General features: G+C 41.0%; 1 protein-coding gene across 4 annotated transcripts; it reads right to left on the reverse strand.

Annotated features, from left to right (window-relative positions):
- Positions 1-7845: 7845 nt before the first annotated feature.
- Positions 7846-110810, reverse strand: NRIP1 (nuclear receptor interacting protein 1). 4 transcript variants are annotated; one of them, XM_050956928.1, is made up of 2 exons: positions 110560-110810; positions 7846-16826 (listed from the first exon to the last, which is right to left on the reverse strand). In XM_050956928.1, exon 2 carries the CDS (start codon positions 16458-16460, stop codon positions 12960-12962), a length of 3501 nt encoding a protein of 1166 aa, XP_050812885.1. In that variant the 5' UTR covers positions 16461-16826; positions 110560-110810; the 3' UTR covers positions 7846-12959. The 4 variants fall into 4 exon arrangements, with proteins under 4 accessions (XP_050812885.1, XP_050812904.1, XP_050812911.1 ...); XM_050956947.1 differs by lacking the exon at positions 110560-110810 and adding an exon at positions 82073-82141; XM_050956954.1 differs by lacking the exon at positions 110560-110810 and adding an exon at positions 58080-58134.
- Between the last annotated feature and the right edge of the window lie 33369 nt (positions 110811-144179).

Raw genomic sequence — 144179 nt, forward strand, 5'->3', positions numbered from 1 at the left:
TTAGACCTGCTATGTGATTATCAGGGCTACAGTCAGGTTTTACAGGGTCCAGGTCAAAATTTAAAATGGCATTTTGACCCCATTTTAATTATTCCCCAATTAGCAGAACCCTTTCCTCTCACACTTTTTCACCCCCTTCTTCCTTATGGCCATCCCCAGTTTGTTTTAACCAGCTTGTTTAATGCATTTTGTTTTTTTTCCTCTCTCACCAGTATTTTTTAAATCCAGTCCTACTATATGACCCCAGGTAAGATGACCAAAGCATGGCCAGCATTGCAGAGAGGTGATCAGGTAACAGATGCAGAGACAGCAAGCACAGAGGCCAGAATTGTGGAGTTTCCCTTCTGCTCTGTGGTTCCTTACTTGCTGAAGTCAGTGTCATCATTTGGGGATTGCCAGAGGATAGCAGCAACATGACCCTGGGATTTCCCCACCCCACAGCTTGTTGGTTTATCTCGTCTAAATATTAAAAAAGGTCAAATTTGCTGGTTTTGGTACAGCAGGCCTAATTCAGATGTAGAACAAGTTGTCTTGTTATCTAGCTAAGTTACTTATTCCCCCCATTATTATAGAATCTGAGCACCTCATAATCTGTCATGTATTTAACCTCCCTGAAACCCCTGTGAAGCAGGGAAGCGCTATTATCCCCCTTTTACAGGTGGGGAAGCAAGGCAGAGGGAGGCGATGACTTGCACATAACACAGGAAGTCTGTAGCAGCAACTGAACCAGGGTCTCCCAGGCCCCAAACGCGTGTCCTCACAACTGGACCATCCTTCCGTCTATGGCTAAATTGCTTGTAAGGTGGCTTTGTGCCAGATGATAAGAACAGCTTTAGCAGGAGCTAGAATGTCTCATAGTAATGTAAAACCTAGACCGCAGCACTCAGTTTTGGGCACTAAAAAAACTCCTCCTTGTACATATTTATACTGTGGTTTCTGTTTGACTTAATATTATTTCCCTTGCCTTCCAAGAAGGGCTAAGCCAGTCATTGTACTGTGTACCAGACATTTCCACCTTCCCTGGCAACAGAACCCCATGCTGCTTACTGAGGAGGAAGTTTCAGAGAGAAATGATGAATGTGGGTAGGGAGGGGATCAACAGCTGCTACTTGTGCAATAGAGGTGGAGGCAGACATGAACAGGGACTACTATCCTCATGTGAGGCTGTATCTGCCAGTTTCAAGACAATACCACCCACATTCGTTAGATCCATGAAAACTCTTTTCTGCAGCACCAGAGCCTGCTTAATCAGCTCCAGTCTGTTCATATAGCAACAAAAAGCTACATACCCAGCCTAAAGAGCACACAGACACCCTTATCACCTGATTCTTCTTTCTCATCTCAAACCAGCATAATCACTGTGTCTTGACCTTGGGACTGCTCAGGAGGTCCCACACTCCCAGCATGGTCTTTGTCATCTCCTGATCTGGTTCCTCATTCCATGTAATGGATTGGGCTCTGGAGTCATTGTTTGGCCTTCTCCCTTCATCATCCTTAACAGTGGGCAATACACTGTGCCTATGGATTATCAAACAGCACAGCAACTGTGCTGAACAATGAGCTCCAAGAAGTCTTAATTCATCCCAAGCCCATTGCTGCTCCTGGGCCTTATTCTAGTGCACCTTTGGGTCCCACCTTTTTCTCTTTCTGGCAAGGTTTGTTGGACATTAGGACATACACAAGGGTGTTCCAAGTCAGAGTTTGGCTGCAACCGTACCTCCTAGGCACCAGTGCACAGACCTCTGCTTTTGGCCAGCAGACAGCACGCTCATAGGAAATCTTCTGAAATACCCTCGCTGTTAAAGGAGTTGAACATAGAACAATGGAGTTGGTGATGTTTGTAAAATGATATGCAAACGAGTTCTATGGTCTGTGCAAAGCTATTTGTACAGGTAAAGCTCTTCCAGTAGCACCTAACTAGACAGTGATCAGACTCAAATGCCATTAGGATAATACCAACTCTTACCATCAATCATGGCAATGCATCAGTGAAGACTGGCATCGTGGAGGACCCCAGGATGGTTAGCCTTGCTCAGAATAACGCAATTCTAAATAATGGTGCAAATGCCTGTCTACCTCAGCAGCTATTGTGTGTGCAAATAGATTATGTGTTACAGGTGTGCTATGGAACCAAATGATGGCTCACAAGTCAAATTTTATTTGTGTAGACTCACCCAGAGTGTTTGTTTACTTTTAGAGCCCAGTGGACAGGTGCATCCACTTACACACACATTTGTCGGATGATGCAAGGGGAGGAAATGCAATGAGAGAGAGGTATGGAGCAGTTCTGAGCAAGGAGTCACTTTAGCTAAAGTACTAATTAGTTGTCTGTTCTATTTTGTGTAAGTGTGCTTAGCCTATAAATTTTTGGCTAAGCACACTTCATAAACTGTAAAAATAAAACAAACAGCAGGAGGTCTGGTATACCAGAAGGAAGAGGGGAAAGACACAGTTTCTCTGCAGTACATTGACAGAGGGAGATGAAAAAATAAAGGATAAAGTAGCGCCATTCTACCACAGTGAACAAAGTTTCCAAATGCCAAGCAGTTAGAGAGAAAAACAACAATGATGAAAGCTCTGTTGTGAATTACCTATACTTTAGGCAACCCTTTAAAGAGTGTATTCAGCACAGGTACTGCTGTCTCTTCACAGATAATTACTTTTCCAGGGATCAGGATTTTACCCTAAGTCTTCTTGTTCATGTGTTCAATGCGTATTAACACACAACTGGATAATATTAGTGCCTAACACCCTGGGGTCCTGTTCCAAGACTGGGAATCCTAGACGCTATGGTAATACAACTAATAAACAATATTAAGAAAACATTGGAGTTTCAGCAAGCTCTGCAATTGCTAGATTTCCAGATGGGAGGCTATGAGCAGCACAGGAAAAGTATAAACCTATTCTAATTTATGTTTGCCAACATTGCTTCGAATTGCTTCCTTTTTTGCACAGGGCACCAAACTACACACTTTCCTTTGTCCTCTCCACTGACTGAGGAGATCTTTTTTCCTTATCTTCTTCCATGTTTCCCCTAACTTCTAAGTTCATCTCCGATCAATGAGGTAGACTTCAAAAAGAAAATACCACATCTTTCTCTCTGTCTAGTTGTCTCATGTCCTTTCTGATGTTCTCTCCTGGAACTGATACTTTCTACCCAGTGGCCTTTGTAAAAAAGGTAACATTTGGTTTTAAGAAAAATGTGGATTTGCACTCCACACTCCTTTCTTTCTGCCCTGCTATGCAGCTTCCTGAAATATAAACAGATACTGGGGTCAGACCCAGTTATAGGTCACCTTCTCTCTTCTCAGTGTGCAGCCATAAACACAGTGCCTTAGGTTAATACTTACAGTTGGATGCTAGGTATGGCATGCAGTCATGCATAATGCACTACCTTTTTGGAAGAAACATTCCCCTAGCATTTTTTTGTCCAACAAAAACTATATTACAGTGTTTTTTCTTTACCCTTCAGGTGGTATGGTCAGGTTCCCACAGTTACAAAATTAGATGAGAGAACTCAAAGCAAGAGGAGTGGAGGAAAAAAGTAACATCTGAGTTGGCTTTGACTGGGATAAAACAGACACCATGACCTAAAAGGATTACTTGACCCAAATCCTTTCAGGTTTCCCAACTTATTTACAAATAAACCAGTTTTTCGTATGGAGGGATTTTTACCTACAGATGGTTCTTCAGCTGGTGTAAACCAGGGTAAACTCTATTGACTTTGCACCAGCGGAGGAGCTGGCCTGCAGAGGTTTAGTTTTACCCAGGCTTCCTGGCTGTTGCTAGTTCTTTAATATTATGAAGTATTACTTCAAATACTAAGGGCCAGATATTTCCTGCTGCTACACTGAATAGAGGAGTGAAGGGGCATAAAAACGCCCCTTGAAATATAGCTGAGATGGCGAAGCAATGACACTGCAGCATGTTCTCCTGTGGCTCCAGAGCCCCTCTGTATGAGAACATCAAAGTCATGGCTGTGAATCTGGCGGGGGTATGCTAGGTCAGCACCAAATTACGGGAAGATGGTATGAAATCTCATTTCAGTTACTGCTAATTTCTGTAATCTGAGGCACAAATGGTACCTGCAAAATTAAAAGTGGGCCTAGATCTGAGTGGCTGCACCACCAACTACTCAGTTTTCAACCATGCATAAAGATGGTCATGTAGTTAAAGGCATTGCACAAGTACTCAGGAAATCTGTGTTCTCTTCTTGGCTTTGCAATAGATTTCCTGTGTGATCTGGGGAAATCACATGCTGGGCTATTTGTAGAAGATGGGAAAGGCTATTACAGGATTCTCAGGAAAAAAAAAAAAAAAAGAGACTTTTAAGAGCAGAATATGGGTGGTGCTTGTACTTTTAAAATACTGTCACTCTTCTCCCTCCAAACTGGGTAGGCAATCAGTCTAATCCTGAGCTCTCAGTCACTGGGATTTTCAAAATGCATTGTCTAGTGGAGTAGTTTCTGTGCACTACCACTCTGCCAACTTCAGAACTGCCACTCCCTACTCCCTAACCACTTCTCTCCTGAATCACCTGTGATATAGTAAGGCATTACAAAAAGCACATCTGTCTGAAGAGAGAGAAAAGGCCCACAAGTAGGAAAGGAGGGAGAGGAGGTAAATGGTTCCAATAAATTATATAACATAACACAGTTACAGCAGCTTTCTGTCCTGACATGTTGCAAAAGGAATATGAAAACAGGAAGTTTCCTAAATACACAAGATCCTAAGCAATACCTTTGTATGTCATGACACTTCAGAGACTGCTCGTTTTGGGACAACCAGTTTCAGCCACCATGCTAAGTGCACAGCTCACTCTCTCTGTCTGAGTCCTAGTATGGTCTGATCTGTAAAAGCTGGTACAACTTGGGAGACTGTCACCTTCCTGTGGGCACAGAGACCCAGGCAGGCAAATATCAGGAAACCACATAAACAGAACATATACCTGCAAGTCCCAGAGGCCAAACATGAGTACTATACTCCTGGGGGAATTTTGCATGACTACACTTGCACAAATTTCTTTGCTTCCCTGCAGAAAAATGACTTTCTGAAGTGAAAGAAAGGTAAGCTGCAAGAGCGGTCATGCGCCCTCCCCAGCAATGCAGGCATGTTGTTTTGGGCACCTGGAGCAGCTAGCGGAGAGGTAAATCACTGGCGGGGGTGGGGGTGGGGACGGCAGGGCTGAGGATGCCCTGTCTGGTGGCTCCTACCCTGTGCCAGGCTCAGCTGCTAGTCCCAGCTGGGGCAGACGGGGCCAGGTCAGACGCACCCCCAGCAACCTCCCTGGTTTCACCGGAGAGCTCTGCACACACACCTCCCACCCCCATCATTCCTCAGCCATGACGGGAAGGGTCATGGTATGGGGGAGTTGCTCCCCCATGCATCCGGATGCCCCCTCCACACCGAGCTCCTCACACCTGAACCCCCACCCCACTGAGCCTCACCTCTTGCTGTCGGACCCCCCCCATTAAACTCCATCCCCCTTCCCCCAGACCAGCACTCCAACCCCCACCCTGACGAGCCCTCTGCACCCAGACCCCCAACCAGCAGCATCTGGACCCCCATTCACCATGCCCCACTCTCCCAGCACCCCTACCCCCCCACTAATCTCCCACACCCAGACCATCCTGCTGAGCCCCAAACACCTTCACACACCCCAAGTCCCCCTGCCCCTGCACATTGAACACCCTCCCAATGCAACCAGATACCCCCATCCCACACCCAGACCCCCCACTGAGGCAGACACACACAGATTGCCTCACACAGAACCCTCATCCCACACCAAGATCCCCCCCTCCCACACTTGGATCTACCAGGCTGAGCCTGCCTATTCACACCTGGTGAACTTGGCATGGAAGGGTAGGGCCCCAGGGCATTTCTGGGGCAGGCCTGGCTCTTGCGCTGTGTCAGGATTGGGTGAAGACCCACCACTGAGCCCGTCCCAGGAGGAGCAGGGGTGGCTGCAGGGTGATCTCCCACCTCTGTGCAGTCAGTGGTCTGCACTCCCAACAGCTATGCTGAAGCCTCCACATTTATTTATTGACAAATAGAATTTGCAGAATTTTAAAATATTTTGCACACTTGGGGGGGGGCACAGAATTCCCTCAGTTGTAGTACTAGGTGTAATTACCACCTGCGTGGTTTGCTACGGAACTGTTCAAAATAGTTAATTCTTGGTCTTCTCTGATTTAACTAACACCTCAGAGTGAACTGTGACTGAGGTACCCCCAAAATCCCAAGGCCTCCCCCATCACCGCCCTTCATTCTGTGACTCACATTGGAAGCATATACTCCAAGAATACTAACTTTGATCACAAACTGTAGTGTAAAGCTTATCTGATGGGCACAATTGCAGGGAAGTTTTAGTTCTGCATGTAGAAAAGTTCTTTTTCTCATGGAACAACTCAGAAATTTGGAAAAAACAGCTATGAACTGAAGGTACGCAAAGTCTCAATGGCCAGTCAGGTGCTGGATGTAGCAAGCTGTGCCCATACTGTGTTTTCTCACTGGTAGTATGAGAATTAACAAGCATGGAAGCCTTCTGTGCCCTGGCACTGTACCTTCTAAATACTGTTTCAAAGAGATATACTTTTACAGTGGTCAAAAACAAACAGGTTAGCAATGGATATTACATATACCCCCCGATGCCTCAGTCAGCATCAGAACAACAAGAAGGGCCACATCCTGCCCCTACTTGCTTTCCCCTCCATTTAGCTTGAAGGAATCACAGTTTCACATGGAAAGACCTTGCTCTTGCTGCCTGGTTTCAGGTGATCATATTTTACCAGAAACAAACAGCCCTATGGAGTGTTCAGTGTGATAAAAGTGTTTGAAGTGAAGAGAAAATTTGTATGGATGTAGATATTATCAAAGATATTCTCTTGATCACTGTGAGTGCTAGAAGCATTTTGTCCAGTATTTCAGGATAAACTAAACTAATTCCAAATGTTTGTTCAAACCAGCAATGGAGCTCTGCATAGACTATGTATGCCATTCAGAATCCTATTGATCTCTAGTTTCTTCCTACTTGAAACAAAAGGTCTCTGATCTTGGTGTATTTACTCCAGAGAAGTTATTGTACAAAAAAATTAAGATTTTCTTGTAGAGACTGCAAAAATTGGAAAAAAAATTAGCAATTATGGTCACATAATTTGCCTGCTCAATTAATGTCATGGTAAAACTATTGACTCCAGTGAAGCTCCCGTGAGGGTACTGAAGTGTTTTGGGATCCTTCAGAACAAGGTGTTACATGCAATAAGGGCCTGACCCCACTGTAATCTATAGAGTTTTGTATCAACCTCAATGGAAGAAAGATCTGTTCCCCCTTCCACCCCCCCGAATCAAGTCATACTTTCCAGATGAAGTTTCCTGACAGAGTTTTATGAACAGGTATTTATCCTGTCTGGCAGTGAAGGCAAGGAAAATGTATAATCAATTAAAGTGAATCTGAATTACTTTCCTGCAGTTGTACAACTCCAGATACAGTATGTCTAGAACAAGTTCTTCTGGCACTTGCTTAAAATTCTGTGGTGGAACACAAAATTCTGCACCCCTCAGTTGAAATAACTTCATGGTAACAATTATGGAGGACATTTATACAGATACCGGAATTAAAAATTATGTTGAATCTTAGGCTGAGAATCTTATCTGTTTTACTAACTCATTTCCACCAATTTTCATGGGCTTCTTATTGCAGATTTTGTTGAAAAAAATGTGGGGTCCTTGATATCCTGCAGTTACTTTTGGCTGATGAAAGTTTACATTACTAGTGTGGTGCTACTGGATCACAAAGACTCAAAACAGAGAAAGGACACATAATAAAGTAGATTTAAAAACAATCAACACAATGCATTTTTCTCATTTATTCCAATTTTCTGCAGGAAGTAAACACTGAAAGATTTAAAAAACTTCACTCTGCAGTATGTACAGGTTTGTGACATCACATGAAGAAATTAATTTCTAATAAAAAATGAGACCAGTTATATTACTGAAAACACATCACAACAAACTTGGTTGCGGTAAACCCCAGAATTCTTATGTATGGCAATGAGAACTGTCATTCCATTGTTTAACAATGGTGAAATACTCCTGGTACAATATTTCAATTATTTAAAAAATGGGAGTTCAAAACGTGTATGACCGATTACAAGTGTGTATTCTTTATCTTTAAAAGTAGTTTTGAGGTTTTTTTCAAGACCCTTTTGATTTGAAGCACATTCTTTCAAAGCTAAAATATCACAGCAGAAGTCATGTCCAAAAATGGAATACTGTTGTGTGTTTTGATGAACTGACCTGACTTTAAGACATTTTTGCCAATGCACAGGGTCCCCCATGCACTTTTCATGCAGCAGGTAATCACAACTTTAAATAAAAGGTATTTTCTATACATTCTTTCAGACTTGCAACTGTATACTTACATGCAAAATTTTTAAACCTATGTGATCATATTTACACTTATACATGGAATATACATAACCAAAACCAAGATTAAAAGGTTTTTTCCTTTCCATTAGAACAATACAAAATATGTATTTTTCATTAAGGAAACCACTATTTACATCACCTTTTAAAAACCAATTTCAACATATTATATGTTTAACAAGTCAATTTATTTACATATATAAATATATATAATATATACTTACCAGTTTACTCCTCTGTAAGATGCTGCAGAGAACAAACTGGTAACATTTCACAGACGTCAATGAGAGCTCTAATACTCTTTTACTGACAACATTTAGCAGGGAAATTTTAAATCATTCATATGTTTATTTTTAAAAAAAATGTAAATTAAACATTTTAAAATGTTATAAACAATAGATGGCTAAAACAAGAGACAAATATGGCTGAATTCCATTTCAATCTTCTGATGTTCATAAACTGCTCCACCTGAAATGATGGTTTAGTCATATCAGTGGAAGCCTTCCTAACCTTTATTTTTTCTGTGGTCACATGCACCTCAGCGGTTTATACTTCTAAAACGGAGGCAGAAGAGAAACCAGAAACAGCAATTTTGCCCTCAGTCCCCCAGACCTCATTTCCCATTGAAACTTAGTGCAATTCTTGGCTCCACCCCAGCTATCAGGAATATTCTGCACTCCTTTGTAGCTGAAGTGCAAGCCTCTCTTCCTCCACGATGCTTAGGGTGACCAGATGTCCCGACTTTATAGGGACAGTCCCGATTTTGGGGGCTTTTTCTTATATAGCCACCTATTACTCCCCACCCTGTCCTGATTTTTTAACACTTGCTATTTGGTCACCTTAATGGTGCTGCAAACCTGGAGTTTGAGAGTCAGGCCTCAAAGCAGTATTCACCAAACCTGCATCCCTCTCCTAGCTTATTATTCTCATCCACAGTATGATAATTTAAGCTCCTTCCATGCAGGTCTAAAAAAAATAAAAGGTCTAGTTGCAACCCCAACCACTTCCTCTTACAGGGTGTATTGTCTTTTGTCCCCCACTCCCACAACTGGGAACCCTCATTTGAGGAGTGGTAGTGGAGAAAGCCACCAATTGCGTACTTCCTGGAAGAAAGGGTCTCCCGAATCATGGGGCTGAGGATTGCTAAGGATAGAGCTGTGAGAAAGTGCAGAAACACAGGGCCTCTGTATGGATGATCTTAGTCTATCACTGATCCTTCAGAATCCATGTGGATTCCAGGACCTGGGGACTTGCTGCAACTAGGGAGCCAGTCCCACTGACTATTTTGCTGGTGAAGCAAACCCTGCCTCTGCATGCTGTTTGATGGAACAATTGGGAAGAGAAACCCATAAGGAGAATTTTGGTGATCTCCTCCCCCATAACTCCTAGGTGAGAGCTAACAGAGAGAGCCATCGGGCCTTTTAGATTCAGCTTAACCTTTCTAATTGGTTTCAGCTTGTCAATATGGATAGAGGCAAACCAGGGTTTAATTCTCTTTGCTAGACAAGAATCGCATTGGTATTGGGGAAGCTAATGTAGACAATAGCTCTGCCCCATCCACCAGTGGCTAACCAAACAGTATTAAGTAACCAGTTTAACAGGAACTGCATGCCAGAAGAGTGCCCTCACCTCTTTTCCAGGGTCTTACTGATCATCGTTGCAAATTCTGCCATGGGTGAGATTTTTCTATCAACATGTTCTAAAATTATATTATGCTGTATTTTAATTTACTGACGTCTGAGAGTTTTAATTCTCTTTCATTAACCTCATCTAAAGGGAAAGCTAAATTGTTAACGGTTAAAAACAGTTAACATTTTAACTTAAATGTCACATAAACTTAAAAAAACAATTTAAAAAAGTATATATTATAAATAACGATAGACTACCATAGAATAAATACAAGGGTAAGCATCCACTAAGGGATTCTTTGTCACTTCTTGCTAGGGTTAGAAAACAGCAAAGTCTGATGTTCCCCCATTTTTCATCAGAATTTTGTTATGATAGAAGTTTTCCAATCACATCTACTTCACGCACATTCAAGCTGCCTCCTACTGTATATGAAGTAAGCAGTGCCCCTCAAGTAAACTACAGCCTTGTATTTATTCTAGGGACCATCTATCATTCTATATTTCATAGCTATATACATGTAATTTCAAGAAAAATAATCACTTAAGACTTTAAGAGAGACATTTCATGGATGGAACAAATGCCATCTTTTTCTAATATTTATGCCAGGCTGATTCATATAAAAAGATTCAACTCCAATGGCAATAATCTAAAATATAGTTTACCTTGTTAACAATTAATTTCTATGACATATTTTTATTTGTCAGCAGGCCACTTATTATCATTGCTAACTATTAAAGACAAACACAAAACAAACTTTTTTTTGTAATTTACTGCATAGCTGAAGTCAGGCTAGGGATAATGAAATTTAAAACAATATTAGACTCATGTGAAAGTTTTAAAATGCATATCTCCTTCCTACAGCTCAATAATATATTAAGCTTTCCCCAGACAACACAAAAATGCATCTTTTATTCCCTCTGTAATGCTCTATACCTTGTGGGATGTTTTGTATAGGACACTGCCAAATGTGTGCGCTCCCTAACACACTACAATTTTCATTATCTTGATATTATCAGGATTTGTTCATAACATAGGGAATTTTCAATGAAATAAGTAGCTATTGAGAACACAATCTAGTATTGGATACATAAGGTTCAGCAGTACTTATGGTTATTAATACAGTTACTTTTGTTTTGCAGGAGTGGGGGGAGATAATTCTTCACATTTTTCCATGAAAGTTTGATGCTTCTTGGGGTTCAGGCTGGCCACTAGGAAAGCGTGTACTGCTCAGCTTTCCCCCCCACAACAACACTTTCAACGTGTCTCAGCTTTGACCTACAACTCTGAGGCTGATTTTGAAAAAATGCTGCCAATATTATAAAATGTTGGGTGGAGGCAGCGGAACAGAGGAGACAGGTCATTTCTGAGATGATGTCCACTATCCACTATGGAACAGACCAAAACCACCAATTTTATTTTCACATACAGTGACACCTAACAAATTGTTCTGAATCTAGGTTTTCAGGGATGAAAGGCCAGTATATTAACCACAGATCAGCTGCCCACAGAGTAATAAATACTTGCAGGATATGCATTAGGCTCTACTTACAGGAAGACCCACCAGGTTTTTCAAGATCTCACAATTTCCACTGCAATATGGAATATGTATTATGTAAACACAGTAACTGTTCTTTTAACAGGAAGCAACATGGTTCTGAAAAAAAAACATTTTGCTTATGTGTTTCACAAACTGGAATCAATGGCAGTTTTCTGGCCACAGAGGACAGGTCTGTTTATCTCAAAAAATTCTAAGATGTCTTTTTTTACCTTCCCTTTATATGTCTGCATTTAAACTGCTAGTGGCACAACTGCATTGTAGACACTTCCTACACTGATGGTAGTTAATCCAACTCTGTGAGAGGTGGTACCTAAGTTGATGGAAGAATTCTTCCGCTGACTTAGCCATGTCTACACTGGAGGTTAGGTCATCTTAACTATGTTGCTCAAATAGTGTGGATTTTTCACACCCTTGAGACATAGGTGGGTCAACTTAATATTTAATGTAGACCTGGCTTAAGACAGCAGAAGCAACATGTAAAAGTGGACAAAAAAGACATCACTTTTTTTTGCTTTGTTTACAGCGTAGATTAAAATCTACTTTTTATATAAAATGCTAGGAAAACTAGAAAACAAACAAACAATCTTTAATTATAACCCCTATTTTATATGAATACTACTCAGGGTTCTAAAGAATGCTCTAGTCAAGAAGAACTTGGAGGGGGGGAAAAAAAAGATACTACACCATAATTAGGAGATAAACTACAAAAATAATTAAATAATAAAAAACAAATTTTGGAAGCACTAAAAATTACATTTCAGTGCATTTGATTAATTAACACTGACAGACTACCAAATGTGATGCTCTACTACCCTGAACAGACTGTTCCATCTCTTTAAAAAAAGAAAAAGAAAAAAAGAAAAAAAGACCACACCTTTACATTTCACAAAATGTATTAAACAACTATCAAAGATTTCATTGTCTCTATGCTCAAACCGCCAAAAAAGGAAATATACTATGTACGTGGAAAGAATGAAATGCAGCAGAATGCATTACCACCACCTTGGCTGTATGCTTACTTTATTTTATACCTAAATACCTGTGGTTCCAAATAAGACTTCAGTCACAGACTATTCATAACTTACTTTGATGCATACAGAATTGTGTCTTGTACAGCTTACAGCTCTGTTTCCTTGTGATTATCTACTGTAAAGCAAACATATCTACATGTTTTTAAATATCACTAGAAAAACAAAGTTTCTCAAATGAAAATATGATTCAATAAAGACCATGCTTTTCTCAAATCATGCTCAATTTATACAGTATTCCAGTTCATACTTTTTTTTTCTTTTTTAAACACAGAGATTCAAACCCACTGACTGTAAACTCATTGTGTTGGCTATATATTTCACTCTGGTTCTCTTTTGATTGTTAGCACTTTTTCCAAGAGTCCATACCCTTCTCCATTCACATTTTGTTGATGGGAGCTCTTATTCCCCATATGGCTATTGTAAGGGCTTCTTAAATTATGAAAAGGAATTTTAGGTTCTGTCTCACGTAATAACTCCTCCTTTACTGTAACAGGAGTTGAATTTTCCATAAATGAAGGTTCACTCCAAATGTCCTTATGTGCTTCTTGACTACTAATGGAATTGCTTCCTTTCTGTAACATGTAATACAATATTGGATTGGTTTTGGTCAGTCGTGGGGAGTCTTTTTCATATTCACCCTTGTCCATTCCTGTGATAACCCATCTGATGGGGCCTTTTTCACTGGCAATGGGGCAAACACTAAATTGGTCAGATTCAGGTCTAGATACTGTACATCCCAAATGTTCAGAGAAGGGGGAACTAGCAGGACTCTTCACTGCTACTGGATACTGAAATGTCCTGTGATCCACACAACTGTTGGGTTGCACAGGATTTCCCATTAATGCATTTAGTGAAGAAACGCTAAATTCGGGTTTATTATTTGCTACGTTATTTTTGTTTCCTTTCTTCTTGCCCTCAGTTACTGTATTATTCCTATGCTGTGAAAAATCTCTCTCACAGTTTTCTGAGAGAAGCAGTTGTTTCAACACATTAAAGCCTTTACTATCTCTAGACCAACTCCTATTTTCACTGTCATTATTTGAACCATGACCAGCAGCATATTTAAATTCAAGATCACTTCTGTTGAATTTCAGTTCTTGCTGGTTAAGCAAAGGCCGATACAATGTCTCTGCAGGAGATATGCGATTGTTTGAAGCATCAGACACATTACTTTTTACCTTTTTTAATGGACTTTCTGAAGGCTCAGTATGAAATTTCCTCTTCTTAGGAATGATGCAAAGGCTCTTTGAGTCTAGAAGCGTCAGTTCACTATTTCTGTGACTTCTGTCCAGATCATCCACGGGGTAACTATCTTGATTCTGTCTCAGCAACCGACTTAACAAGCCATTTTTTGAAAAAGAAAAATCTTCAGGTGAAAGAGGCTCAGGTTTCAAGTCCTCAGATGCTGGAGAGGCACCTGTGTTTCTCTGCACTGAATGAGTTGTTCCATGAAATTTGTTACCCTTACTCTCTCTTACTGGCTGTGCATTTGGATTATGAGGAGCATTTGATTCTTCACAAGGTTCAGTTTTTATTTTCACGGTCAATATTTGCTCACTCAAAGCCTTATCCATCTGCTCTTGTGAGCTTTCATCTTTTAAAAGCATCCTCTCCTTCTTTTCACTTTTACCTTTATTGGGGGTTCCCAGAAGCAATTGAAGGACAGTGCGTCTTTCAAGGAGATTTTCTATTTCTGAACTGGGAAGTCCTTGTTCAATGGGTGTAGACTGACAACTGAATATTTTGTTATTCTCTTCAAATTTACCTGATACATTTGTGAGTAAAGGACTATTCAATCTGTCAATTAACCCTACAGGTTGATCTGTATTTACTGTTAGCAGCTGTTTGCTGGTTCTTTGCTCTTCACCTGACATGGAAGTCTGCATTCCACACTGAGCTAAGTTCTGCAACAGCTTGCTGGCACTGAAAGCTGCAGAATTTTGTGCACTTTCATTTCTGTTCAGTTTAGTTCCTTGAAATTCTTTATTTTTTCTAAGATCTATCAAATGTTTAGATGCTGGATTCATTAACCTCTCTGGCTGGATGCTGCAAGCATATGGTGGTGAATTACGTTTGACTGCTAGAGAAGATTGGTGGGAGAGATTTATAGGAGAGTCTGCTTTTGTAGAAAGAAGCAAAGGTGGAGTGCTCAATGGAGTTATTCGATTTGCACTGGGGCTTTCTGTCACAGGAGTCCTCTTACCAGTTTGTACAGTAAATTTTGCCACATCAGCTGTACTGTGTGGTCCCTGAGGGTCTGTATCTTTCTCTTTGTTATCTTCACTCTTATGCCCAAGTAATAACTGAAGCAGTGTTACCTTCTGATGTGGATTCAGTTTAGAACCTTTAGGAGTGTCTTTATCTTCTTTATTCTCCATACTGTTCTCTAGACATGGAATTTTTGGATCCCAATTATGAAACAATGGCTGAGTCAGATTATCTAGAGAAGCAGGCTGTCCAGAATCTTGTTTGTCTGTCCTCTGTTTGAAAGATAAATCTATAGGAAGACAGTTAGAATGGGAGCTTTCATCATCGCTGCTGTCATCTTCTGTAAAACTAGGATTGTTGTCTGAATACTCATCCACAGTAGTTGGTGTGCTACTGTCCTCAAAAATACCCGCTCTCTCATTCTGCTCATGCCCTTTTGTTTGTTTAGTTGCATTCTGACTTTTAAGAAGATGTAAAAGCAAACTGTTGCTGGGAGATGGTTTTAAATGGTTTCTTTCCAATATATTTTTGTATCCTAAATTTTTGGGAGGAGAATGAACAATTCCAACGGGGCTCTGAAATGGTGCCATATTGCTCTTGTTAGTTATTGTTTTGGTTGATGATCTCATTTGACCATTAAGATGGCTTGGCATTCCTTTTGACAGACTGAAATGGCCAAGGTCTTTCTGGGCATTTTCTTGTAATCTGGCCATGGCAGCAAGTCTCTCGCTTGCTATCTGATTTGCATTTTGTGCTTTTAAAGCATGTTCCCTGGAATACTGCTGCAAATGAGCTTCGCTTGAAAGAAGTAAAGCTAGCTGACTACACACTACGCTGGGTTTAGGCGAAGCAGTAGGACTAGATCTTTTCTCTACCATGCTTGCAACTGCTTGTAATCTTGCAGCACATGAGAGAGGCTCGTTCATCACCTTGGGTCCATTCTGCCCTGTATGTGGAGATTCTATAAACCTCTCTTTAGGCAGGTTCGTTGTTACATCAGGCAGAGTGGTGTCAAGCTTTTGATCTTTTGCTTTTCTTTTCTTCAGCAGAGTCTTCAAGCGACTAGTTGCAACACCATAGCACCTTACATCTTTCTCCACTTGTAAAGAATCCTGGCTGAGGGAATACCCTTGTTCCTTGAGGCTCTGCCTAATCTGTTGTGACAGAGCAACACTCTGCAGCCTAGAGCTGAATGACTGAAGCAAAGAGGCAAGTAATGTGCTATCCTGTTTGCCTTTAGGCACATTTTCAACCATGCCAGCTAACAAAGCTTCTTTTTTTCCATTCAAATCCACAATGGAATCAGACAACCGCCTTCTCTTTGCTGCATTCCAGTCTTCAGAAGACTGCAATAGTCTTGCTTTTTTGAGATGCAACATGCCAGATCCCTGATGTGTGTGTGTGTTAACAACTGGACCATTACTTTGACAGTTGGGAAATATATTTCCAGAAATCTTAAAGTTTTGATCCTCTCCACTATGCCCAATAGGCTTTTTGTCAACTACAGTACCTGAGCCTCCCGCTGCTTGATGCATCAGTAATCCCTCTAGGTAAGTTAGAACAACAGAATCCTGGTGCATCTCAGAGCCAAGCTCTTCTCCATGAGTCATGTTCAATAAAAATATCCACAAAGGCTCTGCTTCTATTCACTTTAAAGACTAGTTTGGTATGGCTGAATTGAGAGGCAAGGTTAATAAATAATAGGTAGAAGTCTATAATTTTTTCACATAATCTGAACTAAAACAAATCTTACATTCCATGCAGGCTTCTTCCAGTATATATTGCTGATGAGCCAAATTTTCAGTCATATCAGTCTGTGTAGATATATAAAATATTTATGAAAGATGTCTAGAAGAATTACTTAGAACATGGTTCCAACGTAATGAAGTTCTACTAAACATTCATCTTCTTCACCTTTGTCCAGCATAGCAGCTTGTTTTTCATCCTTTTTCACCTCCATCATGCATGTCAAATTCCTAAAGAGAAAAGACAAATAAAAATGGTCTCAGAATAGATACAAGGGAGAGATCTAGAACATAAGACACACTCAAATGGCACAGGACATACTTTCTTTTAGGTCACATTTCCTAGATCATTGCAGATAACTAGCAATACGTATGTAATAAATAGCCAAAATTAAAGAAAAACTAAAAAGTATATAAGGCCTACATCTAAAATTAATAAAATCACTCAAATTATCTTAGAGAATGAAAATTTAGAGGAAACACAAACCCTCATGTGCCTAGATATTAGAGGGGGTCATGAATACACCTTTAAGTATGTACTCTATGGCACAAAACAAAGAAAAGTAGTACATAAAGGAAAATCCCATTGTATTTCAATTTTTTAAACTGAAGTTTTAAGTTGGCATACATTTCAAAGTTATATTATCTTTAGCAAATAAAGCTTACACAGAATACCCTGCACCCTGTCATTAAATTAGGACACAAACTAACTATTAGTGAGGGTCAGTGACAGAAGAGGGAAGCCTTAACCTTAAAAGCAGCCTTCATTTTGAATCTATATTGGATTTTTTTTTTATAGGTAGCTTCATTTTTTTATGTCTGCCTGGCAGACAGATGACACAGTGGAGATTTAAAAGTAAAAAATAAATAAATTGCTGCCATTCCAGACCAGGTGCCAATTAAAAATAATTTCCCTCCTTTCCCTGATGCTTAATAGTCTGCCTCAGTCTTTCATTAACACCCATCATACACTTAAATATCCATGCGGCCACTTCTCTGCCTCCCTCCAGCCAGCAGAAATCTGAGCTGTGGCTCTCTAACTTTACTGGTTCCAAGCACCATCTTCTTAAAAAAATATATTGTTAAATAAACAGACGGAACATCGAGCTCATATACCACCAGTGGTACATGAACCACAGTTTGAGAAGCCTGATCACGAGATTCTTATCACCCCTTCCATTATCAATGGGCACAACAGATCCCTGCACTGCACTGCATACTGACAAATAGACCCTCCTCTGTTTCTCCCTCACTACTCCCAACTAGCAGCAGCCACACTGGAGGTGGAACAGAAAAGCTGCTGGGGTCAAGTTCTGAATGCATGGAAATTTGGAGACATTTTACTTTTATATTAATTTCCAGGGAACTTTCCCTTGATTTCTCAGCTTGATTTGAATATGTAGAGAAACCTATTTGATTCTTTCATCCGTGAAAGTAGAAGAACATCATAAAATTCTTTTCTGGAAATCCCAACAATGGCACTTGCACTGGAATCAGGAGAAACATTTTCAATAAACTTCTCAGGTCTAGCAGTTCCTAATTGTATTACTCTGGTCACCAAGGGAATGGCTACTGTACGGACAATGTAACAATTGGGATCACAGCACAGGCCCGATTATTCTCTCAAATTATACCAGTGTACAACTGGTGTAAAAATGTTCAAGTAAATGGAAGAAAATGGTTATAAGTGGAAGACCAATCTATCAGGCTCTATGACTTCCTATAAATGCAGTGTAAATTCAAGTTTAAAGAAAGAGGTTTGGTGTTGAGTATACTGTGACCAGAATTTCACCCAAGATGTACAGACATAGGTTAAAAGGGACACCTCAGTTCTGAAAATGTCAGTAGGACAGTTAAAAACACATACTTTTTGTAACTTTTTGTAATTTATATGCTCAAGCTGTGCAAATTCCTCAGTTTTGCTATTTCAAGCAGTATAATGAATCCCTATGTCAGTCATAAAATGTTACGTACCAGCATTTTTATAGTAATATCAAGTCTAAAGTCATCTAAAGATTACTAAAAATCTCAGCTTTGCTCTCAGAGATACAGACACACACACTACCCATACTTTACAACAGTTAACTATGGTTGTTTCTACATTTATCCAAGGATACTAACAAGACCTGAAGAGGTATGCTATGTTTGGATTCATCTAACTACATGCTGTTTAATAAGTTACAGCTTCTCCCAAACAAGGAGCCCTGCAGCAGACTCTTACCAAATATCACACTTCAATGTGAATTAAAATCAGTAATCCCTGAAAATCTGGGTTCCTAATGGGAACATCAAGTAGTTAGTTTATTAGCACTGCATTTGCCAAGGCTGTGTAAGAGAGGTGCTGAGTCAGGAACTGACTCAGTGCCCTGTCACTCAAATTCCCACCAATATAAAATTAACTACGACCTAAATTAGAGGATCAGTTAAAAGCGGAGATACAGCTGAAGGGCTAATTAGAGGGGGAAGCAACCCCAACATGATAAACAAAGAGGAAGGAAGCCATGAAAGCGGGGGAGCTGAGAGCCTGAAGGAAGGCAGAGCAGTGGAGGAGCTGGCTAGGACTTGTAAATATGCAAATAGCACTACAGGCAGTGGCCTGCTGGAACAGTATAATAAAGCATGGTGGTGGTGGTGAAGATGACCTCAGGTGGGTGTGGTTTGCACTTAAAGCAAGAAAGGACTCACAGTTGATCACCCTGTGACAACCTAATTTCTTCAAATATTTGGGCATGCTGTGTATTCAGGGGAGGGGGGAGGGAATGGTTTACTCCTGCTGTGTTTGCACATTTCAGAGGAGAATCCGGAGTCCACAGAAGACTCTGAAGTCAGCATTCGGCCCAAGAGGATTCTTTTTAGAAATATTTTGACTTCTTTTACAACTAGAAAAATTGTATTCATCCTTGAATGGTTTAAACACACAAGTCCTACTATTCCTAGATTTAGGATAATCCAAGTTAGCTCTGCTTTGGTATTTTAGGACAAATGACATGAACAGTGTTAAAACTCAAGGTGGTATTAGAAAAGGAGAAATCCAGATTTTGTTTACCCTGGAAAGATTCTATGACGACTGATGAATGAATGAAATGTCATCCCCAAAGTCTAGCGATTGAAAGTTAAGGTTGTTTTTGTTAACAATTAACATTTTGGAGAAAGGACTTTGTTACAATTTCTGCATCCCTCCTCCTCCAATTAAAGGTATCAGAGTTTGCAGTAAGCATATTATAATCTTTCTAAGAGGACCTTCAGCAAAACCACAGAAAACACAACTACATATTCTTGATATTTTTGAGATTAAAAAAAACAAACAAACAAAAAAATCAACCCACACACAAACGGGGAAAAAAAACCCAACATTTTCAAACCTTCTTCAGATAGCATACAAAATAATAAAGAAAACGCAACATTAAAGAAATCCTTTGCAGGTAACTTTTAAATTAAAAACTTTAGCTAATGTTCTACGGGTTATGCCAATACTTGATTTAAATTAAATCTCTCCAGCTCTGAGTAATTAAACAAAGACATTGTATTTATGCAAATCCCTTAGGTGCATAAGTGCTCTGTGATAGTAGAAGGTATCCACAGACAGTTTAGTTTACTCATAGAAACTGAAAAAGGAGTGATTTCCTTTTTTTAAAAAATTAATTACAGCAGGAGAAATTGATAATTTAGAGAAACTGATAGATTGATCAAAGCAGGCATTTGCTAAACATTAAATCTGAAAAATACAAGGAATGAGGACTTCACCAGCCCTTTTAATAAGGCAATTACTGGAGGCAAGTGAAGGATCGGTTATTATGTAATATTGTACATCATTGTGTATGTTTTCATAACAGCTAAAATGTGCTGAGCAAATCTGTCAAGAGAGTTAAGGTGGGTCACAAGAAGTCAGGTGCAGAGGATGAAATACACTTTTCATATTTCTGATGGGAACCAGAGTAGCTAGTTGAAGTTTTTTGGGTCTGGATCTAAAAGGCATTTGTCTCAAAACTGCAGATTTCAAAGGTCTCTCTTGTCTCTCATACTTTCGTTCCACTGCTTGCTCAATACAATGGCTATGTGAAAACTGAGATCGAGTTTAGATTTAAAACACCACAAAGGTAGATCAGCAGCATTGATGATACAAACCCTGGAGATACAGGGTTGAGAGATTTATGAAGTTCTTTTAACATTCGTAATTATATAGAAGTTATTAATACAAAGTATTACAGAAGCTACGTACAGAAGCAAAGAGAAAGACAAGATTGTATGAGACAAACTGGAAGAAAGAGGTAAAGGTAGAAAACAAAGAAACCTTCAGCAACGCGTTTATCCTTGAACAAACCAGTAATTTTACTGTAATGGATCTTTAACGTATATGTACCTCTAGCATTAGATACTGCAGTTAAATATTATGACAAACTAATGGATAAATTAAGCAAATATTCAGATAAGCAGACCAAGTACACCATACGTATGTCACTGAACTAAAAATATAATACTTTCCATTGCAACAAGATCCAAAAGATTAGTTCACCATCTCTTGGGTATAGTAAGATTATCCACATTATTTTTTATGAATACGATGTGTACCTCTATTTGATTATTATTATGCTATCTGCTATAGGGGTGAAAAGGATTAACTCAGTTCTGAGTGGTTTTTGCATATCTGCAGAAAACAAATCAAGGGCTGTAGATAGCCCAATTACCTGTGCTTAACAAACAGTATAGGTGTTAATTCCTTCGACCTCTTAACCCCACTATACTCTAGTCACCAGGTTGGCTGGTAACCCAAGGAGAAGGGTGGGGAGGAGAGAGAAATCCAAGTGGGCAAAATGAAACAGGAAGGGGGTGGGGAGGGAAGAAAGGCTTAAAAGTCTTAGCCCTGAAGTGGAGAGAAAGGGGAGGGTCTGCAGAAAAGCAGAGGGAATCCCAGGGCTTGGCTACACTTGGCTGCCGCGGGAGGGCTTTGAAGTGTGAGGCCTTGGCTACACTGGTGTTTTACAGCGCTGCAAACTTTCTCGCTCAGGGGTGTGAAAAACACACCCCCAAGTGCTGCAAGATACAGCGCTGTAAAGCGCCAGTGTAAACAGTGCCACAGCACTGGGAGCGCGGCTCCCAGCGCTGCAAGCTAATCCCCATGAGGAGGTGGAGTACGTGTAGCGCTGGGACCACACTCAGGGCTTGGCTACACTCGAAACTTCAAAGCGCTGCCGTGGGAGCACTGCCACAGAAGCGCTTTGAAGTGTGAGTGTGGTCGCAGCTCCAGCGCTGGGAGACAGCTCTCCTAGCGCTGCACGTACTCCACCTCCTCATGGGGCTTAGCTTGCAGTGCTGGGAGTCGCGCTCCCAGCGCTGCAGCACTGTTTACACGGGCGCTTTACAGCACTGTATCTTGCAGCGCTCAGGGGGGTGTTTTTTACACACCCCTGAGCGAGAAAGTTGCAGCACTGTAAAGCGCCAGTGTAGCCAAGGCCTCACACTTCAATGCGCTGCCACAGCAGAGCTCCTGTGGCAGGGCTTTGAAGTTTCGAGTGTAGCCAAGCCCGGAGTGTGGTTGCAGGGCAACAGTCCCCAGAAGCAGGAAGGAAGGTCCATGGGAGTAGCTGAGTCTAGCTAAATCTTGAAGGGAAGGGCAAGCTTTAGGTAGGACTGAAGTCTAAAAGCAGGGGGCAAACCTACTTGGATCTGCTAAGGAAAAGCTGTTGGTAAACAGAGGTACTGTAACTTGAAGCAGCAGTATACAAGTGGGGTGAATTGTAGTATTCCACTCTGAGGAGAGCAGGCACTGGGACTGTCACTTGAAAGGTGTGCCTGGAGAGAGAATGGTTGATGGGGACAAAGGTACACCTTACCTTGAACCATGGCAATAACTTTCAGGTGTCAACAGATTTGCTACCAGAGACTATATTTTTGGTGACTTCAAAAGATGGGAAAATAAAATCAAGTGACTAAAATGTACATTTTAGGCTCTTTTGATAATAAGAAAATACCACTGCAGCCAAAGGTAATTACTTTTCTGAAAACATCTTTTCAAAAGTTAAACCACTACTTAAGAGACAAAAGGAACTTTCAAGACCCCATTAAAACGAAGAAAAAAGTTATAAGAATGAATCTATTTCTAAACAGCAGTTTAAAACCTAATCTGAGACCATAAAGAACTGTCATTCTCCTATTTAGTTCACTATGTACATGCGCACATTGCATCTCCAGTCCAATGAATCAAATCCAGAGTTAATTCCTGCGCCATTTTTCTACTCTCAGATATTTTAGCAACTACTGCAGTATCATCACTAGCTCAGAACTGCATTTAAAACAAAGAATAATTTCTAAGGCGTTGATAATTAAAATAAATTATAGTGGACTAGAAGATCATTCCAGTTGAAGGGCTACTCCCGCTCAGAGATAGTCACATTTGTTCTCATGATGCTTCCTTCAAATTCTTTAGTTGTGTAACATGGAGATCTCTCCTCTCCACCTCTACTATGTCTCATGGAGAGTAGTAGCTCTATGTACTGAAGCCATAAATATACAGAATCTGCAATGGCTAAAAGGATCCCTACAGGAATTCTCATAAAGAAGGTGGGTATCCAAACTATGGAGGGGAAAAAGAGCAAGTTAATGCAGTCACAGGTTACTGCATTTTCCAATTCTGGGACTCAAAAGCAATTCCTTGGAACACACAAATGGACTAATTTAGCAAAAAGTAACAGGGAGGAAAACTACAGAAGGTGCAACTAAATCTCAAAATCTTGCTGGTTATAAGGGTCAGTGGGCAGCATTCAGTTGGCTCTGTGACATACCTTTCTTAGTGCCCTGCCCCACCCCAACATTGCAAACTTCTAGTTCTCCAGTTTCCTGCTGTGCTAGACTTGTATTTGCAAAAAACAACAAGTCTCATCTATCTATATGCAGGGCTGGTGCAACCGCTAGGCAAACTCGGCGGCCACCTAGCGCGTCAAAAAGCAGTGTCTAAAATGTCTGGGATGCTCACCTGGCGCCGACTACACATGTAACCCTCTTCCCGCCGCTGTGCGAGGGGGCGCTGCAGCTTTGATCAGCTCCGGCTGGCCAGCCAGGAAGGGATGATATTCCTCCTCCGGCAGCGCTGCGTTGCTTCCTGCTGCTCTGGCTCTTCCCCAGGGCCCCCGCCCCTGCTCAGCCCTGCCCCCACTCCCCTGAGCTCTGCAGCAGGGCCGGGCCTGCACTCACTGGCGGGGACAAGTGCAGAGACCTGGCCTCAGCTGCGCCACTGGGGAGTGGTTCCCCGTGTCCTCAAAGCCAGCCCTGTCCCCCTAGAGGCCTGGGGCACCACATACACACCTCCACGGGGGAGCTGCGTAGGGCCCCAGAATATCTAGGGATGGCCCTGGTACTTGCCACCCTGCCCGCAGCCAGCCCCTGCCGCATCCGCTGCCCTGCCTCCAGCCAGCCCCACACCCTCTGCCCTGCCCAAAGACATCCAGCCCCACATCCCGTCTCCAGCCAGCCCCTGCCGCGCCCCCCTGCCCAAAGCTAGCCCCACACCACCTGTCTCCAGCCAACCCCACACCTCATCTCCAACCAGCTCTGCATCCCCTGCCCTGCCTGAAGCCATCCAGCCCCACACTCCCATCTCTAGCCAACTCCTGCCGCACTCCCGTGCCCAAAACCAGCCAGCCCCACACGCTGTCAGGCTATTCATTTATTTTCGTTAAATATGTAGACTAAATAATTAAAATAATAAATATTCAAGCCAAATATGTATTAATTCTTATGACCAATGCCACATTATGCAGTATTCATTTCTGAACATTTATAATAAGCGATGCTCTGGGGGGAAAGGGTGGGGGCAGGGGACGCAAGGTGGAAGTTTAGCCTAGGGCACCAAATATCCTTGCACCGGCACTGCTTATATGGCCATATCACCTTAGCATTTGAGCACCTCACAATCATTAATGGATTTTATCTTCACAACAACTCTGTGAAGTATGGATGAATTAGCTGAGGCACAGGTTGAATTGACTTGACTTGTTCAAGGCCATACAGGAAGCTTGGCTGAGCCAGATATAAACCCAGGTCTCTTAAATCCCAGTCCAATGTTTTAGCCACCAGACCAACATTCCTACCTCTCTATGAAAGGAGAGTTGCAGAAAGGTGAACAGACTTACCCAAGATGACACAATAGGCAAGTAGCAGGACTGGGAAAAGAATTTTAAGAGTCCTAAGTACTAGTCCACTGCTGTACCCACTAGTCCACATAGTCTTTCCTGAACAGTACGTTTTGCACAGCACTGGATGGGTGCCCCTTCATCACTGGCAGTACATGGCCTGCTTCTCTGTGACTTTATGCGTTGTGCAGTAATTTACACTTGTGCAAAGTGTTTCCAAACCAAAATGGCAGTATTTTGAACTCACTTTGCGCAGGTATAAATGACTGCATAAGGATGCACGGCAGTGAAGAACCAGGCTCACCATCTTCAAATGTTTTTTTTTTTCTTTTCAATTTGAAGTAACAATGAAATAAAGATGTGAAGCAACAGAGGTGAATTTAAACAAGGATGACGAAGTAAAGAAGGGGATTAGGAACTGATCATCAAGAACACAGAAACAGCTTAATGAAAGTGGGTTGCTTTAACACCTTCCTTATTATAGCTACATGCAAATATTAGACAGCTTGTAGGAAGAATTTATATACATGCTCAGACTTGCCTGTTTGAATTCTAGAACGATAAGACATCATCATTACCATAACCTAGAAAAAGGATAAGCCATTATGTATTACATATATATCATCTGAGAGATCCCTCTGGTGACGAAACGGTGGAAGAGGAATAAACCTTCTCTCACTGTTTTACTTTGTTTTGTTGAATTAATTCATAAAGCTAAGATCATGCTGTATAAGAGAAAGCTTGACAACTGGCTGGTACGCAGTTCTCTAAATTAATTTGGATCATAAAACACATTTTAATTTAAAAAAAATCAACCCGTAACTATTCTTGATATTGAGAACAAACAAAAGCTATTGAACATAAAAGGGGGTAGAATAGGTTTCTCCTCCCCCCGCACAGACACACATGCATTACACTAGAACAGATCAGGCCAGATATTCACATTAGTTCTTTATAATCAATTAAGCAATTTAAAATAATCCTCAAGAAAACTAATTCCACATTGGAGGACATCCTTGCTCAAGGAGTCAAAACATACCAATTTCATCACAGCATGTGAACAGTTCAACATTTTGTGTGACTGCAATCTTCACAACAGACATGAACACAAAACTCCTGGCTAACACAACAAATGTTCTTGCCAGTGAGAATAAAGTGACAGACTGTTCAATCAAATTCAGTAGCAGTAACCCAACACCTGAGAAACACCATAAGGATGACTGCTCTAGCAGATGAAGCAGAACATAGGCCTTCTCACTTGATTTTTATTTTATTTTATAAAGACAAATATTAAATTCAACGCAACAAACTTTGGTTACAGCTATACCCCCTACATTCAAACAAGGAGGTGGAAGCTGTGCACAAAATTTCCCCTCTTCCCGTGCCACAAGGTTGTTCAGATTCCCAGGAGACAATGTCTCTCTCCTTCCCCCAAGTTTCACAGGGTAATTCTACATGAGTTACAAGTGGGTCACCTCACTGGCAATAAGGAGCTCTGGGAGGACATGTAATACAAAAAGGGACAGCCTTACATTTCCACAGCCTACCTGTCTTTGGGGTGGAGATGGGGGGGAGGGGAGCTATATTAGTGCTTCTGCATAATCAGTGAGAAGCCTGGGCAGGCATGTGTAGGGAGGCTGCTGTTGGGGCTGGGAGAAGGATCAGGATAGGAAGGAAAAAGAACCAGAAACCAGAGTCAGCAAAAAGACAAAAGGGAGAACTGTGGTCAGACCACAGGTCAATGCAACATCAGGTCTGTATACATTAAATGAGGAAATTAACGTGTGTATATATATCACAATACCTTATGGTATTTCTCAAATTATAGAACACAACATGATACACATGTATATTAGATACCTTTTGACTAGCATTGTGCTCTTTAATAGCCATAGCTGTCAAGACTCCGATTTTACATTTCATCCGAATGAATATATCTCCTGCACCCGGGGTCAAATTTTGTGGGGGAAAATGGTGGAGGTACTCTCCCAAGTGCTGCCCACAAATTCATCTCCACCCATGTTAACCATCAAAATGAAAGACCTTACTAACAGCAGTTTGTGGAGAGGTTCAAAATATGAACATACAGCTCTTTGAGCAACACTGGGTTCTTTAGGCTTGGCTTCTTTATGACCAGTGAAAAGGTAAGTGGTGGCATCTCTCAAATGTCATTTACTTCTGGTACTGAAGTGCGACTTCACAGTAGACTAATTGTGCAGATCTGTGATGGTCCCTCTCTTCCTTCTGACATGAGGAATGAAACAGTGAACATTTAAATCATCATCACTGGACACCTCACTGAAATGACTGGCGCAGTTCACATCTCTATTGTTCCAGGCTCTCTGCAGACTCAGGTAAACATATTTGTATCAACTACATGGTCAACATTTTTGAAGTTTCTTCACAATCATAAGAGCTAGATGATTTTTTTATAGAAAAAAAAAGATGAAAATGGATTTTCTGGAAACCTTGGTACCAGCCTGAGAGAGGTGCCAGTACCCTGTACTACCACAAACCAGCTGATTCCAAGTCCTGCCTGAATCCCAAAATATCCTGCTGGGACATATAATTTAGCTCAGAAAAGTGCTATCTACTGAAAGAAACACACTTATAGCGTCTCCTGCACCATTAAAATACTGACACATCTCAAACTGGTTTAAACAGACAGTTCATCTACCCACAAACCAAGAGAATGCATAAGTGTCATTCTTGGGTGAGGCAAATCCACCTTATTCACCAAGTGACACATGTATGAACTGTATGTTTATATATTTAAGCCAATTCTTTAGTGCACATACACACACACACACACACACACACACACACACACACACACACACTCTCTCTCTCTCTCTCTCTCTCTCTCACACACACACACACTTTTAGAACAAAGTCATACTAACACTAAACTAAAAGAGTATTTCTGAACCTTTCCTAGTCCTATCTATCTCTTCACTTACAACACAGCATCTGGAAATTTGTGGATGTCTGAACTTCTATTCTATTTGCATCTTGCAACAGAATGGAGTGTTTTCTCACGGAGACAATTTAAAATTATTTTGCAGATAATAACTAGACCAACATGTCTCTCTCTGCTGCAGTTGTCACTCTGGGGCAATAAAGAGAGAGTGTCTTCTCTGTGTGAACTTAAGCCAGTTACGGTTCTGGAAGTGCTGAGGAATGGCACATACTAGAACCTGTGAATTAGGCTGCTGCTCACCTCACCAGGAGATATCCACATTTTTTGCCTCTTTACAACATATTATTGAATGTGGGGCTACACCTTAGAATCATTCTGAAACACCTGCGATCCATGCTGGCAACAACTGCTCTCTGAGCAAAGTCCAGGGCATTGGTTTTGCCCTACTGAGTCCCAGATGGTTCAGGTCCTGGGTTTCTCCTTCTGATATCATGACAGCTGCGATAAGCTCAAGTGTCCTATCTAAGCATGGCCTGGCTTAAATGGGAGCGGTTTGTTAGGAAGGAATGGATTCTCAGCTTTGGCACTCACGTCCCACAATAGATCATTCAGAGCCTGGACTGATATTAGGAAGTTGCCCTACATTCATTTGTTTTCCAAGGTTTTCTATAGGATGGGGGAGGATTTGACTCAAATTCAGTTGGCAGGATAAGCAGTAGGAATTTATTATAACTTTTGAATACACCTACAGAGTTGCTGATGGGTATAACGCTCACATCTAATTACAGACAAATTAAATAAGAGAAAGTTTCTGTCACAAGCCTTCCACATTCAGATAGTCAATTTTTTCCCCTTGCAAATACTACTGGAGGAATCAGGTACTCTTCTATATGTTTATATTTAACATCTTTAACAATGCACAAATATCACAGGACTTCTTAAAACCCCTTAGCCATAGGTGTAAATAAAAAAAAATGTAGTTTAAATAATATACATTTTATTATAGTTTATAAACAACTGTCATCCTATGCCACTGGCTACTTAAAGAAAAGTAAGCCCATAGGAGAAATCTAGGATCTTCTAACCTGTAATGTTCTAACCTAGAAACTGATAGGTTTGCAAAGTCTTTTGTCCATTATTCTGACAGTCAATGTCAGTCACAAAGTCAGTTTGAGTGTTTGACACCTAGAACTGTCTCTGTCAGTAACCTGCTTCTACTGGAGAAAAAAGGAGATGTAAAGAAGAACAGACTGAAGAATACTGAAAAACACAGAAGAGGTCAGGGGGTCGGGGAGGGAGAGGAAGAGAAGAGAAAACCAAACTTTGACAGTGAAATATGCAACTGATCATATTGATACAGTGATGATCTATGCCCAAAGAGTGAAGCAAGGAAAGGAAATGTTATTGTTAAATTTCAGTCAGGCTATTTTTAAGAACAATAAGACAAAAATAAATAGCAACATCTTCTTTCATGATTGACAGCCGAAAGTGGAATTATCTAATTCACAGTCAAACACAAGACTGGTGGATAAAAAGGGATGAAGAGAGGAAGTTTCTTTCCAATCCTATTTGATACTTATTTAATTCTAAATTTAAAAATTTAAAAAAAAAATCTCAACAACTAGATTTCTATTATCCTTAAACTTGTGACAACAAATCACCGATTAAGCATTTTACTTGCCAACTCCCAAAGAATGAAACTTTATTAATATACAGTGAAGAAATCTATATTCTCCTCAGGACAGTCATGTCACTGAGGCTTGATCAATACTCACAGATGATGTGTTTCCACAGAACTCTGACCTCGTACCTGTTGTAGAACGATAAACGTAGTGGCCAATTTCTCTATTGCATGAAGTTTGACAATTCTCAGTAGTACAATTGCAATTGCTGGAATAGCTTTAAACGGTTGGTGACATTCACACTAAAAGTAACCTCCCATTTTAGCTTTTTTTATTATCATCATCATCAAATAATGTGCACCAAGGCACATTTTCAGCTCAGTGCCTGATGAGAGGCAAGCAATGCTTAGTAACCAAGGTACTGTGACACCAATTCAACCACTTTGAGATGAATGTTCTGATGTATAAATTTTTGATGTGGGTCATTTTCTTGAATGTTTTTCTCAAAACAGATTATAACAACAACAAACAAACCATAGTTTCATACTAATGGGAACACGATGGAGCAGAATTCAGTGATTCTGTCTTATCACCACGATAAAATGAAAAATCCATGTGCAGTATTATGCCACCATCTTTAAACAATGGCCCCCATGTTAACTGGTCCTGTTAGTCTCTCAAATCATAAATGGCTTAGCATGCAGAAGACCTCGTACAATTTCTGTCAAGTGGGACAGGAACTATTTGCATTAACAGAAAATTACTACCAAGTAAAATTGATTTTTCTCCAGAGAAGTCATACTATTTACTGGAAATATGGATGCAACCTGAAAGCCAACGCAATATAAAACTAAGGAGGAATATTTCAGAGACTAACAACATACAGTAAGGAATGTTATGGCAACTCCACCATAACTTAGCCACTGTGCAAGAATGACTGTGAGAATTATTCACAACATGAATCCTAAATATTTGCACAGTTAAAAAGTAACAATATATTGTACACAAATGTCAAATAATAATAATAATAATATTCAAATCATCAAACACTAGGCTGCAACCTCCTCACTTACGAACACAAGCCAGCTATAAGATCAGAATGTTTTTTGAGTAGTTGTATCACTACTTTAACATGAATAAAGAATGTTATCCTATATTCACTGCCACAAAGCTATGACTAAAGGGGTAGAGAAAGATGCCGGGGCTTAACTACCCTAAATGCTCAACACAAGGACATACTCTGAAGTAATTCCTCAAATTTTATGTTGATAAAAATGACAAGCATTTTAAGCAAAAAGATGATATGCTGTCATAAAGTTGTGGAAACAGCCCTTACCAGTATGTTTTATATCTGTCTTTCATGAATGCTAAAGCAAGAAAATAATTGCAAAATAGCAAGAAAAGGCTATTTATCTTCACTGCTTGTTCCATTATATTTCAAGAAAGTTAAAGACAGGTACTCAGACTCATTTAAAAGCTATATAAAAACAACAACAAAAAAGTACATAGGCACTTACTGATCTCTGAAAAAAGTTTATGGTTGTGCATACATAAAACATTCCCCCTCAAAGTCAGACAATATTTTGCTTAATAGAATCCCACAACTAATTTTTGGCCACCACTGCTTATTAATAGGCTTAGAGAGTGATCATCACCACCATTTTCACTGTACATATAAACAATAGTCATTTGCTCCATGGCCTCAACTCTGCAAAGCATTTAAGCATGTGCTTAAGTCCCATTTAAGCACATACTAAAGTTAAGCATGTGCTCAAGTACTTTGCTGAATAGAGATGGACTCCTGAACTGGGGGTCTAAATAAGACACTGAATAAGCATCATCTATCTGAAAGCTAAGTTTTATGACTATTGTGTACAAACGTAACAACAAAAGCAAATCAATATGTTCGGGAGCCGCAGAGGTTTTGTACATAACAAAGAATATCTTCTACTGGAAAGAGGGGGATCCAATCATCAAACAGAAGATCTAATATATAACAATTAAAAAAAAAAAAGGGGGGGGGGAGTTCAGTATTCTTAAGAATCATACCAATTTTCAAAGGCATGATTTTAAGACTATAAGCAGTCAGGAAAAAAAAAACACACACTGAAATGGGATAACTTCCTCAATTAATTGCTTTAATTTTTATATTGCAGTGGGACATCCTGTGAGGTTGGAGTATAAAGCCTATTAAAACTGAACTATGATTTGTCCATCCCTAAAATAGATTTGACATACAAACAAGTACAAGTACAAGGTCAAGGTCACAGATCAGCAAGAAAGATTACAAACAGGACTGATGTAATAGCTAGCATTTGGTCAAAGCTCCTGGGTTTTTTTAAGTCAACTTACAAGAAACACACCACATTTTATTCATTCCGTACACTGCATTTTCAAAGTGTTCCCAAACTTTGTAGACCTATACCATATGCCTATTTTATCTGATATGGACTGCTAAGAGGAAAATTAACAACAAAACTGAGGAAGAACAATTTATGTTGACCAAAAAAAGGGGGTGGAGGGAGTGCCTTCTGCCACCATTTTCACTAATTACAACTGTCAATCAACATACATTAAAGCCCAACATTGGGGGAAAAAATCCAAAAAAGTCAAGATCCAAAAAGATCTAAGATCCATAGAAGTCCAGGGCTGTCCAGGGCTGATCCACAGAAGTCCAGGCGAGCCCTGGCCCGGCAGCAGTTCGGGTCTTCGGCAGCATTTTGGCAGCAGGGGCCCCTTCAGTGCTGCCAAAGACGCAGAGCGACTGAAGGGCCCCCTGCCACCGAAATGCCCTGCGAGCCCTGGCCTGGAGGCTGTCCGGGTCTTCTGCGGCATTTCGGCCGTGGGGGACCCTTCAGTCGCTCCAGGTCTTCGGCAGCACTGAGAGGCCCCCCTGCAGCCGAAATAACTCTGAAGACTTGGAGCGACTGAAGGGCCCCCAGCCGCCAAAATGCCACCGAAGACCTGGACAGCCGCCGAGTGAGTACAAGTGCCACAGCTCCTCCGCTTTGCCCCAGGCCCTCTGAGTCCTCTGGGAGGCCCTGTAGAAGTCAGTGGAATTCCACACTGGAACAGGGACTCCACATGAGTGAAAGGGTCTTTGCTAGTGACACAGGATTTATTCCATGCCACAATCCACACCTAATTACAATGGTAGTCTGCTTAGTTGCACACATTGAAGTCCCACTACTTGCACATCCATCTTAATCAACTGCATTGACCACATATCTCAACATGAAAAAAAAGGGAGCAACTAAACACAAGGTTTATGTAGAACACAATCACAATAACCTTCTTCATAACAATGACAATACTGTTGTCCTGTAACGCTTCCTTAATGCTGAGTGTTGAGCCAATAAGCAGATTAAACACAGCAGCAACTTATGAAAATAACTGCTGAAAATAGTTAGCAATGAAAGTCATCTACTGAGTCGTCCATCCACCAACCTCTACATTCTCAACGCTAAAAAAAACCAAAAAGGGAATATTTAGCTTATATGTCATATTCATCAGACACACCTTTTGACGCTTAAAGAGAAAAATAAAAAAGACGCCTTGCCTTGTGCAACAGAAAGTCATGTGACATTTACTTTTTTAAATTGAGAAAGAGATGGGTGCAGACGCTTTCATAATGCCTAGCCACTTGAGGAAGAGTATAGCTTGTGCTCTTCTTTCGACCCAACACACATACAGCTCACTTGATGTCAGCCTAGACATAACTGGGAACAGTTTATATATAGACAGACATCTAGCTCTATAAATAGGAAGATGTGTGTTAGTATAAAGCTTTTATTGGCACTCATTTGGGGTGACCTGCATAACTCACTTGTAATGCAGGCATCTCAAACACCGCCAGTAAAACCCTTTTTCCATAATGTGCCCTCAATTATTTTGTTTATGCCACATTTTAAACTGGTTTAGTTCCGTCTTTTTAATAAAGTTTTAAAATGTTTTATGGGTACTACCTTCTTTCACTCCACCTGTCTGACCACATTGCCTTAGTTTACTATGTACAGGCCTTGCAGTGAGGGTTGTTTGTTTTTTAAGCCCTCATAATATTTAAATAAATCTTTCACATGAATCATGTTATATTTTTAAGCTATGGTATCTCATGAACCATTGGGACTCAGAGACAAATGTATGTATCACCTCAAATCCTGGAATGTGAGCTCCTGAATGTAATGGTGTAGGTGGGTCTAGCCCTTACTGTTATTCCTAAAATCATAAATTGTCATTGAGTTTAAGACCAAAATTTGTCAGTTCTGGACCTCAGGACAAAAATTTGCACTTCCTTACCCCTATATTTGAGTGAATGGGGGTGGGGGAAAAGGACATTTGCATTTAAATGCAAAACACACACTCCCACTCAGCCACCCAAAAAAACAAAAACAAAAAACCCACCCACCATAGCAATGAGTATCAGAGTCCAAGTCAACTGCGTGGGGCTCATGCAAAGCGGTGAAAAACAAAAGTGTAGATGTTCAGTCTCAGGCTAGAGTCCAGGCAGTGAGAGTCTGCCCCCCTCCCCAGATATCAGACCTGAGCCTGAACATCAACACTGCTATTTTTAATCCTGCAGAGCAAGCCCTACTCAGCTGCCATGTTAATTTTTATTTTGTGTGTGTGCTGTGTACACATACCCAAAGTTATTTTCTTTGTAAAAGGCTGACTGAAATCTGTGCAGTGATTTGGAATGCTTGGAGTCGTCTCAGCAGACATTAGTAGGCAAAGTACAAATAAGAGGGTCTAAGATTGAATAAATTGCATTTTTGTATTTAAAAAACCCCACAATTTATTTGCACTATGAAGCATAAAATTATTACCTACAGTATAACAATCACATCTCTCTCACTCAACCTAACTGACTGCATCTTACTTCCAGCTTAATCTGTCAGTGCAGAGATCCAGCATGGGTGAAAGGTCATGCTCTAGGTCCTTTTTGATACAGTCACCTTTCTTTTAATGTGCACATGATGGGTGTTTCCAATAGTGGAGCAACTTCAGGTTTTTGAGTCAATATATTGTAATGCAGTAGTACTGACATATGGATAAATTTCATACATACAGTTGCTCTCTTACTGAATTATGCTAATTGTTGTTTCTTTTTGTCTCACTTTCTTTACAAGAATACTAATATGAAGCTAATAAATGGATTTCTGTCCCATTTCCGCTGACTACAGGTGACTAGTGGATGATATTATGGGGTTTCACATAAGGTTTCACTATTGCTGATTGCCTTCAATGCCTTTCAAAAGGGAATGGTTTCACCACAAATTGAGGCAGAACCTTTTCCAGGCTAATGCAGTTACAGAACATTCCTTATAGAACCAGAGCCAAGCTCACAGAAAATAGTCATTACAAATACAATTCATATTGGAAAGGCAAAGTGCAGTCCAATCAAACGGGTGCCTAAGGCGGCTAGTTACACCTTCCCTCTTCTTGAAGAAGCTACACAGTCAGTAGAAAAAAAAATTGTGCATTTAAAAAAAAAAATTACAAAAAATCCTCAGTTCAGTTCCTAACGAGCAGCAGTCCGTATCTCCAAAACACAATATAATTATTAGTACTCATTGGCACTCTGGTTGTCTGTCTAAGGCCTGGTCTACACTACGCGTTTAAACCGATTTTAGCAGCGTTAAATCGATTAATGCCGCACCCGTCCACACTACGAGGCCCTTTATATCGATATAAAGGGCTCTTTAAATCGGTTTCTGTACTGCTCCCCAACGAGAGGAGTAGCGCTAAAATCGGTATTACCATATCGGATTAGGGTTAGTGTGGCCACAAATCGATGGTATTGGCCTCTGGGCGGTATCCGACAGTGCACCATTGTAACCGCTCTGGACAGCAATCTGAACTCGGATGCAGTGGCCAGGTAGACAGGAAAAGCCCCGCGAACTTTTGAATTTCATTTCCTGTTTGCCCAGCGTGGAGCTCTGATCAGCATGGGTGGCGATGCAGTCCCAAATCCAAAAAGAGCTCCAGCATGGACCGTACGGGAGATACTGGATCTGATTGCTGTATGGGGAGACAAATCTGTTCTATCAGAGCTCCGTTACAGAAGACGAAGTGCCAAAGCGTTTGAAAAAAATCTCCAAGCTACACAGTGCTGCGTGACAAGCGTAACGGAAAGCCAAAGAATCAAATGGACGCTCATGGAGGGAGGGAGGGGGTACTGAGGACTCCAGCTATCCCACAGTCCATAGCAGTCTCCGAAAAGTATTTGCATTCTTGGCTGAGCTCCCAATGCCTGTAGGTTCAAAACACATTATCCGGCGTGATTCAGGGTATAGCTCATCAATTTACTTCCTCCCCCACCACGTGAAAAAAAAGGGAAAAAAACATTTCTTGACTTTTTTTAATGTCACCCTATGTGTACTGAATGCTGCTGGTAGACGCGATGCTGCGGCAGTAAAGAGCAGTATCCGCTTCTCTTCCTTCCCCAGTGGCAGAAGGTACAATATGCTTGATAGCTGCTGAGTACTCCTGGCTGGCCTCAGGTGGGTAAAAATAGGAATGATTCCCGGTCATTCCCAGTAGATGGCACAGAATGGCTGGTAACGGTCTTCATCACAGCAACTGGGGGCTGAGCTCCATCAACCCCCTCGTTTTCATGTGTAAAGAAAAGATTCTGTACTGCCTAGACTATCATAGCAGAGGGATGCTGGGCTCCTCTCCCCACACCGCTTAATGTCCTGCCTGGACTATCACAGCAGCTGGAGGCTGCCTCCCTCTCATTTTATCTCATTAACAAGTCAGTGTTTCTTATTCCTGCATTCTTTATAACTTCATGACACAAATGGGATGGACACTGCTACGGTAGCCCAGGAAGGTTGGGGAGGAAGGAAGCAACGGGTGGGGTTGTTGCAAGGGCAACCCCCGTGAATGGCATGTAGCTCATCATTTCTGTGGGATCTGACACGGAGCGGCTGTGCTCTCTGGTTCTCTGATATACTGGTTCTCTAGTACACCTGCCCCATATTCTAGGCAGGACTGACTATTTTTAGATACCATAAAGGAGGGATTGACTCGGGGAGTCATTCCCATTTTTGCCTTTGCGCCCCCGGCCGACCTCAGCCAGGGGCACCCATAATAGCAGCAGGCGGTACAGAACGACTGAAAACCGTCTCTGCTATCATGCAAAAGCAAATGAATGCTGCTGTATAGTGCTACAGTATCGCCTCTGTCAGTGGCATCCAGTACACATATGGTGACAGTGACAAAAGGCAAAACAGGCTCCATGGTTGCCATGCTATGGCGTCTGCCAGGGCAATCCAGGGAAAAAGGGTGCGAAATGATTGTCTGCTGTTGCTTTCCCGGAGGAAGGAATGACTGACGACATTTACCCAGCACCACCCGCTACAATGATTTTTGCCCCAGCAGCCACTGGGATCTCAACCCAGAATTCCAAGGGACGGGGGAGACTGTGGGAACTATGGGATAGCTACGGAATAGATACCCACAGTGCAACACTCTGGAAATCAATGCTAGCCTTGGACCATGGACGCACACCGCCGAATTAATGTGCTTAGTTTGGCCGCATGCACTCGACTTTATACAATCTGTTTTACAAAACCGGTTTATGTAAAATCGGAATAATGCCGTAGCATAGACGTACCCTAAGGAAAGGAAGGTCAAAGACTAGACCAGAGAAAGAAATAGGGATAAACAGGTAGAGTTTGTCTTCACTGCCTCTCGTACTGAGCGTTCTGACTTTGATCTCATGAATGGACCGCTTGTACATCCAAATTTATGGGGAGGCAGTGGGGGAGTGTGTGGGAGGGCGAACTGCGTCTGCCAGGGCAATCCAGGGAAAAAGGGTGCGAAATGATTGTCTGTCGTTGCTTTCACGGAGGAAGGATTGAGTGACGACATTTACCCAGAATCACCCGCGACACTGTTTTTGCATTGGGATCTCAACCCAGAATTCCAATGGGCGGGGGAGACTGCAGGAACTATGGGATAGCTACGGAATAGCTACCCACAGTGCAACACTCCAGAAATCAACGCTAGCCTCGGTACGTGGACACACACCGCTGAATTAACGTGCTTAGTGTGGCTGCGTGCACTCGACTTTTTACATAAACCGGTTTTGTAAAACAGATTGTATAATCTGAATAATCCCGTAGTGTAGACATACCCTCTGTCACTGTTTATTGGCACTACCACTACCCAATGTCACCTACTTCTCACCAGAGGGTCATCTTCAACGCCTCCATCTCCTACCACATGTCCAGGTTGTTCCTTAAGTTAACATTTATTTTTCCATCTCCAAGATGGAACCCTGTTTTTTTCCCCATAGTTAAGTTCATGCATGCCTTTATCACCTACCAACTGAGGCCATGTCTACACTACCACTTATATCAGCAAAACTTATGTCGCTCAGGGTGTGAAAAAACAAAACACCTCCCTGAGTGACAAGTTTCACCAGCATAAGTGATCATGTGCACAGCGCTATGTCAGCGAGAGAGCTTCTCCTGTCAACATAAAACCACCTCCATGAGCAGTGGTAGCTATTATGTCGATGGGAGAACTCTCTCCCATTGGCATAGAGTGGCTACATGCATGATCTTACAGCAGCGCAGTTGCATCTGTACAGCTGTGCTGCTGTAAGCTCACTAATGTACACATAGCCTAAGTTACTGCAACCTGCTCTTCTCTGGCCTCACCGGTATCCATCAGGGCCCTCCTCTAGTACATCCCAAATGCATCTGCTAAATTTCTCAATCTTACCATTTGCTCTGATCACATCTCACCCCACCACACACACTTATTCCCTCTACTGGCTTCCCCGGTCCACCATGCCAAGTTTAAATGTCTTGCTTTAATAGCTTTCTGGGCCTGTGTAACTCTGACCCACCTATATATGACTTTCTCTCTTAATGAGGCCCTTTCCCTACACCCACTCTGCTTCACCAATGCCAACTTCATTGTAACAGAAACCTCTCCTACAAGCATTTCCATGACATGCTCGCTCCTTACACAAGGATGGCCTCCCAAGACTAGCCTGCCAAGCCACTGTGTTCTCCCCATTCATATCCTTCCCACAATACCCAAGAGAAATGAGTCAAATCAAACACACAACAGAACCAACATGATGAAAAGGAATCTATGGATTAACACATTGCTTGTCCTTCCTTACTGTTTGCTGCCCTTCCTCATCATGTCATGTATACACATTTAGACTGTTAACATTTCAGAACAAATCTTATGTCTCTGTGAGGCAGTGGGGGAGTATGACGAAGTGGGACTGTTCTTAATGTTTCCTCTGAATACTATGTGGGTGCCTCAGTTTCTGGCCGACACACTGTCTCTTGGCAACTAATGGCCTAGGCCCTTCCCCCTTGCAAGGGGATGCTAAAGGTGTGGGAGTGCAAAGAGGTCAGGTGACCTCCTGGCCCAGGAAAGGAACTCAGTAGAGGAGGAGGGGCTGGAGGAGGTTTCAGTTTGGAGCTGGCTGGGAACGGCAAGTGAGTGCAGATGAGGTTGTCTGGTTCGCTGGGCCACAAGATAGACCTGGCTGAGGGGTCCCGTTCTCTGTACCTACAAGCTCTGTTTTAGATCGTGTTCCTGTCATCTAATAAACCCCTGTTTTACTGGCTGGCTAAGAGTCATGTCTGACTGCGAAGTGGAGGTGCGTGCAGGACTCTCTGGTTTCCCCAGGACCCCGCCTGGGCGGACTCTGGGGGAAGTGCACGGAGGGGCATATGCTGAATGCTCCAAGGTCACATCCAGGAAGATGAAGCCATGTGAGCTTCTTGCCCTGAAGGCAGTCTTCTCCAAGGGAGAGGAGGCTCCCCAAAGTCCTGACTGGCTTTGTGGGGAGCAGTTACAAAGCATCGCCCAGGGACTCCTTGACAGGGAGGTTTAGATTGGATATAGGAGAAAAAAAATTTCACTAGGAGGGTAGTGAAGCACTGGAATGGGTTACCTAGGGAGGCGATAGAATCTCCTGCCTTAGAGATTTTTAAGGTCAGGCTTGACAAAGCCCTGGCTGGGATGATTTAGTTGGGGATTGGTCCTGCTTTTAGCAGAGGGTTGGACTCACTAGATGACCTCCTGAGGTCCTTTCCAACCCTAATATTCTATGATTCTCTGAGGCACCTCTCACACCTATATCATCAGTTAGATTGACCCCTGATAATTAAATGAGGTCCATGAACAAGACTAGCCCCCAGAATAAACCGATTTTTGTCCCTTCCTATTGTAAAGAAAGGATCTGGGGAGAAAATGTTTTAAAAACAGCATAGTGATAGACAGTGCTTCATAGACAAATAAAAAACCTCGTATGGTTCCTTCCTCCCAAAACCCAACAAACTAAGTAATACTGATAATGCAGTGAAACGGGCAGTAGAACATGGCGGGTGTTGATGAGGAGAGGAGAATTCACTGGGGTTAACATAAAGGGGAATAGAACTCTCCCCTCCTCTTTGATTAGTGCTATTAAGAATATAGTGAAATTTCTCCTTCTGAGATCTCCCCCTTCAATTCAAACTTACTTTCACCCCTGAGATTACGAACAGAGGAGAGACTAGAGGAAGAAAGAAAACACTGCTTATAGCAAAACTTTATTTTGAGAGTGGGTTGTTTGATATATTTTTTTAAAACAATCATGAGAGCAAATAGTGCCAAGGTGGAGATAATGGATAAAAAAAGTGAAATTTGAGGAGAGACTTAAAGGGACAGAAAGGAAATCATCCTAGGGATCTAGTTAAATATAAACTAGGCCCTGGTTCACTGTAACAGAGAAGGCTTTGCAATATGCTTCTTAATCATCCTATAACCTTTCTGGCTCAAAAAAAGAGGCTTCTAACTCAATGAAGCGCCCACCCCACCACACTTTTTAAGTGAGAGAAGGCAGCAGCCATTGGCTCCAATTCTGATCTCATTTACTACAGATTTACTCCAGCGTAAGACCACTAAAATAAGTTCTATTTCTCTGAACTGACTCCAATATAAAACTGAGATCAGAACCTGGCCCACTCTAATGCAGGGAGTAGGATGTGCTAGGAGGATTAAAAAAAGCTTTAAAATAAAACTTTGTTCTTCTCTACCTGGGGGGGGGAGGGGGAAGGAGAACCTGCCTTCTTTCCAGAGTTGACTTGGTATTCCTCTCCTAGCTCACATAGGCATGTTTCAGCCATAGCCTCTCTGAAGCTGAACCATTTGATGTACCAAGAGGTGCTGCAAGTACTCTTGGGCTTTCCTTACTTTGGCAGATTTATGTGAAGAAGTTACTCTGCGTTTGACATTTGCCTTGAACAACTGTGTTACAAATAATCTCCAGCTCTAGAGGATGGCATTAATTATTACTATAATAATTTACACAGCACATTACAGAACACAGTTATGTCTCCAGCTCCAAAGAGCTTACAAACTAAGGTAAGACATGGGGACAACAGTTCAGGAAATAAACAGTCTGGCAGTAGGGAAGATGGGAGGAGGGTTTTCCTTACATGATAGGTTTCAAAGAGGCATTTGAAGGAAGGAAGAAAGAAGGTGCTAGAAGATGAGAGAAGAGATACTATTCCACATATATGGGAAAGTGTGATAAAGAGCATGACATCATGAGTGGGGGAAGGAGAGGAAGATAGGAGCAGCAAGAAGCATGTGGAATGTGAGGGCAAAGACATAAGTGGAAGCAAAATTATGTAAAGCTTATACTGTAAACCAGGACAAGAAACCTGAAAGTGATGCACTATGATAGAAAGCTCCTGGAGACATTCAAGAAGGGTTTGTTGATGTTATAAAGGAAATACTAGCATGGTTTGGGGGCTCTCTCTTCATAATATAGGAGGATTCCCTTCTCCACTATTGTAAAGAGGATTTCATTGATGGTGAGGATAGATAAAATGTTCCAACGCATCTGGACAATAAGCCACCTGCCAGGTCCAGTAATATGTAGGGGCCATTAATAGCACGGAATGATCAAAAGAAAGGAAGCGGTACTCAGTTTAGTCTTCCCAGCACAACCCCTAAGAATGATAAAACTGATGCACTGGGATGTGCAAATAAGCATTGTACAAATCTAGTGATGCCAATAAATCCCTTCTTCAGTAAATCCTTTCCTTCTCTCCTCTACTGTGTGATTAGTTGCTACCCATTTTGATCAAATTTTATCTAGTTAGTTTTTTCATGTGAAGTTGGTTCAGCCACCTTTAATCTCAAATGATACATCTCAGATGACAACCAGAGAAACTGCATGTGTAAGTACAGAACTGTAAATAAAAGATTCCATTATTCTCAAGTTATCCAGTGGTGGGACACAAAAGGAAATTCAGCTCTACATGATAACCTCTACTTGCTACTTACAAAAAATGTTCATCCAGTGCAGTTCCCAGCTACTCTTCCATGAAATTATTTTCTTTGCCAAATGATAGCCACAGGAGTAAACACACACACACAGAGAAAAATTCTCTAGATTAACTCGAACATTCTTAGCAGTCTACTTTTCTTCAACTGAAGGCACAAGAGGCATGAAAAGAGAAGTTACTTTCCTCCACATAAAAGACTTTAGGGCATCATTTCACCTAACTATGAGAAAAATATTTTGACAATAATACAGCACGTCTCTTTCTCTGCAAAAGCAAATCAAAACCAAAACCCAAAACAACCCTGCTGTGATCATTGCTTAGGACACTGATCACTATTGTTTTATATCTTGTGCACCACCATCTCTGCGTTGTATTAGCTGGTTATCTTTCGTCATATATTTGAATTGTAGGCTATGTGAGGAAGGGAAAGTCTTTCTGTTATTTATTTGTACAGAGCCTGACAGTCTGGGCTTGATCCCTGATTGGTGCATCCAGATACTAACAATAAAGCTACACACATGGCCCTCATCATGGCAGCATCAGAGTGCTTCACAAACATCACTGAACATATCACCACAACTACCCTTTGAGGGAGGGAAGTGCTATTATCTCCACTTTACCGATGGGGAACTGAGATAGAAGAAGATTAAATGACTGGCCGAATGTCCCCCATGAACTCTGTAGCAGACTTGGGAACTGGACACAGATCTACTGAGTTTCAGTCAAGCACTTCAGTTCCTCCCCACTGATAGGTGCATACAGGGTGAACACGTAACATCTGTCTAGTATCAGAAAATAGTGTATAGAGGTTTATAGTCTCATCTAACCAGGATTGCAGGGGGAGACTGCAGTTACATGACTTGGAATATATCCAGGACATCATAGTAAATATCCCTATCTGACAGAAAACCAATGGGAGGTCTTTAATGATCAAATATAGTCAAGATCTAGGTTTTTACATCAGATAGCACATGCAACAATAGAATACTGCACAACTCTAACCAGGACAACTGGTCCAGTATTGAACTGGCAATATCCTGGGTCGCTGACATTATTTCCTGCAGCACCCTGTTTTTTCTCAGAGATTCTCCACCCTGGCTCAGCAGTGCCATATAATGACCTGGCCCAAGCCTTCTTAGCTTGTGAGAGCTGATGGGACTGCAGTACAGCTCCAGAAGACAGAATTTTGCAGCTAGTCATTGTACTACTGTCTTCCTCCACATAGTCCTACTGAACCAGTTGTCAATACAGACTAATTTCTAAATAAGCATATCCCTAAATAAGATTCTAAATAAGAATCCCTGTAGTTTTGGAATAAATCTCTCTCTCTCACACACATCCCCTCCACATGTTACTTGTTGCTCTCTCACACACATCCCCTCCACATGTTACTTGTTGCTCTCTCCCACAAAAATCCATTTTTTGGAAATTGGTCATAAGGCATCTACTCGCCACTTGGTCTGGGTCACTTGGAGTGCTTCTGTGAGTGGCTTGATTAGGCAGAGGAGAAACAGATGAGGGAGGGTGCTGGAGGAAGAGGGAGGCCTTGATGGGCCATAGTGGAAAGGGACCTGAGCTGAAGAAGCCAGATAAGGCCTGATTTTTTTCCTTCACATTTAACAGATTTTCTAATTCAGATCCAGGTTTTGGAACACTTCCTCACACCAAGTTGTATCTTACCCTGTAAGGAGCCCATTGATTTCACTGGGGCTGATCTCAGAGGGGGGAGATACTACTCTATGACCAGGCAGCAGAATCTAACCTTCAGAAAATAATCATCCCATGGGTATAGCAGAAGCCAAAGCATAGGAAGAATTTGTATTTTTTAATCAAACAATATTAACTTTTTCTAATGGAGTGTTTATTATTAAACTCTAGCAAAACTTCACCTATGGCTAAAGAAATTGGTAAGACAGGCTTCAAAGACACAAACATTCTTGTTTGGTCTTGAAAAAGTGTGGCATTTTCTGAAGAGTGTTTTAATGTCTCTGTTGCCGGATCCCTTTTATAAGTAGAATTTGCAGGCCCCTTACATGGCTTTTATCACTTTAATGAAAGAAAACATTTAGAAAGTGCACACCACTGGTTTAAAACAAACAAATACCAGAAGAAACTTCAGAAGGGGAGGGGAGAAGGGGAAGAAAGCCTGAGACTTTGGTTCCGCTATCGATCATTACTTATTGTGGCTCAAATGGAAGAAAAGCACATCGAGAGTGAAGAAAAAAATAATAGTTTTGGAACTTTTGCATCCTTTAAGCACCAAAATTACTACTTAGAGAATAAGCAATTTCTAGATTTTCAAATGGTTTCATAAGAATACATAAACAAAGAAAAATACAAGCATAGATGTCTGTGGCCATTTACACAATATGGCCTTGTCTAGACTAGAACATTTCTCATTCTCTGCAGTGGAGCAACACTGAAACTACATGTGTAGACAAAGCTCAGTTGTTTTTACCACTGTCATGAAAGACTGCTGTGGTTGCCAACTCTCCAGGATTGTCCTGGACTCTCCATGAATTAAAGATTAATTTTTAATTAAAGATTATGTCATGTAACAAAACCTCCAGGAATATGCTCTACCAAAATTGGCAACCCTAAAGCCTGCAGATAAACAAACAAAATTTCTTAGTGTAGGTGAAGTCCATAAAATGAGAGAGAGGACCCCAGGCTTGCTCCCCACCCTCCAAATCATATTGCATGATTAAATTTGATAAATTTTATGCTTAAAACTAAAGTTTGTTAATTCAGAATGGACACAGCATTCAACAACAATTTTAAATAAAGCAAACAATCATAGAATTAATTTTAGTGGGAGTTAGGCACCTACATACTTTAAAAATCTGGCCCTAGGTTTCAAAATAGAGAATATTAGCAATACTTTTATTTTTCAGGGAGAATTACTCAGTATAATAGCTGCAACAATTCCACCAAAGAGGTTTAGCAATAGTCTCAGTTCAATACATGGGGACGTTAATTACACAACTGCCTCTAGCATTAATGTGAATTGAGTTGCTACAGACCCAATCACAAGATTATATTAATTGTTTACACACGTTTCTGTTTGCTTAGGAAAGTTATGCAACAGGTCAACTTCCTCTGTTCCTTATGCTGAAACTTGGTAACAGAAGGGAAGGGGATGGAAATGGGGAACAGAAGTTTCACAATCTTGACCTGGGTATGCATAACACCCGCTGGAAGATGCATGAACTGTAAACCTCTCCATTCCATTTCCATGATTTAATACCATCTTGACAGGCAACTGCATCTTTTTAAAAAATATTTTTATGTATCCGAAGGGCAAGCTATACTAGATAGGTCCACACTAGACTGTACTAACCTTGGCAATCTGTAAAGTCAGAAAATTCTGCAATTTGATTTAAAAAACTCGGATGCATTAGAGTCACAAAATCCATTTCAGGCCAAGTTTTCCCATCACATTGACAGCAAAAGGAAATAGTTTAACATATTGTTGTCACGCATCAAAAGTTTAATTCTACAGATGTAGTCCTACATTCCAATTAAAAAACAAATCCACACACCATCCTAAGCATACAGATTGTTCTGGATCCCATGACAGTTCATTTAACATAAGTGATAAACACTAAGGAAGCTTTTGCCTTTAAAAAACAAAATAAAATAAATCTTCCTTCCTCTTGCACACCATACCAAAAGTAGTGCATATCCAAAAAGTGTGTGTATGTATGTATATATTTGGAATAGTCACAAAAAATCTTTGCTAGTAGAGTGTTTTCAAGGTCTGACATGGTTTGAATCTGACATTTTCTCTTCCTCTAATCATTTATTTAAAGTCATAGGTTGAATTATTTATGAAGGAAAGTTATTTGCACTGAAATACAGTATTATTGCCCTGTATTTGTCTAACAAATGTATCCCTCCGAACTCAAAGCAAAATAGCTTTTCAATAACTGGTTAAAAATTGCTAAAAGTCATTGCAGAATGGAATAAATTTTAAATAAGCATTAACCAATTCTACAGTGTTGTAGTAATTAAATATTGATTTCAAAAGTCTTGTTAAATTTGTTCAGTTTCTTTTAACTTATGGTTTGAATGTAAAGAACCTGTGCAATTGTTTTTATTGTATTACAGAACATGTTTTTTATTGCTTTAAATTGACTACAAAAGGTGCTGGGAAAGAACATTCAATTCACAGAGTACTTTCCTTGCATAAATGAGTTAGACTAAATAGTTTGTATTTAAGTAATGTATAATGAAATTAAAACCATCACATCATATTGTCCCTGGGTCCATGCCTCTTGAAGAAATTTATAGTTTTCAAAAGGATCTATATGATAAATAACTTGTATCCATAAAGCTACGTTCACACTCTTTGCAAGCTGTAAAATATAAGATAAGGATACTCTTGTATAAACATACTGAAGTTATATAAGTGTTAACCTTAAATCTACAAGGCCATATGATCAAAGTAACTATTTTAATACATGTCTATACTTCAGCATTTGGCATCTTTTAGGTCCCTGGTTTCCTTAAAGCAGGTTGTTTACTTGTCATCTACTCGAACAACGTGTAGAGGGATAGTTTTATAAGCCTCTCTCTGATAACTTGTATATAGTGATAACAAATCAGCAAAGACAGATTTTCATTTCCCCATCAAGTTATTAGATTGGGTTTACATCAAGATTTAAGTGTCCCAGACAAGCCTTCCACCTGTCCTAAACTTAACTGGTTAAGACTGTTTGCATTACAAGGTCAGAAAGTCTTTATATGTGGCCACAAGCAAACATCCAAACAATCACTAATATAACTTCAGCAATGTTAAGAATGGAGCACTGAGTACAGCTCAATATGAAGCAGCCGGAATCTTATTAAGAGATTGTTCTACACATCCCATCAAACATACAATTGACATCAGCACAGCATCTTAAAAAAAAAAAAAAACCCCAGAGAATCAACTAGGTAAAGTCTGTAACTGACATAGCAAAAGAACAGAACTAACCTACATTTTTAAAGAAAGGGTACAAATTTCTATGCGAATGAAAATAAACCACAGAGCACAAATACTACATGAGACTTTTTCCTAAGCCTTGTTCTAGTATAATATTAAACAGTATTATATACACCTTATAATATACTCCTCTTGATTTTCCTCTCTCTGCAGCACCAATACAGTGGGCCAGTTCAATAAAGTGGGGAAAAAACCCATACTCATCAATTAACTAGAACAAGAAATCAACAGTCACATGTGAGATTTTTCCCCATTCATCTGGATATTAAAAAACCTCAACCTGGAATTGCATCTGTGCAGGCATGTTGCAACCAGTGACACAAATCTGTTACTGAGCACTATATGTGGGTTTTTGTTATCAATCTGGTTATGTTATCAGTGAAGTATACAGCAAATTTGTCTTATGAGAATGGGCTTAGTTGATTGTAGTAAACAAAGCTGCAGATTCAATGCTCGCACAAACTTTCATTCATTTCTTGTTCTTTACATAAACTTACAGCATGTGCCAAAGAAAGAGCTGAATGTTAAATATTCCTGGAGTGTCACAATATGTAATACAATAAAACAGATTACAACCATACCTTTCTTTCACAGCAGTAGTGCCAAGCACAGGTACACTGTAGCAATCAATTTGTTCTGCAGACAGTAAGGCTTTCATAGAATGCTAATGTAAAATCTCTTTCTTTCTCCTTCGACTTGACTCCCCAATGCCTGGGTCCCGACCAATACAAGGAGGAGGGCGAAATGTCTTCTGCTGAGATAACCACAACTACTAATCAAGTATACGTGTACAAGGGCACAGGATTAAACCTCCACCAGGCTTGACTCAGGCACTGAGAGGAGCTAAACACATGCACAGCAAGGTCAGAATTAAACACGCACATGGATGCGTCTACTTGAGTGAACTAATTCATCACACTTTACCACTGACGGCTTTTTACCTCAGGGGAGTAAAATTACATCCTGGTGAACTGATGAGATTTAGACATAGGAGCATCCAACAACAATTTTGTTTTCCTTGAAATGAGAACTAGTGAACCCTGCTCTCTGTAGTGAAAGGATGACTGTTTCAGAAACAAAATGTATATGGGAAACCGTTCTGAAGAAGCTAAAATGGAATTATGCCATGAAGTTTAACACACATTTAACGTACTTTGGGGGAATTTTCTTTTTAAAGTATTTCTCTTTAATTTTTAGCATAATCAATCTAAGAAAGAATAAGCATTTCACTTTTGCCTAACATTGCAAAAGTCAAACAAGCTGTTCATTTACCTTGAAGTTTATTAGCATAGCAAAGTAACATCCAGATGCTCTCAAATGTTCTCAGCAGTACTCACAACACATTTTCAAAATCATTTAATAGGTTTTTGTTGGCTGGCATAGTTGGATATTGCATTACTCCTTTAAAATGGGCATGGCATTACCTTAGTCAAATAGCCCTAAAGCTACTTTAAAAAAGTTTTCCTTTAAACTTTCCTTCCTTTCATTTAAACTACTATAATATTTTACAACTACATGATATGAACACATCTATAAACAAATATTTTTATTATAAATGTGTGGAGGTGCACATGCACGCATTGTAAATTACTGAATTATCGCTATACAAAGAACGGGAAGAGAAATGTTAAAATTTAACAGCAGTGTATTTCTCCTTTAATTTTGCCTAGTTGCATTTGCTTTTTGGTATTTCTTGAACAGTAAGTGAGACCGAGTACGTACACACATTTATAAAATACATCAAGGCCACCGCTATAAATCATTATTGACAGGGCTTAACTAATATTGCTTCTCCTGTGGGATCTGTATTTAGAAGAAATAAATGTAAAAATAGTCAAACGCAACCCTGATGTTACCATTTGGTACTTTACCACTTTTAAATTAGTAAAATACTTTTGAAACATCAGTGGCTTCAATGAGATATAAGAGAGAAGCATAATCAATACTGATGAGTTTGTCCTTGACATACTGACCGTGTCATCAGGCTATTGTCATGTGATATCATGTCATTTCCCCACCTGGCTCATGACCTTGTCCTTTAAATGACCCAAAGCTTCCCTCAAGTAGCAGGAGGCCCCTCCCCGCAGTCTCCGCAAGGTCGAATGGGTCAGCATGTCCTCATCTATAATCCACCACCATTTGTCAGCAGGGAGGCTGGAGGAGGCAGGCTTGCTACAAGGGGAGAATGCCCAATTAGGCAGCTGTCACACAAAGCATAGGCTGCAAAATTATCCCCTGTCAAAAGAAAGAGCAGCTGCGGGTGCCAATTACAGCAACCTTTCAACCCTTTAGGTACTGGAAACTACACAGAAGTAAATGAAGTAGAATTAGTGATAACAAATCGATGAATTAGGACAGTAAATTAGAAGTTACTAGCAGGTGAGCTTAGGTCTTACATAATGTTAAGGGCATACTACACCCCAGGCAAGGGCAAGATTGTACAGATTTTACACAGCGTATCAATTTTCTTCTATCCATTTTTCTTGCATGGAGTCTGTTTTCCTCCATCATTTTATTCTTACATGCCTGCTGCCAGAGAGCAAGTGCAGAATGTGGTGGGGGAGGGGAAGGGAGCCCAAGAGGAAAAGAAGTTGCATTTCCTACTCTTGCCCTTGTATCCAGGCAAAGGCTCAGTTTCCTGTCTCATAAGGAGGTCCCCACCAAGAGCAAGAACAATTTATCTATACTAAGATAGTTAATTTCAGCCTGACATTTAATGTTCACAGCATCTGACATTCTACATTGAGGTGGTTTGTCCAGAAATACCAGAATACCACTTCAAATTATAAATCCATCATGTGTGTTATTTCATTTACATTTGAAATCCCTTAAATCTCTATTTGAAGTGTCAACTGTGTTACACTTCAGATTAAGGGGGAAATATTTCTCCTAATTTCAGTTCTCCTTGAGGCAGCAACTGTGTATAAGCACAAAGAATGCTATCAGTCACATTACTCCATGTTGTTGGCAAAAATTTTCTTGCCCCATGAGAATAATAATTTTTTTTAAAAGCTGGTAAACAGCTTAACTAACTTAAGTTTGCAGTTTAAGAGGACAGCAATTTGCAGCGGTGCATGAAAGCCAGGCTCTATAGGACATTAATACTCTTCCTTTCCTTCTCCTCCTCTCTCAAGTCTACCACAACAGCATTATAGTAAATTTTGGGCTCTCTTCCTACCTTACGATTAAAAAGAAAAGAAGTAGGGGGTTAAGAAAGGGAGGAAGATGGGGAAAAAAAGGACAGGAAAAAACACGACCAATATAAAGCACCCCAGCACACTGTTGTTAACCATACTGAATCAGTATTGTGCATACATATTTTGGACCAAACACAAAATCAAAAAACAAAAATCCTTACTCCAAAACATCTTATGTTATGCATTGTGCAAAAAAAAAAAAAAAAAAAAAAGGTGTTTAAGTTTAACTGCAGTTAGCCCTTTTTTATATTACAAATGAGCACTCTCTCCCTCCTCTCAAACACATCTTCCATAGGGCTGCTCCTTCATAATATTTTTCAGTGGTGTGGGAACTAGTCCACATTTCTTAAGGTAACCATTTTGAACACAAAAAATCAAACTTTTATATATACAGTGAGAATCACTTAAAGATTAGTACAGCAGCAGGAATGATTCACTGATCTTTCAGAAACAAAGTTTTATACTCTTGTTCTATAGCCACTGAGTAGCATTTCACGATAAAAAGAAAAAAGTTCTCTCTGACTTTTATAATTCAGATACAGATCATCATTATATGCACATTGTTGTCCTATTTTTAAACAGATGGAAAATGTTCATCTAATAGCAATTAGAGTATTTCTCAGGAAGTTTGACATTTCCTTTTGAGTAACATATGGAAATCGCAGAGCAGTGAAAGAGTTAATGTCTTTAGAATTCAGTTTCCATCATACTTGGGTGACTATCTCTTTAAATAATTTAAATCCTCTCCATCAACTACAAAGCTGTTTTGAAGCCATTTAGCTTTGTTCTTTACATGTGTTCTAATTAAGAAATGACCTTGTCATCACACACACCAGAAATCCTGGATTATTTCCTACAGCAAAAATCCACAGAGCCAAAAAAAGGAGAAAGAAAGAAACACTTCTTCCTTTAGTGAGGAACTGAGGAAGTTGTTGGTTGGCTGAATGCTGAAGCAGTTTCACCGCATAATTTTTTTTTTTTTTTGTTGTTGTTGAATGTCACAGGGCGGGTTAGTGTGACCTTGAGCTGCATCAGCAGCACAGCAAGGGTCGAGATGCCTGCAGGCGCCCTTGTTCTGGATTTGCAAGACAAAACCTTCAAACTGGCTGAAGGACATCTTAAATCTCTTCAAAGGTTTTCCGTACTAATCTGGGCTGCTCTTAGCCAGATCTGTGCCAGTGTGAGAGGCAAAATTAAAAACAAGGTCTTTGACAGAATATTGTCTCCTCTTAACCCTTCTCATGCAGAAGGCAACATAGTGCAGGCACTCTGGAAACAGTTTAATAAGCAACAGAGATGCACAGTTTAACCAGCTGCATTCCTTCAAAATTATGTAAGCAAGCATGCACGAAGGATGGTACTGTTATTAACAGTGAATATTCAGCAACCTCACTACACAGCATTCCTTTCCCCCCTCCTTAAACCTGAACTATGTTATTTTCCTGCTGCTCTTATATTTATTACAGGACACTGCAATGACAATCTTATTCTCTTTGGGCCCAATCCTGAAAATTCAATAGGAGCAGAGGGTGCTCAGCACTTCACAGAATCTGGCCCTTCATGACTATATAGGGTTGCCAAATTCTTATAGTGGGAAAAGGTGACATCTGCCACAAGGACAATGAAGGTGGGTGGTAGGTAGGGTGAACTGCATGCAACAAAAATGTTTTTCTTCTCAGCCACCTTGTGGATTTGAGTACATACAGGGAAAGGCTGATTACGACTTACAAGGTAGTAAGGAATCACTGAAAGAGGGGATGTCTACATGTGACAAGCCTGGTACAGACAGGAAGTGTACTTGGAGTAGACAAGAACTGTAAGCCTGCCTCAGTTTCACCAGGCTATCTGGTTGATGGCTTCTTCAATTGGTCGACAAATAGGCATTGCATTCACCAAGTGGACAGGGGGGAATCCAGAAAGTCTTTGACAAGGTCCCTCACCAAAGGCTATTATGTAAACTAAGTTGTCATGGGATAAGAGGGAAGATCCTTTCATGAATTGAGAACTGGTTAAAAGACCGGGAACAAAGGATAGGAATAAATGGTAAATTTTCAGAATGGAGAGGGGTAACTAGTGGTGTTCCCTGAGGGTCAGTCCTAGGACCAATCTTATTCAGCTTATTCATAAATGATCTGGAGAAAGGGGTAAAAAGTGAGGTGGCAAAGTTTGCAGATGATACTAAACTCTCAAGATAGTTAAGACCAAAGTAGACTGTGACGAACTTCAAAAAGATCTCACAAAACTAAGTGATTGGGCAACAAAATGGCAAATGAAATTTAAATGTGGATAAATGTAAAGTAATGCACATTGGGAAAAATAACTTCAACTATACATACAATATGATGGGGGCTAATTTAGCTACAATTAATCAAGAAAAGGATCTTGGATAGTGGATAGTTCTCTGAAGACGTCCACGCAGTGTGCAGCAGCAGTCAAAAAACTCTAACAGGATGTTAGGAATCATTAAAAAGGGGATAGAGAATATCTTATTGACCGTATATAAATCCATGGTATGCCCACATCTTGAATACTATGTACAGATGTGCTGGTCTCATCTCAGAAAAGATATACTGGCACTAGAAAAGGTTCATAGAAGGGCAACTAAAATAATTAGGGGTTTGGAACGGGTCCCATATGAGAAGAGATTAAAGAGGCTAGGACTTTTCAGCTTGGAAGAGAGGACACTAAAGGAGGATATGATAGAGGTGTATAAAATCATGAGTGATGTGGAGAAAGTGAATAAGGAAAAAAGTTATTTACTTGTTCCCATAATACAAGAACTAGGGGCCACCAAATGAAATTAATGGGCAGCAGCTTTAAAACAAATAAAAGGAAGTTCTTCACACAGCACACAGTCAACCTGTGGAACTCCTTGCCTCACCTGAGGAGGGTGTGAAGGCTAGGACTATAACAGAGTTTAAAAGAAAACTGGATAAATTCATGGAGGTTAAATCCATTAACAGCTATTAGCCAGGATGGGTAAGGAATGGTGTCCCTAGCCTCTGTTTGTCAGAGGGTGGTGATGGATGGCAGGAGAGAGATCACTTGACCACCACCTGTTAGGTTCACTCCCTCTGGGGCACCTGGCATTGGCCACTGTTGGCAGACAGGATACTGGGCTGGATGGACCTTTGGTCTGACCCAGTATGGCCATTCCTATGTTCTCATGTCAATGTCATTTAAAAACTATCAACACTCTTACTAAAAAGAAGCATATTATTCAGAGATATGTTTCTACACAGAACTCTCTACTTCATTTTTATTTGAAGAAATAAAAATGTTCCGTGTATCCAAAAAAAAAAAAAAAAAAAAAAAAAAAAAGCAGCTTTCTGTTTTAATAGATAGAAAAACTACCTGGGTTTTGGTGTATGTAAATGGAAAAAGATGGCTTAACCACATACCCTATCTCACATTACAATGGCTGATCTAGTCAACAGTAACAATAAAACTGTTGTAGGAAATTACAAGAAAAGCTGGGTTAAAAACAGACTCATCACAGTTGTGAGAAATCACCATGACACTTTAGAAATGCCTTTTAACATTTACAATGTATAGGCCAGACAAGTCCTTGGGGAAGCAGAACTGGAAAAGGAGCCCATTAATGCCAGCTGAGGGTGTTCCAATTCTTCTCTGGCTAAGCACTTACAGTTAAAATTAATCTGCTATTGTACATTGACTTTTAAAGTACTAGGCTCTGCTATAGACAAGAAAGGAAGATATTTAAGTTTACTGAAAGGATGATATTGCTTTGGCAATTATATCAGAACTGTTAGACTGTACGGGGAGACTTTGGAAAACTAGTAAAGTGCCTGAAACCACTATGGCTTATTGTTAAAGACAGCCTAGTCAGCAAGCTGTTAAAAGCAAGTCTCAGCTTGACCAAGGCAAGAGGGGAGGGGGGTTTAGGGTGCCACTGAAAGGGCAGCTTGACCCCACGTCCTTCCTGATAAGAATTGAGTTAAAATTGCTGATACATGCGTTTTCAAAAAGAGTAGGATATGCCCCAAGAATGTCTATTGAGGTCTCAAGGCTGCAAGTTCTGGAAAAACCCACACCTGGTTAATCAATAATCAGAAGGAACCTCTTGCTTGAAACTGCTTACTTAACAAGGTTTCTTTAATTACTAAATGTATAAATAAGGGGAAAAAGCTTGAGACAGGTGGGACTCGTTTCGGGACTGGCCTCCCTCTCTGGATGCATCTTCTGTTCCCCAGCAGCAGACAGGCTGCCGCTGTATCACTCGAAAGCCACACTCAGCTTTGGTAATTATCAAGGGTTGGGGGTGTTTTACTAACCTGTTGCGGACGTGTGTAAGTGTTTGAGACTAAGTAAAGTTTAGCTTTAAGTGAAAGCACTCTTGTGTTGTCCTGTTTGTGCCAACCATCTATCGGTCGGACGGCCGTGTCTCCCTTGATTTATTTCCTGACACCTCCTCGCACAGCGTAAAGTTACCAAGAGCTGTGGGTTGAAAGAACCCCAGGTAACAAGACCACTACTCATCTACCACTAAAATGGGCTCAATTGGTCACTCCTGTGAATGATAACTCTTCTCACAAAACATCCTACTTCAATCATCTGTTTTCAGATAAATATGAAGGAACTATCACTAATTTATCACCACAGAAGAAAGCTACACAGTGTGAAACCCCTTACAGATCTACCAAGGTTTCAAATGTATTTATTTTGGTTGGGTGAAGTGCCACTATATTCATGGCTGTCAGAGGAGCCCCTTGGGATCACTGGCAGCTGGGCAAAAACATGAGCACTTCCAGGATGTGTGACATGGTCTGAACTGGACTGTGGCCAGATTGGGGAATAAATGTGGCATAAGATTGCCTTTGCAACCCTTTCTCATTTGGGGCCCTGCAGAAAGCACAGCTTAGCCAGAGCCAAGGACTAGACCCATTGAATTTCTGCATTAACTAATGCCTTCTGTGTCCTTTGTGCGTTAGAAGAACGTACAGGCAGCAAATAGTGGTGAAAAAGAATGACTAGGTCATCAAGTCTCTCTCTCTCTGCCATTGCAGGATTGTTTTCTACAATACATTTTTTAGTAATCCTTCTATTATAACTTTCATTAGGTTGGGACTAAGAGAGAATCCCTTAAGTCTATGTATTATATGTCCCTCTAGAAGAAAGTACTATGATGCCTTTTATACTATAAGTATGCAGTGAAATACGTTGCAGCATAAGCGGCTTCCCAAATTTTTCCTTCCTGTAATTGAACCACACAGTGGAGGCAGAATTGTCTCTAGTTCCCTGAGTGTTGCCAAGTGTTGTGAAGCTCCTCAAAGCAAAAAACGAAAATGTGTTGCAATAACCTGGCTGAACACGGTGAGTTAAAGACGCAATGAAAGCTTCTAAGTTAGGCAATAGATGCTGCCAAGTCTGAGAGAGAGCGTAGTCACGCCAAAAGCAGGCGCCAGAAAACAAAATGCAAGTTAATAGCTTCATTCTGGAGTTGCAGTTCTCCAGTGAGAACTGCCCAAATCGGAATGTCTTTAGAACTGCGAACAAGAGAAGGAATGCCTGACATACAGCACCGACATGCACATACTTAGAGAGTGTGGCACTCTCTACACTCATATGCATGGAATTCAGCCATCCATCCATACATCACAAATGTACCAAGTCAGGCAATCTGTCACTGGGGCTAACATTTGTCATGCTTTGTCTCTGCAGAGGAACACCTTGTTCCGGGAAGTATGATTCTGTTGACCCATGGTTCTTCTCCCCACTTCGATCCTCTTTGTGATATTAGGCAAGACTATCATTGTGTGCCCATGCACCATCCTTAATTCTGGAATTTTTTAATTGCCAAGTTCTTGATTTTGCAACCATTTAACATTCTTTAAACAGTGATGATTGTGTGTGTTGTATATAATACACACACGCACACCTTCCCCCCCCATTTCTCCCCCTCCCTCTTTCTCCCCCCTACTTCCCACTGCCCCCCTTATTAACCAAAAAGGGGAGAGAGACTATGGAGATCTCACCACAATTTATCCTCCTCTCAGTTGGAACTCTACCAACTATAGAATTAAACCTACAAAAGCTAAAGTTCCCCTTTGAAAGCCACTGCACATACTCTCCTTTGAGAGATCAGCCTTATCAAAAAATGAACCATTTTAAAACTGTACTATGACCATGGCATGGATCCTGTTGCACCCTACAATCTCAAAACACTGTTCTTACTATTACAGTTTAGCACTGAATATTAGAGTCTTCTACAAAGACAACAGCCACAAATCATGCTGCTCACTATCAAACATCCTTTCACAGGTTTTAAAAGTCACAATGCAGACAATGGTCTGATAAATTTGGTGAGGTGGGGTTTGCTTTAAAAAAAATGAGCATTTCTAATTATGTGACTACAGACAATAGAAACGAAACACCTCCAGAAATGACTGAAGGATAAGAGACCAAGCTTATTTAGCTGCATGAGCACAGAAAACTTCTACAGGGGCCCAAAAGAACGCAAACTTTTAACAAACACTTAATAGCTACTATGAGGATGCACATAATCCTTAGCAATAAAAGGTAATGTCCATTCTTATTGCTTCTTTAAGTTTGAATTTTTTTTTTTTTTTAGTAAACAGAGCATTGTAAAGATAGTTGTGAACCATTTGAAACTGACAGAAAAAGAAAACGCATTTTTAATAGAAAACAGCAGAATTTGGACTTTAGCATAACAATTTAAAGCCAGCAACTTATATAGGCTATAAAGTCTTTTGATAACATCCATGTGCTTTTGTTGCCCCGCATCCCTTCACCCTTTTTTGGGGAGGGTTGGGGGTTGTCAGTAGAAATTTACAGAGGGTTTGAATCATGGCCTCTACTGTGCCTCATGGGTCTGCACCTGTGATTCTCAACCTGCGGCCCACAAGTTGTTTTCAGCCCAGTCAGCACAGTGCTGTGGCCCATGTGACATCCTTAAGGCCATACAGGTGGTACTGGATGTGGCCCACAATGGTAAATAGGTTGAGAACCACTGCACCAACAACCTCCTAAAGGTGTTTTGCCAGAAAAGGACTGATTTAATTTGCACTTGGGGCTTTCATGGTGTCCTGCTGGCGAGATATATTCAACGGAATCATTTCTTAGACATGCTGCTATATCTTCTCCACAGTTAGCATCACCAGTTTTTAGGGCTCTATTGGCTGATTAGACAGACACATGGACCTCAGAATTACTTATACAGCCCTCAAAATCATAGTGTCTTTGCACACATTAATAAATGTGTTTCCAATTCATAAAAGGATTTAAGCATTTGCTTACCTGGATGTATGTGAGCATTCCCATAAGTGTCAATGAGGACTTACTGGCTTACAGTTAAGAAAGTGCTTGAGTGTTTTGCTAAATCAGGGCCTTAACACTTAACGCAAATTCTTCACATAAACCAGTGAAGCTATGTTAGTAAAATACAAAAGCACCGCCATCTTTCAAGTGTTTCTCCTCATGGTCATCATAAATATTCACAAGCATAGCTTTCTGGCTGTGCCCACAGCAGAGATGCACTTTATTAGAATTTTTTTAAGTGATGTCTGTAAATTTTTTAAAATAAATATTGAAAAACATCTTTTAAAATTGTGTTTGCTCTGCTCTCCCCTGCAGCCCCTTGTATGAGGCCTTGCTTAGAAGTCTCTCTGACAGAAGTCTCTCCCTCAAAAAAAATAAATAAAAATAAAAAATATTTTGACTCCCCCACTCATATTCATTCTCTCACATACACAATCTCTGTAACAGAGAAAGATCTGGTTTTGGGAAAGAAAAACCCAACATCTGATTGTTAAATATTAACTATTAAAAATAGTTTAGCAGTACCTGACTGCCCAAATTAATGTCAGAAACCCAAAGAAAAGTAATTTCTTAAATTGTATTACCTGAGGTTACATTTTAAAAAGACTGAAAAAAATTGATATCCTGAGGACACCTGACATGCTGTTATTACTCATATGCCCACCATACAGTAGGATACTAGTGTTACTAAAAAAGGGGAATCTATCAAATTTGAACATTAAATCCTGAACATTCACTATATCTACTGTGGTTGTCTTTACAATACTTTGCAATTGCCTTTGAAAGCCAAGTAACTTGATTTCTTTCTGTAATGTATTCCCCCTAGATATTCCCTGCGCAAAATATAGAGAAGCACAGTGAATACAGAATGGAGATAAAATTATTTAGTCATGAAATGCAAAGGTTTGGTGGGTGACCATTTTATGTATTTTATTTTTTTTAATTTGGTATTCTATGTCCTTTAGGATAAGTAGTAAGAGTCTTGAGAACTGGATAGGCATAGTGAATGAATACATTACCAGTACACAGCTCCAGCAATAATCAGCAGCAATACAGATGCCACAAGTCCAGCGTATGGTAAGCCTGGGAGTAACAGAAGAGGTGCCAGGCAGCAACGAAGAGTTTACTGTGATTCCCGGTGACAACATTAATCAGGAAATTCAAGTGTCATTTTCTCCCTCAAATGCGCTTCAGCTCATCTTTAACAATTCCTATTCCTGTATTATTTAATAATTTAAGCCTGCAGTGCCAGTGCTCATCTCCAGACAGCTGATGGCTTTTACTCAACAAAATTCTGACCTCCTTTCTTGCAGAGGGTGCCAAAGTGCATCTAAAAGGCAAAAAAGGTCCTGCCCTTATTATTTTATTGATTTTGCACTTTGAATCGTTAGAAGCGAGTTTCAAGGGCTTTTGGCTTGATTCTGCCATGCAACTTTGTCCTTAGTTCGCTCGATACTTAGTCAATGGATCTCACTCCCAAATTATTTAACTGCACATGCTAAGATTTAGTCACAGGTATTTTTAGTTAAAGTCATGGACAGGTCACAGGTAGTAAACAAAAATTCACAGCCAACGACCTGTCCATGACTTTTACTATATAGATACCCCTGACTAAAACTTAGCAGCTCCTAGGGTCCCTGGGGCTGACAGCTAGCCCCTGCACTGGCTGCAGGGGCTGACTGCCCCCAGCAGACCCTATTCCGAGGCCCCGGGGACCACTGCTTGGGTGCACCCCCAAGGTCAGTTGCCCCAGGATTGCTGTTCAGGCGCTCCCTGGGGCCAGCTGCCCCAGGACAGCCTGAGCAGTGCCTGGTGTGGCTGGTTGCGGAGTATCAGAGCAGCTAGCCCTGGGGCCAGTTACTCTGGAGGCCCTGGGATCAGCTGCACCAGACATTGCAGCTGCGAAAGTCACGGAGATCGTGGAAAGTCACGGAATCCAGGACAGAATCACAGCCTTACACATAGCTAACTACAGCTAAGAAGGTTAACCTATTAGGCATCTTCATTCAACCTTAAAAAAGAAAAACACAAAGTGGTTACGAATCTAATATCCACCTTAGTTCTGGAAATGTAGTCTCCACTCCCTACCTTATCCAATCCAATCCTCCTCCCATTCACATCACTGAGAATCTTAGTGGGAGCAGGAGCTGGTAGTTAGGACTCAGCCCAACTCTCACTGCAGTCAGTTGAAAGGCTACAACTGATTTCAAGGGGAGACGGGGGTGGGAGGACAAAACAGCCCTATCACTCAGAGCATTTTCAAAGAAATACACTACCAAAAAATGCTGTGGGGAATAATCCAGCATTGGCAGGAACGGTGACTAGATAAAAATCTAACAGGTCTTTTCCATTCTTAAATTTCTATAATAAATCTATTGCAAAAAAAAAAAAAAAAAAAAAAAAAAAAAAAAAAAAAAAAAAGTGGACCCTGTGCCTCAACATGATAAATATAAAATTTAAAATGTCCCTAACTTTGAGGAAGTAGTGCCCAGAAACTATTTCTACCACAACTTCATACTGCAAGTTGGTATACTGAAGGCCTTAAATTCAAATTTTATCCTTCAAATGAGATACAATTCACTGAGATAGTATGCACACCAAGCTGACTGTGTAGAACTCAGCAGAAAGTTGAGAATGACTGCTAGCTGCCATTCCAGCTAGACGGAGGCGTGCATACTAATATCTTTGGATTGCTGCCACATTATCCATGTATGTTTTATTATACCTCATCTTAACGTGTAAGACATTTATCTTTCATTCTTTCAAAGTCAGAACAAAACAAAAACAAAACAGGCAGAAAGATTTGATACCCTAAGACTAGTAACAATATAGTTCAGACAACTTAAAACGAGTCATCTTAAGCTCTTTTGGCAGATTTTATCTTTTTGATCAGATAAGTAATAATAAAAGGAGGAGTAAAATTATTTTTTATTTTTGCAGTAAGCTCTTCACAGATGTAGTGGGTAGATTTTCTTAACAACAAATCTATGTAGTCACATTAATTCAATTGAGGTCAAGAAGTCTTCATGTTAATAAAATGATTGTTCCAAAATCAGAATTCCTGTCTTCTCTATATTTCCAAACATGCCTACCAATGATAAGCTAAAACCTAATCATTTCAGTCATAATACAGAACAGTGATAGGGCTTGATCATGAACAACCCTACTCAAATCAATACCACTGGTTTCAATTTTATATGAGAAGGGGCTTACAGGATTGAGCCCAAAAAACACTTAAAAGCAAATAACTACTTAATGCCAACAAAAACAATACTATTCAGCATATGAAATATTGGTATTTTCCCATTTCTTAAGTGGAGAACGTGAAGTCAAGAAATGCAAAGAAGAACATAAGAACAAGAACCATTTCAAAGAACAGGAAGGCTCTAATGGGTAAGCAATTGGACAGTGTTTTTTTTTATTTTTTTAGAAATTGCAATATAAAGTAACGCTAAATCAGGAGATTTCTTTGAAGATGAGCTATCGGATGTGCAAGGAGAACTAAAAACTCATGCTAAAAACTGGAAGACTGACAACATGGAACATTCACAAAATATGCTTATATCAACTTTGCAAAGTTGGCATAAAAGTTTACCACTCCCGATACAAATTGTGTTGACCAGGATTTTACTATAGCTACAAGCTACAGTGAAAACACTTATTTACTTACACATCAAAAAATTATTCACCCTAATTTTTCAAATCCTGCTAGTCTCTCTTCTATTAATAAATGTTTCTTGTTTTCTTAATACATAAAGCAATACATAACATCATGTTAGTGCATGTTAAAAGAATACAATCGAGCTATATTTATAAGTGTGTGTGTGTGTGTGTGTGTGTGCGTGCGCATGCACACATGCATATCTCATCACCTAGCCCCATGAGAAAAGCAACAGGTGTGGCTATATTTTCACATTTACCATCTCCTGACCAAGTTTCCTACTTTCAGTAGGTGGCTTGCTCCTTCTACCAAAGAAGCAGGGGGTTCAGCTCCCAAGCATCACAGGTCTCAGTGGTCTACTGGAGGCACATGACAACCCAGACAATGTGTCCTCAGTCTGGCTTTAGGATCTGCTGCAATGTGACTTCATTAGACTCATGCTAGGCTTGCCTGCTCTTTCCATTCTACACTTGTCCATGAGACTCATGAAATAGGGGACAGTGGAGTTGTTAAAAAGTATATTAAACTTTCCCGCAGATTGCCTGTGGGGCTGGGAGCAATGTGTGTCCTCACTGTTCCCATCTCACACCATCTGTTACTCCCAACTCAGGCTTCAATCCCGGACCCCTCAGAGCACCCAGTGTAATGTTTCAAGAAGAAAGATGCCATAAACAGCATACCGGATGCACCTTTGCAGCCTGTTTTGCTCTACCGTTTGTTGACCTAAAGGGTTGTTCATGGCTGCTCAGAACTTACCTTCCCCTTCACTCTCCCCCCAAAAATGTTGAAAAACAAAAACACTATCTAGGACAAACTTGACCATTTACCTGCACTCTGCAAGAAAGCGATAAGCAAAGTTACAGTTGGTCAAATCTGGGACCTAGCAACCTTGATAGTATCCCCACAAACATGTTTGCCTCTTGAATAACATGTTATAAAGCAACATAATTCCTGTTTGCATATTTGGAGACAATTAGCCTTCTTATAAGAAAGTTCAGCAATTCCAAGGAGAACTGTGTTAGTGTTGCAATTTACAAGACTCAATCAGTTGAAAAGTGATTGGTTTAAGGAGTATTTATCCTCCCACAGAGAGTTCAAGGGGAGTTCGATAGGGAGCTATGTTAAGGATGAGTCTCCCAGTCTATGTAAAAGTAAGCATGAAAATAGAAAGGACAACGGTTCTCAACCAGAAGTTCAGGGCCCCCTGGGGGGCCGCAAGCAGGTTTCAGGGGGTTAGGATGACCAGACAGCAAATGTGAAAAATTGTGACAAGGGTCAGAGTTAAGAGGCGTCTATATAAAAGACAAAGCCCCAAATATCAGGACTGTCCGTATAAAGTAGGATATCAGTTAACCCTACGGGGGTCCACCAAGCAGGACCAGTGATAGACTTGCTGGGGCCCAGGGCAGAAAGCTGAAGTCTCACTGAATGGGGCTGAAGCGTGGGGCCCTGAGTCCCATTACCTGGAGCTGATGCAGAAGCCTGAGCAACTTAGCTTCACAAATGCCTTCTGTGGCATGGGGCCCTGGGCAATTGCCCTGCTTGCCACTCCTTAACGCTGGCCCTGGCTTTTATATGCAGAAAACCAGTTCTTGTGGCACAGGTGGGCCATGGAGTTTTTATAGCATGTTGTGGGGGCCTCAAAGAAGAAGGTTGAGAATCCCCGACATAGAATGACATCTAACCAAAACCATAATTTAGCCAGTTCTGGTTTCACTTTTTTTTTTTTTTGGGGGGGGGGGGGCGAGGGGAGACACTGCAATTAAAAACTTTAGTAGAAAGCTGCAGTTGGAGGGTAAACCATCCAAAAGATGAATTCGGTTTAGTTTAATTCACTTATGTGAACGAACTGAAACATTATTAAGGCCAATTTAATTCTGAATGTGTCCCCCCACACAGGGGTTTAATGCAGTTCAATCTACTTTAAATTCACATCTTTAGTTATTTTGGATTAAGTTTCCTACATGCCCTGGGGGTAGACAAGCCCTTTGACATAGAACAAGGAGGATACCAGATCTCAGGAAAGTGTAATGGTGAGGAGAGGGAGGGAGGGAGGAGGAAAAATTGAGTTCTCACCAGGAAAGGGAAGACTTAGGCCATGTCTACATCTAAAGTTTTGCAGCGCTGGTTGTTACAGCTGTATTAGTACAGCTGTATAGGGCCAGCGCTGCAGAGTGGCCACACTTACAGCAACCAGCGCTGCAAGTGGTGTTAGATGTGGCCACACTGCAGCGCTGTTGGGCGGCTTCAAGGGGGGTTCCGGGAACGCGAGAGCAAACCGGGAAAGGAGACCCGCTTCGCCGCGGTTTGCTCTCTCGTTCCCGGAGCCCCGAGCAAGCAGGTCTCCTTCCCTGCGGTTTGCTGGGTGGCTCCGGGAACGAGAGAGCAAACCGCGGCGAAGCGGGTCTCCTTTCCCGGTTTGCTCTCTCGTTCCCGGAGCCCAGAGCAAGCAGGACTCCTTCCCTGCGGTTTGCTGGGTGGCTCCGGGAACGAGAGAGCAAACCGCGGCGAAGCGGGTCTCCTTTCCCGGTTTGCTCTCGCGTTCCCGGAGCCACCCAGCAAACCGCAGGGAAGGAGACCTGCTTGCTCTGGGCTCCGGGAACGAGAGAGCAAACCGGGAAAGGAGACCCGCTTCGCCGCGGTTTGCTCTCTCGTTCCCGGAGCCCCGAGCAAGCAGGTCTCCTTCCCTGCGGTTTGCTGGGTGGCTCCGGGAACGAGAGAGCAAACCGCGGCGAAGCGGGTCTCCTTTCCCGGTTTGCTCTCGCGTTCCCGGAGCCACCCAGCAAACCGCAGGGAAGGAGACCTGCTTGCTCTGGGCTCCGGGAACGAGAGAGCAAACCGGGAAAGGAGACCCGCTTCGCCGCGGTTTGCTCTCTCGTTCCCGGAGCCCCGAGCAAGCAGGTCTCCTTCCCTGCGGTTTGCTGGGTGGCTCCGGGAACGAGAGAGCAAACCGCGGCGAAGCGGGTCTCCTTTCCCGGTTTGCTCTCGCGTTCCCGGAGCCACCCAGCAAACCGCAGGGAAGGAGACCTGCTTGCTCTGGGCTCCGGGAACGAGAGAGCAAACCGGGAAAGGAGACCAGCTTGATTACCAGAGGCTTCCTCCTTCCACGGAGGTCAAGAAAAGCGCTGGTAAGTGTCTACATTGGATTACCAGCGCTGGATCACCAGCGCTGGATCCTCTACACCCGAGACAAAACGGGAGTACGGCCAGCGCTGCAAACAGGGAGTTGCAGCGCTGGTGGTGCCCTGCAGATGTGTACACCTTCAAAGTTGCAGCGCTGTAACTCCCTCACCAGCGCTGCAACTTTCTGATGTAGACAAGCCCTTAGTGATCTAGTAGCGTTTCAAAATTATACAAAGGGATGTCAAACTCCTTGTAAAATACATAAATTAGGCAAAACTCTTTCATACTAAGGGTAATAAACGTGGTATCAGCTTCCATGGAAGGTGACTGAAACAGAGTTTACATGAGTTCAGGAGACATTTATATTACTTTGAGTTAATGATGGACCAGCAGCTTTAATAATTGCTTTGCTTTTTGTCACTGTAAGTCAGATCTTTAATATTAAACTGCAAAAGTTTTGGTGTTTTTTTGTAAATTGAGGGGAGCAGGTTATGTATACAGTGTATTATGCTACAATTGCTAAAAAGATTAATCTCTCAAAAACACACATGGATCTGATTTTAATTCCCAAAAGCAAGAACATGTAGAATTATGTCTGGCCTCTATCCTTACAGCAAACCCATCAGATAAGTGTATAGTTATCTCCAAACTGAATGATTTAAACCAAGGGTTCCTAAACTGGAGTCTTCTGCCTCAGTTCTATAGCTCCCTCTGTGCTTCTGAGCTGAATTCAGTTCAATCCTCACTTCTGCCTGTTGCGTGCTGGGAGAAAGAGGCAAGTTCCCCAGCTAGCTTCCTCTCCTTTGTCCTTGCAATGAGATGCATAAGGGAGCCAAGGCTGGGAGGCCATTCCATCTGTCTTTCTGACAACACACATCAAGCAGCCATGTTTATACACTCCATTTTTGTGCTAATCTCAGACAGCCTCAGGAGGGTGGCCTGCACTCTCCAAGGGTGCCGTCCTATTCCCAGTAATTTCCAATTGGGCTGGTCCTGAGTGGAGGCTAGATCTGAATAGGTTTTTTTTTTTTTTTGGGGGGGGGGGGAAGAGGGGGAATGCAGGGGAACAGAGGTATGATAGATTGATCAGAAAAGAGAAGTAGTGGAAAGGATGGAGAGACTGAGGATGGGGATTGTTGGGTAAGTTAACAGCAGGAGAAGGAAGGAAAAGACAAAGGAAATAGTGAGGGACTGAAAGAACATGAGGGAAGATAGAACAAAGAGATTAAGTGAAAAACAAAGAAAATAAATGAAGGAAGAAAGCGAAGTGCAGGAAGAGATAAGGTAAAAAAGGCAGAAGCAATTATGAGACAGCAAATTGAAATACCGTTATATTATAGAGAATGCAGCCATGCTGTAACAGAATACACCTAAGATGCCGTTCCCCCTCACACTCACTCTCTCTCTCTCTCTCACACACACACACACACACACACACACACGATCCGCAACCCTAGCTCCACCTGCTTTTGGTATGCCAGCTTTGTACCGGCTGCTCCACTCCCTGTCAGGGAATGGAGCTTATCAAATGAATGTCAGGGCATGCCAGAGCACAGACCATACAGCAGTTCGCCTGATCATTGCTGGAGCAATCTAGCCACCTTTTCCCCTCAAGTCATCCACTCTCCTCAGTGGCACCAAGCATAAACCCAGTGCTCAACGTTTTGTAAGCTGGTCTAAATTTATTTGCTCCCGGTCACTTGGCACTTGCAACTACAACACTACAGCAGCCACAGCCCAAGTTCCCACTGTAACACCAGTAAGGCTGAAGATCAGAAGAAGCCGAGTAGAACAACACAGTTTTATAAAATACAGGTGAGTCCTGAATTTTGGCAAATAATTTGGTAAGGAGCTCCTTGCTTGAGAACTAATGATTTAGTATACCATTAGGTCTTAAATGACAAAAGCAGAGTTAACCTCAACTCTGAACTGCCTTGTTTTACCAGATAAAAATCTGGCTGCTAATGTTACTTGAACTTTGTTGTGGTTTAGTTTAATTATGAAAGGGTTTAATTATATACTTTCACTACCATTCCAACAGGTTCTATATAGCATTAAATGAGCTCGTACAAAGGAAATGAGCAAAACGTAAGAAAAAAATTGTTTATGTTTTCATTAACATTGAGGAGGTTCCCATAAGGACACAACAAACCTTCACACACAAAACACACACCAATTCATGTACTACTATAAAACACAAGCAGCTATTTTAATATTGTCAATAGCTTGCCTTTATTTCTTCACTATTTTTCGTCAGATACGTTAAGATATGCTTACCCAGTGGATGACGACTCTATGTAAGAATTTAAAAAATGAAATTTAACAAAAATTATGTCTTCCATTCATGGCTTCCAAAACTTCTTCCTGTTCTTCTGTATCTAGTCATCTTAGGGTATGGCTACACTTGCAGCTGTACAGCGCTGGGCATTAAACCTGTCTTCGTACAGCTGAGTAGGGAAAGCACTGCTGTCTGTCCACACTGACAGCGCACTGTCGTGGCCACATTTGCAGGATCTGCAGCGGCATTGGGAGGGGTGCATTATGGGCAGCTATCCCAGTGTTCAAGTGGCTGCAACATGCTTTTCAAAAGAGGGGGGCGGGGTGGAGTGTGACAGGGAGCGTGGGGGGGGGGGAGTGGATTTTTGTAGTCGACACTCTTTCATCTCCCTGCCTTGCAAGTTCCAACCCTCTCCCTCACCCCTCTCTCACTCACTGAAAGCAAACAGACCAGATAAGCAGTCTCCCCAAAACGGACCCCCCACTCCCTCCCTCCCGCCGTGCTGCTCCTCTCAAGCCCCCTCCCTTCCCCTCTCTTCAAACAAACACTAGCTGTGGGCATTCCAAAGGGAGCCCCCTGCCTCTGCTCATTTACAGCAAACAGTGGCTGTGTTTGTTTTTTCGATAAGCAGCTCCCGGAGCCCTGAGTTCACAACAAAATAAAGAGAGGCATCATAACAAAACAAAGAGTTATCTTTACTTAAAAGGATTATGGGAAGCTTCCAGAGGTCAGTTACAGCATACTAAGATTATTCCCTGTTTACACTGGCACCTGCAGCGCTGTACTCTTTATTCCTCTCGCAGAGGTGGAGTACAAGCAGTTCTATTGCCAGGGAGATACAGCGTTGTATGTGTCTTGCCAGTGTGGACGGGGAGTGAGTTACAGCACTATAAAAGCCACTAACAGCGCTGTAACTCTCAAGTGTAGCCCAGGCCTCAGCATCTAGGTGCTATGTATAGATTATTTCTCTATCCTGCTCCGATTTACTCTTGTTCCACATTTTCATTGTTATTTCTTGTTCTACTGGCACGAGCCAAAGCCCCTGAAGTCAATGGGAGTCTTTTCATTTACTTCACTGAGCTTTGGATCGGGCCCTGTGAGGGATGTTAGTCTCTGTTCATTTTTCTTGTAGCATACCCATTTTTCTTAGAGCACCAGTTCTTAATCTAAAGTCCTCTTTTTCCACCTTCCTTGTCTGTTTTTATCTCTCTGTTTCTGTTCTTTTACCAGGCACATGCCCTTCAGTAAATTCTCAGGAAGCACTGGACAATCCAGGTTCTGATCAGAGAAATATTCCAGCAGAAAGTAGCCTCAAAGTGATAAGACTATCTGCTTCTAATGCTATCCAAATCAGCAATGTTAAGTTTTTGTTAGATTCTAGAATATAGTCTCACGCTGCAGTGCTGCTCAGTCACGGATGTGGCTTGTCTTCTAGCATGCGGCCCTGATCCATTGAAGTAATTCTCATTGACTTCACTCAGCTGTGGTCCTAAACTCCCAACTTCATCTTGATTGGCTGCTGGGCATTTACCAGTAAGTGTTCCAATGCCTGGCTATAGCTGCTGGGCAGCAGAATGTTTCCACAGTAGTTCCCTGAGAATGTACCCTTTCAGTTCTCAAACACAGCTGAAATAAAACCAATCCTTCTCAAAATTGTTTTTGCTCTTTAGTATTTTTCTTAACTGAGATGGATAATTGCATTAGACATGACTTTACCAGGAAAAGGCAAGAAACTGTGGGGGGAGGCTTTGTCTACACTACAAAACGCTACAGCAAGCAGAGCTACACTGCCGCAGCTACACTCCTGCAGTGTAGACACTTGCTACAGCAACGAAAGGGGGTTTTCCGTCTCTGTAGTAAATCCCCACCTTGAAAGGTGGTAGCTCTGACTAATTCTTCCATCGATCCAGCAGAGTCTATACCAGGGTTTACGGTAGCTTAACTATGGGGTGTTAATTTTTCACATCTCTGAGTGACATAGCTAGGTTGATGTAAATTTTAGGTGTAGATCAGGCCTCAGTGCCAACGAAGGCCTATTAAGTTCTTTTCAGCCAAGAGTCGGTGGGAGGCTACTTCAATTAAATTTTCAGGAAGCTGGAGATATTTTAATGGTTTGAAATCCTCCTCTCTCATGTAAGGTGGTCTCTCTCAGGGACTCACATGCAACCTCAGTCTCTCTCATAATGCTGAAAAACAAAATACTGTGGAGATGTAAAATTTAAAAACTTATCATACCTTAAAATTGCTGTCTGGGAGGTAAGGTGATAGAGTGGAACTGTATATTAATGATGCGGTAGACTAAACAAATTAGAAGTGATGGAATGGATAACAGTCTGTTTGGGTCAAAATCACTTTGGGGAAGAAGGCTAATAGAGGTTCCCCAGGCTAGTGCTTGGGGAATGCTACAGGCCCCCAGGATCTGATTTGGATATAGATAGCCACCTCTACTGTCTTCAGTGAAATAAATACTACTGGGAATTGCGTGATTATGGGAAACTTTACCTTCCCAGATATAGATTAGAGAACAAGTGCTACTAATAATAGCAGGGCTCAGATTTTCCTCCATATGGTAGCCGACAGATTTCTTCACTAAACAAAACAGCAGCTGAACCAACAAGAGGTGATCGTATTTTAGATTTGCTATTGATGAGTAGTGAAGACCTCAGAAGAACAGGTTGTAGGGGACAACCTTGGTTCAAGTGATCATGAACTAATTCAGTTCAAACTAAATGGAAGGATAAAGAAAAAAATATATCTACAACTAGGGTCCTTGATTTCAAAAGGGCTAACTTGAAAAAATTAAGGGAATTAGTTAGGGAAGTGGACTGGATTGAACAACTCAAGGATCTGAATGAGGAGGCAGCTTGAAGTTACTTGCCTGCAGCCCAAACAAGGGGAAAAATAGGTGTAGGGAAGGGTTGCAGACCAACCTAGATGAGGAAACATCTCAAACAGGTGATTAAAAGAAAGCCTGCAAGGAATGGAAGATGGGATGGATCAGAAAGGAAAGTTACTTCTTGGAAGTCAGAAAGTGCAGGCATAAAGTGAGAATTGCCAATAGCCAAGCAGAGTTGGACCCTGCAAAGGGAATTAAAACCAATAGTAAAAGTTTCTATAGCCATATAAATAAAAAGAAAGCCGTCCCCCTTCTTTCCTTGCTAAACACTGAGGATGGGGTGAAGATTAAACCTAATCTAGGCATAGCCCAACACTTCACTTTACTTTAGCTTTATTATAAAAAAAAAAAATAAGGCAATGAAGAGCTTAAAGTTAGTCGCAGGGTGGCTAATGGGAACAAAGATATGGAGGTAGAAATTATCACACGAGGTGGAAGTCAAACTCAACCAGTTTAATGGGATTAAATTGGGCAGCTCAGATAATCTCCATTCAAGAATATTAAAGGAACTGGCACATGAATTTGCAGCCCAGTAGCAATGATTTCTAATGAATCTGGAAATCTGGGTGTTATAAGAATTGCTAATATAGCTTCTATTATTTAAAAAAAAAAAAAAGGGGGGGTGAGGGAAGAGAAGGGCCCAGGAAGCTACAGGCCTGTTAGTTTGACCTTAATTGTATGCAAGGTCTTGGAACAAATTTTGAAACATAAATTGTAATTGGGATAAAATACAACATGATCTGCCTTTTGTAAAATCATGTCAGACCAATCTGATTCTTTCTTTGAGAAGAAAACTGATTTTTTAGACAAAGGAAATGTGGTAGATCTAATCTACCTGAATTTCAGTAAGGCATTTGATACAGTTCCATATTGGAAACAATGAATTGGAGAACATGGGGACTAATAGGAGAACTGAAAGGTGGATAAAGAACTGGTTAAAGGGGCAACTACAATGGGTCAAACTGAAAGGTGAACTGTCAGGCTGGAGAGAGGTTCCTAGAGGAGTTCCTCAGGTATCAGTCTTGGGACCAAATTAATATTTTATTACTGACGTTGGCACAAAGAAGTAGGAGCAAGCTAATAAAATTTTCAGATGATACAAAGTTGGGAAGTTTTGCTAAGATGGAGAAGGACCAGAATATCGTACAAGATGATCTGGACAAACTTGTAAACTGGAGTAACAGAAATGGGATAAAATTTAATAAATGCATGACTTTGCACTAGGTACTAACAATAAGAATTTTTTCTATAAACTGGTGACATATCCATTAGAAGTGACAGAGAAGGAGAAAAACTTGGATGTATGGATTGATCACAGGATGACTATGAACCACTAATGTGATGAGGTAATGGAAAAGGTTAATGAAGTCCTAGGGGTGCATAGGGCAATGTACTTCCAGTAGAGGCAGGGAAGTGTTAGTACCATTATACAGGGCACAGTGAGACCTCATCTGGAATAATTAATTCAAACCAGAACAGGTGCGGAGATGAGCTATGAGGATGAACAGAGGAATAGAAAACCTACCTTATGAGAGGAGACAAACAGTTTGGCTTTAGCCTAAAGAAGGCTGAGGGGAGATGTTTGCTCTCCATAAATATATCAGAGGGATAAATGCCAGGAAAGGAAAAAAAGTTATTAAGCTACATGCCAATGTGGACATAAGAACAAATGGATATAAACTGGCCATCAACAAGTTTAGGCTTGAAATTAGATGAAGGTTTCTAACTAACTATCAGAGGAGTCAGGTTCTGGAGCCGCTTTCCAAGGGGAGAAGTGGAGGCAAAAACACACACACACACACACACACACACACACACACACACACACAACTGGCTTCAGGACTGAGAGGATGGTCTAATGCAGGGGTTCTCACACTTCATTGCACCGTGATTCCCTTCCGACAACAAAAAATTACAACATGACCCCAGGAAGGGGGGACTGAGGCCTGAGCCCACCCACCCTGCGTTGGAGGCCAAAGCCAACACCTGATATCAACTCCCTGGTGGGGGGGTGGGGGGGGCTCAAAGCTGAAGCCCAAGGGCTTCAACTCCAGACAGGGGGCCTGTAACCTCAGACTTTGGCCCCAGACCCCAGCAAGTCTAAGCCAGCCCTGGAGACGCCATTAAAACAGGGTCGCAACCCACAGTTTGAGAACTGCTCGTCTAATGAAAGTGCCTTTAATGGCATGTAGCCCATCTGTGACTGCAAGCAGGAAGTATCTCCAAGAGCCAGTGATGAGACATTAGATGAGGTGGGCTCCGAGTTACTACAGAGAATTCTTTTCCAAGTGTCTGTCTGGTGGGCCTTGCCCATATGCTCAAGGTCTAACTGATCACCATATTTGAAGTCGGAAAGGAATTTTCTCTGGGTCAGACTGACAAACACCCTGTTGGTTTTTTTTTTTGCCTTCCTCTGCAGCAAAGGTCACTTGCAGGTTTAAACTAGGGTAAATGGCGGATTTTCTGTAACATGATGTGAGGACTTCAGTAACTCAACCAGAAGGTAAGAGGGCACTACAGGAGTGGGTGGGTGAGGTTCTGTGGCTTGTAATGTGCAGGAGGTCAGACTGGAGGATCATGATGGTCCCCTCTGACCTTGGACTTAGAGAGTTCAATATATATAGTAATAAAATTCACCTCCTCTATCCAAAGAAAAGTTGCTTTCATTTTAACAATAAATGTGGTATTTTTTCTTTAATGTACATCATGTGTTGTCCCAAACGCTCAGGTACAAAACCCATGCAAACCTGTCTCTTTGCAGAGGCAAAAAGAGAAAAACAAACAAGAGAACAATTCCTCATCTCTTTAGGCAAAGAAATGAGCTGGGCCTGGCATTGTGCCCTGTCAGCAAACTGACTCTGGCAGGCCAAGTTGTGGAGCTCTTTCCAGATTCAAAAGTCCTTCTGAGAACTTCCTGCCAAAGGCTAGTTGACATTAAAATCTAGAGCAATTCAGGCTGAACATCCCAATTGACATTAAATTTTCATGCTGGATCAAAAAGGCAGACCAGTCTTTCAGCCTGAGTCAAAGCCATGCAGGGCTGTGGTTACCAAGGCCAGACAGGAAGCCAGTGCAGCAGCTGAAGAACTGCAATTGTATGTTTACATCACACAACTTCACTGATGAGGCAGGCAGCTGCATTCTTCATGAACCGCGATCTATGCTATGAACTTATGTCAGTATAACTATGCCACTCCGAGGTGTGGAAAATCCATACCCTGAGACAAGTTATACCGATCTAACCCGGTGTAGACAGTGCCACATCAACAGAAGGGCTTCTCTTCTCAACACACCTACAACGATGGGAGAAGTTTTTCACTAAGCACTGCAGCTGCAGCACAGGTAAGCATAGACAAGCCCTTAGTCAAATTTGTTGAGGATAAGCTTGAAGACTTCTCAGAATACCACATTTCTGAGGTCCAATGTGGAAGTCCCAAAGGCACAAAGGGCAGTAGTAAAGGCCAGATCCTAAAGAAAATATTTGGCTTAATGAAAATGGAATGAGGCATTCTTAGACATGGACACTCTTTGAATTACAGAAGCAGAAAGGTGTCCAAGAGAAACCCCAGAGTGCAGAAGTCTTGAGGCAAAACGGTGAAATGAAACACCTTCAGTTACAGGTGCAGAAACCACACTACTATACTCCAAAAAGCCTTTCCTCCAACCTCCTAGTATTACCTGCATCTTCAGTTTCACCAGTTTGCTCGCACCCACTTACCCTTCCCAGTATCTGGCTCTAAAGTGAATGAGACCAGGAGCTGCAGATCACCTTCATATTGACAGAAGAACAAGCCAAATTGCCTCAATCTTCCACCAGAGAGATCACTAAAAGAATGTTCCAGAATCCCACTCAATGGAGTCAGAGAAGGAATTGCCTCAAACCGTTCTCTTCAGAGAAGAATGATATCATTTGAAACCCTGAGAGGCTCTAAGTTAATTTCATTTTTCAATAAATAAAATCAGCACTCCCTGACTGCTGTACAGGCTAACCATTGTTGCAAGGCTGGTTTGTTAGTGTCACCGCACCAAAAAGTCCTTCAGTAGGATCTGAGAGGAGAAGGAAGTGGCTTGACGGATTATTTCAGAGATGGGCAGCACACAAGGAAGTTCAAAGATCTTGAGGGAGAAACCAACAAATGGGTATTTCAAGGCTGTTGTCATTGTTGGAGCAAATACCAGCATGAAAGGGGCTGAAGGAAACCAAAAATATCCAGATGATACCAGAGATGCCTCACAACAACTTTATCAATCTTGTGCAGAAAGAAGAGAGTAGATAAAAAAATAATTTGAAAATTGGTTATGGAAAACAATACTGTGTGTTTTTTTAATGCAAAAAATGAAAGAGAATTCAAGTTAATGAACCCCATTCCTAGACTTGGGCTGATAAGTGACAGAGGACCAGATTCTGATACCACTGTTTGTACTGGATTATTCTGCCAGGATTCCCAGTGATTCCAAAAAGGGGTCATTCACAGAATAAGGCAGGCAGAATCTGGTTCAAATTAAGGACAGAGAATTGTAAGAAAGAGCCTCAAAACTCACTCTCAAGAGAGCCCCTTGAAAAATCCTGAGAGCTATTTTATTTATACAATCACATCTTCCCCTGCAACTCCTGCCAATAGTCACAGCAGAATGGCAAGCCACAGAATATGTTCTTGTGAAGAAAATACAGCCAGAATTCCAAGAATACTTGTTTATCAATCAATTACTCAATGCTATCAGAAAAAATATTGGGAAGCTTCAAACTCTTGAGACTACGCAGCATGAAAGAACATTTTAAATGAGAGAAAGAGAGAGAGATTGGATTAATAATTAAAGAGTAAAATATTACTCAACAACAAAAGGCAGGTTTCCAAAACATAATCAATATTTTCCTTACATTTAAGTATTGTTGCAGCCTAATGCTTTTTCCATGTCCAAATGCCAGAAAATCAGTTTCAATATTACATACTGCTATATTATGGTGTAAATGTAATTTCAGAAGTTCCTTGCACCATCACTATTGTTGAGGATCCGTTTGTATTACTATAAAACAGCTTTTTTCTTGCAGTGGTTCTATATATTAGCATGAGCAACTGACACTGAACTAATACCTAGCACACAAACTGATTGCTATACGTGTCTCAAAACAACATTATTGAAAAATCACTTCATATATTAATTTTGAACATAACCATTTTAAAACCAACTTATAATCGTGAAATGGTCAATATTTTCTTGTATTTCAATAAAAGTATCTTTGTAAACAACATGTTTAAATTGGAAAAACTAAGCAGCAAAAATATTCAGTGAAAAGTGACTGTATTTAAGAGCAGTAATTCAACAGATATGAAGGTGCCTGTTGATGATGTCCATTTTGGTCATCTGTGAAACTAGCAGCACTGTACAATGTTCATTCCAAAGACATCTGTCATGTTTTAATATTATTGTTTATGCAGGACAGAGATCCTTCTGTCTAGCATCTGATATAAATAATCAAAAAAAGCTGAGCTATTAAAAATAGGAGAGACACTAATTTACAATCTGACACTTAATCCAAACTTGCTGGTGTCAAATGTTGCTTTCTTAGCTAACCACCAAAAGGCAGTTAACACATCAGTTTCCATTAAAAAAAAAAAAAAAAATCCTACTGTCATTTAGACTGTCTTGGCATCCAAGTAATGCAAGATAAAGTATTTAAATAGAAACAGTATGTCACCCACAATTGGTCACAAAATACTATACCTGCAATACATTCCATCATATTCCTCAATTTAAACAACACACACACACTTTCCACTCATATGCTCTCAGGATATTATGGTAAGTAAGGAAGTGAGCATCTCTTTCTCTCTAAGAAAGCTGCGTGAACTATAGCACAACCTCACTAATCTAGTTTCTAATTAGCATTAAAAAAAAAAAAACTTGGTGGCTTTTTTCCACTTGTGCTAAGCTGCTGTCCTGATATGAGCCCTGGTGGCCAGATATGGCATTGAGGCAGCTGTGCCTCAGTTCCCCACCACCATCCTCTGGCCTACTCCAGCCATAGCTGGCATCCTGGCCCTCCAGCCAGACAACTTCACAGAGTACTTCCCTTCCAAGGCCAGTCTTATCAAAAGTCCAACAGAAATACACCAAAACAAACAAACAAAAAACCCAACACACCTCTAGTGCAGCTGGGCTCAGCTGGCAGCTACTTCGTTAAAGCAGCAAGGGCACACCTTCAGACTGTCCCAGGCCTCAATCCACCCCACAATGCAGAGGTTAGCCCATTCCTTCCCCACTGAGGGATTTGGGCAGTTTCCTGGTAGGTCTTACCCCTGCAGAAGCCTGTCCCATGTTTGTCCCTTTCTCCTTCTCAATTTTCCTTTAGGCTGCTTTTCAGAGAGCAGGAACTCTCAACTTTCCCTCCTCAGGTTTTCTACCTCACTACAACGGTTCACCCCACTCTTTATGGAAACAAACCTTGTTCTCCCCCAGCTGGGCTTTAATTATTCTTGGCCCACCCTTCAGGTGCAAGGTGGCAAGCTAACTGGCTCTTTAAGCCCATATTAAATCTTTTCACAGTTAATGTGGGGTGAATACCACCTCTGAGCAGTTTCAAAAGCAGATGCTGTAATGGATCCTCTTACCTATAATTTCCCCTTTTTAAAAATAAAATTTACTTTATAGTAAATTGTAAAGTTTTTAGTTAAAACTATCTGCAAAATAAAGTTTACAATATACATTCTGTGGTGGGGTTTTTTTTGGGGGGGGTGTTTGTTTTTGTTTTGGTGCATGTATTTGTTCATATACTTACACAATTCAGTAACTGGCAATGATCCTCAGTCTTTAGTGCAAAGTTCTGATGCATCACATACTGGGCTGAAACACTATAAAATTCTCAGTGCAGAGGGCTTTAAACCACGGTCCATAGGGGAAGAAGAGTACTGAGGAGGGGCGATGTCCAAAAGTGACAATGCATCCAGAAGCACAGACTTGAATGGCCTTTGTTATTCTCCTTTACATGATGCAGAGTGTGCTGCCCCATGCTGGCCAGGTTTCAACAGTTCATATGGAAGAACAGAGTCATATCTTCCTTACCGTTGCACAGCCTAGCACTGCTATGTCTGCTAGAATCACCTGGTCCCCAAGCAAATGGACCAGGACTGTGCCTGACTCTCTTACAAGAGGCAAAGCGAGAGAAGTGACGTGACTCCTTGAACTTTAAACTCCATCCCACCCCTTGTACCTTCATGCACGTTTTCTAGCTCTTATCTTTTTGTCTATGTGTATATACAATGGTCAAACTTTCTAAATTATAGACCTTTGAGTAGTAATGGCCAGTCCCATTGTTTAGCACCGGTTTGTATGTCGGAGTATTCTTGTACCACAAAAGAAAGGGGAGGGGGGGGGAACAGCATTTCTTACATTGTAAGAGGAATAAGGATTTTTTTGTTCTGATTCACAGAGTATTGCTGCAACAATTTACAAAGTGGCATTTCAGCAGAAAATATGAATGTATTTCCAGTACTTATAGTGCAGTTAGACAACCTTTCAAACCACTTATCAAAGAGCTTGAAGTTGGTATTTCAAGGCAAATTAAACAATATTGACTAAAGAGTTTTAAGTTATCTCCAGAGTATTTTAATATGTCATTCAAAAAAACAAAAACAACAAAAACAAAAAACAGCAGACAAGCTTGCTTTTGCAAGGTTTGTTTATAAAACAATTTAATATACTAGAAAGAAAGGAGAGCTTTAAAAAAAAAGTCTTGCAGTCTATACCATGGGGGAAGGTTATGAAATGGACGTGATAGTTACTTTTCTAAAATAGCTATTAATCAGCTATTAATTTCAGAGCATTTTTCCAGTACTTTGGAACTTATTATATATTACTGTATGTGTCAATTTTTGTTTAAAGAATTTATGTTTAAATCAAAATAATCCTTTGTTAAGTACTATAACACATTTTAGATTTCCATTTTAATACAACAGTAATAAAAATAAAAGTTAGGTCTAGGTGTTAACTGTAGCGACTACTTCTATGCAGATTAATTTCTAGAAATAAAATGTTACCTTGCTTTCCAAGTCCTACATGCCTGGCTCCTGAACTAAACTTCCAATAAGAACAACCATAGGCTAGATTAGAGTTTTTACAAGAGTCTGAACCACAAATATTCTCTGGGTGGCTCTGGTCCCATTTCACCTAAATTCTTGAGGATTTTCCCTTTCCCCCTCCACTCCCGCCCCCCTTGGAATGGATCTGCCCCTGCAAGCAGCTGAAATAAAACCCGGCAGCAAGAGAAGGACAAGGAAAAGAAAAAACAGATGTTTAGAACACTGAGGCAGCCAGCTCTCTTGTAAGAAAATAGTAGTATTCTTTCCTTTAGAAGAGTCAGTTAACAGTTATAAGAACCTCCCTTTTCTTCATCCTTCTCCTCCTGCTGCTCTCGGTGATCTGGTCTGTAGGCTCACCGTTCAAGGGTCAAAAAAATAAAATAAGAGGCCAGCTGACTATAGCCAAGGATTCACTCCCATCATGCCTACTGGAAGGTCATTCCTAATTCAGAAAATGACTCAGTCATCTCTCTCAAAAACTTTCCTCTGAAAATGCAGAGAGTCTGCCAAAACAGGCAAAACAAAAAAGTTTTAATTTCACATTATTCAATTTGCATGATATTTTGACTTAAAGTCAGATATGACAAGTATACAGGCACAAATTACACCTCTTCCCACTTCTGCCACTTTAGACTCCTATTTACACCAGCTCTGCCTACATGTAAAGGAGTGTAAGGTGCAGATAGGTGTAAAATAAAGTAGCACACAACCCTATATTTACAAAGCAACTAGAGAAAATGTCCTTGCTTCCTTAACCTAAACCCTAGCTTCCCTCTATCCTTCACTTCATATTCGTGGAAATTAGAAAAGAAAAATACCCTTCATTTATCCTATTTTGCATCTAATGAAGAAAATTCCTGGAGTGTACTGTCTAATACATTGTCTCATCTAGTCTTAACTGTCCTTTGGGAAAGGCTTCAGCCATTTTTCGTAGGCATCTAACCTAGAGTATCATGGAATGCACTGTTAGGAAGACACTGATATTTTTGCTTAAATATTCCATTTTGCTAATTTCAACCCAGTGCCTCTGGTTATAGTCCCCTGTAGTCTACTAAGTAACTTCTGACCCAGCATGTTGTTAACGTGAAGCTGTCAAATAATGGACTCTGCATAAAGAGGAAATCTGTTCTTGTGGTCAAGATACTTGACTGGGACTCTGGAGATCTGGGTTCAATTCACAGTGCTGCCACTGACTTCCTGTATGACCACGGGCAAATCACTTAATAGCTCTCTGTGCCTCAGTTGCACATCTGCATTATAGGAATACTGCTACTACACGCCCCCTCCTCTTTTGCCTTTGTTTGTTTGGACTGGACACTCTTTAGATCAGGGACTCTTTTGTACTATGAGTTTGTAGAGCACATAGCACACTAGAGTCCTAATCTCAGCTGGAACCTCTAGACACTGCTCAGAACTGCCATCAGAGTGGGGCAGGGGAAACTGCTCAGAGGCCCGGGGAACTTATAAGGGCCCAGGGGCCCCTGGCCACCGCAGTAGCGAGCAGGAGCCCCGGGCCCTTTTAAACCGCCCAGGTGGGCTACAGGGCTCCTAGACACACATGGGATAGTGACTGCTTGGGGCCCTGCAGGCTGGTGCGATCGTACAGCACGGTCAGTCCCAGAAGTGACTGATGTCACTTCCACCCCGAGCCCCAATAGGGATGACCCTCGGGCCCAGAATTGCTGTCGGTAGGCCTGAAACTACTATAATACAAACTAATAATTTAAAATATGAGGTGTATTGTTACACTGAAAGTATAAAGAGTGCTCCATTTTCCTCAGATATGGAAATCTGTCTATCCCTCATTACTACAGTGTGTCCCCTGCCCTCACTTATTCAATATTGCATCCCAGATTGAGAGGGATACCTGCCTTTCTGTTTCAGAGATCAAAATGAAATGAGTCTTTCCAGGGTTCATCTCCCCACACACATGCAATCACACAGACAGACGTGCTCCGATATGTTTTGAAGTCTCACCTCTAGATTGTCTTCTAGAACTAGCTCCAAGAACCATTTTTCTCTGCAATTCCATGCTGCAGATTTCCCTATTATGTCTGTTGGTACCATTCATGAAAGTAGGGAAGAAATGGAGTCAGTCAGTCTCAAATTTTTCAAAAAGCGTTCCTATCCGACTATTTTACATTAAAATAGATGCCAAGTCCAGCAAGGAAGGAATCAACCATGTACACAAGACCCAAACAGTACATGCTGGCTGAGACCCCTAACTTCCTACCGTATTCATGCCACTACACATGATTCCTGTCACAGAAGGTAAAGCAAATTTTAAAAACAGGAGAAACTATGAACATGCCTTAGACCTATTAGCTTGTGGGTATAGGCAGGCTAGGTTAACCAGCCTTGACAATAGCCTTGCAACAGAACAAACATAGTATAGGCTTTAGGATAAAGACCTAGAGTTGATGCCAGTTTTCTCCCTAGTAAATATACTTCAACCTATGATGCTTTTACCAGGGTTGAAGAATGTTTAAAATTGACTAGCTCAAAAAGGTGGCAGTTTTAAACATCAAAGCCTGTCTATAATCTTTAACTAAACACCTCAGTTTATCACAAAAAGGTACTGTACTTAAAAGCCTGCAGTGAGGACATATGAATCAGAAAAATCGTTGCTGCATACATCCATTTTACACTGTATTTATAGAAGCAGATTGGTGTTAATATTGTACATCTTATTAAAACAGACTACTCAGAGATGGCACAAACAAGCTCCATTTGATCCACTCCATAGTGACAACGGCACACAACTAGCTAGAATGTTCAATTTTGCTAACGTGTCTTAAGAGGTATACAGAGGGACAGATTCAGACGCTCTTATTCAGAGTGAATAATCTGTAAATTGTCCCACTGAATTCAGTGGGACTACTTGCCTCAAAAGTTACTACTAAACCAGAACAACATACTGTAAATACACTTACCGACACCTTAAAAATCACAAAAAAATGTCAGAGGAGCAAGTTATGTCTCAGAGCCAGTGGCGCACTGAGACTGGCAAGTAGACTGGAGTATCGGCAACATATAAGGAAGCAGGATTGTCACAATTCAACAAAGCGTGCAAGAACATAAGCAGGTCTAGTCCCTTTGACTTCAGGCTGGGATTCCCAGGCAACAGAAGATGCCAGCTTTTCACATCCTGGATGTGTAGTGTGCGTTCCAGTGCAGCAGCCCCTCTGGCACTCTCAGTATAGAAAGCAGTGTTATGATTCACTCCTGCTTGTGGGAGAGGGGACAGAAGGGACACAGTGAACCGCTCTCCTGTCTTCGAGTTCACCCAACTTGAGAGAGCCATATTTTACCCCAAGGCATTACTTCTAACCTCATTACTCCACTACTAGGCAGGAACACCTGTCCAAGTTATTTATATTTTATAATACACGGAAACAGTTCACTGAAACAAATAATCTCTTGCCTTAATAAAACACTTGCTCTCACAGGAACATACTAAAAATCAAAATACTACTTTTCTCCCATATCTACGCTCCTGTGACAGCAGTAATAAGTACGCTTCAGTAGACCAGTTGTTTATGTTATTCCTTTTTATAAGTCAGCACTACCAAGACCAATGTGTTTCAATAAATTAAAAAATACACAAAGAATACTTCAAATTAAATACAGGAGGTAGATGCTCAGCTGGTGTAAATCATGCAACTCCACTGACTTCAATGGTGTTATACAGATTTATATCACTTGAAGATCTGCTCTAGAAAATAGTGTAGGATAATGACTTATAATGAAGAATGGCCCTCAGAGCTCACGTGAATGGTCAAAGTCCTTAGTATCAGTCTAATACAGCAGTACTCAAACTGTGGGTTGGGACCCCAAAGTGGGGTCACCAGGGCTGGCATTAGACTTGCTGTGGCCCAGGGCCAAAGCCTGAGCCCCACCATCCAGGACCAAAACCCAAGCCCGAGGGCTTCAGCCCTGGGTGGTGGGGCTCAGTTACAGGTTCTGCTCCTGGAGCAGAAGCCCTTGGGCTTCAGTTTTGGCCCCACCAGGCTTTGGAATCAGCCCTCCACCCCCCGGGCAGCAGGGCTCAGGCAGGCTCAGGCTTCAGTCTTCCCTCCTGGGGTCATGCAGTAATTGTTGTTGTCTGAAAGGGGTCACAGTGCAATGAAGTTTGAGAAACCCTGTTCTAACAGCATGAAAACGTGCTGGCTTCTGGCATGCTGGTTGCTATGCTAGCACGACAAAGCCATTACACAACTGCATTTAAAATTGTTCTTGATTTTTCACTTAATTTCTTAAGAGAAAATGCTGATTGAGTCTTTTTCCCTCCACCCTTTCCTTAATGCACACCAAACATGAGCAAATTCTGAAGAGTAAACCGCACATCTGGCAAATACAACAGATTTTCGAAAATCTGTTGACATACATACACATACAAAAAAAAAATTCAAAAATCCCATAACCCTCTTAAAAATGAGATGAGCAAAAAAGAACACCTGAAAATGATAGACATGACAATACAATGTTCTTCCCCATTTAGATGCCTCATTTGGAAATTTAAAAAAGCTCCGGAATATGATATCAGAATACTCTTGCATTAATAAGGGGATAGACAGTGACTTTATAGGTCAACAGAAGTCAATGAAGCTATGCTAATTTACACCCACCAAAAATCTGGCTCTTAAACTATATATTAGTAACTGACAAGATCTTTAGATAGAAGGTGGGGATGGAGGAACTAGCTTTACTTTAACTGATACACCAAGCCGCACATTCTGAAAAAATACTGTCCTGGAAAGTAAGGCATTTGTTTCTCAAGAATCTCTGAAGAACATTAAATTAACTTTACCTATCAAATCATGAAATGCCCTCAAACACAACCTCCTTTTTGCAGAATTGTTTCAGAAGTGGCAAGCACTACATATTTATCTATGCTAAATGACCTCTGAAACTCAGAACAGGTATATACTCTTGCTTGTTAGGAAACTACATGAAAACCATAAAAATAATCATACCTTACACTCTATGAAGAACAAAGAAAACATGTTAAGTTTTCCTGAAGTTTCCACATAGTCAGCTTTACCATCTCTACTGTTTCATATATGGGATGAGGTGGCAGTATGCCCTAATTCTCCCTAATGAGCATGCATGTGGTCATTTGATAGGGGTTTTAAATATAGAATCTAAATTAGGATTAGAGAAAAAAAATTGCCATGTGCTTGAATCTTCATCCCTGGTATAGCATGATAGCTGTCCAAAAACTGAAAAATTAATCCTCATCCATTAAAACTGAGGTAGGGGTAATCAGCGTATTTCAAGTTACCAGACCCATCACCAGTAAAATATACTATCACATTCCTCTCTCTTAGCTTCTCTTCACTCTATAAATTCATACTGGAACATAGCAACTACCAGACAGTGGCACTTCGTTAGTGTTTCAGAAAAGAAACATAAAATGCAGAAGACATCTCTTACTACAGTTCAACACAAAACTTAATAGAGTTCACCAACTCATCCACAGCATGTTTCATCTTTGAGATGAAACAAGTCCAGCTCTGGTATCCTCAGATCAAGTACAAGTCTAATTTGACGTTTCGCAAAGAGAACTCTACATTTTAGAAATGTAGTTACGGCTTCATCTTCTTCCCCAATTATATAAATCAACAGTTGTACTAACTACAAAACTGATGGTCAGATATTGAAAAAGTCTAGCTCAAACGGTAATGTAAATCCCATGGGTTTTTTGGTGGTGGTTGATTTTTTTTTGAGGGAGCCCCTACATTCATTTATAAGGGAGTCAAGCTTTCAGAGGAAAGAACTCATCTTCAGTGCTGTTCTGCAACAATTTTTGCAGTGTCAAATTTTTTCAGGGTTTTTTTAAATCCTGCTCTTTTTTGCTCACCTCTCCCTACCCCATGGATCGGCAACCTTTGGCACGCAGCTCACCAGGGCAAGTCCCTGGTGGGCCAGGCCAGTTTGTTTACCTACCGCATCTGCGGGTTCGGCCGATCGCAGCTCCCACTGGCGGCCAGCACATCCCTCGGCACACCCCACTTCCCGCAGCCCCCATTGGCCTGAAGCGGTGAACCGCAGCTGGTGGGAGTTGCGATCAGCTGAACCTGCAGACACGGCCGGTAAACAAACCACGTGCCAAAGGTTGCCAATCCCTGCCCTACCCAAAAAACACCCCTTCTTGTCTCATTTTGTTAAAAAAAAAGGGGGGGGGCGGGAGAGGTGTTTTTCCCGCTTATTAGTTTTGCCTCAGCCTCAAACAGTTAGACACGCTACTTACAGCAGGATGAGATTTCATGGCTGAATTCAGTTATGCAGGAGAAGCAGAGCCCAAGCTTGCAGCTCACATGTGCTAACTACTCTCACAACAGGTCACAGAAAGACCAGGGAAATGGATATTGATGGCTTTCAAACATCTTTTTAAGTGGAACAAAGGGTCACAGTTTTTTCCCCACGTTCCTCTTCTCCGTCCTGCAAATCCACCTCCTCCTCCATGTTTGGAAACATTGTTTTAATAGCAAGAGGCAGAGAAAGAAATGCTTCTATTTGCTTAATCATTGATTTCTGCCAAAGTGTTTAGCCTGTATCAACCTTAAGGCAGATTTCCTTAGTGGTAATCTTAATGATCAGAGAGTCCTGTTCTTCCTCCTCTAAAGGAAGAAGCACTGCTATTATGATGTTTTTCCACTTCCCAGGAAGCAAGAATTGTCTATGAGGATCTGAACTAGCACCACCAACTTTCTTCTCTTTCAGTACTGAAGGAAATTCAAGTTAACATTTAAAAAGAGAGGTTAATGTTTGGAGATACACAGGAAAACAGAGTAGGAGGAAAATAGAACAAAACAACTAGAGGTAAATCATATTTCCTTGCCATATTCTCCTCCCCTCTTTTTAGAAAAGGAAGTTTCTTTTGAACTAGTGGCTGTGATGAGCCCTTCTTTGAGGATTTTATATAGTGCAAACTAAAGTTAACTTAAGTTTCCCACACAGGATATGTCTACATTATGGGATTATTCCGATTTTACAGAAACCGATTTTTGGAAACAGATTGTATAAAGTCGAGTGCATGCGGCCACACTAAGCACATTAGTTCAGCAGTGTGCATCCATATACCGAGGCTAACGTCGATTTCCTGAGCGTTGAACTATGGGTAGCTATCCCATAGTTCCCGCAGTCTCCCCCGCCCACTGGAATTCTGGGTTGAGATCCCAATGCATGATGGGGCAAAGTGTCGCATGTGATTATGGGTAAGTGTTGTCAGTCAATCCTCCCTCCGTGAAAGCAATGGCAGATAATCATTTTGCACCCTTTTCCCTGGATTGCCCGGGCAGACATCATAGCACGGCAACCATGGAGCCCGTTCAGCCTTTTTTCACTGTATGCCTACTGGATGCTGCTGACAGATGCGGTACTGCAGTGCTACACAGCAGCACCCCCCTCCCTTTTGCAAGTTAGCAAAGACAGCTACCAGCTCTACTGTACTGTCTGCTGCTTTGCAAGTTAACAATGACGGTTACCAGTCATATTGTACTGTCTGCTGCGGTCATGGGTGCTCCTGGCCAAATTTGGTGAGGTCGGTCGGGGGCGCATGGACAAAAATGGGAATGACTCCGAAGGTCATTCTCCTCTAAGTTTTATCTAGGGGAGAGTCAGTCCTGCCTAGAATAACAGGCAAGCCTACTAAAGAACCAGAGATGCAAACGGCCGCTCCGAGTCAGAGCCCCAGATATCCTGCAGAAATGATGAGCTGCATGCCATTCTAGAGGGTGCCCCTGCAACAACCCCACCCGTTGCTTCCCTCCTCTCCACCCCTCCTGGGATACCGTGGCAGTTATCCCCCCACATTTGTGTGATGAAGTAATAAAGAATGCATGAATAAGAAACAACACTGACTTGACTGCCTCTGCAAGCAGAGATCAAAGGGAGAAGGGGAGGGCAGCCTCCAGCTGCTACGATATTCCAGGCAGGAGTGAATCTCCATTAGACAAAGCTTAAAGAAGAGAAGGACCTGGAGTCATTCCCATTTTGGCTCAGGCACCCCCCGCCGACCTCACCGAGGCCAGCCAGGAGCATTCATGGGATGACGATGACGGATACCAGTCCCACTGTACCATCTGCTGTCCACAAGGGAAGGGAAGGGAAGGGAAGGGAAGGGAAGGGGATGCTGCTGTGTAGCACTGCACCGCGTCTCCCAGCAGCAACCAGCAGACATATGGCGATATTGAAAAAAGGCGAGAAACAATTTTTTTATCTCTTTGCTTTCGGGGGGGGGGGGGCAGGGGGGCTGACAACATATACCCTGAAGCACCCGTGACAATGTTTTTGACCCTTCAGGTTTTGGAAGCTCAGCCAAGAATTCAAATAGTTTTTGGAGAGACTGTGGGAACTGTGGGATAGCTATAGTCATCAGTTGCCCCTCCCTCCGTGAGCATCCATTTCATTCTTTGGCTTTCTGGTACAGTTGTCTCAGCTCCTTAAGTTTCAGCACTGTGTTGAGTTCCTGTTGTAGCCTCTGTCCATCATAGCCTTGGAGATTTTTTCAAATGTTTTGGCATTTCGTGTATTGAAACGGAGTTCTGATAGAACAGATTTATCTCCCCAAACAGAGATCAGATTCAGTATCTCCCGTACGGTCCAGGCTGGAGCTCTTTTTTGATTCTGGGACTGCATGATCACCTGTGCTGATCAGCATTCCACGCTGGGCAAACAAGAAATCAAATTCAAAAGTTCACGGGGCTTTTCCGGTCTACTTGGCCAGTGCATCTGAGTTCAGATTGCTTTCCAGAGCGGTCACAATGGTGCACTGTGGGATAGCTCCCGGAGGCCAGTACCATCGAATTGCGGCCACACTAACTATAATTCGAAATGGCAATACCGATTTCAGCGCTACTCCCCTCGTCGGGGTGGAGTACAGATATCGATATTAAGAGCCCTTTTTTGTCAAAATGAAGGGCTTCTTTGTGTGGACAGGTGCAAGGTTAATTCGGTTTAAAGCTGCTAAATTCCAGATAAACTCGTAGTGTAGACCAGGCCAAACTTTGATAGGAATTGGATCAGGCCCTGTAACAGAAATGGGCTTACTTTCATATAGCTCGACGCATTTTTCTGCAAACACAAAAACCCAAACACTACACACCACACCCCTCAGGACAACAGCAGGTCCAATTAGTATAATTGATAAACTAACAAGGATTAGCTCCAATAGCAGCCACACAAGTGTCAATAGCCTATTATGACTCAACTATATTATTAACTTCACCTTGCCAACAAATGACCTCTAAGAAGCAGGCAAGCAAAAGGTGCTTGTATGCTATATTCACACAAACCTTAATCCAACAAGTAAGAGAGACTTAGGGCTTGTCTACATCAGAAAGTTGCAGCGCTGGTGAGGGAGTTACAGCGCTGCAACTTAGGAGGTGTACACATCTGCAGGGCACCACCAGCGCTGCAACTCCCTGTTTGCAGCGCTGGCCGTACTCCCGTTTTGTCTCGGGTGTAGAGGATCCAGCGCTGGTGATCCAGCGCTGGTAATCAAGTATAGACACTTACCAGCGCTTTTCTTGACCTCCGTGGAATAAGCAGGTATCCCAGCATACCTGAGGAAGCCTCTGGTAATCAAGCTGGTCTCCTTCCCCGGTTTGCTCTCGCGTTCCCCGAACCCCGAGCAAGCAGGTCTCCTTCCCTGCGGTTTGCAGGGGGGTTCCGGGAACGCGAGAGCAAACCGCGGCGAAGCTGGTCTCCTTCCCCGGTTTGCTCTCGCGTTCCCCGAACCCCGAGCAAGCAGGTCTCCTTCCCTGCGGTTTGCAGGGGGGTTCCGGGAACGCGAGAGCAAACCGCGGTGAAGCTGGTCTCCTTTCCCGGTTTGCTCTCGCGTTCCCCGAACCCCCGAGCAAGCAGGTCTCCTTCCCTGCGGTTTGCTGGGTGGTTCGGCGAACGCGAGAGCAAACCGGGGAAGGAGACCAGCTTCGCCGCGGTTTGCTCTCGCGTTCCCCGAACCACCCTGCAAACCGCAGGGAAGGAGACCTGCTTGTTCGGGGAACGCGAGAGCAAACCGCGGCGAAGCTGGTCTCCTTCCCCGGTTTGCTCTCGCGTTCGCCGAACCACCCTGCAAACCGCAGGGAAGGAGACCTGCTTGCTCGGGGGTTCGGGGAACGAGAGAGCAAACCGGGAAAGGAGACCAGCTTCCCCGTGGTTTGCTCTCGCGTTCCCCGAACCTCCCTTGAAGCCGCCCAACAGCGCTGCAGTGTGGCCACATCTAACACCACTTGCAGTGCTGGTTGCTGTAAGTGTGGCCACTCTGCAGCGCTGGCCCTATACAGCTGTACTAATACAGCTGTAACAACCAGCGCTGCAAAATTTTAGATGTAGACATGGCCTTAAGGCTCTAATCACTTTTTACAAGCACAGCAACAATTTCCTTTGACATCCAGAAGGGTCAGGTAGCTGAAAATGCAAAGAGTTTCAGTGCTCTTGGTATCTAATTGGCATGTGTGCATGCCCATTTCTCCAGAAAACTTAAGAGCCAAAGCAACAGTTTTCCCAACAGCATGTAAGTGGCGACTGAAGAAGCTTGGAATCACGCAGCTATTTTAAGGCTGAAGTTTGCTCCTATAAAGGCAAAACACTGTCAGAGTTTGATATCAGAGGGGTAGCCGTGTTACTCTGGATCTGTAAAAGCAGCAAAGAATCCTGTGGCACCTTATAGACTAACAGACGTTTTGGAGCATGAGCTTTCGTGGGTGAATACCCACTTCGTCAGATGCTTGTAGTGGAAATTTCCAGGGGCAGGTATATACATATATATTATGCAAGCAAGCTAGAGATAATGAGGTTAGTTCAATCAGGGAGGATGAGGCCCTGTTCTAGCAGTTGAGGTGTGAAAATCAAGGGAGGAGAAACTGGTTCTGTAGCTGGCAAGCCATTCACAGTCTTTGTTTAATCCTGAGCTGATGGTGTCAAATTTGCAGATGAACTGAAGCTCAGCAGTTTCTCTTTGAAGTCTGGTCCTGAAGTTTTTTTGCTGCAGGATGGCCACCTTAAGGTCTGCTATAGTGTGGCCAAGGAGGTTGAAGTGTTCTCCTACAGGTTTTTGTACATTGCCATTCCTAATATCTGATTTGTGTCCGTTTATCCTTTTCCGTAGAGACTGTCCAGTTTGGCCAATGTACATAGCAGAGGGGCATTGCTGGCATATGATGGCATATATTACATTGGTGGATGTGCAGGTGAATGAACCGGTGATGATGTGGCTGATCTCGTTAGGTTCTGTGATGGTGTCACTGGTGTAGATGTGGGCAGAGTTGGCATCGAGGTTTGCTGTCAGAGTTTGCATAATCAAGGCTCTGAATATGTTGGATGCAGTAAGACGCTCTTTCCATGTGACACTTCAGTCTGCTAACCCAAAACATTGTCTGAGTTATAAATCCTAAACATACCACAGGGAGCATGAAGAGGATTAGGAATTCTCTTTCGTACCACATTGAAAATACGGCCCTAAGCTCAGTCAGAAAATTGTCCACTATCTGAAACACTCATGTGCCTATTAAGAGTGACTCCATCTCACTAAGCAGTCCCTCATCACATGAAGACGATTCAATAGAGAAGGGTTGTGGTGAAAGATAGAGCCCTGAAGCTAGAGATTTGGGAATACCATGCAGATATGAAAACCAGAGCCCTGAAGCTAGAGATTTGGGAAGACCATGGAGATCTGAAAACTATCAGAATTGTGAATCACAGGTAAGGACGTGATTCTGTCACAGATTCTGTGACTTTCTAGGATCTCCATGGCATATTTTGGGCCAGTCCCAAGGTTGCCAGAGCAGTGGCTAGTCCTAGAGCGGCTGACTGGCAGCGAGCCCTGCGGCTCACAGGAGCAGCAGCTAGGGTTGGGTCAGCCTCTCTGGGGCTGGAGCAGCAGCAGTCAGCCCCTGCCACAGCAACAGCAACAGCTGCAAGCCCTGGTCGCACTTTGTTTGTCATCATTTCCCTCCCACCACTGCCCAGGGTATTTTTAGTAGAGGTCAGGGACAGGTTGCGGGCTCCTGTGAATTTTTGTTATCGCTCACGACCTAGAATCTTAACCTTAATCATAGATATTGACCTTGCCCCAGGCATACGGGGAAAAACACAGATAAGCACTTTGAGACTTACAAAGCACAAGCATAAATGCAATAGATAGGGAGTCTAGCCTACTTTTTTTTTTTTGGTAAAGTTTTTCAATTGTTTTATGATTCAGAAGTCAGGATCAGTCAGACATGCCTGCTTTTTGGGCCAAGTACCAGAGTAAAACACCTAGTTCAACCCCCTATCATTATTATAGCCCGAGAATAAACTTTTTTGGGTCATCATATATGGTTAACTTGAGCCATAGAGCAGGAGCTTACTGCCAAAGCAAACTAATCCAGTGAAGTCTGAGTAAGCAAGAGTATGCCCCTCTGTGAAATGGTTAAGCCACGTCCCACATTTAGAGGAAGGAACAGAAGGAGATGCAAGGACAAAGCCTTCATAAGGCTGCTTTGAAGAAGAGGGAAATGGTCATATCATATCTCCTGCACTAACTATCCCTAGAAAGGTGGCAGGGAAACAGAGCTCTCTGAAATAAGCCTAACACTCTGTGAAATTACTTCATAGAAAGTTTGTGAGCAAGAAAATAAGGGTGGCTGTGTTCAAGAGCTCCACCAAAAAGGTCATGTCAAGCTTTCATTTTTGATATTACACTCCAAGGATAAGTTGAGTTCCAGAGACAACGGGCCTGATTTTCCAATGCCTTGTATCTTGCGTTATCAGTTTAACCTGTGCCTCTTGTGTGCAAAGGGACTGTAAAATGCCACCATCCTGATCTGGTAATGTTTTTGAACTCACTCTGTGTGGGTGTAAATGACTACCTGGGTGCAAGGCAGTGGAGAGTTAGGCCCAGATTCCAGACTGAATGAAGGGCTAAGGGGGGAGCCAGCATCCATTTCTGCAGTGCAGCCTGGAAAGTAATCACAGTTTCCTCAGTGCCAAGAGGACTTCAAACAGTCTCTACTCATCCTTAGGGTGGCACTGATGAGCAGTTTGGATGAGGACACCACATCTATTCCAGTGGTTCTCAAACTTCTGTACTGGTGACTCCTTTCACATAGCAAGCCTCTGAGCGTGACCCCATAATAAAATTAAAAACACTTTTTTATACATTTAACACCATTATAAGTGCTGGAGGCAAAGCGGGGTTTGGGATGGAGGCTGACAGCTCATGATCCCCCCCTATGTAATAACCTCATGACCCCTGAGGGGTCCCAACCCCCAGTTTGAGAACCCCTGCTCTATTCCCTTGGTAGTATGTTAGTGGGAAAAGAAACACTGGAGGTGGTGGGAGGACTTTTGCTACATTTCTCATGAATCAAGTCTGAAGAAATAAGGACAGGACATTTTCCAGCCAGCTGTTCCTGAGACATCCCTCCCCCATAATCTAGAAAAGCCTTCCATTTAGACGAGATATCTAGGATTTAGGAGACCGGGGGGGTGAAATCTTGGCTCCTTTGAAATCCATGAAGTCAAAATGAGGTTTTGCTAGTTGGACAGGATTTCACTCCCAGATTTTGTTTTCTATTCTCTCTCTAAATTATTGTGATCCCTCTCTGCACCTTAACTCCCCTATTCCTTCTAATAGACATATCACTTATTCTTGGATGAAAGGAGCGACATAAAAATAGAAATCATCTGTACTGAAGACAGAAAATTAACAAACGAGTCACACATCTAGGAAGATGGGACTAGAAAACAAAACAGCTTGCCAATACTTTAGCTACAAGATATTGCCCTAAGCTAGTAGCATTAGCATGCCCTGATCTTTGTGAGTCAGCCTCTTCCACACACATAATAAACCCAACAACATTCTGTAAGTAGAGAAGGGATTCTTTCTGCAGGAGACTATGTGACCAATTACTGTATAGGAAAGGTAGATGCTCAATCTGCCACGTCAAGAAGGAATTGTGTTGTAGAGGTGTCATAAACAGATAGCTAAGGGTTAATGTCTCTTTCACCTGAAGCACCTGACCAGAGGACCAATCAGGAAACCGGATTTTTTCAACTTTGGGTGGAGGGAATTGAGTGTCTAAGGTCTTTTGTTTTCTGCCTGCCTGCTTTCTCTGAGCTTTGGAGAAGTAGTTCTACTTTCTAGTCTTCTGTTTCTAAGTGTAAGGACAAAAAGATCAGATAGTAAGTTCTATGGTTTCTTTTCTTTGGTATTTGCATGAATATAAGTGCTGGAGTGCTTTGATTTGTATTCTTTTGGAATAAGGCTGTTTATTCAATATTCTTTTAAGCAATTGACCCTGTGTTGTATCATCTAATACAGAGAGAACATTTGTACTTATTTTTCTTTCTTTTTATATAAAGCTTTCTTTTAAGACCTGTTGGAGTTTTTCTTTACTTCAGGGAAATTGAGTCTGTACTCACCAGGGAATTGGTGGGAGGAAGAAATCAAGGGGAGATTTGTGTGTTGGATTGCTAGCCTGACTTTGCATTCCCTCTGGGGGAATAGGAAAGTACTTTTTGTTTCCAGGATTGGGAACAGAGAGGGAGATTCACTCTGTTTGGATTCACAGAACTTGTGTCTGTGTATCTCTCCAGGAGCACCTGGAGGGGGGAAGGGAAAAAGGATTATTTCCCTTTGTTGTGAGACTCAAGGGATTTGGGTCTTGGGGTCCCCAGGAAAGGTTTTTTCAGGGGGACCAGAGTGCCCCAAAACACTCTAATTTTTTGGGTGGTGGCAGCAGGTACCAGGTCCAAGCTGGTAACTAAGCTTGGAGGTTTTCATGCTAACCCCCATATTTTGGACGCTAAGGTCCAAATCTGGGACTAAGGTTATTACAAGAGGTACTCACTGAGTGGAGATAATGCCAGTGTTCTGGATGATTCCACAAAAGATATGTTCCAGGGAAACGATTATGAACGGTGGTTGGAAGTAAGGGTCCTACTCAAAATGGTTTGATTTATGGACACTCCTCTTCTCCTAAAAATCCTGTAGTTAGCTGGTAGGTAATTGAACGGCCCTGGACAAATGCTCTGCACTACAGATTCTGAAATGACTTTGGAAGCAGACCAGCTGGAGTGGCATATATGCTTGCCTACAGCAGAAAGGCAACCCACCAATTTCAAAAGACTAAGTGAAACAACTGAGTGTATTTAAACCTAACGGGATAGGAAAAAAGAAAAAAGAGATTAATTGATTACCAAAACCTGAATTCCAAGCACAAGGAAGAGAGTGGGCTAACTAGACTATTTACACTAATTATGACTGGCCGTTTTTGTACTTCATTACTGATAGGTGGAGACATAAGACATTAGCTTTAATGGAGAGTTCTTTGGAGGACGGGAGATGAAGACAACATTCCACCTGTTTGTGGTATGGAAACAAAATTTCTTCAATAAAGCAAGCTTCAGTAAACACCCTGACGTCAAATAAAACTATTATTTGCTTTTCCAAACATTACGTTCTTTAGCAGCTAAATAAAAATATTACAAAACCATTTTATGCAAAAAAGTGTTAAACTTTAGTTTGACCTTCCATTTTAAGTAAACAAACCTTTCTAGCCAATAAGCTTCCCTCTGAACTCTGCAAGATGATAAGCAATACCTTAATTACATTCATTTACATGACTCTGAAATTGTTCCAGACTGAAGTCAATGACTGCAAGGTCACAGAGTATGGAAAAAGTAAAATGAAGAGATACACACATGGGGCAGTTTACTCAAACAGGCTGTGGCAGTCTCATCTCACCAATTATTAAGGGCCCATGATGATATCAACAAGTGCCTGCCTTTTCATCAATTACATGTAAGAAACAATGTTTTAAAAAGCTGAACTGTATAACAGCGTATTTTCCTTTTTGAAGCCGATCCAAAAATTGGAGACACTGGACAATTAAAATTGCTTTTAATGCTTAATGACCAATGCAAGCAAGATGAATATTTTATAATGTTCTAATTGAGAGCACAGAGAATGTTAAGAGCAAAATGATGTTGGTTGCCAAATATGCTATGATTGTTACCAACACATTGCTATTTTCAATTATGTGAAATGGGAATGTTTTGCACTGATTTATTTAGTAATGTAGGCAGTAGGAAAAACCACTGTATTAACTTCATGCCATTGTAGCTCATGGATCATAAGTGATGTTAGGTTTATGAGTGAAATCCTATCAAAGGGAGTTTTACCATTGACTTCAATGGGACCAGTATTTCACTCCTGAGGTAGAAGGAGAGAAAATATCCAGCACAGCAATTACCATTAAAATCTTTACTTTTTTGCCTAATTCAAGTTATTACAGTATTTGTGCTATACTTACTACAGGAAATACCAAAATTATGCTAATTACACACAAGCAGCATCCTAAAGATTGTAACAGTGATCACTAAATAGTATGAACACAGAGTATGTTATTCTGTGGACCAGCAGAAGATTGATACCAAGTCTATCCCGTTCCCAATCATATTTCCACTGAATAATGTTAGGTGTGATCAATAGCAATGAAATTATCTGAATTGTCTTTTATATAGGCATTTTAAATATTACAGATGAGAATATAAAAATCTAAAGTATTACATTTGAGATTAAGCAACCGCACATCAAATTCCCTGAAGCTGACAATGGTTTTTTAGTAGTAAATTAGATGTCTCCATGCAGCTTTAGTTTACTAGCCAAGCACTTTTACACAACTCTCAAGCCAACCTTTTGCAATTTAAGAGTGATTTAGTGCAAGTGAAGCAATGAGTATTATAAAATTTATGCTTGTTCACCTTCTCTCCCCAGAGAAGGGCAAGATGCTTTTTCCATGTAAATATGTATTAGATCCAAATAATTTCAACAGATATTCCACGGAGAACAAGATGCTGCATATATCCATTTCAGCTCCATGTTACTGAATTAACTGCAAGATAAGGATGCCATCTTACCCCTCCTAAAAAAGAAAGTGAAAATATCTCCTTGTTTTTCAACCAAAAAAGTCATATATCGATCTATATATATTAAAAAGATTAAGAGGGGGTACCAAAAACCCAAAAAAATTCTGCTAAGATGAGGACAACTTGTATGTGATAAAGCAACACTCATTTTACACATCAGTTATAAATGTCCCAAAAATATACTCTGAAAACAGTTCCACAAGTATGCCTTTATTTTAAGCCAGGGTAGTCTTAATCAAACGGAGAAAGACATTTCATTGGATCATTTCCCTTTAAAGAAATGATAAAAGCTACCAGCAAGTTACTGTGAAACTCATTCATAGCCAATGATTTAATGTAGGGTGTTTATTTGTGTAACGCTTGCTGTACATGGGTTTTGAAGCCATCACATGTCATTTGGGCTGATGTCATATCTTACAGCATAACTTCATACTTAGTGAAAAGTGGTTATCCTTCTTTAAAGTGAAGCAGAGATGAACTCTGAACACCAAAAACTCTTTTATTGCCTCAATAATTTAAATGTGATGCTACTTTCCTGACTTCACAAAGTCATAAAGATGACAAGAAGCAGTCAGACTTACTGTACCACTCATTTGATTTTAGGCTTGTAAGCAGACTTACCACACCATTGGGAAAGTGATCCACAGGAGCAGGCAATGTAATAGCAAAAAACCACCACATCGAAACACACACACCCCATCTATCTATATTCTGGTCAAACAACAGAATGGAGAGGATAAGGAGAGTATTATGCAGATAAGTCGATGACACTTTTAAATGTAGAGAACCTCCTTACATTCAGCTTAATTTGTGTCTGAAGATTATTACAGAGACAATTAACCACTGGACAAACACTTTCTTTTTTTTGGTTAATGTGACGGTTGTTAAGAAAAATCATGTACCACATGTCAAAACAAAGTAACTTTCTCATAAAAGATCCCAGCTGAGTAATGCATTTACACAATGAACAAGAGCTACCGCTCAAGGTTTAAAATAAAAAACTTAAAAAAATATGTGTCCACACCCCAACCTGTTTCAATTCAAGACACCTGCTTCAGAATCTCTGCAGTGTTTTTTTCTTATTCTATAGTCTATGTTTATAACACTATAACAGCAGTTATCCCTATTACAAAATAGTTTACAGATGAAACAAAGAACCACGAAGAAAGTACAATATTCAGTAACTGACATTTACTGCACTGGCCTTGGACGTCTAATCTTTACCAGAGAGGCACACAATTCAATCCATCAGCTCATAAAGGTGTGCTTTTTTAACCTCTAAAACAGATGGGATTGGCTAGAAACGTCTGGCATGTCAAACTGCTAATCACTGTTGCCCTTTGCACAAAATAACCCACTTAAATTGAGGCATGGTTGCACTGTAACCAACATTAGTCTGTGGGAAACCCATTTAACTGTCACACACTCCTGCCACTCTGCTCTCCCTTAATTAAGCCTAATGCCTTATGCTTTGACCTTTTGTTCTAGCCTATTAACCCTATCTAGTACAAGTTCACATATGTTAAACTAAAAACTTTGCTGTAAAATATTAAATTCCAAGCTACTGAAAGCATATGGATCATTTTTCTTAACCCAAAGGTTATAGACATCATATCATCAAATTCATTTGGCAGGCAAAACGGAAAATGGCAGTGATGTAAGGGTTAAATCCTAAAAGGTACTGCATATCCACTAACTAAAAACACAAACCAGCTGTCACAGAAAAATACTGTTTCTTTCTCTTCTGTAATGAAGTACAGTATACTCCCTAGAACAAGAAAGTGTCACTGGATCACTATCTTTTTCAAAAAAAATACTGCAATGTTTGCTCTTGCCCTCCAACCTTCCCCAAACAGCCCATTCTTAGCAAAAAAAACGTAAATACAATAATTTACCATCAGAGTGGATTATGCTATGGATGATCGCTGAGCAGTGAAGCCTGCAAAACAAAGCACTATTTTATTTTTAAGATGTCAATTTCTCCTCACTGAGGGCAATGTTCTGTCTGTCCTTGCTCACATTGCATAATATCATTGAGGCTATTGAATGAGTAAGGTATCAGCTGGTCTACTTGTAGAGCAAAATACTGCTTCTCCAGCTGGTAGATTCGAGCCTTAAATGATTAACTTGCAATATCTTTAAGGTAGGGATTCTCAACTTTTTCCATATCCACGTTTTTCCTCAACCCTCTTTCCCACAACAGACCATCCAGGGATGAGATGTATCTGGGGCTCACCCCTCTTTCAGCAATATAGGAATAGACTCCTTTCTCATTTAGTACACCTCTACTCTGATATAACACAAATTCGGATGTAACGCAGCAAAGCAGTGCTCGGGGGAGGCGGGGGGGTGTCAAGCTGCGCACCCCAGCAAATCAAAGCAAATTCGATATAATGTAGTTTCACCTATAACACGGTAAGATTTTTTGGCTCCCAGAGGACAGAGTTGTATTGGGGTAGAAGTGTATCATGACTTGTGGCCCACAGGCTGAGAGCTCTTGCTTTAAGGAATAAATCTGTTCTGGTATGCAGGATGATTGGTACTTCCCTACCACCTGCACATTACTTTTGCTTAAGAACTCAAAAGATCTTTTGGGAATTACCCTAATGATCTAGAACTCTGATATCCAAAAAAACAATTCCAATGACATGAACAAATGTCTGGTTCTAATGCAAGAGGTAGTTTCAGGACAGAATACAGCACAACAGTTTTTGACAACTTGTAATGCAAGCTTATGTACTGAAATAGGCTGAATAAAAAAAACCATCCATAACAAGACTGTTTGTACCAGCAATACAGAACATGGTACCCACTCAAAATGTGTATTGGTCTGGATGGGCAAAGAAAAAGCAAATGTTAAATATATCAGGATATCCGCTGTGCACAAACAGGTAATAAATATCCCCTCAAGTTTACAGAATAGCTACCTTTTTTGACAAGTTGATATATTTAATGCACAACATTTATTTACAATTCAGACTGTTAGATACCATGAAGAATGTAATTTTTTTTGCTGCACAAACCACCACCTTCCTAAAATAAAATAAAAGGTATGTACAGATCTTTGAACAAAAACCTTCAACCACTTGTAACTAATATTTATGATGTGATCTATTCAAATACTCATTTCCACAAAAGCCACTGTTCCATTAAGCACAATACAGCGCAATGAAAAGAACCGCCATCTGCTGCTGACCACGGTAATTTCATAAGTTTAAAGAGCCACTTAAACCCATGGATTTTAAACAGTAAATTTTATAACTTGGTTGTTTTGAGATCAGCAAAAGTCACACAACTAACTTTTCAACAACTTTGATTGCCAAGATTACTAAGAAATACTAGAGCAAGTCAAGAGATCAGCCTCTAAGCTTTTCTGAGTGGTTAAATGTAACAAACTAAAGAATCATGGACTGAGACCAGGTCTACTCCAAAGAAGTCAGGTCAACCCAGCTATGTGTCTCAGAGGTGTGAAAAATCCACACTCTTGAGCAACAGTTAATCCAAACTAACCCCTGGTAGAGACAGCACTACGTCTATGGATGAATTCCTGTCAAACAAGCTCTCACCACTCAGGCAGGTGGATTAACTAGTGATGGAAGAACCCCTCTGGTCACTGTAGTGAGTATCTACACTGAAGAATACTGCTGCTGTAGTGCTAAGTGAAGACATAACCTGACTGATAGCCACATTCTGATTTCCACTTGTGCTGGCTACTGCAAAAATCAAAACATACTGGATGGATTCTGAAACTCGAGTATCTAAAGTTTATCAACAACATTCAGATTTTCTGGTGATTATCCTTGAATGTACTGTATTAGTTCAGATATTCTCAAACTGTAGTACATCCACTACTGGTGGTATGTGGGCTGCAGTCAGATGGTACATGGACTGGTTTATCAGAATAAGAATCCATTATAACCACACTGATTACAATTATGAAGTTGATCAGCCAGGTACTTTTTAGTTTTCAGTGTGGTATGCTTGATCTTAAAATCTGAATACAGCTCTGTTACTGCTTTTTTGTTTGTTAATTTGACATTGCTATTGTCCTTTCCAAGGTAAGCCAGTCCTAACAGTACTAAATATAAAACAGACTACCCTGCAACCACTTCCTTCCCAATCATTTCATTTTTTTTCCATGTTCTTTAAAGGCCTTATTCTGCAAATACTCATGCAAATAGTGCTACTGAATTCAACACTCAAGTGGGTAAAGTTACTCACATGTTCAAGTGTTTGCAGTATTGGGCCATAAAGAAGGCAATCTTTGGACAAGACTAAAGGGATGATTCCATTATACCAAAGGGAAATAGGATTTTAGAAATGGAGATGAAGTTAGCATATATTAACAAACTGATAGTGGTTCTAAATGTCTGCAAACCAATAGTGATAAGTAGGATAATATTCATTAACCATTTAAAAATACTAGTCGTCATTTCCCATATAAGCTCACCCGTCTTGTATTACATATTATTATGGGTGGTGCTCATTTTATAGGAGGTTAAAAAATCATTTTTTAAATGTGTATTTTATTTCCTCTCTCATGCTTATAAGGTATCAAAACAAAGTCTGGAAGATCTTAGGGCCCCACTAGCCAGTTCCACACCAAAAAAAAATAAAATAAAAAAAATTAAAATGCAACACTATCCAAAGTTTATGATTTCTGCCTCTTGGGTGTACACTGTATAAAAACTTCTCCATTTCTTGCTTTGGCAAGTTTTAACTTCAAAAATAGAATTATATAATACATTTTAAGATTAAGATTAAAATTATATGGTAGAAAGTCATTCAACAGACACTTTTTTTCTTTCGGATAACTATCTTGACAAAATCATTATTTATTTATTTTTTTTAAAAAAAATAAAGTCTTGCCTTGAGAGTGGTCCAACTTGGAAAGCCTATACTTCAGGAGCCCAAGGATACATTAGTTCTCCTGAACAATTCAATGCTTGATTGGTGGGTGGAATCATGAGCATCTGCATAACAGTCTTCTATCATAGCACCCAGCTACTGGTAGGGAAGTTACACTTCTCTGAATGAGTGTGTTAAGATTTACAAGTAATCAAAGAATCACAGAATATCAGAGTTAGAAGGGATCTCAGGAGGTCACCTAGTCCAACCCCCTGCTCAAAGCAGGACCAATCCCCAAACACATTTTTGCCCCAATCACTAAATAGCCCCCTCAAGGATTGAACTCACAATCCTGGGTTTAGCAGGCCAATGCTCAAACCACTGAGCTACCCCACCCCCCGTTTGTGTCAGTAAAATAAACATAACTTTGAACTCCAGAAACTAAGACCTCTCAGAATAGGACCATTGTTGAAATAAATACAGAAAAATCTATTACCCAACTACCTGGACAGCGTTTCTTCAAGATCAAAATGATAGTATCCATGTAAAATAGTGAACTTTGGATTCAAAGACAATAGCTCTTTGATATTTTTTTTTAAATTTGGACTTTCTATATGATTATAACTTAACACTTATTTCACATCCACAAAATACCCAGAGGTCATGTTTTCTAAAAGGGCTCTTATTGAAATGAAGATGGCAACAAGGAAAATATCAGGCCATAGTAGAAACCTCTGTTTTATATACCATATTATATGTCCCAAAAAATTCTAAAGATCAGGCAAAAAGATGAAAAACAAACACAAAATACTTTTAGTTTGAGCAATTTGTTGATTTAAAACAACCAATAGGTATGAAAAGTTGTTCACTGTGATATCACTATCCACCTGAAGCACTTTTGTACCTACTTCCCTCACTAACATTCCTTAAATGGACGTGATAAAACCCTCAGGTTTAGAGGCGGACTAAACTAGCTCTTTACATAAAAACAGCTGAGGGGGGAGGGGTGTGTGTGTGTATATATATAAGAACTTCTATAGTGCTTGTCACTAGAGCAACAAAGTATTTTGATTAAAGTGATATACATTATAGGTAATTTTAAATCTGCTGCTCTCACAGCTATCACTACCAACATACACCCCTATTGCTCTATTAGAGAGAGAGAGAGAGAGAGAGAGAGTAAGTGTGTGTGTATATATGTGTGTAAGTAAAACAGTGAAATTTGGTCTTCTGTTTTAATCAACTTTAACTACCACTCTGAGATTACCTTTAAAAGCCACGGGAACTGGTTATCACCTACACTTTCAACTGCACCCTGAAGCAAACAAGTAGCCAGTGAGACCAGAGCATCCGTGCTGTGCGTACACAACAGTTCCTTCTATTGCAGTCACACCCAGCTGCAGTGTCCAGCAGCTGAAGCAAGCTCCTTGATGAACTTTGAAGGAATTCTAAAGATGGCTATAACAGTGCTATCTAGCCAGGAGCAATTAAGTCACAGATAGATGTCACAAGGGCATCGTCCAAGAGAGCAACAGTCAAAGCCTCCAGGCCAGCTACAGAAACTGGATGCCCTCTGGACCACTGCTGCCATCCAAGAATCCATAAGGAATGATGGATCAATTAGAAAGACCATGCTGAAAATCTTTTTGGCAAAAGCAGGTGAACTACTCTTAAATAATACAATCTTTTACATGCTTCTCCAAATAAACAAAATGTTATTTGGCTTCGCTAAACAGAAGCAAGTCTCCATTTTTTGTTTTAATTAGGAAGAGAGATTAGGCTGTCATTGGAGTCACAATAAATCATGTAATAAGTAAATGGTGGGTTTACCCTGCACTACCAAAAAGCAGTAAAGACAGGATCTGAGTCTTTTTCTCTTCATTTTAACTTAAAAGTGCAAGTAGGACAGACAAGTGAGCATAAGTAAGTTTTAATAATGTAGTCACAGTAACATCATCCACCTTTCTCACAACAGACTTATGATTCACAAATTGAAGAAAGGAGGTAAGACAGGAAGGGAAGCAATGCTTCTTTAGAGGATGTTCGTCTTTTGAGATCATCTTTGTGCTCAGCAAGGTGGTTTCTTAAATAGTTTTTTCCTCCTTTATTGTAAATCAGAGCAGTCTTCTTCTGTATTGCCATCACCATCAAAAGTTTCTTGTATACCAAAATAAAAACAACTAGCAAAAGAAGCTAAGCTTTCTATGTAACTGCAAACAGTTTTGATGCTGTAACATAGCCACTGGCTTTTCTTGAAGCCAGCAGTAAATGATTGCGCTGTATTTTTTTCCCCCAAGGACATACAAGAGGCTTCACGTTTACAGAAGTTTAGAGAAAAGAGCACAAGCAATTCCACTCTATTTCTGGGAAGACAGAAGAAATTCCTACTCTCCCTAAAGTTTTTAAACAGAATTTTGGCAAGAACAACGCCTTGCATTGGAAGATGGGTTGTGTATAGTTTCTGCGAATACTAAGTTTGACTGTTTTAAAATTACAGGTAGTTGGGGGAAAAAAAAACCACACACAAAAACCACCACCTAAAAAAGAAAGATCTGAATATGGCAACCACTTGGGATAACACAGTGTGATGGGGCAAGGCCAGATGGCTATAGTAAAGTACCGAGGAACAGATATGTTAGCCCCAGGCTAAACAAATCCCTAGGACCATGGTAACCAAATGGCAGTTGCTCCAGGTTAATCAAGGCACCTGGGGCCAATTAAGATCCTTCCAGAAGGCAGTGGAGATAGCTACATTGATTAGAACACCTGCAGCCACTCAGGGCAGGCTAATCAGGGCACCTGGGTTTAAAAAGGAGATCACTCCAGTCAGGCAGGGAGGAGTGGAAGCGTGTGAGGAGCTGGGAGCAAGAGGCACAATGAGCTGAGACTGAGAGGGTGTGCTACTAGAGGATTGAGGAATTATCAGACAATCAAGCATTATCAGACACCAGGAGGAAGGTCCTGTGGTGAGGATAAAGGTGTTTGGAGGAGGCCATGAGGAAGTAGCCCAGGGAGTTGTAGCTGTCATGCACCTGTTACAGGAGGCACTATAGACAGCTGTAATCTACAGGGCCCTGGGCTGGAACCCAGAGTAGAGGGTAGGCCTGGGTTCCCCCCAAACCTTGCAACTCCTGATCAGACACAGGAGGAGTTGACCCAGACTGCAAGTTCCATCAGAGGGGAAGATCGCTGAAGTGAGCAAATCCGCCAATAAGCGCAGGACCCACCAAGGTAAAGGAGGAACTTTGTCACAACAGAGACAGAAATGCATTTCTCTCTGTGAGAACCAGAGCCCACTTCATCCCAATTTCTTCTTCAGCTCTGAAATTAAAAAGGGTAGTAGCCACAAACTTTAACATTGATACTGAAAAAATGGACAACACAGAACATTAGTACCAATCAGTTGTCAAAGGAAACTGAAGTACTGTGTGCTTTTTATGGGTAAGACATTTTTACACAAAAATCCAACAAAATGTTTTGTGGAACCTTCCAAATCTTATTTGTTCCATGTAGTTACTGAAAGGAAAGGAAAAAAAAAGCCACCCACACAAACCAAAACACTTGCTTATAAAATGCATTTCTCTCACTTAATTTCACTCCTGCTCAAAACTAGACTAGTACTTCACATAAGGAAAGATTGTGTGTGGTGTGTGTATTCAGGAAGATCAACTTCAAAGAACTGATCTCAGACAGAAGACAGGCATTCTTCCAAATAGGCAGCAGCTTCTGGCTTTATTCTGATTATGTCTAGAACAAAAAAACCTTTCCTTTTTCCTGTGTTGTAGACAGGAACACATTTAGAAATAAAATATACATATAAAAATTGAGAACATGTCTTTCTCAAAAGTCACACTAATTAAATAACACACTCCTTATAAAAGAAATAGGTTGGAATGTAAACTGTTGTCCGAACCTGACAGAAGACAAGTTAGTTTCTTTGGCCAGAGGCAAGACAGGACCTGTTTCTACTTCCTAGTTTGCCATGTTTACAGATTCTTAGCTTGCATCCTACTTCCTTAACCAGGAAGCCTAGATGCCTGGTACCCAAATGAGGGGCAATAAAATACCAAATAGTATCTGTCAAACAGATAAGTAAGGGTTAATAGAACAGGAGTACTTCATGTCTCTTTTGCCTGTAAAGGGTTAACAAGTCCAGTGAGCCTGGCTGTCACCTGACCAGAGGACCAATCAGAGGACAGGATACTTTCAAATCTTGAGGGAGGGAAGTTTTTGTGTGTGCTGTTAGTGTTTGGTTGTTGTTCTCTCTGGGTTCTGAGAGTGACCAGACGCGCAACCAGGTTTCTCTCCAATCTCTCTGATACAGTCTCTTATATGTCCAGAATAGTGAGTACTAGGTAGATAAGGCGAATTAGGTTATGTTTGTTTTCTTTATTTGCAAATGTGTATTTGGCTGGAAGGAGTTCAAATTTATATTTTGCTGAAAAGATTTTAATTTGTACTTGTATACTTAGGCTGGGAGGGTATTCCCAGTGTCTATAGCTGAAAGACCCTGTAACATATTCCATCTTAAATTTACAAAGATAATTTTTACTGTTTTTTTTCCCCTCTCTTTAATTAAAAGCTTTTCTTGTTTAAGAACCTGATTGTTTTTTATTCTGGTGAGACCCCAGGGGACTGGGTCTGGATTCACCAGGGAATTGGTGGGGAGAAAGGAGGGAAGGGGGAGAGAGAGGCTAATTTCTCTCTGTGTTAGGATTACTTTCTCTCTCAGGGAGAGTCTGGGAGGGGAGGAGGGGGGAAGGTGCATTTTCCTCTCTTTGTAAGATTCAAGGAGTTTGAATCACACAGTGATCTTCCAGGGTAACCCAGGGAGGGGAAGTCTGGGAGAGGCAATGGTGAGGGAAAGAGGTTACTTGCCTTGTGTTAAGATCCAGAGGGACTGGGTCTTGGGGGGACCAGAGTGTACCAGGCACTGGAATTCCTGGTTGGTGGCAGCGCTACAGGTTCTAAGCTGGTAATTGAGCTTAGAGCAATTCATGCTGGTACCCCATCTTTTGGACGCTAAGGTTCAGAGTGGGGAATTATACCATGACAGTATCATTCTCTTAAATTTTCTGGAATCCAAGTACCATAGTTCTGTCCACATTTCTGTGGGGCCTTCCATAAGCAAATACATTTCCACCAACAGCATTCTTTTGAAATGTCAGTTGCTACATTCAGTTTTTCTTGTGGTAAGGACCTTCCTACATATGAGAATACAAGGACAGACTATTTCCTTCTCCCACGTAACACAGACTCCCCATCTCAAGATGTTCTTCTCAAATTCAATATTTTCAAACAGAACTAACAAAATGTCCTTCAAGAGCAACAAATCCTAAGGGAATATCAAGTAATCATTTAATTTGCATTACATACAGTAAAAAAGTTTATAAAACTAAGTCTTATTTTGGCCTTAAACCGTTTAAAAAAAATGCAACAACAACTTCATATAACCCTAAATATTTCATACACTGGCCTCAAAAAACTTGGTTTTTTCCTTCTTGATTAAAGTCTCCCTGTCTGTTTAGTCATTCTGGCTGGTTTGTACTCTATCCCTTTCTATTCCTCCTGTTTAAACTTCATACTATACCAGTTCCCTTAAACTGGTAGAGGTAGTTTTTCCACTCATCTACCACTCCCTATTAAATTCACAGTCATTAGTGATAAATTAATTTATATTTAGACACTTGCTCTCAGTATTGAGAAATATTAGCAGTTGATAGGGTTACAACCTGGCTCAGTACTATCACCACTAAGTTACAAGTGGTTTCCTGCATGCTTCTAGGTCAAGTGGAGCTGGCCAAAGTCTAATCAACATTCCTAGCTTTTGGTCTGTAAGCCACAGCCCCAGGCTCACAGCTGGTCTGATGCCCTTCCCTGAAACAAGGAACTTCACAGTCCAGCCACCCTGGACTCCAGAACCAGTGTATCCCAGCTCCCAAGCCCCCCAGTTGCTTACACACACACACTCCCCCAGAGCTCCACTCAGGCTGTGGCTTTCAGGGCTTCTACTCTAACCCATTTGGGAACAATGTGGGAGGAAAGCATGGAACACAGGCTTAGCAAAAAGGACTATCTTAACCAACATGACTTCACTGTTAAAACACTTGAGATTTACAGATCTTTGAAAATAGAGGTCCTGAGATGCACTTTCCTCATGTCTGGTCTCACCTCTTCTGTGACGAAGAGGTTTGTCAGCATTTCAGCATCTCTCACCCTCTATCTAACACAGGCCTGCACAACGTGTGGCTCACTGTGCGGCCCGCAGGGGGATTCTAAATCCCATGCACATGGCGCTCTGGGCTGCCCGCAGCCACGGAGAGCCCAGAGCCCTTTAAATCCCAGCTGCGGCCAGGCTTCAAAGGGCTCTGGGGTGCCCGCAGCGGATGGGCTGAGGCTGGGATTTAAAGGGCTCTGGTTCCCCTCAGCGGCAGGAGCTCTGGGCCCTTTAAATCCCTGCCCCAGCCCCACAAAGCTCCGGGTTCCCCCAGCTGCCAGGGTCCTGGGCCCTTTAATTTGCCCCTGAGGGCTCCCAGCCATCTCTTCAGCTGGGAGCCCCTGGCTGATTTAAAATCAAGTATCACCTCCCCACCCCCAATCTTCCTTTTTTGGTCCACAGCTATTTTGGTGGGGCGGTGCTGGGGAAGGAGGGTTTGTTTCTGCAGGGCTGGGTGGTGCTGGGGAGGTGTGTTTCCACCCTCCGCTGTTTCCTTTTGAGTAATGTGGCCCTCACTGCTTTACGAGTTGTGTGGGCCTGATCTAGCATGTCCTCATTACACATGGCAATGGTCAGCCCACCTGGACAGAGCAGCACTCTGCTTTTAAGTCTCTTGTCTCCTTATGTGTGCAACCAGAATACTTCAACCTCCCCACCCAACTGTAGAAAAGTAACTGTTCCACAGGGGTAGGTCAATAGTTCAAAGTCGACAGCCTCAGAGTGTGGTCCTGATGACTTCCTAGTGATAGTCCTTCAGTGAGGAGTCAAGCACCTACATAAGTACAACCATACTGAGTCAGACCAGTGGTTCATCTAGCCCAGTATCCTGTCTTCTGATAGTAGCCAAAGCCAAGTGCTTCATAGGGAATGAACAGAACAGGCAACCATCAAATGGTCCCATTATCCACTCACAGCTTCTGGCAGTCAGAGGTTAGGGACACCCAGAGCATGTGGATGCATCCCTGATGATCTTGGTAAATAGCCACTGGCGGACCTGTCCTCCATGAACTTATCTAATTCTTTATTGAACCCGGTTATAATATTGGTCTTCACAACATCTCCAGGCAATGAGTTTCACAGGCTGACTGTATATTGTATGATAAAATACTTCCTTTTTTTTGTTTTAAGCCTGAGGCCTATTAATTTCCTTGGGTGATCCAGGGTTCTTGTATTATGTGAAGAGGTAAAGAACATCTCCTTATCTACAGTCTGCACACAAGTCATGATTTTATAGACCTTTATCATATCCCCCCTCACCTGTCTCTTTTCCAAGCTGAAAAGCCCCAGTCTTTTTAATCTCTCCTCAAATGGAAGCAGTTCCATACCCCCTAATCATTTTTGTTGCCTTTCTCCGTACTTCCCCCCCACCATATATTTTATTTGAGATTGAAGCGACCACAACTGCACCTTTCCTGGGCAGGGCTATTATGTGAAATGTAGTTTCATAAGCTTGCTTGAGGCAAATTTAGACATATGTTCAACACATAATACAAATAGTTCATGTGCTCCATGAAGATTCCACAACCTCCCTATGAAATTTATTCCAGTGCATAACCAAACTGACATTTAGGAAGCTTTTTCTTATGTCCAACCTAAACCATCCTTGCTGCAATTGAAGACCACTGCTTCTTCTCCTACTGTCACGGGTTAAGGAGAACATTTTTTCCTCCCTCCTCCTCGTAACAGTTTTCAAGTACATAAAAGGTTGTTATGTCCCCTCTCACTCTTCTCTTGTCCAGAAGAAACAAATTAATTTTTTTCCAATCTTCCCTCATAGGACATGTTTTCTAAACCTTAAATCATTTTTGTTACTATTCTCTGGACTTTCTTCAATTTGTCCACATCTCTCCTAAAACGTGGCTCCCAAAACTGGATACAATACTCCAGCTGAGGCCTAATCAATGTCAAGTAAAGTGGAAGAATTACTTCCTGTACCTTGCTTACAACATTCCTGCTACTACATCCCAGAATGATGTTTGCTTTTTTTGCAAGTGTTATGCTATTGACTCACAGTTAGCTTGTGATCCACTATAACGCACAGATCCCTTTCTGCCGTATTCCTTCCTAGGCAGTCATTTCTCATTTTGTATGCGTGCAACTGATCGTTCCTTCTTAAGTGGAGTACTTTGTGTTTGTTCTTGTTGAATTTAATCCTATTTACACCAGACCGTTTCTCCAGTTTGTCCAGATCATTTTGAATTTTAATCCTATCCTCCAAAGCACTTTCAACCTCTCCCAGGTTCGTATGCTCCACAAACTTTATAAGTGTACTCTCTATGCCAGGGATCAGCAACCTTTGGCACACGGCTCACCAGGGTAAGCCCCCTGGTGGACCAGGCTGGTTTGTTTACCTGCCGCATCTGCAGGTTCGGCCAATCGTGGCTCCCACTGGCCGTGGTTCACCGCTGTAGGCCAATGAGGGCTGCCGGAATCAGTGCGGGCCAAGGGATGTGCAGGCCTCTGCTTCCCACAGCCCTCATTGGCCTGGAGTGGTGAACTGCGGCCAGTGGGAGCCACGAATGGCCGAACCAGCGGACGCGGCAGGTAAACAAACCAGCCTGGCCCACCAGGGGGCTTACCCTGGCGAGCCACGTGCCAAAGGGTGCCCATCCCTGCTCTATGCCATTATCTTTATCAATGATTTAGATATTAAACAGAACCAGACCCAGAACTGATCCCTGCGGGACCCTACTCAATATGCCCTTCCACCATGACTGTGAACCACTGATAACTACTCTCTGGGAATGGTTTGCCAACCAGTTATGCACCCACCTTATAGTTGCTCCAGTTAGGTTGTTTATGAGAAGAAGGTCACACAAGACAGTATCAATGCTGGCCTGGCATTAAGATTTCTAGAAACCTTCTTTTGTCAGACTATATTAATTATGCAAAAAGAGAACAAATTTTCTCTGCAAGGACAATGTGATAAGCTATTACCTACCAGGCATGTGTATTCCTGTTAACAGACCTCATATTAAGCAAAAACCAAAAGGAAAATAAGATCAGTATTTCAGTTCACCCAGGTTTGAACTCTGTGATGACCTTTAGTGAACCTCTGTTGTTTTAAATCAATTTTTTCCTTGGTGTCATTTACAGAATGATAGATACAACATAAAAGTCAACAAAGTCAATATTTAAATAAGCCATTCAAGCTTACTAAATGAAGATACTCATCATCTATACTTCTTTACCTAGTACAGTTTTTAGTACTGTAACCAAATCTATTTCTCTCCAAAAGTTTTGATTTTTTTTTTAAGAACCATCATCAACTTAAAAAAAACGTAAGCACAAAAGTTTCCTTCTGAAGATGTTGTATGTGTCATAGTTACAAGTAACCCTTAAGACTACTAGAAAAGTAATCCACCTGGGTTGTATTTAGTGCACTCATGCTCTAAAAAGCATAGATGGTGGTAATAAAGGATTGCAGGCCAGTCCAAGAGAAAGGCAGGTGTTCCCATTCACTACTGAATGCCTGTTCACTATTTGTTATCTCTTGCACAACCAAAACTTGCACATAAGTATGTAAACTGAACTTACAGTCAAGTGCTCCTGTCAGTTAAATGTCAATCTCAATTCTGTCTCTCAAGCTGTAGGAGAAGGGAATACTGAGAAGTTAAGAAGGAGTTTAAGAGCACAGCAATGGCCCAGGCGGCAAACTCTTTATTTGTTCTGAATTTAGCTGTCCTGCATGAGAGCTCACTGCATGAGATGTCAACTCTAGTTCTGGCAATTTTGTAGTTTTAATATGTTTGTAAAATTCACTTTATAGCAAGTTTCCCCTTGAATGACATTAAATCAGATGATTAATCACAAAACATTCTCACCTCTGACAAGTTTTGTTTGTGAGATGGTTTACCGATGTGTCACATTCGAGTCTCGAGTCCAACAACCATTTAAGACAGCAATTGACTCTAGCACATTTAAAAAAAAGCAAGTGTTGTATCATAAACTGAAGGACAGATCACCTCCTTTTCGGAAGTGACTTCATTTTTCCTTATCAAGGTCTGTGTGTTGTATTACCATTCTTTGTAAACAAACTCCATAAATTTATATATCTGATAATTTAAACTGCCGTGACTCAGTTAAATTCCACCTGGCCTGTGTGTTAGCAGCAGAAAACAACAAAATAGCCATAAAATACTCCCAGAATCAAACAACTCAAATACCTTTTTCAAAAGAAAATTCTATCTTGCCACAAGAAGAGTGAAAGGAGTAATAAGCAGAATGAGTCAACTGCATATCAGCCTCCCTAAGGCTGAATCATTCCAAAGTCAGAAACTCCATAGTTCTTAGAACATCATCTCCATGTGTTGAGGATTTCCAGTACCACCCTGGTGCTTTCCACTAAAAATGCACACCATCACACTCAAGGTAGACAAAGAGTACCCCACACAGCCAAACAACGTAATACAGTGCACATCAGGAAGGCTTGATTGTGTAATCCTAATTTATTATCCTATGACCCAAAAGTACATTTCGATAGGTTTCAATTTTGTTAGTAATTGAGAGAAGTATGGAAAACTCTGAATCAATATAATTTTGTAGGGGACAAAAGGGAATCCTGAAGGGCTTTGGGGACACCAAATATGTAGCAAGTCCTGATACACAAACCTTCAGCGTATAAAACACAGAAGAGATGCCCCCAGGGGCTGCAGGTTATGGAAGGTAAATGGTGAGAAAGCACCTTTTTGCGCGAGGGCGGGGGAAAGAGTTGTGTGTCATACACAGCAGATGGCGTGGGGGGATTCCTAGCCCACAATAAACTGTGGCACAATAGAGTGCCCAGCTAGCTAATACAGAAGCCAAGAACTCACAACACGAAAGTTAATTAAGATTTTTTGTAACAATTATGAAACCTCAATAAAACCTGCAGTTGTCTGAAAAAAATAAATAAACTGTGGGCGCCTTTGGAAAAGGCGGAGAGAGGAAATGAACAAGAGGGGCGAGCAGAGGGAAGCATGGCCTTGCCTGCTGCCGTGCAAGCAGCAAGAGGCGGCGGTGGATCCGGAAAGGGGGGGAGACAACGGGGTTTGGGGGGTCCTGGTTTAATGCTTCTAGCCCCCAGGGTTTGTTTCCCCGCCCCCCAGACACGCAGGCCCGGGGAGCTGCTGGACGTGCAGCGACCGCGCACAGAGTTCGCGCTGCCTGAGCCCCGCACCCGACGCGGGGGAGTCTCTCCGGAGCGGGGCTAGCAGGGAAAAGCGGGGCGGCGGCGGGGAACACAAACTTTGCCACGCGCTCGGCTCCCCTCGAAGCCGCAATTTTGGGCCAAACTTTTCGCTTTCCGAGGCGCTGGCAGGCAGCTGAGGGGGGGGGGGGGGCGGTCACCGGAAACAATCCCTCCCCTCCCAGCCAGCAGCAGCGGCGGCGGCGCCCGCTCCGCGGCCACCCCGGCATTGTTCCCAGCCTCCTGCCTCCCTCCGCGCTCGGCGGGGCCAGCCCCCAGCCCCCCGCCCGCGGGCCGGCGCAGACACTCACCCCCGCCGCCAGCCCGGCGCTCCTCCGGCCCGCAGGCGCCCTGCGTGTCCCTCTCACGCCCGCGGAGCCGAGTCCTCTAGGGCCGGGCTCCGGGGAGCGTTTCCAGGGTAGGGGGCTGCTGCGTGGGGGCCGGGGGAGAGTCTCCTCCCTGGCTGCACGGCAAGCGGGGCAGCCGCCTCTGCCAGGCAGCGCGCGTACACACACACACAGCTCGCCGCCTGCCCTCCGCCCTGGCTCGCTCTGCTGCAATGGCTGGGAGGCTGACTTTCATCCTCCCCACCCAGCTGAGCGCAGCCCAGTCCCTCCCCTCTCCATGCCGCTCAGCTCCTCTGCCAAGTTTCTGCTTAACCCTTTCCTGGCCCCTCCCGCCACAGCGAGGGAGGGGCAGAGAAGGAGAACGTCCCCTGCCTGCTGCTCAGCATGGCTCTGTTTGTAAGGGAGATTTTAGGACAGGGTGGTAACTGGCAACCAGGGAATAAATCTTGCTTGAAATCTAGCACCCAAAGAGAGGAAAGGCATCCCCGGGAGTGAGACTGGAGTGGAAAGAGCCACTACTACCAACCCCCAGCTGTCCAAAACCATGGAGCCAGCCCCCCCCCCCAAACCCCTGAGATTGGTTAAAACGAGTGTTTAGAAAATAATAAACTTGGGATTCTTTCTCGTTGCCTTCTTGTTTTGAGACTTTGGGGTTCCCCAATCACATGGCTCCAGAAGCTGGGATTTAAGGAAAGAAAACAGATATGGTGAGCTGCTCTATAAGTTCTCCAGAGTTGACGATGGTGATGAAGGGAGCGCAGGAGAGAGAACTGCATCCTTCCTTTCCCAAGTCCTTCCCACTGAACCAGCATTTCCACTGCTAGACAAAACTCTTGTTATTGGCCTTGAATCTTTGCCTTTAGTTCTAATATTTCAGTGAAGTGGTACTGTGGTAGTAACACCCATAGCTAAGGTTGAGCAGAGCTTTGTGTTTAACTTATTCAGGGCTACCAAATATTTTGCGAGGTGCTGTCCAAACCTATGTGAAGAAGACACTGTCCCTGCCCCCAAGGAATTACAATCCAATGTCTAATGTCTCTTGCTACAGGTATTCTAGTGCCATTCCGTGGAAAAAGTTGAAGAGAGATATGGGATATGCTGCTGCTTGATTTGTTTTCTATATGCAAAACCACAAAATGTCTGACCTTGGTCACATCCCATCTATACAGAGTGCTTGTGCTCAGAGTCCGCAAACATAACAAATGGGTTCGTAAGTACTTTGCAGCACACTTTAAGATTTTTATATACACAGCAAAAAACATGGTAATGCTCGCCTTTTCTAACAACACAGACTATTTGACTTTTTAAAAACAAAGTATTAAAGGAGGAAAGAAAACAATACATTCACAACTACATACAGGCAAATAACCATAAAAAACACAGGCAAACATTCTAGGATAGAACAGACCCAAACATACACCTTTTTAAAAACCACAAAGAAACTAACAAATGAATATATTAAAACATCTTTTTTAAATAAATGGGCATGTCAAATAATATAACTACACAAATAGCATCTGGATTCCAGTTTCAAAAATAAAAAAGAGGTGCACATGGCTAAAGCCAAATATTTCAATCTATAGACTAATGAATGAAACAGGATGTTGAAATATTAAGCAAAATCTCTTGTACTTTGGAATGTATGAACTGTGTACAAGCAGAACTAATAATGTATTACTTGACCTATTTTTTTAAACCAATGAGAGATTCTTATGTTTTTAACTACATTTTTTAAGAAGCACCAGTATTTTCTAAAGCATCATTGTATTTGCACATCAGAATCCCTGAAAAATCAGTCTCTGAATTATAAAACATAAACTAATGTTATGGCTTGATCTTGCCTAACATTGCAAGAGAGTTTTACCACTAATTTCCATGAGAGCAGGCCCTTTGTTTGTGATTTTTAAGAAATTCTCTTTAATTTTAATTTCTTTAAAATTCTTTATCTGAGAAATGGTTCAGTGCTAACCAGTTGGACTATCCAGGGGAAAGGGAATTTTCTCATTACTGCAGCAATTTACCAGCTATTTCAATCAAGTGTGTCTGTAGTAGATGCCTTTTCATTCTTAACCTTAGGGAATGTCTTGTATTGAGAAGGAACCTACAAAATGAGGAACTGTGAACAAGCAATATTAAGAATGCTTATCTGAAATATTCTGTAATAGGACTGTTAGCAAAATATAAAATGAACATGGCTTGGAAAGCATCTTTTTATGTGGCACAATCAGCTGAGATTGTATTAATCAGTGTTGTCATTTACAAACCAGTTTATTTTCAGTATTTTAAATCATATTTATATAGGGCTAGATTCTGACACCCTTACTCACACTGATTTCTCATTGGGCAGTTCAAATGACACTGCCAAATAAGGCAATACTCCATATGCGTAAAGGTGGAAGAATCTAGCCCATAATGAAAAAATGAATCAGTCTGCCAGACTTTATCAAGCTATTTGTATATATTTATTGGTTCTTTGTGTCGCTAGTCTTCAACTTTTGAATTGCTCTTGAAAGAAATATAAATTTACAGAAGTTACTGTTGAATTGCTTCCCAGAATTACAAACACTTACTGGAAAGTTGTCGGTACTGTGCTTAACATTTGTGAAATGTAAACTCATATTTGCCAAAGCCAGTGAGCCATTTCTACTTACATATTACATTTCTCACCAGAAATTTCAAAATAGATCAAAAGCAAACATGCCTCTGTATTACTAACCCCTGCAAAATCAAAATGTAATTGCATCTTTTATATTCTTGAAGTACAAATTTGATCTTTCTATTTAGCTATGTGAAAACAGTTTAAAAAATTGTTGACTTATACATAACTTTCTATTTGATCGCCTTTATGCTTAGGAAAATTATTTTCATAAATGGTTAACAAATCTACAATTCCAGCTAGAAAAAGATTGTCTATCTGATGTTGAAATAAAATACATAAGTGGATAATATTTTTTCCCACATGGACCATATATTTGTAAAAGCAATCTTACAAAACTTCCAAACTCCCATGAGCTTCAACTGGAGGAGGATTAGGCTAGCCTAGCTTTAAACCATGCTTTTGGCATGCTTGATAAGTTAGATGGCTTCACAGACATATATTTACACAAAAATTCTTATTCTAAGATTCATGGACAAATGATTAAATTCCATCCTTGATTCAGCCCAATTCAATTCATACAATATGTCAGACTATCCACTTTCGGGAAGGTCCCTTCTTAGAAAATCAGACCACCCAATACTGCAGCCCGTACACAGGTGAAAAGCACATTGACACATCTTATTTATTGCATCACTGACTTAATGAGAGTTTTGCCTAAATAATAATACATAATAATAATAACACTTGACTTTTATCTAGTGCTCTTCATCCATATATCTCAAATAAGGAGATCAGCATCTATCTTCTAATCAAATCAGTAGTAGTATCTAGAATTAACTTAAATCTATGGGAGTTGCACTGGTGTAACTGGGGGCTGAATTTGGTTCAGAGTGATAATTTCTGTGTAGACAGGCCATTGTTCATACACTGCCTTGTGCATGTGAGTAGTAAGTCTATAATCATTGTAAATGAAATGTAATTGGATATTTTTATAACGGTGTTTGCAAAGGGGAGTCACCAAACCTGTATATAAATAAAAAATATCGAAAGTGTGTGCCATTATAGACCACTTGTCTCCAAAAAATGAACCAAGTTACATTTCCAAAATATTATAAAACTCTTTTATAATATTCACAGGAGGTCCTGTGAATTCTTTTAGCATTCATATTGGCATTCCTTTTAGACCAAATCCTTTTTATCAAGAAAAGTCATTCTGTAAGAGGTACCCTCAGCACCTCAAGTTCCTGCCAATATTTACTCTTCTCTTCTTCTTCTTTCTTTTGTTTTCATATTCTTCCGTGTTTCTGGAATTTCTCTTTCAGCTGAATGGGCTATTCCAAAAAAATATTTTTCATTATTTAACTGTCAGAAATCTCTGAATGATTAAAAAGTAGACTTCATATCATGACTCTTTGATCTAAGAGTAATAACCCAAGGACCAGATGCTATAGCCTTTTCAATTACAAAAACATGTCAAGCTAGCTGTACCCTATAAACTGTCATGGAGTATGTGGTTGGTTTTGTCCAGGCCTCCAGTGTACTGTATCTGTTTTTATACACACACTAGGGCTTGTTCATGTTTATTTGCATGTTTATGTGTGTGTATGTGCGTGCGAGCATGTGTGTGCTTACCTACATCCTAAGTAGGAACTACCATTTTGTCCTTATATTTTTTGTCAGGAAATAATTAATAGGACTCCATGTTTGTCACGGAGGTCAAGGAAGTCATGTAATCCGTTACTTCCATGACCTCCATGGACTTCTGCGTGACAAAATTGTAGCCTTATTAATATGTAATAACACTTTGTGCCCCTGTAACACCTTTCATGTAAGAATCACAAAGAGCTGTACAAACATTACTTGATTAAGCTTAAATAATTATCATGTTAATATATCTGGGTAGTAAATACTTGCTGTCTGTCTTTACTCATGGGAATACATCCAGTACTTGTAAACTACTGCAGTTTGATGTCACTCTCTGAAAAATTCCTGAAAAATGTTGTATTTCCAAGAATGATGTTATAATACACTGATCTATTACCATTATTGATAGTGAAGTGATACCCAGAAGCAAAATAGTCTGGAGTTATTACTTCCAGGGATGACATCAGAGAGCACCAGTATAGCAGGTATAAAAGTTTGTGTGAAAAAAACTATAGTATCCATGGGTTAATGGTGTTGCTACATATGGAGATGTCCCAGTTTTTATGCCTACATCCACAACATCTTTAGTCTATGCATATTCTTTGTAGGACTTTGTCCTTAGCCTGGTCTTCCTCAGTGTTTACTCAGGCAAAGATGTCACTCACATCAATGAGAACAAACTGAGTAAATCTAAGGATCTGGCCCTCTGTCAGACTAAACAGCTAGTGGTTATCAGAGTACAACACCACTGTTTCACAGTATCGGGTTGCTGGCTGGCTATCATCTGATCTGGATAACCCTTTGTATTGGTTCTTAAGATGAGACAAACCATGTTGTTGAAACTGTATGTTCTAAAATAAAATGAACACTATGTACAAATTATACATACTGAAAGCTGGCAGCCAGTGCCCAACAATAAAAAGAATAAAGTTTGAAACATTAACATTAGGAAATAACTGAAAGGACAAACTAAGTGTTCTCTGTGTTCAACTTTGAAAATAAACTGTGCAGTATGTAAATGTTTCATAACAGATATCTATGTTAATTACCTATTAAAATCAAGAAAGTACATGAATATAAATGTTCCTAATTTAAGCGCTCTCACTTAGGAAATGAGGATGTTATGATACTATTTACTCAGCTGTACTGTATATCCTCTAAATTTTATGTTATATCTTTAACTACACATATATTAGTATATGACGGTTCACCTTTAAAGCAATAACAGAAATAGAAAATATAACATATGTGCAATGCAGCCAAGTTATTACTATGGACAATCATTTTTCCTCTATGGGCTTTTGAACACTTATATTTGTAAATTGAAAATAAAAATAACTAAAGTTTTGGTGTTTTAATATCCCAGTTTGTTTTTCCTCAAAAAAGAATTGAAAATTATTAAGTGTAAGGCTCCAAGAAAACCTGAGAAAAAGTAACTAGGGCCTGTTCATGTGTGGGCAGAACACTCCCAGTTTCAGTGAATAACTGAAAATGAGGGCACTTAGTAATCGCAGGAGATTGGGCCATAATAATTAGTGGTAAAATATCTCTGTCTTTAGGACCAGGCCTTGTGACCTTAAGAAAACAGCTAGTAAGTGGAAAAGTAAGAAATCCTCTTTCCCAAAGACTTTATGGGAGTCAAAACCTCAGAGCCTGCTGAGTGCTGAAGCTAAGACCTGTAGGGTTTTCCTGTCCAATGATGAATGGGGCTGAAGACAGATAATTTTGTTTTAAAAAGCCCACAATTAACAACTTTGACAAATGCAGGAAAACAGACTAGAAGTGAAGATAAGATGCAGTATTACCTGAATATTGCTGACACCTCCCATAAAGCCTGCAGGCACTGACTGCACAGAGCACTTTTGAAAATCTGGACACGTCATTTGGGTACCTAAATGAGAGCTGGGTTCTTCTGAAATCTCGTCCCAATTGTGGGTGTGGAAACTTAAGAAAATCTGGCCCCACATACATAAAACTAGTAATTTTGTCTGCCTTCAATTGTTGGGCACTCAACATTTTGAAAATCAGAAACACAGATCACTTTAAATTGCCTTAAACTGGGCACCCAAAAACTGAAGCACCCACTATCACCAAGCACTTGTGACAACATAAGCCATATGCGGCTTTTTTGTTTGTGTGTTTGGTTTTTTATTTATTTTTATTTATTTATTTATTATAATCACATTCATGGTATATTTGGCAGATCCAACTGAATACCCCTCGATGGGTTTATTAACATGCAATATTCAAGTCATAGTAGGAGAAAATGGCCTTAGAAAATGTTAGCTACATGACAAATCAGACTTTAATGTTGTTGATCATAAGACTACATGTCACATAAATCTGGCAGGACCAGGATAGTAGTCTGACTCACCATAGACCAGATGGCAACAGTTATGTTCATACAGGGTGTGTTCCTCTGCAGGAGTGGGGAAATTTCTCTTGCTATTTTTTGTACTGTTTGTCTTATCAAAGAACTGCTTTCACAAGATTAATTTTGCTTTAAAATTCCTTTAGTAAGTGCATGACCTATTTCCAAATATAAATTTCAGCTGTTGCAGGTTGTGTCTAGAATTTCTAAATTTAATTTTGTAAAGATTGCAGCTTTTTTCTATCTGATATATAATGAAATAAAACAAAACACACTTGAGAACATTTTCAGTAGACAGTCAGTGAGGGTTTTGGATTCACAGCGCACAGTCCTCCTGTCAATGTTCTTCAGACAACATACTCCTAAATAAACACATTGCTGCCCAAGTGGCATCCACTACACAGAAACCTCAGTGGCAGGGTGAGCATTGTTTAACTGTGGACTTGGGCAGAAAATGGTAATTCCATTTCACAGAGGATTTTGAGACTTCAAAATTTAGTTTTATTCCAGTATGGCTATAGTTAACTTCCTTTGGTAGGACAGCAAGATTTGGATCATTCTCCCAAACCAAGCCTTGCTACTTAAAAAGATATTGCATCTCAGAGCAGTAGTACCTTTCTTCTATTTCTTTGGCAGGTGACTCTGTCTAGTTGCCAAAGAGATATGGAAGAGGTTAGAACTGAATGATATGTTTGCAACAAATAATTATTGATTTTTTATTTGTGGTTTATCTATGAACAGACCAGGGCCGGTGCAAGGATGTTTCACACCCTAGGTGAAACTTCCACCTTGCGCCCTCCCCATCCCCGAGCCCCCGCCCTGAGGTGGCCCCCTCCGTGGCAGCTCCCCCCCCTCTGCCCTGAGGCGCCCCCTTTGCAGCAGCTCCCCACCCTCCACCCTGAGGCATCCCCCTGCCCCAGCTCACCCCTGCTCCCCAAGCATGCCATCATTGCTTCACTTCTCCCACCTCCCAGGCTTGCGACGCCAATCAGCTTAGATTGGCCTGGGAGGCAGGAAAAGTGAAGCAGCCACCGTGTGCTCAGAGAGGAGGTGGGACAGGGGTGAGCTGGGGTGGGGAGTTCCCCTGCATGCTGCCCCTCCCTTACTTGCTGCAGGCGGCCGACCCACGCTCCCTTGCCCCAGCTCCCTCCGCCTAAATGCCAGCAGCAACCGAGGTGGCTGAAGATCTGGCTGCTGCAGTCGCTGCCGAAGAAAATGCCGACCCTCAAATCCTAGCGCCCTAGGCAACTGCCTAGATCGCCTAAATGGTTACACCGGCCCTGGAACAGACCAACTCATTAATATGTTCATTGTTCAAAATTATTTGACAAATGATTTGTGAGCTGAGTGACTTCACCAGACTTTGCTTCAGTCCCTAAATGAACGTGTTTCTACCCAGGGACGGCTCATGGCCTATTCATCCAAACTATGTTTTCACTTATTTGCCATTTGTAATTAATTATTCATGCTGTTTGACTGATCACTTAAATCACATGATATTATTTCTTCTTCCTGACTGGATGATTCCCAGGCCTGCAAAAAACTACAAAATCACCAGTGAACACCTTTGGTGTAAAAAAAATATCTGCAGGAGTATTCCCACCACTCTCTATTTCCACAAACAGAAGGTTGCTCATATAAGTGATTGGGCAACAAAATGGCAAATGAAATTTAATGTGGATAAATGTAAAGTAATGCACATTGGAAAAAATAACCCCAACTATACATACAATATGATGGGGGCTAATTTAGCTTCAACTAATCAGGAAAAAGATCTTGGCGTCATCGTGGATAGTTCTCTGAAGACGTCCACGCAGTGTGCAGAGGCGGTCAAAAAAGCAAATAGGATGCTAGGAATCATTAAAAAGGGGATAGAGAATAAGACAGAGAATATATTATTGCCTTTATATAAATCCACGGTACCCCCACATCTTGAATACTGTGTACAGACGTGGTCTCCTCATCTCAGAAAAGATATACTGGCACTAGAAAAGGTTCAGAGAAGGGCAACTAAAATGATTAGGGGTTGGAACAGGTCCCATATAAGGAGAGATTAAATAAACTAGGACTTTTCAGCTTGGAAAAGAGGAGACTAAGGGGGGATATCATAGGATAGAGGTGTATAAAATCATGAGTGATGTGGAGGAAGTAGATAAGGAAAAGTTATTTACTTATTCCCATAATACAAGAACTAGGGGCCACCAAATGAAATTAATGGGTAGCAGGTTTAAAACAAATAAAAGGAAGTTCTTCTTCACACAGTGCACAGTCAACTTGTGGAACTCCTTGCCTCACCTGAGGAGGTTGTGAAGGCTAGAACTATAGCAGTGTTTAAAAGAGAACTGGATAAATTCATGAAGGTTAAGTCCATTAATGGCTATTAGCCAGGATGGGTAAGGAATGGTGTCCCTAGCCTCTGTTTGTCAGAGGGTGGTGATGGACGGCAGGAGAGAGATCACTTGATCACCATCTGTTAGGTTCATTCCCTCTGGGGCACCAGGCATTGGCCACTGTCAGTAGACAGGATACTGGGCTAGATGGACCATTGGTCTGACCCAGTACGGCCGTTCTTATATTCTTATGAATGTTTGAGGAAAGCTGGGGAAAAAGTCCATAAATACCATGGAAGCAAATTCAGTTTTTATCTCAACAAATGTTTATGGTTTTCTGAACTATCTCCCCAGTTGTTAGAAGGTTTCCTGCATTTCTTGCAAGAAAGAGACAAGGTAAATATTAATTATAATTTCATGCAAATTGGTCTTCATTACACCGGACTGTACTTTTTCCAGAAGCAGAGGCTCTAGCATGATTCAACGAGTGAATTGTTCTTACACTCACATGACTAAAAGACTGTACAAATTACATCTGAAGCACTAAGACTTCTGTTATCTACAATTTACACTTTTTTGTTTCTATTCTCAGACTCACTCTCACTGAAAATTCTCCTATCTTCCCCAAGGGCCAGATTTTGCACCACCCAGATGCAAGGAGGGGAAGAATTATGCATTGGATCATACAACAGAGTTCTTCCTAGATAGCAAATTCCCTTTCCTTTTTTCATTAACTGAAATATGAACAAAAAAATCATCAAAACTTTTGAACTTTGACTAGATCCATTCCTGGTTGAAAAATGGGTTGGTAAAGGGGAAATTTTCATGAAACTATTTTGTGATTTTTTTTTGGTCAAAATTCTAGTGAAAACTCTAATTGAAAAAAAAATTCAACCAATCTATGCCATTGATAGTGGTGGGCCTGGGAGAGTTCTGTTAATGACTGTGATACTCTAAACACACTTGCTTTTGTTTTGGGGCAGACACACCATCTTGTAGCTTTACACTAGGTAGAAGAGAAGGAGCCTGCCAAAGAGATATGTTTTCAGTGATCTGAAAATAATCTTGTCCGCGGATTCAATTACAATCTATTAGATCAAAAACGTGACATATTTAATTTGGTTTCAGACTCATTTTTCTCTTTACTTTCCTCCTCTGCCCTCACTATAATACACTTCAAATTTTCCCCATGATAAAGACCAGAATATCAGCGGGTACAGGAGTAGCGGTAAATAGAAGTATTATCTCTGAGCTGGCGCCTTAATCAGTAAGAGATGAAACATGCACATAATTTTATTTATAATTATACTGGGAAAAAGAGATGTCCCTAAATGAACAATAATTTAGTCTGCATGGGCCTAATCTCATATCACAGCAGCCATTGATTTTAGTGGGCACAGGATCAAATCCCATATGCTCTGCCTTTGTATGTTTAAAATTTGTAATAAAATATAAATGAAATAATCTATTCCTAAAGGCAGATTTTCATTCTCCATCCATTCTTATTTTGCTAGATCTAAATGTTCTTCTTGAATGCCTCAGGAACTTTCTGTTTGGCACAGTCCTAAACTAGCTTGAATCATATTTATCCCACAGTTACCTGCAGTATATTTCCAAAGGTAATTTGTGTCCTTTTGCTGATGCACTTATTTCTTGTGCTCCACAGGGTTCCACTTTGGCCCTGCTCTTATTCAGCATTAGTAAACTGCCTTTATGCAGGATTATTCATTGGTATGATATTGGTTTTCATTTCTATGCCGACAAGGCACAGATCTATGTGTCAATTAAACCTGCAATTTCAAACTATGCTATTACCATATTGACAAGTTGGTGACTATAAAAGACTATATGAGCATCAATTTTCTTTAGTTAAAATCAAACAAAGCAGAGTTATTTATGACTGGCACTTGAACTTTTAACCCATCTATGAAATTCAACTTAGGTTCATCGGTTAAAAACCTTGTTTTGGTTTTTGATTGCAAGCTTTCCTTTTAGTGTTGCATTCAGAAGATTAAGGCTTCCTATTAGTTGAAATAAATGTATTTTGCTTTGTATATTGCTCATTCACGCTTTTATTTTCCCTAGACTAGATTACTGTAATGCCGGCCTTGCTGATCTGCCAATGAGACTGTTTATCATATTTCATCTTGTATACCCAATTTTGCTTCCAGGGCACTATATTGTGCAGAGAAACAAATACATTATACATCTTGGCATCGACACACTGGTTATCTGTTACACATGGGATCTACATTAACTATAATTGCTGTTGACCTACAAAGTCTTTCATGAGCAGGGCACCGGGTGTATCTCGGATTTTATATTAAGATGTATCATGTACTCATTAAGGGCCAGATTCTGCCACAAGTGAAGTCAATGAGAACTTTGCCACTGACTTCAATGAAAACAGGTGAAGGCCCTATATGATCATTGTTCCAAGTTCTTAAAGCTCTGATATGAACAGTGGTAGGCACCTTTCTGCTCTTATGCCCTGTGACTGCAGAATAAGTTCTTGCTCTGTATTTGGTAAATTAGTTGTTTATTTTACACATTTTTTTCCTCAGCTGCAGTCTATATTTTGTGTACATTTTTCACACATTGACCTTAAGGATGCACTGCAAAATATATCTAATTTGTGCTAGCTGTTGAAGAAAGTGGGGTTAAATCCGGGTGTTTGCATGGAGTTGTGTGTTTTGTCAGGGTTTGGGTACTGTTGGCTGTCAAGGAGTAAACTGCTGTTTAATTTTATTTTGATTCTGTTAATTTATGGCAGGGGCTCCTAGAGCCTTGGGTAAATGCCTTTCTATTATAAATCTAAATATATAAATAAATGATAATGTAAATAAGATGTTTCTCTGATACTCTAATTCCTCTTGCCTATCACCTTACCTTTTGGATAGTCCTACTCAAATCAGTGGAAAATCTTGGCAAGGTAAGAGTATCAGAATCTGGACCAAAGTGATTTAACACCATGTGGAATGAAAGAAGCTACTATATGTGACAGAGTTGTCAGTCCACCTTGTTATGTCTACCAGACAGGGCATGTGACTTGTTGATTGATTGATGAACTTTGTAATACATAGGTACAAAAAGGTATATTAAGTTACAATGGCATGGAGCTGAGGAGTGTTCCAGCCTCAGCACTGACTTTCCTTGATTTTGTTGGTTTAAATAATATCTTTAATATTTCTTTTCTATTAAAATAAAGGAGACCAAAATTTAAGTGCTTAAAGTTAAGCTCCCAAATTTGTATTTAAGTACCTAAATAAATGTGAAAAGAAACAGATGATGGCAACCTACCTGAGATCTTAGGAAACAGAAATGTTTGTTAGTTGTTTTGGAGGAGATAGTGGGATTAGAGTGTCTCACTCCAATACCTTTTGAATTTCCCATTTCCTTTGGACATCCAGGTAGTTGCCCAGGATTATATATACCAGAGGGCATCCAAAATCAGGAGGCTCTGGGGAAAATGGGAAAATTAACTGGTCTGTGTCAAAACCTCTGGAGAAAAGTAGTCCACGTAAATAAGAACATAACAGCGGCCATACTGGGTCAGACCAAAGTTCTGCCTAGCTCAATATCCTGTCTTCTGACAGTGGTCAGTGCCGGCTGCCTCAGAGGGAATGAACTGAACAGGTAATCATCAAGTAATCCATCTCCTGTTACCCATTCCCAGCTTCTGGCAAATCCCTGCCCATCCTGGCTAATAGCCATTCATGCACCTATCCTCCATGAACTTATCTAGCTCTTTTTTAAACCCTGTTATGGTCTTGGCCTTTACAACATCCTCTGGCAAAGAGTTCCACAGACTGACTGTACTTTATGTGAAAAAATGCTTCCTTTTGTTTGTTTTAAACCTGCTGCATATTGATTTCATTTGGTGATTTCGTTTAGTTTAGTTATTGTGTTATGAGAAGGAGTAAATAACACTTCCTTATTTACTTTCTCCACATGAGTCATGATATTATAGACCTCAATCATATCCACCCCTTAGTGGTCTCTTTTCAAAGATGGAAAGTCCCAGTCTTATTAAGTTAGCCTCATACGGAAGCTGTTCCATATCCCTAATAATTTTTGTTGCCCTTTTCTGAAACTTTTCCAATTCCATCTGTGTAGCACCCAGGGATCTTGAAAGATGTATAATAGGGGCATTGATCACTGTAGCAGTGGAGATATGCTAGCAGGTTTTGCATCTGCTATTCAGGCAGGGTGTGGTGCTGCTTTAGTTGGTGTGTCCCATAGATGTGGACTCTGTGGGTGCTCCAGCCCTGTCAGGATAGGGAAGCTAATCCCCTGTATGTGAAATAGGGCCTGTACTCTGTGTGTCTTGTCTGTGTGTAGGGAGACTGATAGGGAGGAGGATCTGGTGACCCAGGGCCAATATAGTCTCTGGGCCACTAACACTTCTCTGCAGCTTCCTGTCAGTGTAGCTCCTACTGAATTATATTACCAGCTGTTTCTCTTCAGCTCGCTAAGTGGGGTGTTCCCCACTACAGAAAAATATTTGGGCCAGTGTTTTTTTTTTTTTCCCTTTAGACGAACTACTAAGGATTGGTAGGAGGGAAGGTGTGCACCTCCAGCACCTTTCCTCACCTGCTCAATTCCTATCCCTTCCACTCACTCCTCTGAGGTGGAAGGGGTCTGGGTGGAAGAGATGATATCACTACGGAGTGATTAATTTCCATCACCTTCTTTCTTCCACCTGAGGAGGTGGAGAATCACATGTAGGCCAGGGAGGCATGCTCATAACTCTACATCTTACCCCAGCCAGAAGTTTTACTATACAAAAGATTAAACCCATGGATTTTATCCAGTTGCTTTTGGTCACAGTGTGTATGTACAGTAAAATTAAAATACTCACATAATTCATTGGTTTGGTAAAGGGTAATCCCCTTTAATGTAAAACACAACCACTAAATGTTCTAATATAGCATACTTGTTATTTCACTGTGTATTTGTTTTAACTGAGGCTTACAATGCAGTTGAATTTTGCACTCCATGAAATTCAAAATCGGCTGCAGTTCCAAATTTATAAAATAACATTTTACAGAATGTAGGCCTATTAATTTTACAGCCTAATTTCTGATTAGATTTAACAGCACCTCAGACGAACCGTATAGATTCTATTCATTAAAAATGATGACTATTCAATTTCATCATTTTAAGTGTAATTAAACCCAGTATTGCCAAGTATGATAATATCCTAGAAAAAAAATGAACCAAGATTACAAAAACAACCCACACTGGTACTGCTGTGTGGGAATATTGCACTTGCCATTTGTGCCACAGATCACAATAATCTTCATGCATTAAAGACTCCATGGGCCTGATCCAAAGCAATTGAAGGAAGTGGAAAGATTCCCTTTGACTTTGGATCAGGCTGACACAGGGATAACAGTAATCATTTTTATAGAACTGTATACAATCAATATTTTCACTGGCACATATGAAATTTATAGAACTGGTTGGAAAAGTTCTGACAAAACCATTTTCCATTGGAAAATCTGGCTCTATTGAAAGAGAAATTTTATTTTGGAGAAAAACTGGGGGATTTTTTTTGACAGTCTTTAAACAGTCTGTTTTTATATTTTCCGAATAAAATGTTTCAGTTTTTCATTTTGAAATTAGTTTTTATTTCATTGTTTTTCTATTTCATTTCATTTTCTACTTTATATATTATAACATGTATGAAGTTATAACTTAAAAAATCATGTAGATTGATCTGAAATGAAAATGTGTTCAGAATTTTCCATCCAGAGATTTTTGAAATTTTCAAGTTTAATTCCAATTCCAGTGAAAGATACATTTTGAAATCTCAAAATTCTTCACATAAAATTACTGCCCTCCACACATTTCTGTACATTTATGAGTGTGCATATATATAGAAAGCCTGATTATGAAGCCCTTATTTGCCTGAATATTCCAGTCAATTTAACTTTAATAAGAATGGCAGGATCGCCACAGACTTTAGAGACCGGATCAGACCCTTATGCAGTACCTTAGTTATTCTCGTGTCATGACAGCAGCAAAATTTGTTGCCAGTGGACTGTCTCAAGGGAGAAAATTGTCAATAACTTCTGCCTGAGAATTAGTCTAAAAATGCTTCTTTGTCTATCCAGCCGTTGGGATAATAATATGGTATATTTCTGAAGAAAGGGGTCTGACTGAACTGCATTGATGGCACCAGAAGTCCCTGATGCCTGGTTCACTAAACAGAACTGGCAACTGACTCTGAAGATAAAAGTTCTTGACGTCTTACCAAGCTGGAGGAATAGTACTGAATTCAACTTATAAAAATATAGGGAAGGGAATAGTGTGATCTTGAATGACAGAGACACTTCCATGGAAGGCTTGCATGGAGGACAGGTCAGATGTGATATACCAGGGCTGAGTCTGGGGAATTTGTTGCAACTAGATAACATGTAAATTTTCTACCTCTAGGATGAAACAAAGGTTCTCTGAAACTCCAGAGAAAAAACACATTGTTTGTAACCACTTAAGTGGGAATAAAGAATACAGATGTTTATTTTCACTCTTATAACTGATCACTACTGTAATTGATTTTCAAAGAGATTGGCACCCTGCCTTTTCTGGGGAAATGTATTTCATACAAGACATTTGTCATGTCTCTGTTATTTTAATTCACAATCTTATCCTTCATTCTTTTCGTTGTGGAAGCAAATAGTAACAGTACTTTTAACCTGAGACTTCAAAGGTAAAAATGTTGTAAAGGGGTCCACATTTCCTTCTGCTCTCAGATCTCAGCCAAAGTCTTTGATCACCAAAGATGCTCAAAGATTGGGGCAACTTCTTAAGAATTGGGTTACTACACAGAAATCTATTGAATATCCATGTTCATATTCAGTATGGACCAGAATGAATCTTAACATTCATAAGTATTTTAATTTAATCACTTAACACAATTAAAGTGATAGTCACTGCTTAAACTTTTTGCTTAGTACAATAAGACTCCTTCTCTCCCTCCATACTGTAATTAATATTGTGTCACTAAGAAAAATTCTAGATTTCAGTGATTTTGAACTTTGTTGTAAAAAAAATTATTCTTTTCAATCCAGAAATTAAAAAACAAAAGAAATATGCCATTTAAGTTACAGTATCAAAATGCAACAAAATAGTTTTGTACTTCTAAAATGAATTTTGTGCAGTCTCATTACTTAAAAGTAGCATTCATTTTTTAAGTGAATTTTTTTAGGGCACAATGTAAATTAGATACTTTTGATCCCTATCAGTCTCTCTATGTGTACTTATAGTGTGGAAATCACTGGAATCAAAATGTGTTAATCTTCAGCATAACCCTGTCATGGGGTCCACAGACCACTAGGGGCACCTCCTCCTGGCTGCTCAGGGGATTAGCTCCACTGACATCCAGTGCCCCTTTCTGTCACTCATTCATGGTGCTTGATGCCCCTCTGTCTCTGCAACTCCAGGTGCTCTCTCTTTGTGATTTGGCCCTCTGGCCAGGTCACTAAAGTCCTTTCCTTGCAGGGTAGGCAAGTCCTACTAGAATATCATCTTAGGCAGTCTGCTGCTCCACAGTCTGGTCTGTACAACTTCCCCAATGGCTGGTAGGGGAACTCCAGGGCCACCCATTCTTATGGGCTCAAGCCCATGGACCCTACAACCAGCAGCCAAGATCTAAACCTGGCTACTGTTTCCCTGGGCTGCTCCTACTTTGCCTCTATCAGGATCTTTCTCCACCCTCCTCTGGATATACCCTTCCCTCAGGGCCAGAACAACAGCACTTCTAATCTCCCCCTAGTTTCTTTCTTTCTCATCTAAGGCTAGAAAGTGACTGTAGCCCCTTTCTGTTGCCAGCTTTGATTTTATCATAGCCCTACCTGTTCCTTCCCAGCTGGGCTCTATTCCCAATCAGGAGTTGCTTGTCCAGTATAATTTCCCTCTGATGTGGCCTATCAAGTTAATTGACCCTCTTCTCAGCCTCATTAAGCCTTTTGAGGCTGTTGTGAAGTAAACATCCTGTCATAACCCCTTGTAGGACCATATTCTAAACTTCAACTCCAGTGGATTGTCATTTCATAGTTTGTCTTCTTCTGCAGGTATTTAAAGGAGCAGGAGGATTTTCTAGCCAGAGAAGTGCCATCTCTGAAAGAAAGGCCTACAGCAAACAGATTCTGAAAAGAGAGGAGTCTCACAGAGTGTTCTGAATGAGACGAGACAGAAATTCATCTTGATAACCTATTGCTAAGTGTTCCCCAACAGGGTGCCTAGCCATAAGAACCATCCTGTGTACTGTAAGTTGTATCATATCTGTTGATTGCAATAGTGCTGGAGTTTTACAGAGAGAAAGATGGTCTTTTAAGTAGGTGGGGCCTATCCCATTAAAGCTTCTGAAATGAAGACCAGGACCGTGAGCTGGACCATTACAAAATAGGGTCACAATTGTAAGCAGAGTACAGATGTGGGGTGTTTTCATCCACATGTTCTGCTTAGGAGATATGTGTAACTGTGTGGTAGATCATCTGGACCTTCTCTGTGGCTTCTTCCATCAGCCTCAGGGAGAGAGCATTGCAGTAGTCCACGCTTGAAGAGACAAAGACCTAGATCTCTCTGATCTGGTCTTGGTGCATGAGAAACAGGTTTAGTCTTTTAACCAGCTGGAGACGGAACTGTTGTTCCTAGCCACTGCTATAACCTGAGCCATGCATCTGAGAATCAAGCTGACTACATAAGCCTGGCTCGCCATAATGCTACTTTGTCATAAAACTGATGTAGCAAAATGGTTAACCAGGCCTGAGACCACACACCTTCCAAGCTATCAGCTGCCTTGGATTCTATAAGATATTAAAAATACTTCCCCCTACCCACCAGCATTGTGTCTGTCTTACTAGGGCTAAGCTTGAGTCAGTGCTATTTCTTTCGGAAACTGATATAACTAGTAATGTCATGATCTGCTTCAAATAAGAATTCTGTGTATGGATGTGTATAGCTGGTATCTGAGAAAATAAACACTAATTGAGTAAATGTTTGAAAATAGAGTCTTAGTGGTGTCTTCTAGGAGTCTGCACTGGGATCAGTCCTTTTCAAAATATTTATAAATGATCTGGAGAAAGTGGTAAACAGTGAGGTGGCAAAATTTAGGGATGATGCAAAACAACTCAAGACAGTTAAGTCGCAGGCAGACTGCGAAGAGCTACAAAAGGATCTCTCAACACTGGGTGACTGGGCAACAAAATGGCAGATGAAATTAAATTTTGATAAATGAAAAGTAATGCATATTGGAAAACATAATCCATATAAAATGATGGGGTCTAAATTAGCTGTTATCACTCAAGAAAGAGATCTTGGAGTGACTGTGGATAGTTCTCTGAAAACATCAATGTGCAGCGGCAGTCAAAAAAGCAAACAGAGTGTTGGGAATCATTAAGAAAGGGATAGATAATAAGACAGAAAATATCATACTGCCTCTATATAAATCCACGGGCCCACATCTTGAATACTGTGTGCTCCAGCCCTGGAGCACCCCTGGGAAAAAATGCTTAGCACCCACGGACAGCCCCCCTATCAGTGCCTCCCTCTCCCCCCTGAGTACCTCTCACCTGCTGTGGATCAGCTGTTCTGCGGCATGCAGAAGACACCATAGAAAAAGGAGGTGGAATGGGGTAGGAAGAGGTAGCAGTGGGGCCCTGGGGAAGGGGTGCAGTGGGAGCAGGGCCTGGGACAGAGTCGGTGCCTATGGTGTGTCCTGGTCTGTGGGAAGCTTGCTTCTGATGATAAGCTTGGAGAGTTTGGGAGGGAGGGGTTGTTTGAAGGCCAGAAGAGGGGTTCAGGAAAGATTTTTTTCAGGTTGAGGTCCCCACTGAGTATAGGAGTAGTTGTTTGATAATATCCATAAGCATTCCAGTGTGTGACAGTAGGTGACAACTAGGGTACGTCCAGACTACCTGCCGTATCGACTGGTAGCGACTGATTTTTCGGGGACTGATATATCACGTCTCATCTAGACGTGATATATCAATCCCCAAATGCGCTCCCATCGACTCTGGAACTCCATCAGAGTGAGCGGCGGTAGCGGCGTCGACATACGGAGCCACGGACATCGATTCCGCGCCGTGAGGACCTGAGGTAAATCGATCTAAGATACTTCGACTTCAGCTACGCTATTCACGTAGCTGAAGTTGTGTATCTTAGATTGCTACACCCCTCAGTGTAGACCAGCCCCTAGAGGTGTGCAGTCAGAGGAGGTTTTATTTCTGTATTGAAGCAGATTCTCTTAGGGTAATTAGGTGGCCTGTTCCATGATACGATCAACTTCTCTGGTAGAGTGGCGAAGGTGGTTTTGAGTACATTAAAGTGTATATCCGGAACTTTCTCCTATGAGTCTATTCTGCAATATCTAAATGTCAATGAACCATTTCACCTTGAATAGTCCCTTGAAATATGTGTTAACTACTTGTGCTAAACAATCTATTCCATCTTGAATCTTTCACCCACAGAAGTTGGTCCAGTAAAAGATATTTCCTCACTCTAATATCCTGAGACGGATACAGCTACAAACACCACTGTATAAAATGATAGTTGCATTCCTAATAGTAATTTTCACTATTTTAACTTTTAGTAAATCCCACTCAGTGACTTACACATAGTGTTAGTAGGAAAACCTAGTATATGTTTGCAATAGAAAATTTGCAATGCTGGATTTTCTCAAAAACAGATATGAGTGGATAGATTAAATGGGTAAGAAGATAAAAACAGATTAGGTAAAAAGTATTGTTTTGCAGGTAAGGCATTGGATGAGAACTCAGGAGAACTGGGTTATATTCCTAACTCCACTACAGACTTCTTGTGTGACCTTGGACAAAATGCTTCATCCCTCTGTGCCTCAGTTTCCTATCTGTGAGATGGAGATAATACTCCTTTTCCCCACCCTTTTGTCTGTATGGTTCTGATGTGTGTTCCATTTTCTTCTAGGTTCAGCTACTAATTCCATCTCTGCACCAATCCCAGGAAGAAAAGAAGGGTGTCTTGCCAACAGAAAAAGGGCTAAATCAGTAGAGACTAATTTTGAAACTTTCTAAAGATTATTACAAACAGTGAAAAACAATTTTTTTAAAATAATTATTTTTAAAAAAATGCTTCATGGTGTCCCTTTACATTAATTACTTTAATGAATGAATTTAGTTTGCTCTTTACCATTAATGTACAGCAATGCAAAACAAAGGGGAAACTTTTGAAAAAATATTTGACAAAAGATTAAATCTGCTAAAGGAATACAGTTTCTTTCTATAATAATCACACTTTTAAGAGGCTATTGCTTTACTGGTGGCAATTCAGAGTAACAGTGCTTTGCTTAATGCTGTCATCTTGTATCTACTACTATAAAAAAATCATAGTTGCACAATTTTCAAAGTTAAATTAATTATGTCACATTGTTCATACATAAAGACTGCATTAATTATGTGGTTTTAATGTTGAATGATGTTTTAAGAAAAAAACCAAACTGATTTTGAACCAGTGATTGATTTACGAGGTAAAATTAAAACAGCTAAATATGTAGTTTGGCTGTGTACCAGCTAAGTATATGGAGGTGGCATGAGAATTGCCTTGAGGGTGTAAACAGCAAGGAATGAGAAGGATTACTTACAGAATGGGAGAAGGTGATATACCTAGAAGTAAAGGAGAAGATTTAAGAGAGAGGAATATCAAGAGAAACTATCTCAAAGAGAAAGAGAGAGAACTATTACTGTATAAAAATAATCTCTGAAGGAAAGTAATAGAAGCTCCATTGTTTGAGAACTCTTAAATTAGAATGCATCAAACACTAGCAAATAAAGGGCTAAATTCTGATTTCTTTACTCTCACTCTACCTTACTCTGAATAGTCAGTAGGACTATTTGTTTAGTTGTGTTTACACATGTTAGGTAGTTCCTATCAGAATTTGGCTTATAATGAAGGAAACAATCCTTCTGGCAAGGGACTAATTTTCTGACTTGCATTTCCTCCTTCTTTAATTTCTAGGGACCAGATTCTGATACCCTTACTCTCCCTCACATGTGCATATGGCATCTGCAGAGCAATATTCTATAGATGTTGTGGTAGGTCCATAAGCTATTTCAAGACCTCGTCTGTGATATTGTGGATATCATCCAATTCACCCTTGAATCCATATTTGGGGCACTGCATTATGATGTATTTGATAGTTTGAATGTTTTCATCATAGTTGCATGAAGGGGAATCTTTGATTTTCCACTTCAGCAGCAAGTAGCTGCATCTTCCATAGTTTGTTTGGATGTGGTTCAATGTGGTCCAAAGTCTGCATGGCAAGTTGAAACCAGGAAGGTGGCTTGTTGAGTCAGTAATAATATTCTTGTTTGGAATGGTAGGTAAGGTCCAGACACTTTGCCATTCCCTGGCCAGATCCAGAGACATGAGGTGGTCATGTGGTGCTAGGGGGGAGCTTGTAGGGGCTATAACGACTCCAAAATTTGCCTTCATCTCCCCCCCCCCCCGTAGCTGCTGCTACTGTCCGGCTGCCCAATTCCGAAGGCAGAGTGGAGAAAGCGGTGGCTGCTGGCCAGACACCCAGCTCTGAAGGTTACAGCACTGCCACCAGCAGCGCTGCAGGAGTAAGCCCAGGTGAGGGGTCAGAGGGCCCGAGAACAGCCCCTCTCCCATGTCCCTGCCTCCAGGTTACACTGCTCAGGACAGATGGCGAGTGCAGGGCCTGTTCTGGCCTGGACTTCTGGGCCCTGCCCCTGATGGTCACTGCTCCCCAAGGGCTCTGCTGGGCCTGGAGCCAGGTCCCCCCACGCTGCTGGGTGTTACCAGCTGCAAGCAGACAAAGGGCAGTGGGGAGCTGTGGAGCAGCCCCAGCCCCAGCCAGGGGGCAGGGCCATGGAAAGGGGCAGCACCTCCTGGGCAGGGAGGCACAGCCTCTCAATTTTCTGTCTAGACCACCTCAGGCCCGACCCAGGAAGAGGCTGGTGCTGGCCCGGTAGAGGTGTTGATTTGCATGGTCAGATTCAGTTGTCTATCCACAGGTTGAGTACAGTAGCTTCTTGTCCACACTGGTACACAATACTGTGCAACTGAGTACACCAGGGCCAAGGCCAATGGTAGTAACACTGAGGCAGCTGATCCCCAGCCTGTCCCTGCTAACTTTTGAATAATGTTGATTTGAGAGTTTGATTTAGAGGCTATTTTCTTGAGCTGATCATGAAAGGTCAGTGTGCAGTCAAGAATGACACTGAGATAAGTTGGTTTGAGTCCACTCCTTGACTCTGGGAGCCAGCCTTACACTGCTCTGCTGTGAGAAACCCCATTCCTGGGCTGTTCACGCACAGCCTCTAGCATGTAAGCTGCTCTCAGCTACTTGCAAGTGAATGACACTAGCCCATATCTCCGGTCCCAGACACAGCCCTAGGAACTTCCATCTTGCAGTGTCCAGTTATGCCCCACTGAATGCTGCCAGTTTATATAAGTTCATCAGTTTAACAAAGAAATTGATATGTACCAGGCTTGTTATCCCAAGGGAAGCCTCTAACACACTTCAGACAAAATGCACTGCTTCAGGTAGAATAAACAAACAGATTTATTAGCCATGAAAATAGATTTTAAGTGATTATAAGTCAAAGCATAAGAATTCAGAGTGGTTACCAAAATAAAATAAAATATAAGCATGCAGTCTAAACTTTCAACCCTTTTAGACTGGGCAGCAACTAGATTAAGCAGTTTCTCTCACCCCACCGGATATTGCAGTCCTTAATGTACAGGTTTGTTCCTTAAACCTGGGCCAATCTCCTGTGTTGGAGTCTTGTCTTCTCCTCAGTATCTTGGTTGCTTGCAGCATAGGTAGGGGCAAGAGAAGGGCCCCGTATGTGTCCACTCTGTTTGTTTTATACCCTCAGTCCATGTGCTTTTGGAGCACAAGTCCAGGCATGTCGGGGGGGGTGGGGGTGGGCATTGCTGAGTCTCTCCAAGTAAGGCTGAGCAATTCCTCTGATGGGGCCTCATGCAATTGAATTGTAGCTCCCTTGCTGGACAATGGCTGCTGATGGGCTGTTTGACACCCTGCCCAGTTACTTTCCTTGCTGTTGCCTCTGGGGAGCTAGTATCTGGCTGATTCCCCAACTTACAGCATGCTTTAGTGACCACCATACAACACAATTCTCATAACTTCATATGCATTAATGATACACATATATGGATAAAGAAATGACTTTCGGCAAATCGTAACCTTCCCCCTGAGACCTTACAACGCACGCTTTATATGTGAGATCACGATTATATGAAAATGAAGAATATGGGGGTTACAATACGCTTTCCCCAAGGTACAGAATGTCACAGGATTCACATCTGATCATTGTTAGATGAGTCCTAGAAACATCCCCATTCAAGGCTAGTCTCCTTCAAAGGACGGGAGAGTATCTTAAATGAGCCCACGAGGGTTCTCCAGTAAGATACACTGCCAGTAAAAAGAAAGCCATATTTTGCAAGCATGTTTACACAATTCTATAAAGGCAGGAGCTAAAGCCCTTTGACATCAATGGCTCTTGAATTGAACCCTAAAATGGGAAGTTCCACATATCTAGTTCTGCAGAAAATGGTCATGTGAAGTGACATTGTAGTTCCCTTTCAGGCTATAACAAATGTACTGTACTCAAGTTGTTATCAATGGATCACAATCAAGCTGGAAGGATATATCGAGTGTGGTACCACAGGGATCTGTCTTGCATCTGGTTCTATTCAATAGCTTCATCAATGATTTGTATAAGGACGTAGAGAGTACACTTATAAAGTTTGAAGATGATATCAAACTGGGAGGGGTTTGGAGGACAGGATTAGAATTCAAAATGATCTTGAGAAACTGGAGAACTGGTCTGATATAAATAGGATGAAATTCAATAAGGACAAATGCAAACTACATCACTTTGGAAGGAATAATCAATTACACACACACACACGCACACTGAAAATGACTGCCTAGGAAGGAGCCCTGCAGAAAAGGATCTAGGGATTATAGTGAATCACAAACTAAATATGAGTCAACAATGAAATAAGGTTGCAAAAAAAAGTAAATATCAGTCTGTGATGTATTAGCAGGAATACTGTAAGCAAGACATGAGAAATAATTCTTCCACTCTACTCACAACGATAAGGCCTCAGTTAGAGTACTGTATCTGGTTTTGGGCACCACACTTTGGGAAAGATGTGGACAAATTAGAGAAAGTCCAGAGGAGATCAACAACAATGATTAAAGATCTAGAAAACATGACCTCTAAGGAAAGATTGAAAAAACTGGGTTTGTTTAGTCTGGAGAAGAGAAGACTGAGAGGAGACATGATAACAGTTTTCAAGTGCATGAAAGATCATTATAAGTAGGAGGGTGATACATTGTTCTCCTTAACCACTGAGGACAGTACAAAAAGCAATAGGCTTAAATTTCAGCAAAGGAGATTTAGGTTAGATGTTAGGAAGAAAAATTCATGTCAGAGAGGTAAGCACTGGAACAAGTTACCTAGGGAGATTGTGGAATTTCTGTCAGTAGAGGTTTTTAAGAACAATTTACACAAGGAAGGCAGTAAGACAGTCCCTGGTATCAAAAAGGTTAAGAAACACTGGTCTAGATAATACTTAGTCCTTCCTCTGTGCAGAGGACTGGACTAGATGAACTATCAAAGTCCCTTCCAGTCCTACGTTTCTCTGATTCTATGAAACTTCTAATGCACGTTTAGGAATACTCTTCATTTCCTCCTGAATTGGCAGTCATCACTTACATGTTTTGAAACAGAAGTATGACAGATTGGGAAACTACCTATTGGGAAAAGTGAAGTCTTGACACCTAAGATCTATCATGAGTGTATTATGCACATTACTGTGTCTTTCAACAAATAACTCTGTGAATCTCCATTAGTACTGACCTGAATTTCTTTATCATGGAATTCTTCATGAGCAATAATTTAATAAGGAAATTACAGTAGAATAAGCAGATCCTGTTATTTTTCTATTTTCTTTTTCATTTTGTTTAACAATCTTATTTCTTCCCAAACCCATATTACTATCTGTTCTATATCATCCTCTAGCTGTTTGAATAATTATCAGCTGTTTATTTTAGAATATGGCCTCACATTCTTTGGTCCATTAATTATCTTCTGCCCTGGCAATCTGACCCTTTCCCCACCTAACCGCTCACATACATTTCACACCTTAGTTCAGACTTTTTCTTCTTGCAATGACTTCCTTTACGCTCATATCTTATCATAGAATCATAGACTATTAGGGTTGGAAGGGACCTCAGGAGATCATCTAGTCCAACCCCCTGCTCCAAGCAGGACCAATCCCCAGATTTTTACCCCAGTTCCCTTAATGGCCCCCTCAGAGATTGAACTTACAACCCTGGGTTTAGTAGGCCAATGCTCAAACCCCTGAGCTATCCCTCCCCCCCTTCTAACTTTAAATCTTATTATTTTGTTTTAGTATGTTTCAGCCACAGGACAACTGACTTTATTTTCTGGTTGTCAGTGCATGTTTTTATTTCACATGTAGGGAAATGCCATTATAAACCTAAAGAGGAAAAAAGAGACTAAGTGTATAGTACATCTGTAATGTTTATGGCTTACCCATAAAGGAAAGGAAAGGAAGTTCATAATCATCCAGTATTATCATATTTACCTGCACAGCATATTGGGTGAGTAGTCAGCACTTTTATATTTGTATACACACTGACAGATCTGTTCATCCATTGCTCAGCTGAAATATGCCTATAATCTCCCCCAAAGGAAGACATGCCCTTACACACAACATAACTAATAGAAAGGAGAAGTTATATGTAGTGATCAAGAAACATGTTAATAAGTCCAGAATAGCAAAGAAATCTCTGACAATCATCACAAAAAATATTGGCACTAAGAAATTAGCATTTATATGCCTGATGGTGTATGCCTGTCTGTACCTCATTTGTTACTTTATTATTGAACAAATGAAAGAATAAGATATTAAAACTGACCCGATAGCCCTGTAGCTGGAATTTGAACTCCTACAGGAGAGAACTTGGTTGTGTTTTTCACTTCCCAGATTAGCTGAGATAGAGAATATTTTTGGAGGTCACACACTCAGTTTCTGGGTTAAAGGATTGTGTCATATTTCTGTATCAACCCCTGTGGCCTGTCTTATAGCAGTATCGCCTAATTGGCTTTTGAAAGGAGCCCTATTCCATCGTTCTGTGAGACATATGGTTTTGAGGAGAATGTAAACTGACAAGAATATTCCACTGAGGATCTCAGACTGAGTGGGAAAGGCTGTACAAAGCTCCTGGGATAGGAAAGAGTTGCACATATGTAAAAAGATGTAATCAAACAGTGTAACAAATAACATGCAAATACAAGATGCCAGACTTGCTCAAAATATTGGCAGTTGCAGTAGAGTTTTCCAGGATGGATATAGAAAATGAGCCATTTTCCCCATCCTTCACCACCAAGTCATATTGTAAGTATAAGGTTACATGTCTGTCTGTACTGTACCTGTCATATGGCTAAACAGAAGGCTTCCATATCATCTATTGCTGATCTGGCGTCTTCAATGAGCACTACATTCACATACAACTTTTAAATAAAAATTGTTGGGTTACTAACTCACCCCTTCAAAGTCTGTTAAAAGCAAGAATGAATTAAAACAAATAAATCTATTTTCCACTCAGCTCAGACTTCTAGAGTTATGGCAAGTCACTGACCTTTGGATGACTGTTTCATGGTATCATTATGCACAGCAGTGCCAAATTATCAGTCTGGACTTTAACCCACACCGTTGGATGTACACAGCGGAAGAGGATGAAGGTTATTTGCAGTAGCTCCTGAGGCTGGAAATAAAAAATTAAAGGGTGAAATTCTGGCCCCATTGATGTCAATGGAAGTTTTGCCACTGAGGTCAACAGGGACAGGATTTCAACCAAAAGTGGGTGCGAAGGCCAGAGGCTGCCTGGACATTATGTGGGTGCACAATGAGCAGGAGAAGTGGTCTCCCTTCTTATGTGCTCTGTGCAACAGCCAGACAGAATTCTAGTTCCTGCATGCTGGGAAGGATATCCAGAGATGCAGTGGGGGGAAGGAAGGAATCATGGCGACGGCGCCATCCACCTTCACATTAGCCACCAAGACTGGCTGATCTCCTTAGGGCAATAGTGTATGGGATGTGGTTCTCTAATAAAGTACTGTGCCTCTCTGAGGCAGAGTGCCTCCTCATGCTCCTCATAGGGCAGCGTGCCCCTGCACCTCCCCTTACCTTGGGCTGTACTCTAAATGGCACAGGCTAGCTCAGATACCACAGTGATGGGTGCATTATGAAATTTAAATATACAGATATCTCTTCCCCACACCCTCAAAAAACAAAAACAAAAAACAAACAAAAAAGCCCTGATAAATCTTTAACAAGATTTTTGCTAGGACTTCAGCCTATTTATATGTGAAAAGAAAATATTATCTGACTTCCTTCAGACTGTATTCCACCTTCTTGTTGACAAATTACTTATGACACATTTATTAGCATAAAAATATTACTACCCTCACTACAGTCTGCTTCAATTTACTGCACAAGGGTTTTTCAGATGAGCGCTTTAAAAACCAAGGTCCTCTCTGCTCCGTCTGATCATTAACAATCCTATGGCGCTTTTTGCAAGAAAAGAGGTTTGTCTTGGTTTATTTGGCTAAAGTTCCACCCCGACCCCATGCACTGCTTTTCATTGTGCTGGGTGGTGCCAAGTTTCCACTGCAGAAGTGGGTGCATTACACTGATGCTTAATAAATGTAGTGTAGGATTTTCAGCAGCAGATACTGTTAATTTTACTTTGCTGCCATTAAAGTTGATGGTAAAAAATGGGGAAAAGGGGAGCCGATGTGACGAGAGAATATAAATAGGGAGACACAGAGCTGAGAAAGGTCTTGAAGGTGAGGACAAGAAGTTTAAACTTGAATGCTATCTGTTGCCCTTTATGTGAAAGTTACCGTTATTATTTAAAGAATGTGAATTTAGACACACATCACTTTCTTGTCTGGTTGATGCTGACTCAGTAGAATCTGCTAGACTTATGTGGGAAAATGTAATACCCAGTTTAAACACTGTGGGCCCAGTCCTGTACTGTTTGCATATACAAAGAACTCCAAGTGAGTTCAGTGGGAGATGGAGATGTGCAAGGAATGCAAGATCAGGCCCCTTTGTCAGCATCTTCCTTCTGCCACCAACATCACAATTAAAAGGTAGGTCTGAAAGGCTGCACCAAGTTTTGGGGGTTATATCTCTGCCTATATTAGAACATTTTGATGGAAGTGAGCTGGTTGAATAATTTGGTAAATTGCTGCTTGCGCTTTTTCTCTTTCCTCTGTTGGGTTTTTGCTCAGAGAAGAAAAAACAGTCAAGAGAGCAGAGTATATACTATATGCGTCACAGAAACTTATTGCTTATCTTTATTGCATTTGAGTAAATGTTCCTTTTTTGCTGTTGCCAAGTCAGACATCGTATTTTAGCTCCTCAATGTACCGCTCAGCAGGCCTGGAAATCCAAATAGATTCAGAGTGCAGAAAACAACAATAAAACTTAAAAACCAAACAAAAAAAATCAAATTGCTTTATTGAAAGGAGTAAACAAAGAATATCAGACAGATCCCTGCTATTTCTTCTTAGGTCTCAGTCCTGCACACACATACCTTTACTCACATGAGTTACCATTCAGTTCAATCAGATAAAACTCAGAGACAGAGTTACTTATGCTCATCAGTGTTTGGAAGATTAGGTCCATACGGAGTAATAAAAGCAATAGTCTATCTAATCTTGGTCAGTACATTTTAAAATTTGTAGTTATCTGAATAAGGGATATTTCATGTAAAAAAAGAAAAAGAAACATTCTCTTCTATTCTAAATTTCATCTGTACTGTGGGCCAAACTGATATTTTTTTAAAATCATCCATACACAGGTTCTGAACACTCTGCCAATTATTTAAAATTACAAAAATAAAATACATTATAATCAGCTCATCCCTTGTACTATCTCCATAAGACATCTCCCTTTCCAAGGAGATAGCTGAAGTCTGTCCAGTTCCAGGTTCCAAATAGTTTTAAGATATAGCCCCATCTAGAACTCACGGCAATAGTCTCGTCTTGAATTAACAAAGGCAGTAACGATGGTAGCAAGATCTACAATGAAAACAAAAGGCCATATCATCTGGCCAGGTGTAAATAGTAATATACCTTTTTGATCACTACCACTTGATCTTCAAAACATAGCAGTTGACTACCTGTGATAAACTCAGGTTACAGGTGGCAGGTGAACACCCTCAATCTTACAGACAGAAATAATTTTTGCTATCTCTTCTAGTTGTTACTCTCAACATCACATCTATCTTGTCCAGATTTGAGCGTCAACCAGCTCATATTCATCCATGCCCCAGTCCCCATCATTGATCTCAATGGGACTATTTGAGGTATAAGGTACTGTGAAGGTATAGCAGTTTGGTCCTGTATCAGTATAAATATTCCAGATTACAGAAATCTACTCACATACAAAACATAGATTTTTAGGCCAAAATTCCAGACCCACAGCACACGCTCCAAATATTGGATAGATACTTTGAAAAACAAACCAAAACCTCATTGACCTAACACTTGGGTCTCAGATCAGTTCTGTTCCAATCAGCTTGGTTATACTTAAACCACATTGCTTTTTAAAAGACTTTTTTATGTTGTTTACTTATGATAACAATATGTTATATTGTGTCCCCACTCATTCAGCAAGGTGTACCTAATACATGAAATAGCTTATCATCATTAACATTACAACATTATTTAACCTTATGTGCTATGAGACTGACTTGACTAAAGTCATATTAAGTCCTTTTTAAATTCAAATTTATTCTTAAAAACTTTTATGTACAATACACATTCTACTCAAGCAAATGTAATTTTAGTCACAGTAATAGAGTACAGCTTCTCAACCTGACAAAATCACAGTACACCTAATTTTTCCATTTTTGTTCACATTCTGTCCATAAAGGAAACTACTCATCTTTCAATTTTTGCACAGATAGTAAACATCTACAATGGAGAAATTAGGTGGACCATGGTTTTTCCTGCACTATTTTTGATCTAAGAATACACTCAACATAAAAAATTACATATTATTAGAATTTCAAACACACAAAAAGTCTTACATTAAGATAGCATTAAGGGTCTAAACTCAATCCACATAAGCAAAGAAATATTAGTAAACAAGAACTACTTTTTAGAGTCTCTCTCACCAACAGAAGTCAGTACAATAAAAGATATTACCTGACCCACCTTGTCTTTCTAATATCCTAGGACTGACACGATTACAACAAGAATGCAAGAATTATTTAGGAAAGTTTCTCTTTGTCTCTTTGATGGTATCTTCACTTCAGTAGATTAGTCATTTAATTCATCAGGGTGAGCTTGACACACAAATATAAAGTTATGGCTACATAGTTATCAAATGCGTTGTTGATAAATACTACCTATTCGTAACTGATATGAACGCAATCAGCACATGAGAAACATCACTGTAGACAAAGGACGGATCCCAGAATACTAAAGGGCAGACACATAAAGATGATAACAAGCCTGTGAAAAATTGCCAAATGAGGTGGTATTAGAACTCCAATAATTCTCTCCATATCAATTCAGTTTTTCATCAAACCACCAAGAAATATTTAAATAGTGCTCAAGTTTTAGATTCTACATTTTGATTTTTGCCATTACATTGAGGTTTTTTAAAACCATAGTTTTTAAGCTCTAAGAACACTGAAACCTTCTGACTCAACCTTAACTATGGTGCTGCAACCAGTGTCTCCATAATAAGAGTATTATGGAAGCTACATCTTTAATATGAGGTGCTGCATCCATAAGTATTGCAAACTAGGGCCCTGCTCCTGTGTATGGATCAGCTGGTGCATAAACTTCATCTGCATGAGTCAGGTTGTAGTCAAAAGATCACTGCATGAGCAAAGGTTCCATGCTAGTGCATCTCTTTGCAGGATCAGGGCATTAGTCATAAAAATCTTCCATGACAAATTACACTGTAATACCTAGTGCAAAATGGGAAAACCTGACCTCTGATTATGCAGATTAAAAATCAGATATTCAGGTCACAATCCTGCTTGTGGATAGGCAGTTGCATCTTAATTTATTATCTTGGAAAAAGAGCTACCATCTTCTCTGTGAACTGACTAACTGTAGTGGAGACAATCTCTCTTCAATTAATTTGGGGAAAGCATTGAAATATGAATGTTCCTTTTAGATATATTTCAGTATATGTTTTAAAAGTATGTATGTGCATGGATGAAAGTGTTTGTGTGTAAATATCATTTTGTTTAAATTAACTTTTTCTCTTTACTGAAGGACAAGATGTTATCCACTATTGTAAGTAAATATAGATAATATGCCTCTTTTACACCCACTTTATTACTCCCACTTTATCACACTTCAAGGGCGGAGGGATAGCTCAGTGGTTTGAGCATTGGTCTGCTAAACCCAGGGTTGTCAGTTCAATCTTGAGGGGGCCACTTACAGATCTGGGGCAAAAATCAGTACTTGGTCCTGCTAATGAAGGCAGGGGGCTGGCCTTGATAACCTTGCAAGGTCCCTTCCAGCTCTAGGAGATAGGTATATCTCCAATTATTTATTTATTATAAGGCCTGGTCTACACTCAAAGTTTTATCAGTATAACTATTTTGGTTAGGAGGGAACTTTTGCCAACATAGTTATATCAAGTAAAAGCCCTAGTGTATACACAACTATACTGATATAAAGGGGCCTTATACCAGGGGAAGGTATTTAATTTCCCAACCTGTTATAAGCTATACCAGTATAAGCACCTCTCTACTGATAAAACTACATTAATTTCAGAAGGGGAGAGGGGAACATTGTTGCTTTAACTATACCAGCATAGTTAAAAAGGCAAAACAAGCCTCTGTAGACAAGCCTATACTCTCTGTCTATCCCTCCAATTCCAGTATGGGGTGTGAGTGAGGTCAAATCTGAAAATCTTACTGAAAACAACAAAGAGATTTCTCAAGCAAAGAGTAATATTCACTTCGATGTGCCAATCCTATTTTGTTCTAATCTTGTTTGTTAATTTTCAGTACTCCTGCCGGAGGAACTTGCCTAGTTATTGTCAATGAGATATTTGCGTTAAACTATTGGGAGAAATGCTGGCTGGCTAGGAAGCTTCTGTCCTGGCCTTGCCCTTGAAGGAGTGTGAGAGATTCATAGAACATCACAGTGAGAAGGGACCTCAGGAGGTCATCTAGTCCAACCCCTGCTCAAAACAGGACCACACCCCAGACAGATTTTTGCCTCAGATCCCTAAATAACCCCCTCAAGGATTGAACTCACAATCCTAGGTTTAGCAGGCCAATTTTCAAATCACTGAACTATCCCTCCCCCTAGAAGGGAAAGAGGAAATGCAGGTAAGGAAAATACTTCATAAGAACACATGTCTTCAAGAAAAATTGTATCTTTCAGGTACAGCTTTCTCAGATCTCTGTGTGCACACCATGCACCCAAACTGCTCCCTAGAGAGGGGATTAGCCCCAGAGGAGGGCAGGGAGTAGTGCTGCTCCTACCTTATTTCAGCAGTTTTAGCAGTGGAAGGCCTGGTCTACACTAAGGGGCGGGGTCGATGTAAGATACGCAACTTCAGTTATGTGAATAGCGTAGCTGAAGTCGAAGTATCTTATTTTGACTTACCTCCTGTGGGATCGACGGCCGCGGCTCCCCCATCAACTGCGCTACCTCCGCTCGCTCTGGTGGAGTTCCGGAGTCAACAAGAGCGCGTTCGGGGATCGATGTATCGCGTCTAGATGAGGCGTGATATATCGATCCCCGATAAACTGATTGCTACCCACCGATCTGGTGGGTAGTGTAGAAATACCCAAAGCATAGCTCTAAATTCTGAACAGGACTGCCACCTTGGCTCTCCTCACCCACATTTAAGATTTTTGCCTCTCAGCTCTGGGTCCCTGGCAGGGCTGTTGTCAGTCTGTGCTCCTTGCTCCTGGGGAACTCTGTTTTCTTGGGCATCTGGTTGTGAGTTCTATCTATGAACAGGGCAAACTGGTTCATAGATTCCACCTGCTTATGAAGAAAAAGAGAACAAGCTAGTTTTAAACAACAAAATCTACTTACACCCACATGGAAGAATTAAACATAAATTTAAATGTATTTTTTTAAATGGGTTTAAGTTGGAGCATTTTTTCAAATGAAATCAATTCGAGAGTCTCTCTATCTCAATTCTTAACAGTACCTTGACATGAAAGATGGCAGCCGCCATGAAGGAAACTCTGAGCCAGCCACTGCCATGAAAACACTAAATCTTCACAGGTATTTGTTACATTTTTTAAAGTAAATATGAGCTATGCAGCCTTTGATAAACACTGGCATTTCCATTTAACAAGACTGCTTGCATTGAATACACACACACACACACACACACACACACACACACACACACACACACACACACACACACACACACACACACACACACACACGATAACATTTTGCTAAATAGATTTACTCAATATAATCATTTTGTTTACTAAGGTTTCATTTCCCAGGGCTTTATTGTTTTATGGCGTGCATTTTACTGGACAGCCCTGACA

The sequence above is a fragment of the Gopherus flavomarginatus genome, chromosome 1 (assembly GCF_025201925.1).
Source record: "Gopherus flavomarginatus isolate rGopFla2 chromosome 1, rGopFla2.mat.asm, whole genome shotgun sequence".
Classification (NCBI taxonomy): Eukaryota; Metazoa; Chordata; order Testudines; family Testudinidae; genus Gopherus; species Gopherus flavomarginatus.

Coding starts and splice junctions, on each gene's coding strand:
- NRIP1 (XM_050956928.1), bottom strand. CDS start 16,460: ATGACTCATGGAGAAGAGCTTGGCTCTGAGATGCACCAGGATTCTGTT.